This window comes from Miniopterus schreibersii (genome assembly GCF_964146895.1).
Source record: "Miniopterus schreibersii genome assembly, chromosome: 1".
NCBI classification, from domain to species: Eukaryota; Metazoa; Chordata; class Mammalia; order Chiroptera; family Miniopteridae; genus Miniopterus; species Miniopterus schreibersii.
This window is the reverse complement of record NC_138101.1, coordinates 134,151,650-134,291,372: the sequence shown is the minus strand read 5'-3', so window position 1 is coordinate 134,291,372 and position 139,723 is coordinate 134,151,650. Positions and strand designations below refer to the sequence as shown.

Below are 139,723 nucleotides of genomic sequence, written 5' to 3'. Positions count from 1 at the left end.
AGGATTGACAGCCAAAAGATTTAGAGCAGTGAGCTAGCTGCCTTTTCATCCGCTCTGTCTCAACACACTGCCACCAGCAAGTCCTAGACAAAAGTTTCTGAGTAAACCATCTTGTAAGAGTCCCCAGGGCAGATGGAGCAGAGGTGGGATGGAGGTGAGTTACCTTGAGTGAACGAGGTCGCTCAGGCTCCTTCCAGCGCAGATAAAGCTGACCCACAATTGAGAGCCCCACAAAGAACCAGTAGCTGAAGCTGTAGTAGTTAATGAGCTGGAAGATGTCCTCCACACACAAGTAGATCAATGCCATGATACCCTGTAAGCACAATCAGCTCCTCAAGGCCTTTGTTACTTAAGGTATTTTTCACTCCCCTTTACCAAATCCGTCCCCTTTTCCAAGTCCTCCGAGCCTCCCCATCTGTCCTTTTCTGTTCCCATTCTCTTTAGCACCTGAGTTTTAATATCTCATTCCTTTTCTATTAAGTCAATAGCCTCATTTGGTTTTTCAGCCCATTCTTCAACCCCTATAAAGCACAGCTCAAAACAATTCCTCAAAAATATTTTGCTTAAAAGCCTCCCTGTAATGATTCCAACCTACATTTCCAGCTTATCATCTACTACTCATCTCCATATTGCTCTACCTTTGAACTTTCTGATGCTGTTTCTCTTAACCTAAAGCCCATCTCTACTACCATTTGCAACCCTAACCTTAAAAATCTACTTCAAGCCTTAGCCGGTTTGACTCAGTGGTTAAAGTGTCAGCCCACGAACTGAAGGGTCCCGGGTTCGATTTCAGCCAAGGGCACATACCTCAGTTGCAGGCTTGTTCCCCGGCCCGTCAGGGTGCATGCAGGAGGCAACCAATCGATGTGTCTCTCTCACATCCATGTTTCTCCCTCTCTCCCTTCCACTCTCTGAAAAAGCAATGGAAAAAATATCCTCCAGCGAGGATGAAAAAAAATCTACTTCGAATGCCCTTGGTCAAAGAAGTCTTTCCTCATTCATCCTCTACCCCCATGGAAGTGATTCACTTCTTCCCTTAAAAACTATATCTTCACTATCAGGGCAGTCATTACAATGTATCCCATGTGCTTTATGCCTTATCCTGATCCAAAGGTTACCACTCCTCAGAGAAGATAGATTCTCCTTAGGAACCACTGCAGCAGTTAGCAGAATGCCTTGTCCACAGTATGTCCTATCAGTATTTTTTCTATTAGAATCTCCTTTAGAGCTTTTAGGAAACTAGGACAGTTGCATCTACTTTTAATAAAGTTTCCCCCACAATCTGGCTTTCAGCCTCATCCTTGGAATCACTTACATTGAAGAGCAGAGCAGGCACTGGGGTGAACCGATGGACGTGAATCATGCAAATAGCATCGGGGAGATGGCCTTCTCTTGAGCCCACAAAGAAAAGCCTATTTTGGGTAAGATAGGAGAGGCTGAGAAACACCAAGTGCAGTCTGGTTCATGAGCTACAGAGCCCTCCATCTCTGCCATCCCCTCCAAGAAAGTTTAGATAATATGGAATGGAGCTCAATATAGAGATTAGTAAGAACTAGAGGCTGCGAATGTCATTTGGGGAGCACAGTGACTAAAGTCAATCCTATAAACCCTACCTCCCCCTAGCCATAGGTTTCAGAAGACCCTCCAGTAAAAGATACCACTCATACCTAGAAGCAGCCACAATGGAGGCATTGAGGCCACCAAAACAGGATAATGCAACTGCCAGTGGAATTGTCCAGTTGAATATTCCAAAAATCTGGTCTGCAAAAGTCTAAGGAAAAGAGTCATTAGGGATGAAAGGCAAGGACAGACATGCCCCTAGATTCCCACTACTTGAACTCCAACCCTTCCACAACAGGGGTAACAGTACCTCCTTGCAAAGCCCAGTATCCCAGTGTCCTTTTAAGAACTATCTACTGAGACTTTCAAGAGCTGCACTATACCTAGAAGCTCAAAAACCCTCAGCCTTCTGCTAGTGAAAATCATTTACCACAGCAACAGCATCACTGGCCAGGATGTCCCTCATGTCTAGCACGGTGTAATAGGCCACATTGGTCAAGATGTAGATGATGGTGACAATGGGCATGGAAATGGCAATGGAGAGGGGTAAATTCCTACAGCCAAATAGAATAGTAGATACGTTAGTCCATAGTTGCATCCCCATCTCTCCTTTAATCCTTAGATTCTGTCACACTTGTGGCATTTCCCCAATGCCTTTGCCTTTGTTGCCTAGGATAGTAGCTTAAGCTTTGAACTTTTAAGAACTAAAGAGCATTAAGGGAAAGGAATATCACATTTGGAGAAAGTGCTACTATGCCCAAAAAAAGGGTTAACAACTGTCACATCATCACAATAGCACAGGAAGATGGGGGGGGGGGTTGTTTTACATCCAAGAATTCTTTCTCTCAAATTGTGAACGCTGAAAAAAAATTAAAATGTAAGTATTGGGAAATTTGTCTTAAGGTTAAGAAATATATAAGAAGAAATTATGGAGGCCAATTGTGAAATCTAATGTCTCCAGAAAACGATAGTCCTTCAGTAGGAAGAATAATGTGTGTATATGAACAAGCAACCTGGGAGATAATGTCCACCCCACCCCCTTACTCAGTTTGAGAACCTTGGGTACCATTCTAACCAGTGGCCAAAAGAAAGATGCAAAGACTTCTCAAGTCTTCACAGTGAGACTGGAGGGGGGAGGAGCCGGAAGGGGGGCAGTATAAATACTCTCAAGTCATTCTCGGCTTCTGTCCAGTAGGTGGAAGCACCACCCAGGCCTTAATCCTGCTTCTGTTGTCTGCTCCCAGGGTTGCAACACTGGAAGTATACCAAGAGTATTCTTTGTTTCTCAAAGCCAGAAGGAATTTATTATTATTATTTTGGCTAAAAACTTAAACATACTCCCTGGCAAATCTTAGTTCCCAGAGCCATTGAATTTTACAGCCAGGAAAGGCTCTGGAGATCATATTATTCAACCCACTCAGACATAAGGTAGCCGACAGATGTCAGGGACTCTCTCAAGGTCATCCAACAAATCAGTGGATAGGCCCTTTGAATCCCTGTCTAGTGCTCTTCACTCTGCATGACTAGGGGGTAATTTAGAGTAACAATGGTGAGGTGATACCATTGAATGACTGAAACAATACCATTAAGCCAGTAAGTATTTAAGAAACAAGGGATCAGAAGGAAAACAGGAAGGTTTCTGGAAGTCTATGACCTTAAGTTCTCTATGTGGGGATAAGAGTGGGTGAAAGACTTATCAAGGAAAATGTAAAAGCATACATGAGCACATGGTACAACCTGCCTTAATACAGGGATAAAAGAACAATTGTGAAAAGGCCTTGAAAAAACTTTTTAAACACACAAGAAAGTTCACGTAGCTGTTACTGTGATCACAGACAAGCTACTTTCTGGGCCTCAGGCCTCACATCTATTAAAATGGGGCTGATAAAAATCTAAGTGGTATGCTGTGTGGCATACAGCAGAAGCTCAGTAAATGATGGCTATCATTGCCATGGAAAGCTGATGGTGAGGTACCTACCTCTCAGGGTTCTTGATCTCCTCAGTGACATAGTTGAGGGTATCCCAGCCCGAGTAGGAGAACAGAGCTGAGTACAGTGCTAGGGCAATGTCACCCATTGCAAATGATGAACCCTCAAAGGAATTCTCAAAGTGACTCGAGGCCCCTGGAACCCATAAAACATGGAAAAGAAGAAGGGTTAGTAACCTCCCCAACCTCAAGGTGATCCAGTAAAGGAGTGGAAGAGTATAACTAAGCAGCAAGGCTATCAGTGCAGGAACAAAGAATAGAAAAGGCACATTTACAGTGATGGGTCAAATGCAGGGTACAGCATGGGGATCTTGACAGGAAGTCCCAGGGTGGATTCCTAGGAGAAGGGCTGGAGAACAGGAGTGATGCCGTTCTGTCCTGCCCTGCAAGCTGCCCAATTCTGCCTCCTTTCTAACACCTGACTGAGCTGATACGGGGATAAAGGAAGGGCAGGACTCTATGCCCAGGTCAACAGAGTAGTTGTAGGGTAGGTGTTCAGACCTGGAAATAAGAGGAGTGGGTATAAGGAGTTCATTTCTACCTTTGCTTATTCCCAAGGGGAGAACAATCATAGCCACAGCATTAGACTTGACAGTCTGCAAAAGCCATTGAACTCTTGGCTGTCAGCCCTATTGCCGAGATCATCCTCTGCTGGGCAGCAGCGTGCATAGAAGTTGAAGGACAGGCTTTGGGGTCCGTGCCTGGGTACATATTTCAGCTCTACTGCTTAATAGCTAGGGTCTTGGGCAAAATACTTAATTCTGAAGCCTCAGCTTTCTTATCTATAAAATGGGAATAATAGGACCTGCCAAATGAGATAACACACAAAGGGCCCTTCGAAGAGTGTGACTCAGGAAATGCTTAACAAATGTTAGTAGTTGTTGTTATTTCTTACCCTGGCCAAGTTTAACAATGCCTGCGATGATGACACCGATCAGAGCCAATACTTTAGCATAGGTGGAAAAATCCTGTACCCTTGTTCCCCACTTGACATAGGCACAGTTAACGAAGGTTAAGAGACCTGAAAGAAAAAGAATACTGATTGGTGACCGACTTCACCATCCAGAGGGCCTTAGACTGTCATGCAATTTTTCCAGTACCAGTTACCAAAATAGACCTTTGGCCAAAAACAAATTTTGGGCTCAGACCTGCACTACATTAGAAACCTGCCCAGAATGGCCTCACCATTATCATGCAAATGAACTTGCTGAGCACCTGTGTACATAGCACCACATGTACACACATCCTCAACAGGATGACACAAACAGGAGACACAAAACAAAGTACGGATTTGCTTACATACAAAAGTGCTCACAGCAGTGGGAGGCAACTGGTAGCTGTAGAGAATTAGGATGTGTTCTGGCTGTTGTCTCTGAAAACGGTTTCTGCCCCCTCTTCACCCTCCTACCCCCTGATATGGGCTCCAGGACCCAGCACTCTGTTGCTGTGGTATTACTATTAACCTTGAAGAGTCCTTTATGACCTATCCAATGTCTGGGCCGGCAGTTCAGGACTCTTGGCCAACGATTAAGATGCCTGCCAGCTCAGCTGCTTGTTTTTGTGCTTGGAAAGATTCTTGGAACCAAGACTCCTACAGAATGGGGACAGGGCGTTTCTCCTGACTGGACAATGAAAAAATAAGAGACACAAACATTCCTCAAGTCCTTCCCCTGAGGTAGAGGCACTCCCTTTACCTGAAAGAGCAGTAAAGTCCACTCATAGATTGCCCTCAGAGCCAGAGTTCTTAACCTAGGGCTACCACAAGGCCTGAAATGCTTTGTAAAGTGTTATGTAGATATGTCCAAAGTATATGCATTTTTCTAAGAAAAGGGTTCATAGATTTTGTCAGAACCTAAGAGAAATCCATTACCCTCCACAAAAAGTTACAATCCACTTCAGAAGAAGAAATTCAAGAAGGGAAGCCCACATATGCTGTGAGGTTGACCAGTAGCCCCAGGATGTGGCAAAGAAGAGTGTCAAAAGAAACAATTCTGAAATTCAGCTGCATGTTCCTCAGTCCCCCACCAACCTCTTACACAGGCAGGCAGGCACCTACACCATACCTTCCCCACTGCGACAGAGTGAATCGTTTCACTGCTCCCTCCTTCCCAGCTCAGCAACTGGAGCACAAAAAGGATGACTTACAGTCCTCCCAAGGCCTCAAAGGGCAAGGTCAGAGTCAGACTGCCTTATCGGTGGAGAAAGTGAGGCCCAGTGCTGGGCTTGCCTGCTTCAGGTCACCAGTACGATCAGGAAGTACTCCGTCTCAGTTCTGGCAGCGGTGTGTCCTTCAGTGTCCCTACTTCTCCCATTTTGTTGTGTCCTGGCCCCATCACACTCTGACCAGAGGCCACTTCACCCTGAGAAGCAGGAAAGACCAGCCTCTCAGAATAGCAGTCCTTTCTTCTGTCTCTCTCTCTCCCTTCCCTTATAACCTTCCTATTCTACTCACTGCCCAAATTCCTTTCTGCTCTTCCCAGAGAAGGGACATTCCTGTCCCATGCAAGTACTTGCTTTTCTGCCTGATAAAACAATCACATCTCATCACAGGGCTGGGTAAAAATATACCCATAATTTCAGGCCTCCTCAGTGCTGTTAATAATTAAAGGCATAGTCTCCACAAGAACCCTACAAAATGGCTGAGGTGCCCGTACCTCACCCTCCACAATCTTCCAGATCTGTTGATCCTCCTCAGCCAGCCTCCCATCCCTGCTCCCCACTGGACTTCTGCCTCCAGCCGGTCAACAGCCCTCAAGCCCCTTCTCTTCCTCCTGCAACCCCTGCCCCTAACCCCTGGGGCTCTGCTTCTGTCTTACAAAGAGAACCCCAAACACCAGGGACTACGGATGCTGCCATAAAATTCATGGTTAGCCCTCAGGGTAACCGTAAATCCACGGGTCACAGTAGCAAACTGGGACAGGCTACGGCGAGTTCTGCTTCAGTCAGTCTGCAGCCCTGTGCCACAGGTCCTGTTTTCAGCTGTCCCTTATTACAACAAATTCTGAAATGAAATACATGGATTGTTTACATTTTGGGCCCACGGCTTCTCTACTCCCATATCCACCCATTTGTATCCCTCCTTTTATCGGCCAGTCCCCAGCCCCCCACACTCAACCTTCTTTCTCAGCCACTGTCCCACCATCTTGCCAAGATCTGCTCTCTGCATTGAGCACAGGGGGCTTAGTTTTAATGGAGAAGAGAATCCCATGGAAAGAAACCAGGAGGCAGAGGCCCTGCCTGAAGAGAGCTGGCCCTCACCCTCTCCCAAACCCAGCTTCCTCCAGGGCCTCTTGGCCATGAAGCAGGAAGTGGGTATGGCAAGCAGCAGTGCTGACTGGGCTCTCTGTCCCCACCCCCAACAGACACAGCTGACCAGAGGCCCCAGAACCCAGCCAAGTGCACTGTTCTTGAAGTGCAGCCCAACCTCCTGCTTCAGAGGCAGGGAAAGGGGAAGACCATGGAGTTAGAATATGGAGGCAGCTGCAAGTTAACCTCAAGGACAGCGATGCCCTGCCCTCCTATCTCTAGGTGCAATTCAGTCTCCACCCAACACTGGCCCAAGTCCACAGGAAGATGGCCTGAATTCACTTTGGACCCTTGACTCAGGTGCAGCTCCGTTCCTGCTTTGACACCTGCTTTGGAAAAAGGAAAAGCTGTGAAGAAGTCACTCCAATAAGAATCTAAAAAAATGCTCCTAAATGAATCATCAAAACCAGCCTCCATGGGCTCCTGGAGTAGGAGGCTAGTTCTGGCACTAAGGCTCAGCATCCACTCTGGAACTAAAAGCCAGGAAAGCACCACCTAGGTAGATCCAGAACAGAATGAAGCTTGCACGCCCACTCAGGATCAGGTGCCCAGATTTAGTGTAGATGCCCAAACTAAGAAGTCCCTGAAAAAGAATGGTAAACCTACAATTCTCCCAGCACCATTAGTTTTAAATTCATACAATGTAACACACAAAACTTAGGCCGCTATTGAATCCATTTTCTGTTTCAAATGCCCAGAGACTATAAAACGGCAATACTTTACTAGACAAATCATTCCATTTTTTAAAAGAGATCAATAGCTCTTCTTTCCACTAAGCCAAAAATGTCTTCCTCACAACTTCTACCCAGTAGTTTTAGGCCTCTCCTCTGGAGCTACACAGAATCAAGCTAAAGCCTCTTCCACATAAGGATCTTTCTTATCATTAAATATTTACATCCTGTTCCCCTTGGGTCTTCCCTCTTTCAGGCTAAAAATCCAGTTTCTTCAACTTGCAGGGGGCAGGGGGCAGAGGTTCGAGGGCTGCTTTCTTTTTTTTTCTTTTTTTCGTATTTTTATTGATTTCAGATAGAGGAAGGAGAGGGAGAAAGAGATAGAAATATCAGTGATGCGAGAGTCATTGATGGGCTGCCTCCCGCACAGTCCCCCGCCAGGGATCAAGCCTGCAACCCGGGCACATGCCCTGACCGGGAATCAAACAGTGATCTCCTGAATCATAGGTCAACGCCCAAACACTGAGCCACCCCAGCAGGGCGAGGGCTGCTTTCTTGATGCTGGTTACACATGTGTTCAATTTGTGAGAATTCATCAAGCTGTACACTTATAACGTGCGCTGTTTCTTGGTGTATATTGCACTTCAATAAATTAAAATTGAACAAAAAAATACGGTTAGCTTAGCATGGCTTGTTTTTAGTGAATCTATACAGATTACTAGAGAGTCTCCTTTCTTCTCATACTTTGCTAACCAGGTGATCCTAGAATTTGGGCAGGAATCAACTTCAAATTGTCAGTGTGGAATGCTCAGAGTCTGCCTCTTTCTTGTGGTAGGCAGAACAATGGCCCTGGGAGGCAGAAGAATCAGCATCGGAGTGATGGGATATTAAGAAAGACTTGACTAGCTACTGCTGGCTTTGAAGATGAAAGGGGTCCATGAGCTAAGGAATGAGGGCAGCCTCTAAAAGCTACAAAAGGCGAGAAAATGCATTCTCCCCTAGGCACTGCTGATACCTTGGTTTTGGCCCAGTGAGACCCAGTGAAGACTTCTGACCTATAGGACAGTTAAAATAATAAATTTGTGTTGTTTTAAGTCAATAATTGGTATTTGTTAAAGCAGCAATAGGAAACTAATACATCACTTGACAGCTTCATTTCACACCCTTCCTGTTCTCCCAGATCCTGGAGATGCCTGGTGGTAATTGTGTCATTTCAACTAATTATAAATTCTTTCCATTTGTCTGCAAGTGGATAGTTAAAGACATTTAAAGCAATGACATGCTTTATTACTATCTCCTTAACTTTCTTGGTCTTGCATTTTTGTTGGCCTAGATCTGTTGGCCTGTTGGTTTTTTTATTGAACCCTTTGTAGGTTAGCAACCGTCTGCTAGAAGTTAGAAGAAAAACAGGCTTGCTTCTTTCTAGCCACCATCTACTTTCATAGAACTAACTGCCATGCCCTTGCTATTCTCACTCTCAGCATGCCTCTAGAGCCTTTTATTGTCCTCAGTCTCTTCTTCAGACCTTAGTTTATGCTGGGCATTAACCTTCAGGACACCCTTCTTGCAGTTCTGGGCCACCCCTATACTTAGTCTTAGGTATGTCACCTCTCACTATTTCTTGTGTATCTTGTTTCTAAAAATCTAAGCTCACCAAAAAGAAATGTGTTCAATCACATTGGTTTCTTCAGGTGACTTTCCTTTTCTTCCTAAATAAGATAATTTTCAACTATTTTATCAGAATTTCACTTTAAAGAAGCTCCTGGGCTTTTTTTTTTTTTTTAATCCCTAGCTATGAAATTATAATTCTTTGCCCTGAACTTTTCTGCAATCTCTGCCTAAAATTTAGAGTATATTTTAGAGGAAGCCTAGCATTTCTTTTTCTGGGAGGTACCAACGCTGAGTAAGCATAGTCACTTCCTCACAAGGATTCCACATTTCCCCTGGTTATTTTAATAATAATAATAAATACGCCCTTATCCTTTTGAGATTCATATTGAAGCCTTTACAGGTTAAATGGTCTGATGTCTTGGATTTGCTTTTAACAATATAGTGGGGTGGTGCCTTGCTCATATGTCAGACCCAGTGGCCACTCGCACCCTTCTCAGTTCCTGCTTCCAGTGGCCCTGAAGACCCACGAGCTAGGGGATCCCCAACAGTAGGAGGCGGAGGCGAGGGGTAGCAGGTCTGCGGGTCCAAGTGTTGCTGCAGGGCACTCACAGCAAGGATCGGAGGAGGAGAATAGGCCCAAGAGCAAAGGGGTCTAAAGAGGAACAAGTGGTAAAAAAATCTCAGCGTGGAAAATGCCAACCAGGAAAATGAAAAAATGGATGGTAAGTAGCAAGGTGCTAATAACAGAGAGCCCGTGGCCTGCCCTTTGGAAGCTGGTGAATAGTATGTGCCTAGAGGAACAGGTGGCTCCCTCTTAGGCAGCCCATCCTACAGTATAGATGGGACAGGGGTCAGAGTCTTAGAGAGCCACAGGCAAGGATGAGACGAGAGAATATGGAAAGGATTGGGGAGGACATGAGACAGCTGATGGAAAAGATGAGGGGAAAGCAGTTAAGCCATAGTCTGCGGGTAGTTAGCGCTGACCCCTCGCCATGGCCATGGCAATGAGTTTTGCCTTATGCTTTGAATCCTGATGGTTTCCCTCAAGTTAGGAGGGAGATACACCTGCTTCCTAAACCTACATGTTCATGATGTACCTTCATGGTAAACCTTTTGGTGTTACTTGTTTCCGGTGGATCTCCTTTTACCAGTTTCTAATTGAAGGTTGTGAATTTGTAGGTTTCTGTCAGCAGGGGAGTTTCACCTATTGCATGGAAAGATGCTCATTACATACTGTGAAGTTAATAAAGCTTTTTTTAAAAAGCAAAAAAGTAATAAGAATAATCTAGTGGGGTGAGAGTGGGGTAGTTGGAGTATAGATAAAACCATGTTGTCATTCACGAGCCCTGGGAGTTCATCATATTATTCACTCTACTTTTGGATGTGCTTGAAATTTTCCATAATAAATGTTTTTTAAAAAATCCTTACCCCAGGATATGTTTACTGATTTTAGAGAGCAAGGAAGGGAGAAAGAGAGGGAAACATCGATGCGAGAGAGAAGCAGTGATCAGTTGCCACCCATACATGCCCAACTGGGGACCAAACCCAAAACCTAGGCATGTGCCCTGACCAGGAATCGCACCTGAACCTTTTTGGTGTATGGGACGGTGCTCCAACCACCTGAGCCACCTGGTCAGGGCCATAATAAACCATTTTTTTTAATTTATAGAGGTGCTGCTTTTAACAGAATGCAACTAACTTGAGCAAAGCTGCTCAGGGACTTGAGACTTCTTTCACTACCTTATTTTCCCTTTTGTACAAACTTTATAATCTCTATTAAGAAAGGAAAATAGTCCCCCTCTGACCTACAGTGTGCAGTCTACACCCACAATTACATCATTCCTACTCTTTCTGCTTTTATCCTCTTGTTCTCGTCACCACACTTCTTCCCTTAGGATGAGGATTCATTTCCATGCACTCTTACTATGAGAGACCTTCAGGAAAATTCCCTAGATGGATCCTGAGAGCCTCTGACAACGGCATGTAATGATTCTCCCCAATGTAAGCAGATAGGAGTAACAGAGGCTGGTGTCCTAGTGTCCTTTCTAAGAGATGGGCCACTTTTCTGTAACTTCTATTTAGCTGTAAGAAGAAACCCACCTTCAGGCAGAGCTGGAAGCAGTATTGGGTGATACTGTTCATTACATTCATTGGGGAAGTAAAATTCTTTGACAGGTCTCTGTATCTTGGTGTATTGAAATTTCCCTCTCACTGTAATCAAAAGAATCAAAATGTGGCCTTGCCCAGGGGGAGCAGGCATCCCTTATTATGGCAGGTCCTCATGCAAGCACATCTGTCTTTGATATACTACATTAGTCTCAGCTCTTCTGGAAAATCCATCGTTTTTGAACAAAATTCTTTCTTTCTTTCTTTCTTTCTTTCTTTCTTTCTTTCTTTCTTTCTTTCTTTCTTTCTTCTTTTCTTCTTTCTCAATATATCTTTATTGATTTCAGAGAGAGGAAGGGAGAGGGAGAGAGAGGTAGAAACATCAATGATGAGCCTGGCCGGGTGTGGTTCAGCCATTGAGCATTGACCTAGGATCTGGGAGACCATGGTTCGATTCTTGGTCAGGGCACATGCCCGGGTTGCGGGCTTGATCCCCAGTCGGGGGCGTGCAGGAGGCAGCCGATCAATGACTCTCATCATTGATGTTTCTCTCTCTCTCTCCCTCTCCCTTCCTCTCTCTGAAATCAATAAAGATATTTTAAAAAAGAGACATCAATGATGAGAGAGTCATTGATCAGCTGCATCCTGCATGCCCCTGACTAGGGATCGAGCCCATAACCTGGGCATGTGCCCTGACCAGGAATCGAACCGCAATCTCCTAGATCATAAGTTGATGCTCAACCGCTGAGCCACACCAGCTGGGAAAAATATACTCTTTCATATCACGTTTTAATCAAGTATGAAATTGTTTCCACCTTGTAGTAAAAAAAAACATACATAAATAAGTTTATTAGCCTTAAAGGTTTATAGATATGAGTCCAAAAACATCATTCCCAATCTTCTATCTTATTTTCTCTAAATGCATTACAGAGCAACTTTTCCATCTTTATTCTCCTTTCTATATAATACCTCAAATACCTTTCTATATAATACCTCCAAAATACCCAGATTTATACTATTATCTGTGCATTTTCTCCTTTCCTTTAAAATTTCAATTTAAAGCTTTATTAAACACATCTCTTCCAATCCTTATGAAATCTGCTCTGTCCTTTGCCAGAGCCCATTTTTCTGGTATCTTAGCATTTACAATCAGGCACCCTATTCTGTGTTCTTTTCCTTCACATACACAGCCTTCAATTGACAGTGAGATGAAAATTCCACCCGCCTCTCACTTCACTATCTTGAATTTCGAAGTCACCAGTGACACACCTCAGGTATCTTCTGACTAGTAATGCCATTCATCCCAAAGGAATTGGCAGAAGAATAGTTAGTGGTCTTTGGCATAGTTGGTGTGAACAAGCTTTTCATCACATGTTGCTCAAGAAAAACCACACGTCTCTGCATTAGGCTGGTCTATGTGTACTCAGAGTCACATTGCTCGGGGACAGCCAAGCCCCTTAACTGGTATGCTCAGGCCTGCTAGTACCCATGTCCCCAGAATACTCTACCACTGCTGTTTCCGCAGAGGGATCAGATTTACACTCTCAAAAAAAGCCTCAGATCTGTTGCCTAAAGCCAGACATTTCAAGTTTTTCCTCCTTTTCTCTACTGCCTGTTTTGTTTGTTTGTGTTGCCTAAAGCTGGTTTAGGGTACTCTCTACACCTTACAGTTCACTTTCTCTTCCTGGCTTCCTTGACATATTATTTCTTCCATCCTTCCTAGGTGTTGTTATAACTCTCAGAGAACAGATGGTCCTCGAACTCTTAACTTTTCAGGCTAGAGAACCTTTCGCTTACTCAGGCATCATGGGTGAGAGCATCTGGCAGGAAGACACACCAAGAAAGTCCCTATGCGTCACTGAATCAGAGTCCTCCTACTCTGCCTCCTGAAACGCAGTCAGCACTTTAGCCACCGTGGCTCTGCACCACTTTGAGGGAGCAAGCAGGCAGTGTGCACCAAGAGGAGCTCCTATGAAACCATCCATCCCCTCCCTTCTCAAAGCTGGGTAGTCCTTACTAATTGGAGCTTTCCTGGTTTGCTCAGCTAGGTCCAACTCAGGTCCTCAGAAACAGGACCCAAGCCTGAGTGAGCATCAGAATCCCCTGAGGAACATTCACCTACAGCCCTGGGGTTCTGCCTCGGGAGTTCTGCTGCAGGGGTTCTGCGCAGGGTTCCCAGGGAAGTCTAATGATCTGCCTGCTTTGGCTGTGCTACCTTACATAAGGTAATCACATATAAGCAACCTAAACCCTTCACTTAACTCAGCGCTTCTCTATCCTGGCTGCACATTGGCCCCGCTTGACAAGCTTTAACAAAGTCCAGTGCTCAGGCCCCACCCAAGCAATGAAATCAGAAACTGGGGTGGAACTCAGGCATCAGCATGTTTTCAAAGCTCCCCAGGTGATCCTAAAGCACAGTGACAACTGAGAAGCTTTATTCCCATCAGTTCCCCTCAGCAGCAACTTTCTGCTTCTTCAATTCACATTCTCCAAGCAAGTTCCCATTCTTCTGCCCAGTGGTACAGATTTATTTGGTTGGGGGAACAGGGAGGGAGAGGAAAGGGCCATGAGTATGTTTTTAAACCCCCTAGGTAATTTCAATGTACAGCCAGGGTTGGGACCCACTCTCCCTGACTCCTTCCCAACTTCCTCTAGGCTCTTCTGAGGCAGAGAAAGAGAACGGGTGAACCCATGAAGAGCCTTGAGAATCAAACCATCACAGAACTCTACCCCCTCACTGTTGAAGTTTGCTCCAAAGTTCACACTGACCCCCACACCAGAAAGAAGCCAAGACTTAGACCCCAGCCTTTTTGTTGCTGTGAATGTGGAACATGAAATGAAAGTTTCCCTACCATGAACTTAAAATGACTCTTGGGAAAACCCCTCCGGGAGTGGAGCGATAACCAGCTTCCAAGTATAAAGTTCAAAGGGCAAATATCAGTTGGGGGCCCAGTATCTGGCTGTTCTACCTCATTAGCCACAAGTGCATGAAGTCAGTCATTTTAGTACCAAGAAAAGCTGCAGGGGACATGTGGCCAAAGCTGTCAGACAAATATACAGAGATCTGAAGTCCTTTACAGTCCACAAGCAGTGTTAGCAGACTCAGTATAAACTGCCTGCCCTCCCCTCTGCCCAATTCCTACAGCAGCCCCAGCACCCCCACCACCACCACTCTGAGAGCCAAAAGCACACAGTCCCCTTCTCAGCCAAGCGGAATCTAGAACCATATCTTCTGTTCATTCACCTAGTCAACATTTATTGAAATACCTGCTACATGCAAGTCACTAGTGTCAGGGACACAAAGACTGCAGTAGTCTGTCTGTTCACGAAGGACCCTGAATATGTGTTGCTGGCTGACTGGTATAGCAGGCAGACTGAACACACAGGAGGTAAAATGTCCTGTCAGCAAAAGGCAAGAAACTAGACCAGCCCTGGCCGGTGTGGCTCAGTGGTTGTGGTGTCAGCCCACATGGTAGGGTCACAGGTTCAATCCCCAGCCCAGGTCAGGGCGCATTCAGGAGGCAACCGGTTGATGTGTCTCTCTCACTTCGGTGTTTCTCCCTCTCTCTCTCTCTCTCTCTCTCTCTTTCTCTCCCTCCTTCTTTCCCTTCCACTCTCTCTGAAAAGCAATGGAAAAATATCCTTGGGTGAGGATTAACAACAACAAACTAGACCAAAAAAACTAAGTCATATGGTGGGCAAGTGTAGGCAGGAGCAGAATGACCCCACGCTGCTGACAGTGGGCCAAAGCATGTCAGTGCCAAAGAAAGGGCCGTTGGGTAGAGCTGGACTTTTGGACACCTAGCCCTGCCTCTGCCAAGAGAAAAGTTCCACCTTTCCTGCAAAGAGGAAGAAACCTCAGCCCTCCTAGGTGTGTTATCTTTTTTTTTTTTTTTAATATATCTTTATTGATTTCAGAGAAAGGACAGGAGAGGGAGGGAGAGTTGAAACATCAATGATGATTCATTGATCAGCTGCCTCCTGCACACCCCCGACTAGGGATTGAGCCCGCAACCCGGGCATGTGCCCTGACCAGGAATCGAACAGCGATCTCCTGGATCCTAGGTCAATGCTCAACCCCTGAGCCACGCCCAGCCGGGCAGGTGTTTTATCTTTATCTTACAATTAAGAAAACTGAATTCACTCAGGCCAGCTCCAAAGCTTGTATGCATTCCACCACTCCATGTGCCTTCCTATTTGGATTCAGGGATGTGGGACTGCGAGTGGGACTTTCTCCCCTGGGGTAGTGGCTGCAGAGAGCTGGAGCAATCTCGAAGAACCCTGAAAACCAGAATAATCAGCCTCAGGAAGGGCCATCTCTGGTTGCGAAAAGTAACCATTTATAGTACCCTGGACAAGACAGCAAGGTTCCTTCTGAACTCAGAATTAATAAATCCACCCAACAAGCATGTACTGAGCACTCACTGTGTTCCAGGCCCTGTACAGACTCTGTGATTAATACCCAGGCCCCAGCCTTCACAGAAAAGTGAGCATGTGCAATTATAAGAATTAAAGTATGAAAGTCACTGTGAGGTAACCCATCCAGTCTGGGCAGTGAGGGGCTGCAGATGGGTACCAGGACTACTGTTACCTGGACTGAGTATCTGGAGGCTGGGGTTGGGGGAGGGGAGAAAGAATTCCTGGCAGAAGGGGCAACATGTGATTACCCTGACGATGAAATAAGCAGCAAGTAAAGTCACCCATGCGTACAAAAAAATTTACCTAAGCCAGCGATTTTCTACCGGTATGCCACCGCAAGCACATTGGTATGCCGCAAGAATTTTTAAAACATGCCACACCTGACTATTTAGTCAAGGGCACTGAGCTCTTTTCCCTTCTATTGTCAAATTAAAAAATTACAACAAACACAACAGCAGTCTGGTGTGCATGAATCAAAATTATACCTATTTTTTTTGTCAAATCGGCAAAAAAATATATCTTTTTGGTGTGCCGCAGAATTTTAGTAATTAGTTTGTGTGCCATGGGATGAAAAGCTTGAAAATCGCTGACCTAAATAGTAATTGGTAAGTGATTTCTAGGTCTATTAACAGTGCTAGTCTATCTAGAGCTGTAATTCATCAGCAGTTTTAAAGGAAGATTATACCTATAGGGGGACAGTAAGCCACTCCTACAGAAGCAGAAACCTTTATTTGCTCTCTTGAAATTGTCACCATTTGAGTAGAAATGGATGAAAGTACAGTATGGCAGAAACATAGGTCACGCCTCCATCAGATGGAGACCCCATTCTAGAGATGAGGAATCTGAGGCTAATAATAAATTCAACCTGCTTGATTCCATGCTCTTAACCACCATGACTGCTGCCTCCCAAAGGGATGTGGGAGTCCTCTGCATTGTTCAAGGGAGAGAAATGCTGACTCAGGACACCGAAGCATTCCAGCCATGGAGAAGACCTTTTTGTAAGGTAAAGATATTTCATCCAACTTTTCCAGAAATATACCCCCAAACCAAGCTAAGGCAGGCTTAAATCTTCCCCATAAACTCCTCCCTCAACCCTGGTCTCTCCCTCTAACAACCACCCTTCTTGCCTTCAGAGTCAATCTTCTGGAAAGTATATTTACACTCCCTGCCCTTCCGTTGTCTGACATCCACGCCACCACTCCACTGAAAAGACTGACGGTTTCCCTTTGCCTCCTATTTGCCAATTCCAAATGATGTTCCATTAGTTATCTTATTTAACAGTCTCCAGACAGGCCACCTTTGGCTGTGTAGCCTCTCCTCTGGGCTGCCACATTCCCCTCATTTAACCACACTGCATTACAATGATTCACATAACTGTCTTTCCCATCAACTGTGAGCTACAGAGGGGAGACTGAGTAACAGTCATCCTTGTATCCCTGGAGCCTACCCCAGAACTAGGCACACAGTAGACATTCAAATTTGATTGGATGAATAAACTCTGAACTCTGACTCCACCCACAATGCCCTGAAATTTCCCTCTCCAAAATCACCAGTGACCTCCATGTTGATAAATCCAAACGACTCCACTCCTTATCACACTGGGCCTCTTATCAAATTGGACACTGTTGGCCACTGACTCCTCAAATTGCTCTCCTCCACTCACCATCTCCCATTTTCCACCCATCACTCTAGATACTTTTTCTCCACCTTTTTGCAGAATTATTTGTCCCTCAATGTTGGTATTGCTCAGAATACTGTCCTAAGCCTTTTTCTCCCCCTTTTCTATATCCTGGCCCAAGATCATCTCATCTGCTACTGTGATTTCAACTACTATCTATACACTAAAGATTCCCAAAAGTATATCACCAGCCCAACTGTCACTATTCTACATACATATGAATATCCATCCGCCAACGTACTGGACATTGCCAGGCACAAACTCAATCTACCCATCATTTCTCTCAAACCTACTCCTCCCTCCAGTGTTTCCTCTTTAAATAACTGGCATAACGATCCACCCAATTGCCCACACCAGAAACCTGGGCATCTTATCATCATCAACAACCTCTACCCATATCTAATCAGTGTCCAAGTCTTAACCTGTTTTCTCACCCCCCAAACATGACTCTAGTCCAAGCCACCATCATCACTCACTGCGATCATAGCAACAGCTTTATAACCGATCTCCCGGCTTCCAGTCTTGCAAACTGATGGCAGAATAATCTTTTTAAAAATCCACGAATTCTGCCCAGCCGGCATAGCTCAGCAGTTGAGCATCAACTTATGATCCAGGAGACTGTGGTTCGATTCTCAGTCAGAGCACATGCCCGGGTTGTGGGCTCGATCTCCAGTAGGAGACAGCCCATCAATGACTCTCTCATCGTTGATGTTTCTCTCTCTCTCCCTCTCCCTTCCTCTCTCTGAAATCAATAAAGATGTTTTGTCTTTTTTTTAAATCCACAAATTCTAAAATTTAAATCACAAATGTCACTCTCCTGCTTCAAAAGCCTTGAGAGGTTTTTCATTGCCTTAGGAGAGTGATTTTCAACCTTTTTCATCTCATGGCACACATAATTAAAATTCTGCGGCATACCAAAAAATACATTTTTTGCCGACCTGACAAAAAATAGATAAAATTTTGATTCATTCACACTGGACGGCTACTGTTGTGTTGGCTGTTGTCATTTTTTTATTTGACAATCTAAGGGAAAAGAGGTCAGTGCCCTGACTAAATAGTTAGGTATTGCATGTTTTAAAAATTCTTGTGCCACACCAGTTGAAAGTCGCTGCCTTAGGAGAAAGCCCACCAAACTCCTTAATATGGTTCCTGCGACAGATGATATTTTCCAAAGATGTCTTGACAATATTTCCCATCCCATATGTTTTTCATATAATGTGACTTTGATACTCCATCTAGATAGAGATAAGTTCTGTGCCTCATCTGTGACTGTTTCAACCTCTAGCATATAGCAGGAGTGACACCATGTGACTTTAGAGGCTAGGTCATGAAAGGCTGGGATACTCGTTCTTGAAGCCTTCAGCTCTGAGGCTGCCATTATGTGAGGAAGCTCAATGTAGTCCATGTGGACAGACCACTGGAAAGGCCCTGACAACTTGAAGAGAAAAAGATATCCGGCTAGTCCCCTTCTTCAGAGCCCCCGCTCCAGCTCCTGCCAGCACACCATCTAACTACCACCACATGAGACCCTGAGCCAGAACTGCCCCACTTAGGCCTTTCTGAGCCACAGAAACCATAAAAGATAAGAATAAAATGACTGTTGTTCAATGCCACTAAGTTTTATTGTGATTCATATCACAGCAATAATAGCTAGAAGAGTCTAAAAAGCCCTGAAAAACCTCTTCTATGACCTCCATCTACCTCTGCAATCCAACTGTCAACATTCCCTACCTTACTACTATAGCCCACCCTGAACTCCTTTCAGTGTCTTGACAATGTTCTACTTTCTTGTCTACAAGTCTTCATACATTCTGTCTTTGCTGCCTGAAAGGCTGCCCTTCCCTCTCTACTCTTGGTTAATTTTTCTTCATCATTCAGGTGTCATGTTAAACTTCCTTATGGAGAGTTTTTAAACCCCTAGGCTAGTTCAGGTCTTCTCCTGTGGCTCCTTGCACCTCACAAATCAGAACACTCATCATAACCCATTGAAACCTTGTATTGTATTGCCTATCTTAGCCCCCCACCAGTATACCCACAGGCACGCGCGCGCGCACACACACACACACACACACACACACACACTGACAGCTTCAAAAAGACAATGATCGGTGCTGGAGAAATGGCAAGTGCTTCCTGAATATTTGGTGAATGCTCAGTCTCCAGCCCCATCTCTTTCCTGAGCTCCAAATGGGCACATCTGCCTACTATCCTACAAGTAAATTTCAAATTCAACATGATTGCATCCTCCCCCTCCTTGTAAATTATGCCAGCACCTACCAGTTGCCTAAACCAGAAACCCCATCTCTTCATTCAAGGAATATTTGTTGAGCCCCTCTCTTTGTTTTTTGTTGGGAATACAGTGAATCATAAGACAGGCTCAGCCTCTATGGCACAGAACTTAAAGGCTGGTCGACGTCACCTACCTCTTTCTCTTTCTCCCTCTCCCTCTCCCTCTCCCTCTCCCTCTCCCTCTCCCTCTCCCTCTCCCTCTCTCGTTTATTTAAATATGTTTTTATTGATTTGAGAAAGAGAAACATCCGCGGCCTCCTCCACACCCCCTACTTGGGATCGAGCCCGCAACCCAGGCATGTACCCTGACTGGGAACTGAACCAGTGACCTTTTGGTGCCTGGGATGATGCTCAACCACTGAGCCACACCAGCCAGGGCAACACCTACCTCTTTCTTACACTAGATATCCCAATAACTGTTATTGGTTGGACTGATTATACCTTCTAAATCACTCTCCCATCTGTCCTTTCCTGGAAACATGATCTCCTGAATAAGCTGCGCCTCCACTGCCACTGCCCTAGTTTCAGCTTTTGTCATTTCCTGCCTGGATTGTGACAAGATCTTCCTAATCAGGGTCTCTGCCTCCAGCCTTGCTCTTATGTCCCACCCAGCGACACTGCTCCCCTGCATAGAGCCCTTCAATGGCTCCTCACATGCTTTAAAATAAAATCTAAACTCCCTGGGAAGGTTTGTCTCATGCTCTAGTCTAGCCCCTTGCCTTCCTTTGTTCCCTCACATCCCGCAGTCCCACCCCCCCACACACACCCCATACTTTTTCTCACCTTTGTGCCCTTACATTGCCTTTCCCTGTATCTAGAATGCCCTTGCCCCCCTTTTTATTTTATCTTTCTTGTTGAAAGTATTACAGATGTCCCTTTCCCCTCCCATTGATCCCCTCCACCCCTCATCCACACACACACACATACCCCGCCCCTTCTCCATTCAACAGATATTTATTGTGTACCTAGCAGACAACAGGCAGTGTTCTAGGGGCTGGAGATTCAGCAGTGAGCAAAACAAAGTCTCTACTCTCATGATGTTTACATTTAAGAAGGAAAGATAGACAATAAACATGTAAATAATAATGTCAGGTGGTGATAAGTACTATTTAAAAAAAACAGAAGGGCCCGGCCGGGCGTGGCTCAGCGGTTGAGCATCGACCTAGGATCCAGGCGATCGGGGTTCGATTCTGGGTCAGGGCACATGCCCGGGTTGCGGGCTCGATCAATGACTCTCTCCTCATTGATGTTTCTGTCTCTCTCTCTCCCTCTCCTTTCCTCTCTGAAATCAATAAAGATATATTTAAAACAAAAACAAAAACAGGAGGGAGGGCCCTGGCCTGTTAGCTCAGTTGGTTAGAGTGTTGTCCCGCTATACCAAAGTTGTGGGCTCAGCCCTCAGTCAGGGCACATATAAGAATCAACCAAAGAATGCATAAATAAGTGGAACAACAAATTGATGTTTCTCTCTCTCTCTCTCTAAAAAAAATCAATAAAAATTTTTTAAATACAAAACAGGAGGGAGACTGAGAGCCACCACTTTAAACAAGACAGGTCTCTGGTTAGGTAATAGTTGTACAAAGATATGAATAAAGTGAGGTAATAAGCTCCGAGGTCATCTAGGGAAAGACCCTTCCCAGTAGAAGAAACAATAATCATTGCCCAATTACAAAACCCCTAAAGCAGGAACAAGCCAAGTAAATTGAAAGAAAAGCAAGACAAACAGCACAGCTGGAACAGAGAGGGTGAGGGCAAGAGGTCTGGGATGAGCCAAAGAAGTCAGATGAAGTGGGCCTTGAAGGTCATGCTGAGTGGGTGCTTCACCCACCCCTGACTGCTTTTCATCCTTCAGTGTCAAGTGTAGAAATCATCTCCTGAATAAGCTACACACCACCCCACTCCCAGCACTTACCATATACAATATGTTTAATTGACTATTTTTGCCCATCTCCACCACATTATGAGTTCCCTACAGCAGGGTCTCTACCAAACCCGACCACAATCAGTAAATTGTTTTTGAATAGTCAAAACATTCTTCCTTCGCTCTCGTTCCATGCCCTGCAAGCAATTCCCTGATTTCCAGATTGATTTCCCAGTGGCTCTGGTACTAGAAAGGGGGTGCCCTGATAGTGAACACACGCCCTTTGGTATTTAGGAATTACACACGTATGCTCACTGTTGTACCTTAACAAACATTATCATTTATACACATCAGCCTCTTTTTTGGGTGAGACTCAGTTGGTGAGAAAATGATCATCTCTGGGTCATGGTGGCCCAAGGAAGGCACTGCTCATGGAAGGACCTCACGAGCAGCCCCGTAGAGGCCCGATGCCCCCTCTACCTCATCACCGCCTTCCCTATTTCAGATGGTGGCTCATCACTTCCCATCTGTTCACCTCAGAGAGCTCCTCCACACCCCCACATCCAGAAGTCCTAGAAATTCCACCTTAAAATTATTTCTGTATCTACCCCCTCGTCTCAGTTTCAAAGGCCCTGCCCAGAGGGCAGGCCTCCACCACACTTCATATGGACTCAGGTTTCAGGTCCCTCAACCGGTCTCCCTACCTCCTGTCTCTTTCCAAAAACACTTGCCACATGCCCAGCAGAGTTCTAAGCAAATCTGATTGTACCTCCCCACTTAAAATTGATAGCTCCCCCCTATTTTCAAAATAAAGTCTAACCTGTTGAGGCACCATATAAAACCCCCTTGAGCTGACCCTGGGCTGTATTTCTCGTTTCTACCTCCTCCCCTGCCTCTCACTCCACATTCTAGCTCTACCCTACCTGCAATTCTCTGAACAGTCTGTATCTTTTGGCATCTCCACACCTATTTGCATACAGTTATCCCTACGAGAAATGTCCTAGAAGACAGCCATGTATCTTTTCCAAATTCACTTCAGACATTATGTTCTCTATGACATCTTCCTGAGCTCTCCTTCTCACAAGAAGAAAGTTATCCCAGCCCCACCGGCATGGCTCAGCAGTTGAGCATCGACCTATGATCCAGGAGATCGCCGTTCGATTCCGGGGCCGGACACATGCCCGGGTTGCGGGCTCAGTCCCCGGTAAGGGGCGTGCAGGAGGCAGACAATCAATGACTCTTTCATCATTGATGTTTCTATCTCTCTCTCCCTCTCCTTTCCTCTCTCTGAAATCAATAAAGACATATTTTAAAGAAAAAAAGAAGGAAAGAAAGTTATCCCAGTTGTTTCTATGGTGCCTTTATCACTACACCTATTATCTTGCATGACAATTATTTGTTGACCATGTCTGTCTCCCTCCTGGACTACTTCTTGGTTTTTTTCCTGAGTGGTTATGGTTAAATAGAGATATTACTGTATCTGGACAGAATGTCTTTAGAGGTCTCAGCATCTGATTTGTCCTGGGTGCTCATTAAACATTAGCTGAAGGAAGGAACTCAGAATCACATGTCCCCTAAATTCTTACAATCTTCGTTGTCCTTCTGAACCTTCTCCCAGATCATTATGTGCCTCTGAAGTTATTAGAGATAGGACAAAGTTCTATTAGAAGCTAAGAGGCATAGTAACTTTAAATATAATAATGTATATTACATTTGAGTCACAATCTATGGTTTTCAATGGATCTGACTTCATTCTTGCAGTAGGCTGGAAGTAAACACTCACTGTACCTTGCCTAAGGTCACGCAGTTGTTGAGCTCAGCCTCAAACAAAAATCTGGTGCACTTTTTACTCTACCAGAGTTGTCTCAAATATACGTGATAAATCCATGCACGGACCTCTGTGTTCTCTCCACTGGGGAGCTCTGCAAACTAATCATAACTGTGGCTGCTTTGCATGTATCTGTACAAGGGTATACATGTGCATGTATGTGTCCGTGGGTGTACAAGAGTTTGAATGCAGCTCTATTCCCAAAATAGAAGCAGCAAATTAAAAAAGGGTGACTGACGGCGGTAGTTACGATGCCAGAATCAAGGGATGACAGCTGTCAGAGATGACACAGATCAAAACCAGGAAAGGATAAAAACCTGAGGAACTGAAGTCAGGTCAGCAGTCTGAGGCCACTGAGGAAACAAAATCAGCCCCACCTCTGCTGGCCTGGAAAGGCTTCATAATCACACAAGAATTGAGATGTGCAATAGTAACCCCAAGTTACCAAAGAAATGTCAAGTGATTAAGGCAAGCAGACATATCATTGGTTTTAAAGAGATTCCAACAAAGATGGTTGAAATAAGAGAATTCTGGTGTTTAAAGGGATGCAGCTATCTTAGAAATTTTACTTAGATGGAATAATTCTTGCTCTACACAAGATATGTGACTATATACTTACATTTGAGGGGACCCCAAGACCAACAGACCCTAAAATTCTTTTCACCAGTAAGTCAGCCTACCATATCATCTGTAATAGTTTCAAGAATCTAGCCAACAGCAAACCTCACATATGTTTGAAAAGATATTCACTAGAGCATTGTCTGTAAGTCTGAAAAAACTGGAACCAACTTAAATGGCTATTAACAGAGGACTGATTAGTTAAATAAGCAACATTCTTAAAATTAACATGGAATAACATGAAGCATTTTTTTAAGAGTAGATCTGTAAATAGAAAAGAATGTCACTGATAAATTCCTGGGAAAAAACACACTGTAGAATTATATGTGGACTATGATCCCATTTTTTGTAAACCACAGAACAAAACTACATCTCTTGAAGGAGCAAGAAAAATATCAGGAAGGGCACACACACTGCTAATGATGCTTACCATGGGAAGTTGGGCAATGGTGGATTTTTTTACACTTTGGTACTTTCGAATTTTCACACATACATTAATTTTTTTAAAAAATAAAAGCATTTGCAGAGGCATGCATTTCTTTCCATCTCCTTCTTACTGGCTGACTGGACTCACAGCCAGGCCTCTGCCCTGGCGCTCCACCCACACTAGCCCCAGCCCCACTTACAGATGCAGGCAGCAGCCAGCAGGCGGCCAGCAGCGTAGGGTGCGAAGCAGCTCGGGAAGATGGGCTGCACCATGTAGTTGGCAAAGGTGATGGCAATGATGGCCTGGCTGGTAGGCTCGATGATGAGCAGGGAGGTCCAGAGGCGGATGAAGGCAAGGAGTCCCCCGAAAGCCTCGAGGATGTAGGCATAGCTGGCCCCAGACTTCTTAATGGTGGTGCCCAGTTCCGCGTAACAAAGGGCCCCAAAGACGGAGAATATGCCCCCAACAGCCCAGATGACCAGGGAGAGGCCAAAGGAGGCACTGTACATAAGCACGCCCTTGGGGGACACAAAGATGCCCGAGCCAATCATGTTCCCCACAATCAGGCACACGCCGTTCAGCAGCGAGATCTCCTTCTTCAGCTTCACCTGCTCCGGCCCTGCCTGGGCCTCTTCCTCCAAAGGGGAGGCGTCCCCCAAGTGCTGGGAGGCCACTTCATACTTTACACCGTCAACCATGGCGGAGGCGGAGAAGAAAGACTTCACCAGCTTCTTGGCATCGCCCTCTAAGGGAGAGCGAGGACCATATACATCAGGTGGTTGGCAAGTCCCCAGAACACTCCCCCCTAGGGGCCGGTAGGGGCGACCGCCCCACCCACATGGCACAGCCCTCTCTCTTGCTTCCCACCTCCCATTCACTTCTCATGCTGGCTCCGGCTCATCAAAACCACCCCAACTTGAATTTTTAAGAAAAGGCACTCACTCCCCAGAGAGAAAGCATCTGTCTCTCATCGTGAGGCTGGTGCTGCCTACCTGATTTACAAAATAGAAAACTAAATCCTGGTTCTATCTGAGCCTGCTGTGATAAGAGACAGGAATTAGGGCAATTGTCTGGCAGTTACCAGGTGTAACCACAGTGATTTGTGCCGGCGTTTTTCAGTCAGACCTCAAAAAAGTCTGTCTTGCCTCCAATTTCAGACTCACCTGTCACCTGTGCTGAGATGCAACATGAAAAACCAACCTTTCAAACAAATAATCTGTAGGTTCTCCTGACAACAGTGCTCTTTTCCCTCAAGGACTCTGGCAAACGTAAAGGCTTCAGAGATTTCTTGCTGGAAACCCACAACCATCCCCCTGCTTAGGTGAAGTCTTCAGCACTAGCAAAGCCCCAGCAGCCTCACCCCACCCTGAAAGACAGGCTATTCTCTTCTTTTCCTTGCTTTTCCTTTCCCAGATACCCTTCCCGACCCTTAGTATTCCAGGTCCCCTGCCGTCAAAACATCAGAATAATTGCAACACCCAAATAGTGTGAATGAGAGAAGGGTGATCCAAATGTACAGCCCAACTTAGAAATGACTGGAGTCAACTGATGACCACTCCTCACTGAGGAGCGGTTGCTGGAGATACAGCACCGACCCTGGGCACAGCAGAGCGGGAGACAGCTGAGAGAAAGACAGGCGAGGCTGGCCAAGCAAGTGGAGAGACACTGGGGCTAGAGGCACTGGGGAGAGGAAGTGATTGGACACTGCACAGCAGCAAAGAGGGGTGGGGGCAAGTGAGTGGGGCTGAAGGAGAAAGTGGGAAGCACTCACTACCTGGCCAGAGGTGTAAGCAGGTTCCTGTGGAGACAGCAGCCAGTGGAGGTCAGGAGCTGCGCTCTGACCACTCCTCCTTTCTCAGCCAGCAGTGAAAGGAATGGCCAGTCAAGGGCTTATGGATTTAAGTTGAATCAAGAAGTCAAGAAGGGCGGAGGGGGTGAGGGCGGGGAGAGGAGTATTAAGCAACTCTCTGCGTCCAAGGTCCACTGGCCCCTCAGCCCTGCAAAAAGGGCAGCTAGGAAGAGCTCTGGGCTCAGCACTTTTCTGAGATAAGAAGGCGCTCCCTCAGGAATCTCCTTTGACAAGGGACAGAACAAAGGACTGCCAGCTGGGCATGGCTCTGAAGGCCTGAGGAAATTGTCCCCTAGCAAATAAGCCCTGATGAGGACTGGGCAGTGGTTGAGAAAGAATGCACAGCCCTTTCTCCTAGTTGTCCAGGCCTCACCCTAGCCCACTTCTCTCTCATCCCAAACCGGAAAGGCAGGAGGATTGCACAATGTGACAATCCTTGTCAGCTTGTTCACAGGCTGAGATTAGAGGAAGTGTGAATACAATTCCTGCACCTCGTGATTGGCTTGATTGGCTGGCCTAAGAGAACTCGACACACTTCCCCACAGAGAGTGAGAAGTGGCTGCCCCTAAACTTGGGCCATTACCCTAAGGCTGAGCCTTAAGCTACTTCCAAGGAAACAAGGTCAAGAAATTATACTCAAACCTCTAGTTGCATCCCCTTCCCCTTACGTGCCCTTTCCTCCTCAAGAAAACATACCAGGATCTTTGGGTAAGCATAAATCCTATAAACACCTTCCCCAAATACAACTCCAATTTCGTAAACATATGGGTAAATAAGATTTCACTGAGCTACCCTGAACATAACACCCAGAACAGAAAGAAAAAGTTGAGTATTTTTTGAAAATCATAGATTATTCTACTTTATAGTCTACTTAAATCTGGTATTTTGGGGCTCTTTTACCAAAAGAAATACACTCTATCCATTCTGAAATGCAACTATCTGTCCTTTTTCACAACTTTTCTAAACAGCCCTCTTTGGTTATTCTACAACCAGAGAATGAAGATCTAAAAATCCAAGGGGGCCTTATCTTTACCCTACACCCTTCCATCCTAGCCCCTTAAACTTTTTTTTAAACCAAGAGAGGTATCCAGATGTTAGCCTCCCCAGAGATCATGCTTCTCCCAAGCCACACTCACAAATATCTGAAATCTGTGGATGAAAAAAAAATGGATTCTATGCAAAGTAACCTCACTGGATAATCTGATCATAAATTCCCAACTGGGCAGGTCATGATAGGCAGTCACATCCCAGACACATAACTTCTTTACTAAAAAGCTTATCTTTGGCTTAAGCAAGCCCTGTCCATTGTTTCTGTGCATCTAAGTTAACAAACCTTTGAAATGCCCCTCCTTCTAGTATGTGACCTCCCTTTCAGGGCCCTCCTTCTAAGACATGACCACCCTCAAGAGAGCACTTAACCTTAACCTGTAATCTGACCCCACCTTGCTTTTTCCCACCTTCATGTAATCTTCCTTACATTCCCTCCTTAATTTCAAGTGCATAAAAGAAACTATACAACTGTTAGTCTTGGGAGCGCTTGAGAACTTGCTCCCCTGGCATATGTTATCAGTTTGGCTCAAGTAAACTCATAAAAATTCTCTACAGGTTTGGACATTTCTTAAAGTCCACAAATCTGTCCAGAGGAGACTGTCCTTTTCTCCCAGGTGCCCCTTAATTACTCTTATAATAATAGCTGTCATTTATTGAGCACTCACCAGGGCCAAACACACCAAGCACCAGAATGCCTTATCTCATTTAGTCTTCCCTGCAGCGCCTTAAGGCAGGCACTAAATCCCATGCCAGGGTGCCAAACTCGTGAGGGTAGGCTACCCAATAGAGCTCAAGCTCTTAATTGGCACTGCGATACCTCCCCAACCTCCCCACCTCCTCCTACCTGGCCAGACTCTAGACCTTCCTCAGACAAGAAAGCCCATCAAATGTCTCCCTAAATGAATTATCTGGGGGAGGTAGTGATTAAATTAAAAAGAAAGCTCTGCCCTTCTTCAGCCCAAGCCCTAGACCTTCCAACAAAGCCCATCCATCTCCTTCCTGGCTGGTCCTCCCCTTTCTCATCTCTTCACAGGCGATTACAAGTCCTCTTGGCAGCACTGCCCTTGCTAGGGTGCCCACTTCTAAAGCAAACAAGGCACATGGAAATACATAATCATGCCTGCCCTTTTAAGACCAAATTCACTGGCACCAGGGGGTGGGCTTGTGTCCTAATGGGATGTTAAAAAAAAAAAAAAAAAAGGAATGAAGGAGGGACAAAGGAAGGAGAGAATGTGAGGGAAAGTGGGCAGAGAAGCTTTTCGGGTTTAGTTCCTGGCTAGTGGGATCCGAAAAGTGAAGTCCTCCTCTTAGAAGCCCAGCAAACAGCATACCCTAGTGGCCTCACCTGGAATGCTACCCGTCACTGGCCCACACAGACTGGGTAGGGGTGGCTAGCCTTCACAGAAAATATGCCCCCTCTTTTCTCAACCACTGCCTAGCACCAGAGCAGTGGGTAGAAAGGCGCCATCTTTGGCAGCTCATATTCTTCCCTGAGACCCTGGTTCACAGGGTATGGCTTCCACCAGTTAGGCAGCCAGGGACTGGCAGGACCTCTCCTAAAGGGCTCTTCCACACCAGGCTTTACAGAACTTTGCAGATTCTGGAACCCCATGAGATAATGGTGATCCTGATACGCAGCACCCCTTGTCTTCTTCTCCTGTCTGAAGTGCATTTAGGACCAAGTGGAGATTACAGGACAACACACTCATCCTACAAGCCCGTGGGAGAAGTTGCAGATTCAGGGACTCAGGAAACGCAGGCAGCAGGGCCCCCAGCATGCAGTGCCTGGCACAGCAGCCAGTGGAGCCCCTTGCCCTGGCCCAACCCATGAATGGCAACACCAAAACACCCTTCCTCCAGGAACCAGAGCACAGCTCAGGGTCTTGGCTTCTCAGTCAAACTCAGGGAGCTAAATGTGAGCAGAGACTTTCTCCCGCAAAGACCCCATGCCCTGCCTTCCTAGCTCCAACTGGTCTGTGTTGCCTCCTCTAACAAGAGAAACAGAAAATAGATACACTGTGGTACAGCTGGATTGCCCCATCACCCAAGCTGAAAGCTCAGCTCCTCCCTCCCCAGTTTTCCATTTGTTTTTCTATATTCCACTGAGGCTACGACAGTCCCATAAAAAAAAAAAAAAAAAAAAAAGTGAAACAAGAAATTGTTTACGTCTGTGGCCAGGGCTTCCATTAATGTAGGGCTGACGTCTCTGGGCAGAGGGCTCTGCCTAGGGAGGGTCAGAGCTGGGACCAGGAAACAAGAGGCTCTTGAGTGTCCCCCACTCAGTCCATCTTCAGGGCTCTCACTCCATCCTCCTGCACTTCCCCTCTCACCCGTCGCCCCCAGTCTCCCACCTCTTACCTGTCCCGTGACCTTCGGGCAGGTGCGAGGAGGAGGGGCCCCCAGCACAGGGGCTCAGGGGAGGGCAAGGTGCTAGGAAGGGGCGCCAGGGTATGGCTGGAGCTGCAGCAGCTGTTGACTCTGAGGAGCAGAAAAGGCAGACGGTGCCGGGACAGAAATGAAAACCAGGAAAACATGTGTGTGACTCCGGCCAGCGGCGGCCGCGGGGAGGGGCCAGGGGAATGGGCTGGAGCTGGGACCCACAGGACCCTGCCTCTAGGCTCCTCCTCTTCCCTCAGCCCCCTAACTTCCTTGTCGCCCTACAGTTACTGAGCGCTGACGCTCTCCCAGGGACTTACAGTGCCCTTCTCATGCCCTTTACAACTCCTCCCCCTAATTCCATTTCCTATGCATCTCCCACTCATACTATCATTGGTCCTGCGGAGGGCATAGGACCCATGGTTAGGGCAATAATGGCCCTCTGTGGCCCCACCTCTAGAGTCTCAGTGCCATTTCAGCCCCTACGTAAGGCAATGCATGCCAAGGAATGTCACTTGTGGGGGTACAATGGAGTACACGCCTAAAACTAAACGCTAAGCAAGCCCGCTCATAACTCAGGTCCCCAGGTGGTACAGGTGGTGTGTGTGTTGCCAAGTAAGGCCAGCCAAGGGGGACTGGTAAAGCCCTGGCACAGGGCTACTGAGTTGGCACCATTCCAAAACAAGATTATTCAAATATTTGTTGAATGTTTACTTAGCAAAAGTACGGGAATATAATTTTCCCCTACTATTAGCCTCATTCTTTCTATTCAAAATTAGAACTTATTACATGAATTCATTACATACACTTTCTGAAGCAGACAACTTCTTGGTAGACCTATTAAACTATATAAAATGTAGATACAGCCTGGCCGGGCATGACTCAGCCATTGAGAATCGACCTAGGATCCAGGAAATCATGGTTCATTTTGGGTCAGGGTACATTCCCGGGTTGCGGGCTCCATCCCCAGTTGGGGCCCTGCAGGAGGCAGATGATCAGTGATGATACTCTCATCATTGATGTTTCTATCTCTCTCTCTACCTCTCCCTTCCTCTCTCTGAAATCAATAATGATATATTTTTTAAAATAAATAAAAATAAAATAAAACATAGATACATAAAGAGAAACAATACAAATGTAAAGAATGTGGAAAACCCTTCTTTCAGCATTCACAGCTTATTCGACATGTGAGAATTCATAGTAGAGCAAAACCTTAAGAAGGAAGATTGTAGGAAACCATGTAGCTGGACCTACACCCTCATTTCCATATCAGGAAATGCACAGTGGGGAGGAACTCTAAGTTCATAGTAAAGAATGAGAAACTTTTGTCCAAAATATACATTTCACAAAAGCCCAAATAATTCATGCCTGAAAGTAACTTAAAAGATGTAAAAAATTTAGGAGAGTATGTAATTGAAAATTAATTTTAGAATATTAGAGAATTCACAGTTGAATGTTAATTAATAGTTTTCAGGTATTACTCTAAATCAGAATACTTACTATAAAGAATTTTCCAAAGTTTAAAAAACTAGATAATTATTTCCTAGTGTGCTTCAAAATATCAAGGGGATAGATGTTTGGAGATGTATAATTACTTAGAATGTATCCTATTTTATATTGACAGTATTTGAGATACTTTAAGAAGGAAATATTAATGTGATTCCACTCTCATATTACTTTATACTGCTCTGTTTTTCTTCCTGGTGTGTGAAATTATGGGATTGATTCTTGCTGCCTTAAAGATCTGTGAGCGCTGGTCTATAAGGTGGGTTTCACTCATATCTACTTTTCCATTGAAGATTGTGGACATTGCAATTCACAATGTATGAAGACAATCTCAATGGAGATGTAGTTTGTGGTTGACTTAGAGCTTTGTTGTATGTCACCATGCAGGGCACATTTTACTGCATTAATGTAAGACATAGGGACATTATGTATTTTAACTACTTTTTCCAAATACTCTAAGAAAACTATGATGTCAGTTTATTAAAATCCTGATGTATCTTCATAGTAGTCACAGATAGAAGCAATGAGCATTATTTGATGTGATTGTAAAAAAAAAAAAAATCAGGAATATATGAGAAAGTATAGACAACTCATCCCTAAGTGAATAAAATAATTGCACATCCATATTTGCTAAATTATTAGTATCTATTTTTGAAAAACAAAGCAAGCCCAGCTATGAGATCATTAAATCACAAGTAGAGGAACACTTCTTAAGTAATTGTAATGTGTAATTTTACAAATGGTCACACAAGTGCTTTTTCGTGGCTTTTTAGTCTATATGTGAACTTATTTTCGTTAATAAAGGATAATAATTTTTTTTAATGTAGATTCATCCCTGGACGGTTTTGCTCAGTGGTTAGAGCATCGGCCTATGGACTGAAGAGTTCCAGTTCTATTCTGGACAAGGCACATACTTCAGTTGCAGGCTCAATCCCTGGCCCAGGTTGGGGCATGTGCAGGAGGCAACAAGTGGATGTGTCTTTCTCACATCAAAGTTTCTCTCTCCACCATCCCCCTTCCACTCTCTGGAAAGCAATGGAAAAAATATCCCAGGGTGAGGATAAACAATAAACAAATAAAATGTAGATACAGCCGTGGCCAGTGTGGCTCAGTTGGTTGGGCGTCATCCTGTGCACCCAAAGGTTGCCAGTTCAGTTCCTGGTCAGGGCACATGCCTGAGTTGTGGGTTTGATACCCAGTGGGGGGCATGTAGGAGGCAGCCCATCCAAGTTGTGCTCTCACATAGGTGTTTCTCTCTCTCTCCCGCTCCCTTCCTCTTTCTCTAAAAATCAATTTTAAAATATTTTTTTAAATGTAGATACAGCATAAATCTCAGGGAGTGGCACTTCACAGTGTATTGTGCATTTTCAGAATTCCAGCTGTGACTGCTGCCTTTAGGCAACTAAAATCTGGTCACAGGGCTACACCGTGCAACTTATACCTGTTCCTGCACGTTGCAAAATTACTCCGGAGACAGGTTGTCCAGGTAAGCAGTTGTTAAGGATCTCTCAGTGGATGGGAGCCAACTTGTAGTTTACCAAGAGACATAGACAGAAATCAGAGTTCACTGGCACCAAATGTCTGAATTACTCCAAGAATAATTTAGTGTCCTTTTAGACCCAGGCTGCTGCCTGGCTGGCCTGCCCCTTAATCCTACTCTGGGGTCCGACCCAAGTTGTAAATGAGGGAAGTCCTAGGAAGTCTAAAGCTGCCCCTGGCTCTGGCCCCTGCTCTCTCACTCTACTCCAGCCACACTGGCTTCCTTGCTGCTACCACACAAGCATGCTCCCAACTAAGAGCTTCTGCAATTGCTGTTTCCTCTTCCTGGAACATTCTTCCTTCATTCACTCCATTCAGGTCTGTACTTAAACACCATCTATTAGAGTCCTTCCCTGAGGAGTCTCTGAAGAAGCAACTTCTCTCTGTCGATCTCTCCATCCCTTCACCACGCTAGACTTTTCTTCAAGGGCACTCACGACCACTCCTGAGTTTGGAGTTCAGAGTTCATTGGTTGTCAACTCCCTCACTACAATGCAAGCAGCACCAGAGCTTTATTCACCCCTCTGCCCCCAGTACAGGACCATCAAGAAATGTTGCCCGGCCGGCCATGGCTCAGCGGTTGAGCGTTGACCTAGGATCCAGGCGATCAGGGTTTGATTCCTGGTGAGGGCACATGCTGGGGTTGTGGGCTCGATCAATGACTCTCTCATCATTGATGTTTCTGTCTCTCTCTCTCCCTCTCCTTTCCTCTCTCTCAAATCAATAAAGATATATTTTAAAATAATAAAGAAATGTTTGCTGGAAGAATAAATGAATGAATGAACAATGCTGTTCGCCTAGACTGATTTCCTAGCTGGCCAGAGCACTGGGAACGCCCTTTGGACTTGCCCTTCAGGCCCACCCGCTGCTGCTCTGGCTTCTAAGCAATGAGTATTTAGAGGTATTGATTCTTTTTTATAGGAATGGGTTGAAAGGAAGGGGAAGGTGTCATTTTCAAGTGTACTGGGAGGCCTAGAATGGTTTGAAAAAGACTTTTTGTTTCATTAATAGGAAAACAAAAACAAAAAGCCCCTCATCTAATGCGCGCTCCGGGATCCGGAAAAACTCTCAGAGCTTGGTCCCACACCCAGGCTCAGGTGACCCCTCTGGATGCAACGAGAGCAAAGTGCGACGGCCACAAAGCGGTGAAAGGGCAGAGGAGGCGAAGGGAGGGGAGCGCTCGGGTCCACGCAAATGCAGCAGGTGGGTCCGAGACGAGAGGAACCGCAGACCCTTAAGCGTGAACTGCCCCCAGACCCCGCGCCCGGCCCGCCCTCAGTCTCTCAGCCCGTCCCCGCAGCCCCCGCCCCTCCTGCACGCCCCCGCCCCTCCTGCACGCCCCCGCCCCTCCTGCACGCCCCCGCCCCGCCCCGCCGGCCCGCCGCCGCTCCCCTCCGCCCCCTGCTCCCCTCTCCCGCGCCCAGCCCCACCTCCCCCGCGCGGCCCCCGCACGTCCACCCCGTCGACTCGCTTTAGTTCCCTCTTTCTCTCGGCCTCCGGTTCCGCGTCTGCGGCCCTAAGATCCCGCCTGCCCTCCATGCCCATCTCAAGGGCTCGGGCTTCCCTGATGTCCCGGTCTAGCTGCGGGGGCCGAGCCGGGCTCTGCCTTGGGGGGCCAGGACCCCACTCCTCCCGGCGTCCCTTCAGTTCCCTCCACCTGGCCAAGCAGCTCTCGCCCCTCCCGGGCGCTAAAACAGGTGGGTGCAGGCGAAGGGCGCAGAGGCCGAGAACCGAGAGACCCCTCCACCCGCCCGCACGCCTTCCCCCGGCGCAGGCACAGCTGCGCCGCCCCTGGGCAGTGACAGTGACGGCGGATACCCCGCGGCGCGTCCTCCGCCCGGGGACGCGCGGCTCCTCTTCCCTCCCTCCCAATCCAGCTCGAGTGGGCGGCCCGACGGGGGTCTGGGCGAGAGCCCCAACCCCTGGCAACCCCGCCTCCAGCCCCGAGGCACTTGGCTGAAATTCGCGAGGGACTCTGGACTGCGAAGTCCCGCGGGGGAGCTGTTGCGTCAGCTCCGAGATCCCTGATTTAGAACCGTGGTCTCCGCCCGGCCCGAAAGGCCGCGGGCAGCGGAGCCGCCGCCAGGAGGCAGCACTTAACAAAAAATGTCCCGGCTGAGGGTGCCCGCGGGACCCGAGTCACCAAAGCCCCTTTCATCCGAAGAGCCTTGGAAGCAGCGCGAACCCAACAATAGAGAAATTTGCTGGGCTCGTTCAAGAAAAGGGACCTGGAAATGCTTCAACATGTTTTAAAGCTAAAAGATAACTGGTAAATAACAGTTTCCTTTTGCATACCTTTTGGACAGTCTCACTTTGGCATTTTTAAGGCCAACATTGCCACTCTGCAGAGACTCACGGAGAGCCACCCACCCTCAAGACCAATCTGGTGGTGGAAAGGCACACAGCTGAAGAGACTTCAACGCTGTCAGACAAGAAAAAGTAATGTAGCCCGAGGTCGTACTGATTTAGCAGAGATTTGACAGCCATGGGAAAAGAAAAGGAGTATGTTAAAATGAATTAGGTAAGTAATAAGAAAATAATATGCAAAGCAATGTATTGTGTGAGTGGGTGGCTTATAGCTGTCAGTTTCCACACTTTTTTGTTTGTTTGTTATTCCTCACCCGAGGGCATTTTTTCCATTGCTTTTTAGAGAGAGTGGGAGGGAGGGAGAGAGAGAGAAACATAGGTGTGGCGTGAGAGAGACAGACAGACGCATCCGTTGTCCCAGCTGGGGCGGGGATCGAAGCTGCAACCCTGTACATCCCCTTCACTGGGAATCAAACCCATGACCCTTCCGTGCCAGCTCTCTAACCACTGAGTCACACCGACCAGGGCAGTCCCCACACTTCTTGCTGAGGGTGACAATGATTGGATCTTGAGCTGTCCTAAGAAGGAAGATAATGAAGGAATCTTGAAATAAGACACTTCCCAAACCTTAGAATTTGGTCCCAAGCATGCAAAAAGGGGAAGAGTATGCAAAATGAGGCGGAATTGGTAACCCAGAGTCAGCTTCACTTCCGCTCTTTCCCCAAATCATCATTATTCATCACAATTGTTAAAAAAGCATTGCACTTGTACAAGTTACTGTATGCAGACCCAACAGAAGGATATTTGAATAAACATATTGAACAAAAACATGAGTGGTTAACATAATGTTAAAGCCAAATACAGGCTATAATGCCCTTGAGAGGCAAGAGAGTTAAAGAGAGGGAAGATATGAAGCTCAGATTCCTGATGCTGCCCTTTGCTCTTAATTCTGGCCTTTGCCAGATGAACTCCAGAGGTTGAGACACATCTAGTTTAGGATGCTGAGCCCCTTTTCTGTGGCTTATGAGTCTGATGAAGTCATTGAGGAGAGCTATCCAAGTGCCAAACCCTCCCTTGCAAGTGTTCCATGAGGTCCCTGAGAATGGTGATGATGTTAGCTGTCAACACTAGTGTTTTCTCTCTCTCTGACTCTCTCACTCTCTCGTTCTCCCTCTCGGTCCCAACATCCTAACTCATATTTCCTGTGGATTGTCCCCCTGCCACATCAAATATCCATGTTGGCCCAGCTGAGTATGGCTCAGTGGTTGAGCATCAACCTAGGATCCCAAAGATCGCAGTTCCATTCCCGGTCAGGGCACATGCCTGGGTTCTGGGCTCCATTCCTGTTGGGAGCGTGCAGGAGGCAGCCAAGCAATGACTCTCTCATCATTGATGTTTCTCTCTCTCTCTCTCTCTCTCTCTCCTCCTCCTCCTCCTCCTCCCCTCCTCTCCCTTCCTTTCTCAAATCAATAAAGATATATATATATATATATATATATATATATATATATATATATATATATATATATCCGTGTCAAAGGCTGAACTTGTCTTCCTTCTAAAGACCTTTCCTCTTCCAGATTTCCCAGTTTTCCTGGTCAAAATTTCCAACCTGCCCCAAAAGTTCTCCAGCTCTAGCTCCTTGATTCCTTCAGCTATTAAATTATTACGCGTTCACTTCTGCATGTGGAGTTCATATGGTACATGCTATTTGTGCACCTTAATGCATGTGCCCTCCCCTTTTTTTTTTATTGTAAATCAATGGTGTGAGCTACTGGAATAGAGGAATGTTGTTGGTTCAGTTCTATAAACATTATAAAGATATAGCATTGGTTGTAGTGCCAGCCTGTCATCTTTCTTGCTAATCTTGAATGTTGACACTGAGGTTATTTTTCCAACCCTTGGCTTCTACTACTTTATTCCCCAACTGTAAACTATGTAATGTTATTCCAGTGCTGTCTGCCTCAGCTGTCTATCTCAGAACCAGCCAAACACACATAGAAGGTGTCACTCAGTCGTTATTACAACTGTAAAACAATAAACCCACAGCCATATTTTGTTCAATTTCCTGATCTCTGAGAACTACAAGCAATCTGTACAATGATTGCTTCCTGGACTGTCTTATCTCCTTTACAGGTTTATTATGAAAATTGTACGAAATCATTTATATAGAAGTGTTTTTGATAAGTGAAAATTAAGTGTATGAATGTAAGATGATAATGGTACTCTATTGTCTTATTTCCCTTGCTTAGTTTTTTGGATCCATCTGGTGGCTTATGGCCAATTTCCTTTTGTTCCCATCCCTTCTTCTGGTTCAGCCCTAGCCTATACTATTCTTATTGTTATCGAAATAGCCTCTTTTACTTCTTAAACTAGGATCCACCCTTCCCCTCTTTCAAAGCACAGCTAGAGGCACCTCCTGTGGAAAAAGTTCCCAGTCTTGCAGAAGGAAATGATAAACGTCCGATAGGCCATGAAAGCACCCCTCAGGTTCCCCCAGTCAGCACGTGTTTGAAAGTGTCTAGCCCAGTACATAGTAATGGCCACTTTTGTAGGAGCTTCACCATTTGTAAGCAGTTTCATTACATTATCATCCTTAAAATGTCTGCACAGCCCTGGCTCGGTAGCTCAGTTGGTTAGAAGGCCTATTGCCATACACCAAGGTTGTGGGATCCATCCCTGGTCACAGCACATACAAGAATCAACCAATGAATGCGTAAGGGGAACAACAAATCACTGTTTCTCTCTCCTTCCCTCTCTCTCGTTAAACAAATCAATTAAATATTTTCTAAATGTTTGCACAAATGTGATATATTAAGCTTTTTTTAAATGAAGAAAGTAAGGATAAGTGACTTACCCAAGGCAAGAAAGTGATTAAAAAAGAAGAAGGAGTCACAGATCTGGATTTGCTACTTACTAGTACCTAGCTCACAAGGTTGTTGCAAAGATTAGTGTGTGGTGCTTGCTAGCTCTTACAAAAATGGAATCAGATCTTAGCTCGGGTACTTCTTCCTTAAGAAAACCTTGACAACCTACTGTAGATCAAAGTTTCCATTATATGCTCACCAACATCACACAGTCCCTTCCCAGCACTTACCTCTGCTTTAATATTACAGTAATGTGTAACTATTTGATTACTGTCTTCTCTCTATAGACTGGAAGCTCTAGCAGAATAATGTCTGTCTTGTTCTCCATAGAATCTCCTGTGCTTAATACGGTGCTTGTCACACAGCTCTTCAGTTTTGTTGGATAACCCTGGCCCGTGTGGCTCAGTAGGTTGGGCATCTTGGGGTGTACCAGGAGGTCGCCGTTCAGTCCCCGTCAGGGCACATGCGATTCGGGTGCGTACAGGAGGCGGCCAGTCCATGTTTCTCGCTCCCTCTCCCTTACTCTCTTAAAAAAAAAAAAATCAATGAAAAAATATTTTAAAAATTATCTTTGTTGGAAAAATGAGTGACAACTGGAACCCAAACTTTCTGATTCACTACAGGTTTGACTCTTAGGCTGGGAAAAATGTTCTGTGATGAGGGAGAAGATAGAATAAGGTAACGTGTATGTGACTAAACTGAGATAAAAGATAAATTTAAAAGAACTGGAGACCCCTGCAGGGAAGTCGTGTAAACAGTTCAAAGGACACGACTTCCACTGAGGACGTAACCACGACTGAGGACGCATAGGATGAACGACCGTTCTGGTTCAAATCTCGGGACCGCACTTTTGTTCTTCCCTTCCGTACAATGACCCAAGATGGCGGGGCCCGTGATTGGAAACGGGGTTCAAGATGGCGGCTTCCTACCTCCCCCGGAGCGTCGCGCGTGACCACGCCCACTTCCGGTTCCTCGGCTCAGCATGGCTGCGTTAGGGTTAGGTAGTCTGCTCCTGGGTAAGTGGGTTGCAGGGTCCGTAGGCTCGGGAGCCCGCGAAGGCGGGCCTGGGACCCCTGAGTGGCAGCACGACCTCTGTCCCAACTCTGCCGTGTTTTCCCAGCAGGTGTCCGGAGGCTGCACGGCAGCGCGGCGGCTCGGGCGGGTAGCCAGTGGAGACTCCAGTGAGTGTCGGCTTGGGGGAGGCCGGGGGGCCAGAAGCTGTGCTGAGTCCTAACCGGACTTTTTTCTCCACCCAGGCAGGGCATGGCTGCCAATCCCTCCGGCTACGGGCCCCTGACGGAGCTCCCAGACTGGTCTTACGCGGGTGAGCGCTGATCTGACCGTTAACTCTCCTTCGGAGAATTTCACCCAGAGAGAACGCCCCTGGGGAGAGCGCAGGGGCTGGGGTGGCGGTGTCAGGGTTGGGGGGTGTCTGAGTGAACAATGTGTTGAACTTTATAGGGGGAAGAATCCCTATTGTTTACTTTGTAAATTAAACTACGCCTATGGAAAATAAAGCTATTCAAGATCTTTTTGGCTTGTGCAGATAAGGAGAAGACAATTCTGACTTGGGGAGCGCCCCCCGGGAGGGGTAGTAAAGATTTCTGTTTCCCAAAGGGGGGCGTGGTTTTTAGAAAGTTAGGAAGAACCGCCCGTCTGTGTGGTGAGCATATTATTGAGAATTTGGTACCAAATGCAGGGAGAGCTCTTGGAAAGGCTGCCTAAATGAGCATCTCAGAGAGAGGAGTAGAAAAGTGGGGATTGAGGATGGTGGCCGCCCTTCAGGAAAGTCTCTTCCCTTTACTTTAAAAACAAACAAACAAAAGAAATATTAGCCCTAGGAGGGAGGACCTTAGAAAAATTGAAGCCACTCGTCCCCTATGGGACTCCACTTTACAGGTGGGAAAATTGAGGCCTACAAAAGTGAATTAATTGCCTGTGGTCGCCTACTAGGTAATAGCAAAGCCAGGACTAGAACTGGGGGCAGAGGCCAGGCCCCCTTCAACATCACAGAGACCTAGGTATTAATACCCTATTGGGTTTTAAAAGAGTATGATCCAGCTTAATCAGAGACTTGGTGCATGAGGAGGATGGTGAACATTTTTCCTACTTGTTATTTACCATAGGAAGGCTAGGATCTCCTGGAAGTAGTATGGAATATTGGAAAGACTCTGGAATTGATTCTTAATCCACACTTCTCTACTTACTAACTTTGTGGGTCTAGGACAAGTTACTTAATTGTATCTCTCAGTTTCCACACCTGTAAAAAAATACCTATCTCATATGGTCCTCATAACGATAAAATGAATCGACCAATGTAAACACCAGGCATACACAATTTTGGTTCCCTTTATTGATAAGTTATATCTCTTACCTATCTTGCTTTCAAATATTTGGGCAGAATTTTCACTATGTTTCTTTGTTGAAAGTGCCCTTTCTCTTCAGCTTCATTATAAACTATTTAAGATACTGCATCTTTTTAGTAAGTCTGCAGATATTTATGAAATTTTTATCATGTGCATATGTGCCTACACAACAGTGAAAGCTTAGTGATACAGTCCCTGATTCCAAGGAACTTAAAGTCTATCTGGGAAAACAAAGCATGGACATTTTAAAAATTAAATGGTAATACTTCAGTGTTCTGCTCCTTTCCAAAAGGATTTGAGATGGCTATATAAGGTTAAAAACAATAGTACAATTGCCCGGCTGGGCGTGTCTCAACAGTTGAGCATCGACCCAGGATCCAGGGGATCAGGATTCGATTCCTGGTCAGGGCATATGCCCAGGCTGTGGGCTTGATGCCCAGTCAGGGGCATGCAGGAGGCAGCCGATCAATGACTCTCTCATCATTGATGTTTCTATCCCTCTCCTTTCCTCTCTATGAAATCAATAAAGATATATTTAAAACAAAAACCAATAGTACAATAAATGTCCCAAGGCAAATAGATGAATGTTATATAATTGATATGTACTTCTTTCAGAAGAGAGGATTGAAGGTGTTAGAGAAGAGGTTCTTGGACAGGTAGGCCTTGAGGTGGGCCTAAGGATGATAATTTGGCTAGAAGGAAAGGCAACAGGTGTTTGTCTCGGTATGGAGTTGGGTGGAATTTAGCAAAGACTGGTAGTGCATTTGCTTGAGTGGAGGGTTTCTGAAGATAAAACAGGCGATTCAGCATTGCAAAGAACCTTGAATTCCAAGCTAATGAGGGGTAAGTGAAATAAGAACATGCCTGGGAGCTTATTCTTTGTGGTTCTGGCATACTTCACCCTTGAGGATGAGGGACATGTTTTAGGGTGTGAAATAGAAAAGAGGAGCTAGAAATTGGTTTTTCCCTCATTTCTGTCAATGCTTTCACAAGGTGCTACAGGTCATTTGCCTTTTCTCTCACTTCTATCTACAGATGGGCGCCCTGCTCCTCCAATGAAAGGCCAGCTTCGAAGACAAGCCCAAAGGGAGAAGTTTGCAGTGAGTGGCTAGAGACCCAGCCAGGGCAACCTGCATGTAATCTGAAGGAGAAAGTTTAAATCGTAATTTGTCTTGAGCTGTGTTGACACCTAAGCTAACATGTATCCTTCACACTAAGGTTTTAAGAGCCAAAGGTTTTTTGTTGTTGTCTTTAATATGTCTTTAGAGAGAGGAAGGGAAGAGAGGGAGAGAGACAGATAGAAACATCAATGATGAGAGAGTCATTGATCCACTGCCTCCTGCACGCCCCACACTTGGGATGGAGCCTGCATAGGTCATTGCTCAACCCCTGAGCCACGCCCGCCAGGCAAGAGCCAAAGGTTTTAACAGTACTGTGAGCAGGAAGGGATAGAGTGGGGTACTCCTGGGCAGGAACCAGTAGTCACATTCTGCCACACATTTTGCTGTCTTCCTCCTGCTTCCCAGCCCAGGACCTGGTCCCACCCCTTCCCGTCAGCAGTGTCATTTTCCAGCTGAAACCTCTGACTTTGATCTGTGAGGGAAAGGATGTATGGTGCAGAGCTCAAGCCCCAGATGTTATTCACACTGTTTTCCTGTCTGTTTCAGAGACGAGTTGTATTACTGTCACAGGAAATGGATGCTGGATTACAGACATGGCAACTCAGGCAGCAGGAGAAGTTGCAAGAAGAAGAAAGGAAGAAGAAAAATGCTCTTAAACCTAAAGGGGCTGCTCTTCAGAACTCAATACCAAGTCAATAAAAAGCAGTTCCTGTTTCCCTTTCCCAGCCTCTCTCTGGCTTTCTTTTCTATCACCTAGATGCCTCATCCCAGCCATTTTTTTGTTCCCTATCTATCTTCAGAGCAAAAGAGCTTGGACACCAGGCTATAAGAGCATTGCCCGGAAGGGTTGGCTCCATGTCCTCACCCCTGGCTCCCTTCCAGTTCAGGGAAATCTTGCTCTGGGATATTTACTCCGTCCTTTGCAGGTCATAGGACTGACCCAACTATGAGCAGTTACTGCTCTGCAAACATGAAAAAGGGGCAGCAGTTTTCTTGGTCTTAGCCACCATTCAAGCCTTGAAAAGCCTATACACAGCTTAATCTGCATACAGGTACACATTTAAAAATGTTTTGATGAAAAAGACTTTCCAGCTGAGGTCCATTTCTTGGCAAGCAACTGGTATCAGTTTTTCTAAACCAGATACATGGCCCAAGACGATACCCCCATTGGGAAGGCTGACATGGGAAGAACCACACTTGGGTGTTGCATGTTCAAAAGATTTGGATCTTGAGGTTTCCATGGTTCTGATTGAATTCCAGAGATTGGTTGGAGAGAGGGCTGCCCTCCTGACCCCAACTTGTGTGGGGAGCCCTGGAGGTACTCAGCTCCCAAACAGTCACTGTGGGGTAGGTATTTCCCATATGTCTCTCACAAATCTCTTAGCTGTCCCCCAAGACCCAGGGAAACCTTTCCTTTTGTTTAATGTTTTTATTAATTTTTAGAGAGAGAAACATCAATGACAGAGAAACATGGATCAGCTGCCTCCTGCACGCCCCCTACCAGGGATTGAGAACGTAACCCCAGTATGTCCTGACTAGGAGGAGAACCAGCCACCTCTTGGTGCATGGGACAACTCTCAACCAGCTGAGCCACACCGGCTGGGCAAACCTTTCATTTTATTGATCAAGGCTCCTCTCATGGTTTCTGTGTGGAAAGGACCTTTGCTCCCATTATAATATACAACTCTGGACTTTTTTTCCATTTTCATGTCACAAACTTGTGTTAGTTCCTGGATCTCTAGGATTTCTGGAGCTTCCTACCTGACCTAATTTCTGTCCAGCCTTGGAGTTATTCCTTACTTTGCTTTCTTTCCCTCCTTCCCCCCAATACCACCTCCTTCTCTCACTGACCAATATAATTCTTGGATCTTAAATTTTGCTGATGGTCAAGTTTTCTGTCTCCCACACTTTTCCTGCTTGTTGGTGTGCTTCTCCAGATCTAGTTCTCAACCTCTTATCTGTCTCCCTTTCTCAGTCAGCTTTAGCCTGCCCTCCCCCTTCCTTGCATACCTCCACCTTTTGTTCTCAGAGACTAGCCAAGTCCTTGAAGGAGATTTTACCCTTGAAGTAACTGCCTCCTTTTCCAGTGTAGGGAACTACACCCTAAAGTCCCAACTTCCAATCTCTCTTTTAACACATCAAATTCGATTTGCTTTTTCCCAGATTCCATGGCCTTGCACCCCTTTCCTCCCCAGCCACTTCTAATTTAAGGAGCAGCAAGATTGCAAGTTCCATAATAAAGGGAGCGCGTTTGTTCTTCTGTAAGGATGCCCTCCCAGATCCAGTGTGGTGGTGGGGTTTGATGGGTAGTTGGATTTTGTTGTTCGTTTGTTTGTTTATTCTGCAACGGGACAGAGATGATTGTCAAGAATAAGAGACAGATTTAATTTGGTTTAGTCACAGGTCCCAACAGACAACTCCGGTCTCAGGACATGGAAGACCCCCCGCCACCACCCCAGACTCTGAACTTGTTTGCCCCAGCCACTGAGCCTCCCAGTACTTCCCACTCTGAGGTGAGACAAACGCTGAATACCAGAGGAATCAAGCCATCCAAAATGTGCTTAGGGGGAGAAAATCTCCCACATCCCGTCCCCTGGGTCCCCCCACAGTCCCCTGCTCTCGGCTGTGGCTTCAACCCCTGGAGATGGCAGCCTTCACCACAGAAAGGCAACTTAGGTTTGGTTTTTGTGTGTGTGCTTTTTTTTACCGGGCTCTTGGCTGTAATTGGATTCAGGCAGAAACAACCACGTCCGCACCGGGAAAGGAGGGCATTGGGGCGGGGGCGGAGGCGAGGCCATGGGAGAAGGGAGGGACCAGAGGGAGAGAGCGAGAGGGACTGCGCTCCAGTTCGCCGACTAAGCAGAAGAAAGATCAAAAACCGGAGTAGAGGGGAAGAGCAAACAGGCGCTTTCAAGAACAGTTGCCTCATCTCCAGTCGGTCAGCGCTCTAGGAATCCAAACTCAGTGCCTCCCGAAGACAAAGGAGCCCGAGGGCGCGGCGGCGCGACCGCAGGGCTTGGGCGCCGCCGCGGAGCCGCACGGCCGGTCAGCCCGCACGGTCGCGGACCATGTCTCCTGCCCCACTGCCCGCCCGCAGTCTGCTGCTCCCCCTGCTCGCGCTCGTCGCCCTCAGCTCGGCCCAAAGCAGCTTCAGCCCCGAAGTAAGTGAGCTCCTGCAGCCCTGCCCGGGTCGTGCTACCGAGGAGGCTAGCGCGGGGGTCTCCAAGGGGCCAGCCCCAGTGGGAGCGGAGGGCTCTCGAGGTCTCGGCTGCTCCGGCCTGCAAGATCCCCTCCTTTTCCTTTCCCTCCTCATCCAGACTTCCAAGTCGATCCAACTTTTGCCTCCTCCACCCCACCCGCGCGCCGCCTCCTTTCCCACTCCTTTCCTTGGAAGAACTTTACAGCCAGACCCACTCCCCACCCTCACCAATTCCCCTGGGCTCAGAGCTCAGCTCTTGAACCAGTTGGCAGCCTTAAAATATTTGGACTCCGCTCAGACCCCGCGCAGTCTTGGTTCTTGTCATGTGCGAGGGTTTGTTGTTTCTTCAACTTTCCAGCTCTCCCGCGCTCTCCCGCCCGCGCTCGCCAGCGCCCGGCGCCCGGGGAGGGCTCTGGAGGACCGCGGCCCCGGCCCCCCGCGCTGCAGCCGCTGCCCTCCGCCCGCGCATCTGCGCCCAGGTGGGGTCGCAAGTGGACTGCGGAGAGGCCCTTGCCCCCCTCCGCCCCCGGCTCCCCGGGAGGAGCCGTCTGGGTGCAGGCCCCTGAGCCCTGGCGTCGAGGGTCGCAGCGCTGGCGCCCTGGCCGCCTCTGCGGACACACAAAGCTCTCCTTGTGAGCGGGGGCTCGGCCGGGCCGCCGCCTCCTCCCCGGCCCCCTCCCCCGTCGGCGCCTTTAGGCCCTTTTTGTCGTTCTTGTTAATTGTTTTTCTGCGTTAATTGCTTGGAGACTGGGGATGTCGCACGAGGGAGTGGGGAGAGGGCCTGGGCTCGCGCGCCTGCACAGGTCTCCACTGACTCCGGCGCCCCCCACCCATTTGCCCACCCGTCCGAGAGGAAGTCGCGTGGGAGTTGTCTGAGGAGGTTTTTCTTCTCTCTCTCTTTTATTTTGGGGTGAAGGTGGGAGACAGATTTGATCAGCTTCTTATTTTGGGACATCCCAACCCACTCAGCTCTGCCTGGGTGCCTGGGTGCGGTCTGGAGGGGCGAGGACGAGCCCGAGAGGGGGGAGGGGATCTGGACTTGGCTTCCTTCGACCCCGTGGGCGCCCTGGTTCCACCCCTAGAGGAAACATCTCCAGAAAGAGCACACTGGCTGCCCTGAAGGGATCTGAGGCTGAAAGGAAAAGGGTGGCCCTAGGAATGGGGGTGACCAGGAAGTGTGAAAATCTGCCCTGTGGCTAATCTTGGCATTGGCCAGGAGGAGGAGGCATCCTCTTTCCAGGCGTGGAGTCTTCATTTGAGGCCCAAAAGGAGAGCTCCCAACAAAAGGAGCCAGGGCATCTTAGGGGTAGCCCACTGCCAACATCGCCTGCCCTGCCTTCCTCCTTCCCCTGTCCCATTAGGCCTCCTAAAGGAGGGGCAGCAGCCTTCCCTCTGCTTTAAGTGGGTCATGGGCAGTCCCAGTGCCAGAACTACCATTTGTTTTTGGGCCATGGAGGGGTGGGAGGCAGAAGGAGGAAGGAGCAGGCCCAGATCCCATCAAGGGCCTGCTGGAGAGCCAGAGATCCCGCTCCCCCCCCCCAACACAGGCAACCTGGACTCCTAGGCCAAAGGTGGGACCAGATCCTTTGACTTTCCCCTAAGGCAGATTTTCACTTGGCCTGCTTGCTGAGGCACACTGCTGTACTGCAAGAATTTTAAAACGTGCAATACCTGACTATTTAGTCAGGGGCATTGACCTCTTTTGCCTTCAGTTGTCTAAAAAATGACATCAGCCAACACAGTAATGCCGTCTGGTGTGAATGAATCAAAATCATACCTATTTTTTTTGTCAGATCGGCAAAAAATATAACTTTTTTTTTGGTGTGCCACAGAACTTGAGTAATTAGTTTATGTGCCATGAGATGAAAAGGTTGAAAATCACTGCCTGAGGGGAATACCTTGCACATTCAGTTTTCAAGACAAAGCCAACCGAGTTCTTTGACCCAACATAGTTGCTCCCTCTCCAGGCCAATGTAAGGGAAAAGCTGGGGTGGCCTAGGCCTCAGGCAGCCCGGTTCCTCCCACCAGGCCTCCATAGTTCTGCACCAGTTTGAGAACAGCCCTCTCTTCCCCTTGGCCTGTCTGGCACTCAGCCCTCCCCCCCCCCCCAAGCCGCAGACACAAGAGTCCTCTCTTCTGTGGTTCCAACCTCATAGTCTCTGTGGCTCTTGCTTTGCTCAGAGTCTGCCCCTGTGAGGGAAGAAAGCCTAGGCCTGGAGGAGAGGGATTGGGGCACCTCCTTCCCAGGCCTTTCAGTTCTGACTTCAGGGAAGTCCCTTTTTTTTTATTCTTTATTTTTAACTATTGGGTGTGGGGTGGAGGTTTTAAAATTCTTTACACCTGCCTACCTTCCTGAGACTCATCAGGAAGAGGGATTTATCCCAGAGCTCTTGGCTGTGGATTCTCCCCACCTCTGCCACCCACCCACCTGTCATCCTGCCCTAGAATTCCCCTTAGTTTCGCTCCCTGAGGTGTGAGGAAGCCTGACCTCAGTCCTGGCGATCTCCTGCTCTGTGTAAGTCACTCTAATCCTTCCCCAAAGCTGAACTCCTACCAGGGGTCAAAGCCTGGGGTATGTCTACCTCACAGGTGAGGCTAGGGGCAAAGGGAGTTTTCTGCATACTCAGGCATAGGCCACAGCAGGCTTTCTGCAGGCACTAGCTGAGGCATCACCCAGCACAGGTCGGGGCAAGCATACATCTGTTGAAGTGCAGCCAGGCCTGCAGCACCCTGCTTTGCTACTCTCTGGTATACCAGAGGTTAAACTTCTCTCCCTCTTCTACCCTTGAGGTGGGGCTCTCAGAGCAGGGTGGTGCTAGGGTTACTCTGGCCAGGCATGTTGGCTGGGGAAAGGCTGGGTTGTTTACATCTCGGACCTCCATTATCCTTGGGGGATCACTTCCCAAAACCATGCTGTAATTCTTGCCCCTACAGGCTCAGGTCCCCAGTCAGTCAGCTGCTCCTGAATCACCTCTAGCCCCTATGCATGAGCACTGTTTCACCACCAGGGCGTGGGCCTAGAGGTGAAGGGCCACATGGAGATTTATCCTAATAACCTGGGGTGGAGGTTGCAGCACCTAACAACAGCAGCCTCAGCCTCTCTGCACCTTAAGCTCCCATCCCAGGCAACATGCCAACATGCAGCCCCTCTCTGGACTGCTTAAGAAGGCAATGCTGGAGCAGGGACGAGCTGTCTAGGTAGTCTCTCCCTGTAGGAAAATCCAAGTATTTTCATATCCCATATATAACTTGGCTCATTTTACTTTTCAGGCTTTAGGAACACACTCCATTGTTCTTAAAATAAAGGCTGACTTTTTCCTCAATGAAGTTTTCCAGTGCATGTATCTTTCAATCATACACCAAAAACCTAACTTTACTTTAAGGCAATATGCCAGCCTTTATATTATGAACAATTCACAACATACCTGAAATAAAATGCAGTCACCAAGTCTTCACCTCACCACCATCTCCCACTCCCTCTACTGAGATCCTTAAATGGACCATTTGGGTTCCAAGCTCTAGGTCAGATGCTGCTTGGATGGAAACAGTGGCAGGATCCTGGCTCTGGCTGCATCACACCTCTCTCCACCTGCGGAGGCCCCAGCTCCCCCTATCAACAGCCAGCCTCAGCCCTAGCTCCTTTTCTGCCCTCCTTTCTTTAAAAAACTCTCAGCTGTGAGGGTCCTGGAAGCTTGGCATCCCCTCCCATGAGGGCCTCATGCCAGGCCCAAAAGTGGAGCCCCTCAGCCTCTCCCCTCTCCACCCTGAGAAGACATCTGAGAACTCAGTTAAACAACCATGGTTCCCATCAAAACACTATAGCCAAAGTCCAGAGCTGGGGCCCACGCTCCAAGAGGATAAGCCATACTGGGGCCTGAGCCAGAATTCAGGTCCAGCCTTGGAGTTCCTCCAGACCCACTGCCAGAGCCAGGCTGAAGGCTCATTGCCTTTTCTTCATCAAGTGGAGGGTGCATGCCAGGTACCATGAGGAGGTAGAGGCTTCCCTTGGGCCAGGTGGGGATGCCCTAAACCACATCCCTTCCCTACAGGCCTGGCTGCAGCAGTATGGCTACCTGCCCCCTGGGGACCTGCGTACCCACACACAGCGCTTACCTCAGTCACTCTCAGCTGCCATCGCTGCCATGCAGAGGTTCTACGGCCTGCGAGTGACAGGCAAGGCTGATGCAGACACCATGAAGTAAGTGCTAGACCCTGGCAGGGATTCTGCCCAGCACAGACTGACACAAGACTGAGCACCATAGAAGTTGCTACCTGAATGCCTGACCCCTGTCCCTATACCTCATTGCCACATGCTGATCCTGACCCTCTTGTTATTCTTCCTGACCCTCCCCACACTGACCCTGGGGCCTGACAGTCCCCCTGTCTTCTGAAGACCTTTCTCTTTCATACACTATACTGACCCCAGTCTTCACACTTCAACCTACCTCAGGGCCATGAAGCGCCCCCGCTGTGGTGTTCCAGACAAGTTCGGTGCTGAGATCAAGGCCAACGTTCGAAGGAAGCGCTATGCTATCCAGGGCCCCAAATGGCATCATAATGAGATTACTTTCTGGTGAGTCTAACAGGCAAGTGGCCTTTCTCACATTGGGTTACCCTTCCCTATCAGTGTGCTTACAGAGACTCAGAGACATCTTGCCATACTCACCTCTTCCTTGGATGCATCTTTGGGAGTGGGGAGGAAAATGGCTATAACCCTGGAGAGGAGTGTAGCCTGTAAGGGGGAAAGGACACACCCAGGGCCAGCAAGCCAAAGCCTGGGGGTCCCCTGAGTTCTCAGTACTTGAGGCAGAGGCATCTTGAGGTGGCAAAGGTGGCTGAGCAGTTCAGTTAGACCTGGGAGAGTACAGGGAAGGAGAATTTTGTCCCCTGTAATCCTAACATACTCTAATCCTCTCCCCACGTGGCTGAACCTCAGCATCCAGAATTACACCCCCAAGGTAGGCGAGTATGCCACATATGAGGCCATCCGCAAGGCATTCCGCGTGTGGGAGAGTCACACACCGCTGCATTTCCGAGAGGTACCCTATTCCTACATCCTCGAGGGCCATGAGAAGCAGGCTGACATCATGATCTTCTTCGCTGAAGGCTTTCATGGCGACAGCACGCCCTTCGATGGCGAAGGTGGCTTCCTCGCACACGCCTACTTCCCAGGCCCCAACATTGGAGGGGACACCCACTTTGACTCTGCTGAGCCCTGGACTGTCCAAAATGAGGATCTGAATGGTGAGCCCTGGGACTCTTATTCTGGGGAGAGTCATCAATCATTTGTACAGGGTTCTCCTACCTTCTCCCAAAACCGCATACCCCAAAATCTCAGGGCTGCAAGGGACCACAAAGATCTCCAAGTCTGACTTCCAACAAAAGCAGGAATCCGGTTTTGAACTACTTATACGTGGCTCCTTCCCTCACCCAATAATTGACTTCTCAGTCAAAGACTTCAAAGCCTCCACATCACCCACTTTTCCAAACAAATGTCATCCCAGAATAAGCAGGCCCAGATAGGGCCTCAGCTTCCCTTAACACAAGTTTCCTAGGATTGGGATCCAGCCCCAGAGCACTCTCACCTCCTCCAGAAGAGCAGGGTGGCTCTGTGGCTTTTTGAGTGGAAAACGTGGCAGGCAGGCTTAGGTGTGAAACTGATGCCTCTGATGGGGAAGCTGGGAGCCTGAGGGAAGGGACCTAGGCTGCCATCATAACCCTCTCCCTCCCTCCAGGGAATGACATCTTTCTGGTGGCTGTGCATGAGCTGGGCCATGCCCTGGGCCTCGAGCATTCCAATGATCCCTCGGCCATCATGGCACCCTTTTACCAGTGGATGGACACCGAGAACTTCGTGCTGCCTGACGATGACCGCCGGGGCATCCAGCAACTTTATGGCAAGTAATCTCTACCCACACCCACTCCTTTCTCTCTAGAGGTTCCTTGTCTCTGTCTTCCTGGTCTGCATATTTCTTCCCCTCTCCCGTGCCCTACAGTCTCCCCACACCCCTCCGCCTGACTCTGCCTCTGTCTGCTCCCACTTTTGAGTCCACCTTTTCTGCCCTCTCTTAGTTGACTGCTTCACTCTCCCTCCACCCTTTCCGAGAGTGTTGTCTGCCCATATGTATATCCTTTCCTCTCCCTCTGCCACCCAGTCTGAAGTGCTCCTGTGTTCTCTGCCCCAGGGAGTAAGTCAGGCCCCACCAAGATGCCCCCTCAACCCAGGACCACCTCCAGGCCCTCTTTCCCTGATAAGCCCAAAAACCCCACCTATGGGCCCAACATCTGTGATGGGAACTTTGACACTGTGGCTGTGCTTCGAGGGGAGATGTTTGTCTTCAAGGTGAGAGGAAGAAATGGGCTGGTTTGGGGGACAAAAGGGCTCTATGACCAGAAGGCAGGGTGGAAACAGCAGCAGGAGGACTGAAAACTAAAAACGGAGGCAGTGGGGAGCTTTGGGGACTGAGCAGGACTAAGTGACAAGACCTAATGAACTCTCGCCTCGACTGCCTCCAGGAGCGCTGGTTCTGGCGGGTGAGGAATAACCAAGTGATGGATGGCTACCCAATGCCCATCGGCCAGTTCTGGCGGGGCCTGCCTGCGTCCATCAACACTGCCTACGAGAGGAAGGACGGCAAATTTGTCTTCTTCAAAGGTAGCCAGGCCTTAGTTGCTGGGGGCAGGGAATCTCCTTGGATGAGCAGGTTCCACTTGACTCCTGCATAGACCCTAGAACCCAAGTGGGACCTAGATCCTGCCCTTCTGTCTCCTCCCCAGGAGATAAGCACTGGGTGTTTGACGAAGCTTCCCTGGAACCTGGCTACCCCAAGCACATTAAGGAGCTGGGTCGAGGACTGCCTACTGACAGGATTGATGCCGCTCTCTTTTGGATGCCCAATGGAAAGACCTACTTTTTCCGGGGAAACAAGTAAGACCTTAACCCCTTAAACCCAGGCCTCCCTTCTCAGCTACCATTATCAGATTCCCTCATTTCTGGAGGAAGGCCCATTTACCCCTGGGATGTTTCCCTGGAGAAGGAGTTGGCTGAGCCTCTGTTGTTGCCTAGCAATGGGCAGCCTCCATTGGGTGCTGAGTGAGTGGGATGTGACCCGGTCACCATTTCAGACCTGGTCATTTGACGCCTCCTGCCCCCAGCACCATGCCTCCGCTCCAGCAGCCTGGCACTGTCATTAAGGGCTGCTGCTGGCTCCTTACAGCCTAGGCCCTGCCTCCCACCCCCACCTTCCGCAGCTTTCAACTGTAGGCCCTCATTACTCAAAACCCCTGTCCAGAGCCACCCTTACCTTGCTGGTGAATTCAGTCCTGGGTCCTGCTACCCTCTGAGGAAGTGCCCAGTGTCCAACCACTTCCCTTTCTCCTCTCCTCTCCTCTCCACCAGGTACTACCGTTTCAACGAGGAGCTCAGGGCAGTGGACAGCGAGTACCCCCAAAACATCAAGGTCTGGGAAGGAATCCCTGAGTCTCCCAGAGGGTCATTCATGGGCAGCAATGAAGGTGAGAGGGGCATGGGAGGTGTCTGTGAGGGGAGGGATCGGAACAAGTAGTTAGAATGGAGAAGGAAAGATGGAGAATATGGTGGGAAAATAATGACGATGATGATAACACTGGAGCCCTTGCCGTGGGTCAGGCACCAGGCTCAGTGCTTTCCACGTGTCAGACCCCTTGGTCCCCACCACTCCTCCAACCTGGTACTAGAATTACCACTTTTATAACGGAGGGAACTACTGCTTGGAAAGGTTAAGAGATGAACTCAGTGGCCCACACACTGACAGATTTTCCTCCTGCTCTTTTCTCTGGGTCTCCTGGACGCTGCCCCCCCCCCCCCCCCCCCCCCGTGTCTTCTTCGCCACGTGCTTGCTGACCCCTGCAGTTTTCACGTACTTCTACAAGGGGAACAAATACTGGAAATTCAACAACCAGAAGCTGAAAGTAGAGCCAGGCTACCCCAAGTCAGCCCTGAGGGACTGGATGGGCTGCCCCTCGGGGGGCCGGCCGGATGCGGGGACTGAGGAGGAAACGGAAGTGATCATCATCGAAGTGGATGAGGAGGGCAGCGGGGCGGTGAGCGCGGCCGCTGTGGTGCTGCCTGTGCTGCTGCTGCTCCTGGTGCTGGCAGTGGGCCTCGCAGTCTTCTTCTTCAGGCGCCACGGGACCCCCAAGCGACTGCTCTATTGCCAGCGGTCCCTGCTGGACAAGGTCTGACCCCCACCGCTGCCGCCCACTCCTACCATGTGGACTTTGCCTCTGAAGGCCAGTGGCAGCAGATGGTGGTGGGTGGGCTGCTCCCGCCCGTTCCAGACTCCCTCCCCAACACCGCCTCCCTTCTCTGTCCCATGACTGGCCCCTCCCACCCTCAACCCTGGCATCGCTTCTTCCCTAGATGCGTCCCCTGGGGGCTAACAGGGGCCACCCCTTCCAGTCCCTGCCCCTCAGGGGCCCCTGTAGCTTGGTGTATGTCCATCCCCATCTGAATGTCTTGGCTCTGCACTTGAAGGCAGGACCCTCAGACCTCACTGGTAAAGGTCAAATGGGGTCATCTGCTCCTTTTCTATTCCCTGACATACCTTTAACCTCTGAACTCTGACCTCAGGAGGCTCTGGGCACTCCAGCCCCAGCAAGCCCCCAGGTGTACCCAATTGGCAGCCTCCTACCACTCTTTCTGGCTAAAGGGAATCTAACCTTTTGTGGGGGGAGACCCTGAGAGAGTGGGGGTCTCTCACCTTAAGACCTTGGGAGGAAAGCTCAGAGAGGGTCAGTCCTCTCCACAGAGATCTGCCTCTCCCCCACCTACTGCCCCTGAGAACTTCATGGAAGGAGCCTGAGCCATTAAGGAGTAAACTGAGGCTGCAGAAACCCTTGACAGCCCTACCCTCCCAAATGCTAGCCTTGGATGGGGATGTCAAGGTTGGAAGAGCTGAGACTAGGGGGTGCAGCTATCAGGGTGGAGCCATAGGAAGAGACACAATGCAGAGTCCTGGGAGTGAGCCTCAAGGCCACAGAGAAAGAACCATACTCAAATGCAGGCAGCTGGGGCAAGTGCCAGGGGCAGAGCAGTCAGAGGGGACAGGATGGGACCAAAAGAAGGTGCAGCAGGAGTCGATGGCTGGAGGTTGAATAGGCCAGGCCATCAGGGATGCCACAGGGTGGGCTGTGGTACCTGGGGGAAGGCACATTTTACTGGAGCTCTCAGGAAGGGCCTGAGAAAGGCACACCTGCTCCTCCCGGTGCCTTCCCTCTGACCAGACAGCACAGAGGAGAAGGGTGAGGAGCCTGGAGAAAGGAACAGAGATAGCACATCCAGGGACTGGTGACTGGCCTTTAATGAAAGTAGCCACCTAGTTAGGGAGCCGGAAGCTCCCAGCAACAGGCAGTGCCCAGTCAGCTTGCCTCAGCCGGCCTCAGAGAGGGCAAGTGCCTGTGCGTTTCTTGTTTCTCGGTCAGGTTACCACTTCCTGATGCCCCCACCCCTCAGCCCATCCTATCCACGTCCTGCCCCCCCTCACCCCCACCCAGCCTACCCATTGGAAGTCTCCTTCAGCCGCCAAAGGTGGTCATGGTACCGGGGACTTGGGAGAGTGAGAGACCCTTCTGAGAGTGAAAGGAGAGGGACGTCAGGGTGGGGGCATGGGGGGGTGGGGGAAAATGGGGTGAACGGTGCTGGCAGTTCGGCTAAATTTGTCTTGTTTGGGTTTTTTGTTTTGTTTAATGTATATTTTTATTATAATTATTATATATGAATTCCCTTCAAATCGTTCCTTTTTGTTAACAAGGGGCATGGGGAGGGGTGGGGGTGGGGGGCAGAGGCATCCGACCCCAGGAACCTGCAGGGCGGGGCTGGGTCAGTGCCCTCTAAGGACATTTTTTACCTTGTTCAACCTTTCCACAAAGAATAAATGGTGTTTCACATTCCTTGTGTGGCTGCAGTTCTCTCACAGGGTGAATGGGATGTGGCTATGACTGGAATAGAAAAGGGGGGGAGAGCGTGCTCATGAGCAATGCTTTACAGGAGGTGGGGTTTCGCTATTTTTCATCCAGGAGTATGGTTATTCCTGGTAGACAAAGGGATTTAGGGGCCAGAGTTGGGGAGGAGGGCATACTCCATAGGGGCAGGGAATCATTCCACAGAGCCCAGCTCCTCCCTCCCAACCTGGCCTAAGGGGCTACCTTTGAGGCTCAGGGCTACAGAGGCAAGAGGAAGTGGTCAAGCTGAGGCCACTCGGAAAATCTGCCTAAATTGCTTTACCCCCGTCCTGTGATCTGGCCGCAGATCCTGTTTCCTCAAGCCTGTCTGCTGTTGGGAGATTCCCAGGATCACATTCAGCCCCAGGCTCTGTGGCAGGCCTTCCATCCCAGCCCTCAGGATCTAAGCCTCTTCTGGGCCTGGTGCTCAGCTTCTAGGGCAGAGATAACGGGAAAAAGAGGTTGCCCCATGGCCAACTAGGAGCATCCTATCTGATGAAACAGGGATCTCACCCCAATTGCCCAGGAGAGGCAGGATGGTCAGGTTGTAAGGGCAGAACAGAATAGCAAGGCTTTGTTTCCTCTTTCCTTAGAAACTGCTGCCCAGACAGGGTTCCCAGGCTGCCCCCACCCTTCCTCTGAAACCAGCCTGAAGGGAGGAATGGCTCAGTTGCTGAGTCAGCTCAGCTGGAGGGGAGCAGTCCTCTCCTCCTCCCCCCCTTTCCCTTCCTGCCTCAGCCCAGCCCACCCTGGGCTTCAGCCCAGGTCCCCTCCACAGCCTGCCTCCAAGAGCCCTGGCCCCACCTAGGCCAGTCCTTCTATCCAGCTGCTATTCAGGGCTGCTTGGTGTGATTGCTTTGGCAGAAGGGGTACCCCACCTTCCTGCCAGCCAGGAACCCTGACCCTACAGCTGGCCTCCTGTGCCTTTCCTGCCAACAGCTGTTTGACACAGCTTGTGTGTCTCAGTGGAGTTGGACACCACCTTCCTGCCACCCTCACCAGAGGGGATAGGGACCCCTGAGGAGCCGGCAGGAGGAAGTCTGGGGTGTCTGGGGGTGGTGGGGCCCATGTGTGTGGCAAGGAGCTCAAGGATGAGCTCATGGCCCCTTTGTGTTTTTGTGGCCCACATCTGGAGGCAATTACAGATGTTATCCAGTGGGAGTTCTGCAAAACACAGCTGGAACCAGTGGAGGAGCCTGAGGAGGGGAGACTGCCAGAGGGAAGAGGAGGGGGAGCCTAGGGCTCCCGAGGCTAAGTGCGGTTTCCCCATCACGAGGAAATTGTTTGGCCCTGATTCTGGAATCACAAGATGCTCTCTGAAGCCAAGGGGGAGAAATGGGACTGGAGGACCAGAGACAAAGGGGGAAGGGGTGGAAAAGGCTTCGAAAGCAGGGGAAATTGCGGGGTGGAGGCTGCTGATCCCGTGCTGCCCTGGGTCTGAGGAATACAGCCCAGTGAGGTAGTCTGGCTATCCTAGGAAGTGACTTGGTGATGCAGGCCCCAGCTGAGTGAACCACATAATCAGGCTGGGGTGAGAGAAGAACAGAGAGCCCTGTGGCTCCTGAGAGACCTGCAAATGCGCTTTCACTAGCCCTACCCCCTTTGTCCACTGGGCCTGACCCAGTGTCTATGGTTCCAAGTTCCTTTATTCGAAAGCAGCACATGTGAGTTAGAGCAGCCAGGAGGGAGCCAAGGGGAATCTGTGAGGAGGTTTGGGCAGAACCCAGGGAAGCCGGCTCTGAGGAGACTGGACTGGGGGCAAGCGCTGAGGGGAAGCAGTGCTCTGCCCACCACTGCACCCCACGCATTTGGAGGGGGAGCCATGCACTCCCTTGTCATCACCTCTCTTCTCCAGGGCTCTGGCCACCAGCTGGGCCCATGCCTCCAAGGCAGCCAGCCAGGCTGTGGGTCAGCAGGATGGGAAGGGAAGATCTAAGTGGAGCTGAGCGCTCTAGAGGAGAGAGAACTGAGCACAGTCACACACACACACACACACACACACACACACACACACATATCTGGTCAGCTCTACTGGCCTTTCATGGTACCTCCCCAAGGGCCAGTTCTCCCCACAATCTGATGGACTTCCCAGTCCTCTCCCCCTGTATCTCTATTTCCCTTTCCAGCTAAGGAGACGCAGTAAGAAACCAACATTTGCTGAGATCCTCACAATACCCACAAGCACTAACACTGCCTCCATTCTACAGATGATGTTACTGAGGCCCAGATAAGACTTGCTCGAGGTCACAGCTTGTTAGTCCCAAATTAAAACTCAGATCCATCTGATTTTTTTTTCTGTACAGGCAGATTCTGACCATGTCTCTCTCTCTCTTTTTTTTTTAATATATCTTTATTGATTTCATAGAGGGGAAAGGAGAGGGACAGAGAGATAGAAACATCAATGATGAGAGAGTTGTCATTGATCGGCTGCCTCCTGCACGCTCCCACTCCCGCTCCCAACTGCAGATTGAGCCCGCAACCCAGGCATGTGCCCTGAGAGGGAATCAAACCCCGATTGATCACCTGGATCCTGGGTCGACACTCAACCGCTGAGCCACACCCAGCCGGACTTTCTTTTTTTTATTTTTAAATGCTGACCATGTCTCTTGAGTGTCCCTACCTGTGTGGACCCCATTTAGCTGGGTGTCTGTGTGGTAAAGGATCTGTCAACACACACGTGTGTTTGCCCACTGTGCCCTGCAGTGAATCCAGCATCAGCACGGGGTCTGGGAGAGCAGGGGAAAAGGCTCTTCCTCAGGAACCCACTTTGCCAGCAGTCACCTCCCTTCTTTGGGCAGGAACAGGCATTGTGGAGGAAGAAAGGAGGCAGCAAGACTCAGAAGCCAAAGGCACTGAGTAGAACAATGGCAGCCGATAGGGGAGGGATGGGGGTGCTGAATGGCTGTAGCAAGGATTTAGTGGGGAGTGGGGAGAGGGAGGCCTTCAGGGGCAGTTCCCATTCCCCAAAGCCACAAGGAAACCCCAGTCAAGGATGCTCCATTGTCCTACAGTCCCTGTTCCCCCTTCTTACCAACCCCCAAAATCTGAATTCATCTCCTTTAGAAGACCAATTCCTGCACACCTAGCCTGGGGGGGTTCTGCATTCCTCCCTCAGCCAGTCTTGGGAGATGAGACAGGGGAGACCCAGAGACAGCAGGGAGACCTAGAGGCAGCCTGCAAGAAGGTTGGGCAGCAGGGGCCTGAAAGGGAGGCAGGCCTGACTGGCCAAAAGCCACCTTCCAAATGAGCTCACACACATACTTTCCACCCTGGCCCAGGGCCGATGGCTGAGCGCCTTCCAGGCCAGCCTTCCACAGTCAGGCCCAACCCCCTCTGTCCTGCCTTGTCCCTCACCAGTCCTAAACTCAGGGGTTCTACAACAGGCTCGGGCACCCCAGACCAGAGCTGTCACCACATTCCAGGGGAGAAGCTGCTTCTGCTTCCATGCTAAGGCCAGGTCCTCCCAGGGTCCCTTATTCTTCCAAGGGGCCTTTTGTGGTTTAGAGGAGAAGGAAATTAGCTTCCTGCCCCCAAAGACTCACACCTGGGTAGGGAGGGGCAGTAGAGGGGACAGAAGAGGTGTCCACACTGTAGTGAATTGGCGGAAGGACTTCTTTTAAGTGTCTGAAGTAGCTCATTGACTCAGCGACCAGGCCAGGTCTGGGAGCTGCCTCACCATGGGTCACATCCTGCTCACTCACTTGATTTCCTGCTAGGGGCACTCCCCTGATTTGGGGCAAAATGTGGTCATGGGGTCTGGGTGAGGCAAGGCCAGGCTGACCACAAAGAGGAGATGGGGGGAGGGGGACACCGGTGCCTCAGAAGGCCTAAGGGATTCACACACACACACACACACACACACACACACACACACATGCGCAACAGTCTGCAGCTCATTTTGATCCTGCGCCTGTGGTCAAAGACGTCACCCTTTGCACAGCTTCCAGAGACATGTAGCACCAGGCCAGAGAGCAGGATCAATTCCCAAAAATGTTCTCCTTAGCCACTCAGTGCCTGGCTCTGTGCTAGGAGCGTGGTTGCTCTGACCATATGTCCTGGATCCAATAATATCTTCCTGAGGTTCTTCTGTGAGTTAGTATAATCAGACATGACAATTTGTCTCACTTAGAATTCCAAAAATACGGCCACTGCAAGTGATGACACAGCTGGCCATTGCCCTCTAAGGCACTAACAGTATCATTCTGTCAAGGAATGACTACAATTTATAATAATACTGACCTCATCACAGCCACAGGATAAGCATGTACTGTCCTTACTTTTCTTACAGAAGAGTAGGATGGTGCTAGACACACAGAAGTTCCTTAATTTAATGAAAGTTTGTTGACTTGAATTGCCAATAGGAGCTGTGATATATATAAACAAACAGTGGTACTTGTGAATATGTAAGTATTGTATACATATGCACATAGTATTATGCACAATAAGTAGTGAATACATAAGTTAAAAAACCATTGAGCTGTACACTTAAGCTTATTTTATTTCTGTAAACCCTATTTCTGTAACTTTGATGTATATTTCACCTCAACTTTTAAAGGGTTAAAAAAATAAAGGAAAATGCCCTGGCCAGTGTGGCTCAATTGGTTGGGCATTGTCCTGTGCACTGAAAGGTTGCTGGTTCACATGCCCAGGTTGTGGGCCCTTGTGGGGGGAGTGCAGGTGGCACCCGATCCATGTTCCACTCTCACATCAGTGTTTCTCTCTCTCTCTCTCCCTCTCCCTTCTTTTCTCTTTAAAAATCAATTTTTAAAAAAATCTTTAAAAAAATAAATTTTTTAAAAACAAAAATAATCTGAGGTAAAGAGGTTCATAATTCCAGAACCACTACTTTGTCCCTATAGGTCTCCTCCTTATGTGCTGACCCTCTCCACCGGCCTGCCCTTGAACTGGGAGTGGTCAGTACTGGGTTGTGTTGGCCCAGCTCTTCTGAAAATATCAACCCTTTCGATTGCACCCGGAAACCAGCCTGTGCCTGGACCTGGAGAGCCCAGCAGCAGGATCTCTCTTCCCTATACACCTCTAAGCGCCATTCCAGTTGTCCCCAGTCTCTCCTCCACTCTACTGGCCTGTGGTGCAGAGGTTCCCCATCCCATGCCTGCACAAAACTGCATATAAGTTCTGGGTGGAGGAAAGCTGGAAAAGGGGCCCAGAAACCCACCCCTCTCTGGCTGGGAATGCACCCCCTCCGCAGCAGAGACCGGCTGGGCAAGTTTGCAAGGTGGTAGCTCCCCCTTGTGATGGGTACTGGCACTGCAAACCAAGCCGAAAGAAAGAAGCAGAGGCAAAGCCAACGGCCCCACCTCCCACCCGAGGACCACAGACACCGCCAGCCTGTCCCTTCCCCCTTTCCACTTTCCATGTTTCCTCCCAGGACACCTGTACTTAAAGGGGCGGGGCTATGGGTGCGACATGTTGACAAGCCTTAGTTTCCAGCTGCAGAGAGGGAAAAGTCAGAGTTTCCATCTTCAGTCCCCTTGCGGGGGTTGTTGGGCAGCCCTCGAATAACTCCGAGAAGGAAGAGGGGGTTGAGGAGGTATGGGACGGAGGGCCTGGGGGAGGGAGGGACGGAGGGAGGGAGGGAGGGAGGGAGGGAGGGAGGGAGGGAGGGAGGGAGGGAGGGAGGGAGGGAGACACTTTCGAGCCGCCTCTTCAGAGCTCCTCTGAGTTGTCACACTGCCCCCCTGTGGATGCCTCAGACACTGATCACTCCAGGATGCCTGTCCCCTAAGGCCCCTGGGTGGGGGTCCAGGTGGGTCTGTACTCCTGAACCTCGGAATGCTGTGATAGAAATCCCTCTAGCCAAGGCAAGCAGGCCTCTGGAACTCTTTTACCTAAGGATGGGACCTTTCAGTGACACTTCCCTGAGGCCTCTGGAGAACGTGCCCAGGCCTCTTGGGGCGGGGCTGGGGGGGTGGTTCTAACCTTCATGCATCCTCCTAAACTCCTCTCAGGGCCACTTGAATCCCACCCTCATACTTAAAAGGTTCTTAAATTTTGTAGTTTAAAAAAATGCCTATAGGTATTTTGTGAATAGCACGATATTACTGCTTTGAGCTAAAAGTTTCATTTGTTAAATGTAAACATTTAAAATATACCAAGTATTTTCAAAACCATCTTAGTATTTAATTTTGTAATATACCAGAGGCTCAAACAATGGACACGACTGAGGTAGCTCTCACACCTCCAAGGAGTGTCCCCAACCTCACATCTCATTCTCTTCCAAAGCACAAGGAAACCATGTGGTAGGGTCTTCAACTCCCCCACTCTCTTCAAACATAGAGGTTTCCCATCTTGAAAAGCTCTCTCCTGGATACTGCTGTAGTCTTGAATGATTTCCCCAGCTTCTCCCGATTCTATCAAGCCAAGGTTTTTCAAAGGCTGTCTGCATTCCTTTTTCAGTCATTTCTTTTTAACTAAAGAAAGGCTACAGATTGATAAGAAAAACATGACCCAAAAGAATGACTAAAGGGTATTAGTGATTAGGCAAGTCCCATGGCCAACAAATATAAGATGATCAACCCCACTGTAGTCTGGGATATGTGAACTAAAGAAATCAATTCTAATTTGTTTAGTCAGAGTATCAAAGAATATGAGGGCATCTGATGCTGGTGAGAATAATAGGAAAGTAGTACTTTCCAACTTATAAGAATGTGATCTGCTCTCATATCTTTTGCAAGTTACCTGCACCATCTGGGATAATGAAAACTACATACTCCCTCCCTGGCCGGGTGGCTCAGTTGTTTGGAGCGTTGTCTCATGCACCAAAAGGTTGCGGGTGTAATTCCCAGTCAGGGCACATACCTAGGTTGCAGGTTCCATCCCGGTCAGGGTGTGTACAGGAGTCAGCTTGATGTTTCTCTCTCACATCGATGTTTCTCTATATTTGTCCTTTCCTCTCTCTAAAAATCAACAAAAACACATCCCTGGTGAGGATTAAAAACAAACAAACTACATACTCCCTTTGACTATAGCTTCTGACCCAGTAATCCCATTTTAGGAGCTCTACTCTTCAGAAATAGAAGCATAATTATGTACTTCCTTTCACTTTCTTTGGCCTCATGTTACCGTCTAACACAACTTGCTTCCAGAATTTCCCTTTGCCCTTCTCTTCTGGGAAGTTATGCCATCTTGAAATCCATGAGTCCATAGTTGTCAAGGAGCCCTGAAGGCCCAGGACAGGCGGCCCTCTGCACTAACCCTACCTGCGTCCTTAGTTTCTGTACCTCAAGTAGAGAGTAGGCTGACTTTTTTTTTTTTTTAATACTCACCTGAGGATATTTTTTCCATTGCCTTTTCAGAGATAGTGTGGGGGTTGGGGAGAGAGAGAAACATTGATGTGAGAGACACACATCGATTGGTTGCCCCGACCGGGCCAAGCCTGCAACCAAGGTATATGCCCTTGGCCAGAATCGAACCTGGGACCCTTCGGTCCACCAGCCGATGCTCTAACCACTGACCCAAATCAGCTAGGGCCTGACTTTCTTTATTTGCTCCATTAATTCCAGTTTCTGCCCTTCAGACTATACAGAATAAACAAACTCTTGTTTTATACTACAGTTCTTCAAATGTTTGGATCTACTTTCCATGTATTCAATCCCTCATGAAAGTTAAGCTTTTCTTTATGTGAAAAAAGTCTTTCTGGTTCCATAAACAGCTTATCACATGACATGGTTTAGAGACCCCACACCATTCCTATCACCCTCCTCTGGATTAATTCATTTTATCAGTCTTTTAAAACATAGCTTCCAGTTCACAAGAGGCAGTAACACTCAGTTAGAAACAAGGACTCTGGAATGACACCATCTGGGTTTGAATCCAATTTTATGATTACTAGTGGGGTGCCCTTCAGCAAGTTATACATCCTTCCTGAGCTTCAATTTCTTCATCTTTATAATGGGGCTAATAATATAAAGCAGGGGTGAGGAGCCTTTTTTCTGACAAGGGTCATTTGGATATTTATAAATCATTCGAGGGCCATACAAAATTATCAACTTAAAAATTAGCCTGCTAGCCGGCCAGTGTGGCTCAGCAGTTGAGCATCCACCTATGATCCAGGAGATGGAGGTTCATGCCCTTGGCAGGACCTCAGGTACATGCCCAGGTTTCAGGCTCAATCCCCAGCAAGGGACTTGCAGGAGGTAGCCAGATCAATGACTCTCTCTCATCATTGATGTTTCTCTCTCTCTCCCCCCTCACTTCCTCTCTCTGAAATCAATAAAAACATATATTTTAAAAAATTAGCCAACTATATTTGGTCAAACATTTAATTAACTCACCCCTAATGTCATGGTTAGAACTGCTTCTCTTTGGTGAGGGCTTGGCAGGGCCATACCAAATGATTTCGCTGGCTGTATATGGCTCAAGGGCTGGAGGTTCTGCACCCGGGAAGGACAGTTGAGTGGATTAAAAGAGGTAATCCATGTAATGACTATGACTGACAGCCATTGACTAATTGATTCATTCAACAAACATTTATTGAGTACCTAGATGTACCAGACATTGTTTTGGGCACTGAGGAAATACAAGTAAACAAATAGGTCCCCACCCTCATTAAACTTATATTCTTTTTTTCTTTCTTTTTTTTTTTTTAACTTATATTCTTGTGAGAGGAATAGACAGGAAACATGGTAAATGAGTAAAATATATACTATGTTAGATAGTGATAAGAATTTTCCATATCTTTAAATTCTGCATCCTTTTTTATTAAAAATTCCACCTGCAAATTATCATTCTCTTCTCACATTTTTAAAAAATATGTGCTTATCGATTTTTTTTAGAGAGAGAGGAAAAGAAAGGGAGAGAGAGAAACATCAACATCAACATGAATTGACTGCCCGGCTGCCTGTTGCACGCCCCCTGCTGGGGATCAAACCTGAAACCTGGGCATGTGTCCTGACCAGAATGGAACCAGACCTCCTGGTACATAGGCTGACGCTCAACCCTTGAGCCACCGGCCAGGCTTTTCTCACATTTTACTGTAAGCATTCAAGAGAAACCAGGCTGCTTCTTTGACATTTTGCTTAGAAGTTTCTTCAACCAAATATCTCATTTCATTGCTCACAAGTTCTACCTTCCACAAAACACCAGGACTCAAACACAGTTCAGCCAAGTTCTTTGCCACTTGATAATAAGGATTGCCTTTCCTCCAGTTTCCAATACTCCTCAACTCCATCTGAGACCTCCTAGAATAACTTTTACTCTCCCTATTTCTACCAACATTCTATTCTGCTCACTACCATATATTCTCTAAGAAAACTGAAGCTCTCTCTACAGCTCTCTTCTTCTTCTTCTGGACTGTTAAGAATTGCCCTTAACAGTCCATTCATGGCAATGTAGGCTTTCTCTAGCATGCACCTCCAAACTCTTCCAGCCTCTGCCCATTACCCAGTTCCAAAGTCACTTCTACATTTTTAGGTATTTGTTAACAGCAGCACCCTCACTTTGCAGAACCAAGTTTCTGTCTTAATCCGTTCAGACATCTATAAAACAATACTATCGACTGTGTAGCTTATAAACAACAGAAATTTATTGTTTACAGTTCTGAAGGCTGGGAAGTCCAAGTTTATGAGATCAACATGGTCACTTTCTGGTGAGATTTCTCTTCCTGGTTCATAGCCAGTGCCTTCTCGCTGTGACTTCACGTGCAGAAAAAGCTAAGGATCTCTCTGGAGCCTCTTTTATAAGAACTAGTCCCATTCTGAGGGCTCTACCCTCATGACCAAAGCATCTCCCAAAGGCCTACCGCCTAATACTATCATCTTTGGAGATTAGGAAATCAACATTATAATTTGGAGGGACAGTGTTCAAAGGACAGTGCAATATAAATTCAGTATCTGGCATCATTGGTTTTCTTAGCTTTGTGCATGTTAAACCTGATAAACTTTTCACTGATTTTGAGGAGGGGGGACATCAATTTGTTGTTCTACTTATTTATGCATTTATTGGTTGATTCTTGTATGTGCCCTGACTGGGGATCAAACCCTCAACCCTGGCGTATTGGGATGCTGCTCTAACCAACTGAGCTGCCTAATCAGGGCCTAAACCCTTTTTTTAAAAAAATATATTTTATTGATTTCAGAGAGAGGAAGGGAGAGGGAGAGAGAGAGAAACATCAATGATGAGTCATTGATCAGCTGCCTCCTGCACGCCCCCTGCTGGGGATTGAGCCCGCACCCCGGGCATGTGCCCTGACCAGGAATCGAACCTCAGTCTCCGGAACATAGGTCGATGCTCAACCACTGAGCCATGCTGGTCAGGCAAACCTGGTATTTTTTATTGATACAGTATCAAAAACAAATTGAGGGGGACACAAACATTCAGACCATAGAACCTTGGCTCCTGTACATGCTAGTAGTTTGATCTTGTACAAATTATCTAACCTACGACTCAGTTTTCTCAGTTGTAAAACAAGGACAAAAATAATACCTACTTCCTAGAAGTGTGGTGAGGATTAAATGAAATACTATATGTGAAGTACTTAGAGCAGTGCCGAGCATATGATGAGCACTCTATAAAAGTTATCATTTTTAAAACCAAGCACCTGCCCATTTTCCACTGTTTCCACTATTTTTCATAATTCCTCAAAGTGTTCCAAGAACATCTCCATAGGCCCATTCCTAAACGTACTTTATGGTCTAGGATGTGATTTATGTGAGCTTGATCTCTTAAATTCACTAAACAAATTAAAGCTTAAACTCATAAGCACCTTGGTCCTCGCTAATTTCTTCCTCATCTTTTTTTTTGGCTTGAATTCACTTTCAAATATGTCTACCATAGTGCTTAGCACTCAGAAGGCATTCTAATAAACATCTATAGGATGAATGTTTGTTCTACCCTGGTGCAGATTCTTGGTGATGATGATGATTGCTCCCAACAGCATAAATCTTGATTTTATTTTCTGCACATTTCTGTTTATTCAGCATCTCAGACCATGGGCTCTCTTCCTCCTTCCCCTGCCCCCCACAAGTCTTCCTGTCTCACCACCATCTGTCCTGCTTCCTTTCCACATTTCTCAACCACCAACATGCTAGCTCCCATGTGTACTCTCCATGGCTTTCTGGCTTTTTAATTTATATATCTGACCTCTCTTTCCAACTAGACTGAAGCTAACGTGAAGTCTTAAGAGTTCCAGGCATCAGCCAAGTACCCAGTATAGAGAACCCAGCCAAACACTCTACTAAAAGCTCCATGATCGCTTTCAGGACTTAATTTTTTTTTTTTAAAGGTTTCATTGATTTCAGAGAGAGGAAGGGAGAAGGAGAGAAAGAAACATCAATGATGTGCCCAGCCGGTGTGGTTCAGCAGTTGAGCATTGACCTATGATCCAGGAGATCTTGGTTGGATTCCTGGTCAGGGCACAAACTAGGCTGCTGGCTTGAACCCCAGTAGGGGGCGTGCAAGAGACAGCCAATCACTGACTCATCATTCATGTTTCTCCTTCTCTCCTTCTCTCTTCCTCTCTCTGAAATCAATAAAAACATATTTAATAAAAAATAAAATTAAAATAAAATTATTTTTTTAAAAAGAAAAAGAAACATCAATGATGAGAGAGGGTCATTGATCAGCTGTTCCTTGCATGCCCCTTGCTGGGGATCCAGCCCTCAACCCTGTCATGTGCCCTGACAGAATCAAGCCGTGATCTCCTGGATCATAGGTTGATGCTCAACCACTGAGCCATATAGGCTGGGCAGGACTTAAATATTTTTAATTTCCCCAACCTCTTTGCCCTCCTTCCCTTTGCTCAACAGCCTCCTCATACATTCAGCGTTCTATTTCACCTCTCATTAATCCCAAGGGCTGCAGTAGAGACTAGAGAGAGGTAGGGCACAGGACCAAGGATTTGGTCCAAGCAGAAGGCCTTTTTATGCCAACTCTATGGCTTCGGGTCTTGCTGAGGTCCCAGTTTTAAACACATCAAAACCAATATCATTAACATAAAACTGTTTTATATCATTTGTAAAGGGGTGAGAGTAGTAAGGATCCAAGTGTATGTTTTATCTCGAAAGTAAGATCACCTAGGTTCAAACCTCTGTTTCAGCATTTACTAGATCCATGATCTTGGGAAAATACTTAACCTCTTTGTACCCAGAGTTTTCTTATCTGTAAAATGGTAGTAACAATAGTATCTCAACTCACAAGATTGATAAGAGGAATAAAAGAGCACACACTTGGAAAGTGCTCAGATTTGTGCCTGAAACGTGAAAAAAAGCTCAAAAAGTATTTGCTATTGGTATTATTATTACCTATCAGTGCCACAGGAAATTGGTAACCTTAAGCCAACATAAATGAGAAATATCTTCTGTGACTAATTATAACAGTAATAATAATAATTATTATTATTACCAGGTATGGAGCACTTCCTATATGCTCAACTTGTATTATCTCCCTAAAGGATTGACAACAACCTCACGAGGGAGGTAAACTATTATTATCCCCATTTTACAACTGAGAAGCACAGAGAGGTTAAGTAATTTTCTCAAGATCACAAAGCCAGCAAGTGGGGAAGGCACATTTATTCCTTTATTTACCATTTATTGAGTTCTTACTGTGTCCTGTGGGTACAAAGGTAAACAGGAAGTTTCAGTTTCCAGAGAAGAGGCGGGGCAGGGGCGGGAGTGACAAGTAAACAAATATTATAACACCCCGTGGTAATTTCTATAATAGAGGCTCAGTACAAAAAGCGCTACCGGATCTCAGACACCGGGACAAGAAAAGTTCTGCGAGCTTAAGCGTCTAAAAGAAAGACATGACAGTTACGGAATAAGCAGCTGTTCTTTGACAAACGTGTCCTGTAACAAACGACTTACACCGAAAGGAATAAACGAAGCCGAGTTAAAAGTGGAGACGGAGCGCTTAGTCTAGAAGCCGGTCTGACCAGTCCCGGCTGCGCCCGAGAAGGGTTAAGGCGGGGCGCGCGCGGCTGAGCAGAGGTGGGGCTACGCGCGGCCCCGCCCCCGCCTGCCCCGGCTGCTCCAACCCCTAGGCTGGCTGGGGTGCCGCCCGGGCGACGGCCGGGGAGCTGGCGGTGCTGCCCGTCCTTGGTCCCCACTCTCCTGCCGCGTTCCGCAGACTGGAAGCCCTGGAGAAGTGGAGCCGCCCCCGGGCCGGCCGTGCAGGTGACGGTCGGCAAAGTTTGGCTCGAAGAGGAAGTGGCCTCAAACCCCGGCAGGTGGCGGCCAGGCCCGGACCCGGGCGCTCGCGGCCTGCAGGCGGGCTCTAGGCGAGGGTGCGCCCCGCAGCGGGGCCTCGAGCCGCTTGCCGGGGCTTGGGGAGCCGGCTTCGGGAGAGCGCGCGGCGGCTGCCCGGAAGACAACTCCGAAGTTGGCTAGAGGCACCGCCCCTGCTGTCCGGCCGCCGCCTCCCCGCCCCCAGCCCTGGCATCCGGAGCACCCGCCGCGTCGCCCCGGCCATGGAGCCCCCTCGGGGAGGCGGCACTGGGGGGCCTGGACGCTCGCGGCGGCGCCTCCTCCCCACTGGGTAGACGACAGAAGCTCCGGGACTCGTTCTGCTGCTCCGGACGGCTCGGGATGCCGCCACTCATCCTCTTCCTCCTCTTGGGTAAGGAACCGAAACGAAACTCCTCACCCGCCCCCACCCACGCCCCCAGGCCTGTCACCTGCCCCGATGCTCTAGCTCCCTCCCTCCTCTGCGGCCCCCCTCACCCTCCCCTGCCAGCCTGTGCCCCCAGCCCTGGCCGCGGCACCCAGCGCTGCCCGCCCCAGCCCCCGGGAAGTCTTTAGACGCTCCCCTCAGCCCTCAGCCTCCCTCTGGCTGCCCTAGATCTTCATACCTACCCCTCAGGCCACGCTGCCGGACCTTCCGTTGAGATCGCTCGCTGCAGGCACTCCCGCTCCTCCACCCCTTCCCGGAGCCCCTTCTGGGACTACCCGGAAGTCCCAGGTGGCTCCCTGTTCTCCTGGAGTTGTACAGGTGAAGAAAACTTCTAAAGGACTCCCTCTCTTGCCCTTTCTCGCTCTTCCTCTAGGAGGCGCGCTGGCCCATTCAGACCGGATCATTTTCCCAAATCCTGGTAAGTAGATGCTGCCTCTGGGGCCTTGGGGGTTGGTAAAATGAGGGAAAAATGAGGGAAGAACCTAGTGGAGTCTCTCTTCCCTGAAGTCTAATGGTACCTACCATAGGTTTTGAGTGGAGATTATCCACCCTTTATTTTACAGATGGGGAAACTGAGACCCAGTGTGAGCCGTCACCTGGTACTTATGTACTATTTTGTTTTCCCTCCAGTATCCATGCTTGATCTCTCTAGCCAAAATGTAGTCTTCCTAAGGGTAGAGACAGTATTTCTTGCTCCTCCTGGCCCAGGGGCTGGCACAAGGCAGACCTCAGATTGTTTATGCTCTTGATACTTAAGGTGAAGCTATGATGCATGTGGGAAGGAAAGGCACCCACTGAAGACCCTGACTGTATAGAGTATGGGTGAGGAGGGGAAGTTTGTTTGCTCCTTCTTGAAGAGCCCAGGCCCTTGGAGGCCTCAAGCCTGGGGAGGGGTGGGATGGTAACAGACTCTCAACCAGTGTCTCTGACTGCCTCTCTCACCAGCCTGTGAGGACCCTCCAGCAGTGCTCTTGGAAGTACAGGGCACCTTACAGAGGCCCCTGGGCCGGGACAGCCGCAGCTCCCCTGCCAACTGTACCTGGCTCATCCCTGGCAGCAAGGATCAGACTGTAATGGTCAGGTGAGAAGCACTGCAAGACCTTATTCCTCTCTCCTGCCCCTCCCAGCTTCATCATGGGAAAGCCTTCAGGGAGCACTTCTTCATGGAATTTCTTTTTTTTTATATATATATATCTCTTTATTGATTTCAGAGAGAGGAAAGGAGAGGGAGAGAGAGATAGAAACATCAATGATGAGAAAGTCACTGATTGAGCCCGCAACCCGGGCATGTGCCCTGACCGGGAATCGAACCCTGATCGCCTGGATCCTAGGTCGATGCTCAACCGCTGAGCCATGCCTGGCCGGGCTTCATGGAATTTCTATCCCTGTCAACAGGGGGAGTAGTAGAATTTGATTTGGCCTAGTCTGTCCTAAAAGCCTGGCTTATTCTGATCCAGACACAGTGAATTGGAGCTGGGTAGGGATGGACATCTAGCTTGGGTCATGGTTATCTCTGAAGGTCAACAGTCACTCTAGAAACAGTTCTTGGACTCCTATATGGCTGCTCTGAGGAGGTCGTCAATCCTTGCACATCCTTACCTAGGATTCAGAGCTATTCCCTTAATCAGCTAGAACCTTCCTCAGCCTCCCCCAGATCTCTTGAATAATCCAGGTCTCCCAGGCTCCTCCAACCTTGGGCCATGGGTTTGGGCCCATGTTAATTAAGTACCTGGCTATTTGCTTCACACAGTTCGCTTCTCATGAGTTTACCGAGAAAGGGGTAGGTGAAGGGAGAGGGCAATCTGTGGAGAGGCTTTTGGAGCAGAAGGAGCTATGGTCATCCTAGGTCCCACTACCAGGCATTTGGAGGGGATGGCAAATTATGGTTAATTTAACTGTATGGTAATTGCCAGTTACTGCTAACACTGTACTTGAGTGACTGCTGCAACAACTGGAAAGCAATACACCTGTTTTTGTCGCAGGCCCAGAAGACAAGTCAGTTTTCCTATGAGGCTCTAGGATGTATCTCATAGTCTCAAAGGTGCCACTGGCCTCTGTTAGGACTATTGCCATTGACTACTAAGAATTCAGTTAGCTGAATTTTCACTTGGCTGTTTGAATTGTGGATAAGTAGATGTTTGTGCTTTTGGGGGTAGAAAAGGCCTGGGGGAGGAAGAAGCCAGCGGTGGTCAAGAATATCTCACACTGCCTGGCCGGCGTAGCTCAGGGGTTTAGCATCGATCTATGATTCAGGAGACTGTAGTTCGATTCCCAGTCAGGGCACATGCCCGGTTACAGGTTTGATCCCCAGTGGGGGGGCATGCAGGAGGCAGCTGATCAAATCACTCTCTCATCATTGATGTTTCTGTCTCTCTCCCTCTCCCTTTCTCTCTCTGAAATCAATAAAGATATATTTTTTAAAAACAAATTTAAAGAGTATCTTACAGCCCTGGCCAGTGTCGCTCAGTTGGTTGGAGCATTGTTCTATACACCAAAAAGGCTGTGGGTTCAATTTCTGGTCAGGACACATACCCAGGTTTTGGGTTCAGCCCCCAGTCGGGGCTCATACGGGAGGCAAACAGATCTATGTTTCTCTCTCTCATTGGTGTTTCTGTCTCTCTCCCTTCCTCTCTCTAAAATCAATAAAAAAACATATCCTCGGGTGAGGATTAACAAAAAAGAACATCTCACATCCTGCTCTCCCCCCTGTAGGTTCCAAAAACTGCACCTGGCCTGTGGTTCAGAGCGCTTAATCCTGCGCTCCCCTCTCCAGCCACAGATCTCCCTGTGTGAGGCACCTGCCAGCCCTCTGCAGCTACCTGGGGGCAATGTAACCATCACCTACAGCTATGCTGGGGCCAGAGCACCCATGGGCCAGGGCTTTCTACTCTCCTACAGCCAAGGTAGGCCAGACATGGATGTCCACGGGGCTATTAACACAGGCAGTAGAAGCCCCAGGGAGTGGGGAGGATCCCACCATTTCCGGTGCTTCACAGCCCTTCTCCATGGTGCCTCTGCAGATTGGCTGATATGCCTGCAGGAAGAGTTCCAGTGCCTGAACCATCGCTGTGTGCCCTCAGCCCAGCACTGCGACGGGGTCGATACGTGTGGAGATGGCTCAGATGAGGCAGGTTGCAGTTCAGATCCCTTCCCTGACCTGACCCCAGCCTCTGTCCCCACCCCACCCTGCAATCACACCTTGGAAGACTTCTATGGGGTCTTCTCCTCCCCTGGATACTCACACCTGGTCTCAGTCTCCCACCCCCAGTCCTGCCTCTGGCTGCTGGACCCCCACGATGGCCGGCGCCTGGCAGTGCGCTTCACAGCTCTGGATCTGAGCTATGAAGATGTAGTGCATGTGTATGATGGTTCTGGGCCCCCTGAGACCTCCCGGCGGCTGCGCAGGCTCACCCACTTCAACAATGGCAAGGCTGTCACCGTGGAGACGCTGTCTGGCCAGGCCATTGTCGCCTACCACACGGTTCCTTGGAGCAGTGGTCGGGGCTTCAATGCCACCTACCATGTGCAGGGCTACTGCTTGCCTTGGGACCAACCTTGCGGCTTAGGCTCTGGCCTGGGGGCCAGCGAGGGCCTAGGTGAGCGCTGCTACAGTGAGGCACAGCGCTGTGATGGCTCATGGGACTGTGCCGATGGCACAGATGAGGAAAACTGCCCCAGCTGCCCACCTGGACACTATCCTTGTGGGGCTTCTGGCACCCCTGGTGCCACGGCCTGCTACCTGCCTGCCGACCGCTGTAACTACCAGACCTTCTGTGCTGATGGAGCAGATGAGAGACGTTGCCGGCACTGCCAGCCTGGCAACTTCCGATGCCGGGACGAGAAGTGCGTGTATGAGACGTGGGTGTGCGACGGGCAGCCAGACTGTGCCGACGGCAGCGATGAGTGGGACTGCTCCTATGCCTTGCCCCGCAAGGTCATTACAGCTGCAGTCATTGGCAGCCTTGTGTGCGGCTTGCTACTGGTCATTGCTCTGGGCTGCACCTGCAAGCTCTATGCCATTCGCACCCAGGAGTACAGGTCAGCTGGCTGTAGAGGAGTGGGGAGTGAGGGTGAGACAGGGCCCCTGCTGCCACAAACTATGAGGGTGCCATGTTGGGGATAGGTTCCAGTGACCAACTTGTTGGTTGGCTCATGGGGTTATACAGCTTGGGGAAAGGGGTGCTCCTCTGAAGAAAGGACAGGTCTAGGTTCTGAAAGCAATCTCAAGGAAGGAGGGGACCTTAGATGACTTTTGAGAAAGCCATGGCATAGCTTCAGTTGTCTTGTCCTGGGTTTGGAGGAAAGAAGCCTGTCCAGGCTAAGTCAGGCTGCTCTAGCCAGAACCACCTGTGACTGAGCAGCCCTCATTCCTTCCAGCATCTTTGCCCCCCTCTCCCGAATGGAAGCTGAGATTGTGCAGCAGCAGGCACCTCCCTCCTATGGGCAGCTCATTGCCCAGGGCGCCATCCCACCTGTGGAGGACTTCCCTACAGAGAATCCTAATGATGTAAGTCGCTACACCCAACCTGCTCCCAACTTCACTGTGGCCCTGCCACTGTCCCCTCCTCCTTTCAGGCTTCTAGCCCTCCTCACCCCTCTGACTGATGTGTGCCTCCTCTCCTTGCAGAACTCAGTGTTGGGCAACCTGCGTTCTCTGCTACAGATCTTGCGCCAGGATATGACTCCAGGGGGTGTCTCAGGTGCCCGCCGCCGCCAGCGGGGCCGTTCTATGCGCCGCCTAGTGCGCCGTCTCCGCCGCTGGGGCCTTCTTCCTCGAACCAACCCCCCAGCCCGGACCCCTGAGACCAGATCCCAGGTCACACCTTCTGAAGCTCCCCTTGAAGCCCTAGATGGCAGCACAGGTCCAGCCCATGAGGTTGGGGCAGTAGGTGGGCAGGATGGAGATCAGGCACCCCCACTGCCTGCCAAGGCTCCCCTCCCATCTCCCAGCATATCTCCAGCCCTCCCTACTGTCTCAGAGGCCCCAGGGCCACTGCCCTCAGTGCCCCTAGAACCATCACTGCTGTCTGGAGTGGTGCAGGCCCTGCGAGGCCGCCTCCTGCCCAGCCTTCGGACCCCAGGACCAACCCAGCCCCCAGGACCAACCCGAACCCCACCTGAACCCCACACAATAGTCCTGTCCCCAGAGGATGAGGACGACGTACTGCTGGTGCCACTGGCTGAGCCGGGGGTCTGGGTGGTTGAAGCAGAGGATGAGCCGCTGCTTGCCTGAGGTAACCCGGCTCTCCTGGCCGCTCTAAGTCACAGTGACAACAACCCTTTAGAAAGTAGCTCAGCTTCCCTTCCACTACTGCCCTCCCTGACCCTAGGTCTGAGGGGACTTGGCGAGCCTCCCTTTGGCCCTGTGTAGCTGCTGTCAAGTTAGGTGTCCCTCAGGCAGAGAGAGAGCTCACACAGAGCTCCCTCTGCACCTGGCCAGAGATCAGTCTCTTCACCACCATCCTCTCCTCACACCACCACCATTTGGGTGGTTCTTTTTAAAAAGTAAAGTTCTTAAGAGGTCATTGGCCTGAACACTCCATCCTTGCTAGTCCCCCACCCAAAAGTGGCCTTAAGCACCAGAATGCCAATTGGCTAGAGACCTCTAGCCCCCAAGGGGAGGATTTGGGCAGGGCTCTGGTTTTGCCAACTGTGATGCTTCCTGTAGGGCCTGGCTCAAAAAAAGAGCACAAATGCTTTTGTTCCATAGCTAGGTCATTACCCAGAAGGTTGAAAATAAAGGAATCAGAAATTTAAGATTTTTTTGCCCTAGCTGGTTTTGCTCAGTGATTAGAGCGTCGGCCTGTGGCCTGAAGGGTCCCAGGTTTGATTTCAGCCAAGGGCACGTGCCTTGGTTGCAGGCTCCATCCCCGGCAAGGACATGTGCATGAGGCAACTAATCAGTGTGTCTCTTTCACATTGATTCTTCTCTCTCCCACTCTCTCTGAAAAGCAATGGAAAAAATGTCCTCTGCTGAGGATTTAAAAAAATAATAAGATTTTTGTAAATGAGCTGTGAGCCTGAGCCCTGCCTCTCTACCAGTCTCAGTTTATGCTCACCTCACTTTGCCCCTTCCTGTGTAGGCCTTTCCTCTGCCCTCTTCCTTCTAACCACACCCTCTTGGTTTTTACATCACTCAGTGGGTAAGAAAATCCTAGAGACCCTAACAACCAACCCTTTCCACCTCCACTCACCACCTGGTGCCCAGCTCTACAGTGATTGACACCAGGGTGAGCACCAAGCCTCTCTATTCACAGCCCAGCAGAAGTCTGGTGAACTTGCTGGGCCCTGTAGCTGGAAAGGTTTCTATTTATGGAGTACTCCCAGAGTACAGATCATAGGAGCAGATGTTCCTGTGGAACATGGGAGTTTTGACCCCTGCCCGCCACCCTCTACCCCCACCAGACACTTACAGTCTGTCCTAGGCAAGACAGGTGAACCTTGAGCCAGGCTGCTTCAAGGCAAGCAAAGATGAATTGTGAGAAAAATCAGAAACATTCGGGGTGTGAAAATGCTGGCATCTACTTGGCCAAATCTAAGAGGTCTTTCTGGAGAAAGGCCCAAACTAGGTTCTAAAGAACACTGTCTAGTTGGAATAGAATTGTGATTTCTAGGCAGGGTGAATGTCCACAGGATAAGCAAACTAAGCAGACTTGAGGGTGAGGGCTGTAGGCTAGACCCTGAACCTCCTCAGAAAAGGGGTTAGAGCACAAGCAGTGGCCAGAGCCGAAGAGCTGGAGAGGGTGATGGAGGAGGGAATGATCTGTGAAAAATGTTGGAACTCAGCCTCTGGTAAGCAAGGTGACAGAGCTGTCCCAGAGTTTGACTTGAAAATTGGGACAAAAGATATAGAAGTTTATGGGGGTGGCTATTATACCCCAGGAGCAGAGCTGAGACATCCCTGACAGAATGGTCCCCAGGGAAATGCTCAGTCTCGTACTTACCCTTCCTGGCTGGCCTGGCCTATCCTCACCCCTCTGGAAGAGGGCCCTGTTGATTACACCCTGTCAACATCCTTACATGCAGCACTAATTGCATAATGTTTCCTCTTTCCCAGTTAGCAAGAGCCTAAGGAATGGCAAAAAGGGTATATGGTGTAGTCCTGGGATCCTGGCATCTTGGCTCAGGAAATACCCAAGTTTCTTTCACTCCAGACCCTCTTTAGAGACTGGGGAAGGGGCTCCAGAGATCTTCATTCTTGCTTACTGTTCTCTCTTTGGGCCTTCCTTCCCAAGTGCAAACAATCCCTGGGTCCCACCAGTGTTAGACCCATGGACAGGGAATGTTGATTTCCCTCCATGCCTCCGTCACCTGGTCTCTGCCTTCTTCCTGCTCCTGTCTTCCCTACAGCAATCTCAAAAACCTTCAACCTGGTATCTTCATCCCTTGTCCAACTCCAGACCTTTTTTTGTAACTTGAAAGCAGACAAAGATTCAAGGTAAAAGAATGCTCCTTATGATGGATGGAATGCCTCAGAATGCTGGAGGGAAGACTTAAGGGTAGAGTTCACTAGGAAGACCTGTGTATATTAGATTCACAAGCCTGAAAGAAGCTTCTCTAGGTGCTGGGTGCGTGCTCTAGGAGATGCAAGCACTAACACTACTTTTATCAGCCACAGTGAAGCTCCAGGTTGGCAGGGAGAAGGAAATGGCCTTGTACAGGCAGTAAGAGAAAACTAAAACAGAGGGTCCTACCCAGGAGAGGGTGGGGCATTAGGGAACATTCACTGAAGTTTATTTTAACCATGGCCCATGGAAAAAGAAAGAAGGAAATTTCAAACACTATCAGGATAGACACCATTATCCATGGTGCCCAGTATCAAGGGTATAAGAGGACGAGGGAGGTGTTCTCAGCTTAAGAGGGGGATCGGCTGAGATTACAGAATTCAGTTCTTACGGAGCAAAATCTGGGCCTGAACCAAGCTCCAGTTCCTGCTGGGAGGGAAGAGGGCCCTTCAGCCACACAGCAGAGGCTGTGGGAGCACCAAGTAGTTGGGCATCCTGCTAAGTGTAAGATCCTTTATCCTATGTGGCCAACCCTCATGACAAGGCTATACTATGGGCATCATAACCCCATGAGCCAATTCCCAGGTTTAGAAGCAGCATCCAGGGAATTAAGAGACTAGCCTAAGGCTCTACAGAGAGGCAGATTTAAACCTGGATATATTCACTTCCAAATCTTGCTCTTGTCCCACTATTCCATAGGATCTCCCATTCCTGAGGGAGCTTGGAGATGGACCGGCAAGTACACAGCCTCTTACTAATGGGAGAGAGATGGTGGTTCAAGGTGAAATCCAACCTGTGCCTGTGGCTTAAAGCTGGTTTCAAGACAGAAGTCATAGCCAAGAATTCATGCCCCTGATTCACTCTCATCTGATATCATAGAAATGAATCCAACCACCTAATTGAGTTTTCCAGCTACATCAAGCTCACCCCTTTATAATTTAAAACTTTTCTAAAAACTCATTTTGGAAGGAAATCATTCTAAAACATTACATTCATCTTCAGTACATCTGCAACATAATATAAATTTTTCTGGGATGCTGAGGATCATTCATAAAAACCAATGACTCCTCTTTAACAATGTTTTCAGAAGTTATAATAGTGTCAGGGGGCTGTTTGCCTTTATGTCAAATGACATTAGGGCACTTTTTAAATGCTTGTGACTGCTTTAAAAGGTTTTTGTGGTGTTGCTTCCCTTACTACCAGGCTACCAGGGGTTACTTGCTGCTCTAAATGTGCTTCTGGTCTATGAGTACATGAACACACAGGAACACATTAAAATTGTGAATAAAGTAAGGATAAATAGTCCATGATTGAAGACTGGAGAGTCTATCCAATGAGTAAAGTGCATGAGTATTATACCTCTTCAGGAGTCGTTTCTGCTCCCACTAGACCCCACAATGTTGCCCTGTAGTTGAACTCCAGACAAATGAACTGTCACTGCATGTTAGTCCGAAGATTACCAGTTGCCTCTTCGATTGGAAAAGTCCACTGAAGATTGCAATATGGCTTGTTCCCAATAATAGGAGACAGTTGGAAAATTTAAGACAAGGAAAGCAGCATAGGGTAGAGATGAAGAGCAATCTTTGGCATTGGAAAGATGTGGGTGGGAGTTCTGGTGTCCTTACTCTTTTTCCAGCTGCATGATTGATTTGAGGACAGGCTGCCTGCCTACCACTCTGAGTCTTACAATCATGAAGATGAAAAGAAATAATGTAGAAAGGTGCTCCGCCCAGCGTGTGGCAAAAATGGTCCAGGAGGGGCGAGGAAATCAGAATGTTTGCTTGCTGGTGTCAGGAAGGAAGGCCAAGACTAACTAGGCAGAAAAGGAACAGTAAAGGAGACACGCCATCCTGACTTTGCACAAAGAAGCAGACATTGTGTGTCTGTCTGGTGTAGCCCAGAAAGCCTGGTGGCTGACCCATAGAGGGATTGGAGGGGAGGGGCTGGCACTCTACAATCCACCTTGGGGTTGGGAACCCCTAGAGGGTTAGTCTCTCCCTTTTTTCCTGCCCTTATTAACACTAGGTTGGTGGGCCTGGCAGGGAGGGAGAGAAGAAAGGAAGTCCCCACAATGGTTTGCACCACCTGAAAGTAGTGACAAAAGGAAGCTGCCCAAACAAAGCCCCCATCTGCCTAGGGACCAGGCTGGGAAATGAGTGCTTTTGTGGGTCTTAGCCCAGGAGTGGTGTGGGGAAGGAGAATATGGCAGGGAAGCTTGATGGCAGGGTGGCTGTACCGTCTCTGCATTTCTTTTGGTTTTACCTCTAAGCCCCTCCATTTAGCCACAGAGCACCTACTCTGGGCTGTACACTGGGCTAGGGGTCTGGAAACACAGAGACAAATGACCCATAGTCCTGGCTCCTAGAGAAACACCTCTCAGTTCTTGTATCCCTACCTCCTGCCATCCTCAGCTCCCTTACCCACCAACCCCTTGCCCCACTTCTCTGAACCCGTCTCTTCTGCTCTCTGACTTTCTTCTGTTTAAGTCTTAACCAGGCTCTGCTGTGTGTGTGCTCCCAAAGGGAAGTGACACAAAGGGGGGTGGGCAGAAAGGAGGGAATCCCGCTGACATCACTGTTCATTAGCATGTGTGACCTCATCGGGGGCGGGACAATTTCCCCAGGTGTCTGGGGGGGAGGACACGTGGGGGGGTATTTAAAGGGAAAAGCTGACAGTGCTGTTGATTGAGGTATCGGGTGCTGTGAGTCGCCGGGCTGCACACACACACACACACACCAACCGATGCATTCGGACCTGGATGCCGACATGGACACGGACACAGAAACCACAGCACTCTGCCCCTCTGGCAGCCACCAGACGTCTCCACCAGGGACACCCACACCAGGTGAGGTAGAGCTGGGGCAGGTTTCGGCTGGAACCATGGGGGTGGGAGCTGAAGCTTCGGTGGGGAGGTCAGAACTAGGGGTTAAAGGAGCTTGAACCCAAACAGCAAGAGGGGAAGAGCAAGTCAGTAAGTGGGGAAGCCTCCCACTCACACTAGGAATGGGGCTGGACTGGGGGTGAGGGGAGAGCTGTTTAAACGCCCCCCCCCCCTCGCTCTCAGGGCTTCACTAGGGAAATTGGTGCTTGGCTCCCTAGGTCCATCTCATTCCCAAGAGGCTGGATGGAGGGGCAGGAGAGAAGGGGAAGGGGAAGGGGCAGCCCACAAGCCTGGGAATCACGGGCAAGGGGCTGCCCTGGGGACCTGTTGTAAGGGTTTCTTCTGGCTGCTGGAGGCCCTGGCTGCTAGCCAGGTATTGATCCTGGGCTATTTTCAGCCTCTCTCCATCCCCCTTTGTTGTGTCTGTCCATCCTCCTCCTGTTACCCTGACCCATGCATTGTCACTCTCTCCTGCTGCTGCTCTCTCGCTCTCCTTCTCTCCCACCCTCCCTCTTCCTCACCATGAACTCAATATTTTCTCCAACTCACTGGTACAGCCAGGGATGCAGGATTCTCACACACCAGCCATGCCCTGGGAGATGCTCACCTGCAGGGCCACAGGAAGAGACACCCCCTCTCGTGCATACACCCACACCAACGGATACCCAAAACACATTTCAAAGAACAAAGGGCCCTTCCCTGGGAACGGGCTCCCCACAAAGTTTTTGACTACCACTACCCACCCCCCAGAACATGAGCAGCAGTTTCAGTTTCTCATCCCTGAGCCAGCAAGCCAGGGGGTTGCCAGTGCAGGAAGCAGTAGGGGCAGGGCCTCTCGGCTAAAGGAGGAGCAGCCCCCAGGCCAGAGGCCTAGTCTGGGGGTGTGCCTGTGTCAGTGTGAAGTGTGAGTGGGTGTGCAAGGCTGCACACAGGTACCTCCCCAGCATGGAGCATGTTCTGAATAGGTTTTGGCTGGAACCACTTTGGACAAACCATCAGGTCAGCTCCTTGGTGCCCCACCAATTCAGACTTCTGGGGGAGTTTCAGTGTAAGAGGTCAGATCAAAGATTCTCAGCTCCTTCTGGGTCATGGTCATCAACTGGGCCTCTGAAGCCAGAGCAACCAGGATTGAGCCCTCTAATTATGACTAGGCACACACCCCCCCCTCATAGCTTCTTTCTCTTTGCCCCCAGAAGCAAATGCCACACTACTGAAGAAGTCAGAGAAACTGTTGGCAGGGTTGGACCGGAGTGGGCCACCCTCTGCCCCAGGGGTCCCCAGACGAAGAGGCAGTATGCCTGTCCCCTACAAGCACCAACTGCGGCGGGCCCAGGCTGTAGATGAACTTGACTGGCCACCTCAAGCCTCATCCTCTGGCTCTTCTGACTCCTTGGGCTCAGGGGAGGCAGCCCCCACCCAAAAGGATGGCATCTTCAAGGTCATGCTTGTGGGGGAGAGTGGCGTGGGCAAGAGTACCCTAGCAGGCACTTTCGGCGGTCTCCAGGGAGACAATGCTCATGAGCCGGAGAACCCAGGTATTTGGGGGAGCCCTGCAGGGGTTGAGGGTGCCCTTAGAGCCCTAGTCATGGATGGAAGAGCTCAAGGCATGAGCAGCCCTTGGGGGCCAGAACCTAAGAGGTTTCCCCAATACTTTCTGTGGCAACCTCCCTGGAGGAGGGTCCCTGGTTCTGCGATCTGAGGCATCCCTGGTTACCAGGTCTCACAAGTGTTGGGAGCCTCCTAATGGGCTCTATTCCCTGTCCTTATTTCCCAACAGAGGACACCTATGAGAGACGCATCATGGTGGATAAGGAGGAAGTAACTTTAGTTGTTTATGACATCTGGGAACAGGTGAGAACTAAGATGTGGCTGCAAGCAGGTGATGAACTTTGGGAGAACTGGGAAGGGCAAAGTCTGGCTCAAGGATGGTGGGACTGCAGGTGCTGGTTTCAACATGTATTATCATCTCAGAGCAAAGGTGCACACCAGTGTGCATATCATGGCATTGAGAGCCACTGTCCTTCCAGGATCTTCTAAATAGAGAGGAAAGTTAGGATTTGAATTTGGCAAACCCTGCAGCTGCAAGCCAGGTTAAACATCCTGAAATTGACCCTATCCATACATTTTTTCAGCCTGGAAGAGTCTGACCAGACAGGACAAGAGCTCAGGGCTCTGCAATATCAGGGAAAGGAAAAAAAAAAAGTGAGGACTTGTGAACATTTGGACATAAATGGTTACAATATAGAAATGGGAGACCAGATTACATACACTTGACTAGCAGTCATTTCTTAAGCTTTCTTGAACTTATTTATCAGAAAGTAGGATGGGCTACCCTAGTCTAGGATCCTATGTCTCCAATTCCCCAGTGTGGGGCTCACATTACTAATTTGTCCCTCCCCCACAAATATACCCTGGGTATGGAGATTCTGCCATTAACTAGCTCTGCTGTTCTAAGTAGGTGGCTTCTCCTTCACATCCTTATTCCTCATCCTTGAGATGTAGGTGCTGGACAAGTTTTCCCATGCCTCTAGCCCTGACGTTTCATGACTCTCTCTGCCCATCTGCAGGGGGATGCAGGGGGGTGGCTGCGGGACCACTGCCTTCAGACCGGGGACGCCTTTCTCATCGTCTTCTCAGTCACTGACCGAAGAAGCTTCTCCAAAGTTCCAGAGACCCTACTTCGACTTCGGGCTGGGAGGCCCCACCACGACCTGCCTGTCATCCTCGTAGGAAACAAGAGTGACCTGGCCCGTTCCCGGGAGGTCTCATTGGAGGGTGGGTATCCTGAACATATCCATACTTGCAATCTTAAGGGATCTTCTCCCTTCCATGTCAAGTCACTTCTTTTCCATAAGGCCTTTTCACCGTCAGGTGCACAAACTTAACTGCATTTAGCCCCAGGCTAAGGGCTGTCCCTCAATGCCCATGCCTAGGGCCCTGAGAATCCCTTCTCTTCACTCTCCCTCTCCAACGCCCCTTTCTCCCTCCCTACGACTCCTACTTTGTCCTCCTACTTTGCCCCAATCCCCTTCCACTGCACACCCTGCCCCAGGCCCAGTGCTGCCCCGCAGGCGCCTGAACCGGTCCCTTCCCGCAGAGGGCCGCCACCTGGCAGGAACACTGAGTTGCAAGCACATCGAGACGTCGGCCGCGCTGCATCACAACACGCAGGAGCTCTTCGAGGGCGCGGTACGCCAGATTCGACTGCGGCGGGGCCGCAGCCACGCGGGGGGCCAGCGGCCAGAGTGGGGCAGCCCCGAGGGCCCCGCGCCACCCGCGCGCCGCGAAAGCCTCACCAAGAAAGCCAAGCGCTTCCTTGCCAACCTGGTGCCTCGCAACGCCAAGTTCTTCAAGCAGCGCTCTAGGTCATGTCACGACCTCTCCGTGCTCTGAGCCGCCGTCGCCATGGTCACCGCGGTCGCCATAGTCACCACTCCTTCGGCTCGCCGCCCCGCCCCGCCCCTGTCCGACTTCCTTTGTGAAGACGGTCTGGGAAACAAAAAACTCCCAGGACGCCCTGGTGTGACCGCTGTGGGCGGGGTGGGCGGGGTGGGGGGGGTAGGGGGGCGGTCTCTGGATACCTCACCCCGCCCCCGGGCGCCTAGGAGGCAATACTCAGACTCCAGGGTGGGCGCGCAGAGGCTGGAGGGAGGGGCGAGTTCCAGCGGGCAGGAAGGAAAATTGTTGTGCAAGGTACAGTATTTTGCTTTTTATTACTTCGCGCTTGACCACCTCTCCTGTAAAGAGATCCTAAAACCGAGAACTGGAAAAGTGCTTTGTAGACTCTCTTACAGGGTTTTCCCACCTTTGTATTCTGCACGAATATGCCTCACCTCTAAGACATTCTTAAAGGTAAAGACACAGAGACTTTTCCTAAAATGTTCTGGCTCTTTATCTGCTGCAATTTTCCACTTTGCATTTAAAAAGTTCTTAAAGGCAAGGGCCTGGAAGTGCTGTTTTTGAGAACCGATTCTGTGGTTTATCTTTACACCATTGCACTTCCCCTTTAAGGCTCTTAAAGGTAAGGTGTGGACAGACTTTTGCCTTTTAGATGCTAGCGTGAGATGAGCAGGTGGTAACACCTCTTTGGCCAGGGTCCAAGAGGTACCTGCAAGGGGCCACCCTTCCTTTTTGAATAAATAAATTTTCTACTGCACTTGTTCACTTTAACTTTGTTCTCAACGCCTCCACAGAAGGGATGGAGTAGGAAACTCTGTTACAGACAAGAAAACCCAGGCCCAGAGGAGCAAGAAACCTAAATCTCTAGGAAGGCTTCAGAACTTAGTTTTGATGTAGTCCGTGACAGGTGACTACAGCCCCTTAGAGATAATTGGGTCTAACTCGTGCCTTTTCCAATGAGGAAACAGGCTTGGACAGGAACTAGAAGTAACTTACCTGCTAAAAGTAATTTACTAACTTAGTGACACAGTAGTAGCAAGTCCCCATCTCCTTGCCCTACCTTATACTGCAATAAGCAGACTAGAGGCTACATTTAGCTCCCAGAGCTACATTCAGCTATGATCTGGACTGGTTCAAGGTGAGGCCCACATCCACCAGAGAGGCCCACCAGCTGGGTCATGATGGGGTGAGCTTACACCTCCCCTGACAGATCCCCACCACCCCAGCTGTCACCTGCAAATCCTGGGTGAGAACTGAAGCTGTCAGTGCCTTCCCTGCTAACGCCCACGCCTGCTGCTGCCTATGCCACGAGTTTGAACAAAAGGAACAGAGGCAGCAGCTCCTCTATTACTTAAACATGCAATACAGTTACCTGAGCACCCAAGGGCCAGGCCTCCACCTCACCCACTCAGGTTCCCAGAACGTGATGGAAAGAGGGATAAGATGTCTTCTGAGTCCTTAAAGCTGCAGAGCAGCCAAGTGAGATCAGCCCAGCATGAGATAATATGAGTGACACTGTCCTTAGGACTTCATTCACTTAATCTGTTAATTCTTAATGACTATGTAAGGCGTTACTGCCTATTTTTACTGTGGAAGAAATAGAGTTTAAGTAACTTGTCTGAGAGGTCAATAAGCAAACAGAACTGGGGTTCCACTCATGTCTGCTTGATAATGATTTTTATCCACCTTTGCATCTGAGGTTCCCCTTACAGTAAGGATGGGAGGAAGAGGAGGAGGGACAGAAGAAACGTAGGCAACACAATAAGCAGGGCCATGGGCAGTGGCTGTGGTGAAAGGGTCGGAAAAATTACATGGCTATAGTAGAGTAAGCCAACTCTAATCTCTGGGGACCATGAACAAAGTTCAAATTTTAAAATGCAGGAAAAGACACTAGGCCCATTATGAGACCAGAAGGTTCTGCAGTTTAGTTGAAACCTCAGGGACATGAAGAGGAGGGTAAGAGAGGAACATGGAAAAGAAGGTTTGAAACCCTACTACAAAGAACCTTAAGTGCTGGCAAAGGAGTTAGCGCCCAGCTCTGAAAGCAATGAGAGTAGCTGAAGGTCTTTATGTGTGGAAATGACAGGATCAGGATGGCTCTTCTTTTTTTTAATATATCTTTATTGATTTCAGAGAGAGGAAGGGAGAGAGAGAGGGAGAGATAGAAACATCAATGATGAGTCGTCATTGATCGGCTGCCTCCTGCACACCCCCAACTGGGGATTGACCCCGCAACCGGGGCATGTGCCCTGACCGGGAATCAAACTGCAAAACTGCAATCGCCTGGATCCTAAGTCGTTGCTCAACCGCTGAGCCACACCTGGCTGGGTAGGATGGTTCTTTGGGAAGCAGAGGCTGGGAGAGGTATGCATGGATTAGAGCAGCAGAGGCAAGGCCTGAAGACCGAGTGTAGGGGCCAATCACAGTATTACATATGGAAGGCAATGAAGGACCATCCTGAGAGAGATGGCAGTGGGAAAGTAGAGGCAGGATGGGTTTGAGAGAATAGATGGGACTTGGCAACTGAGTAGGCTGGGTATAAAGGAGGAGGAGGAGTTGCAGATTGTAAGATGTTGAGGCATTAAGAGAGGGGGCAGCTGGGCTGGTGTGGCTCAGCTGGTTGAGTATTATTCCATGCACCAGGTGGTCATTGGATTCCCAGTCAGGGCATATGCCTGGGTTGTGGGCTTGCTCCCCAGTAGGGGGCGTGCAGGAGGCAGCTGATTGATGTTTCTCTCATCTATGTTTCTCTCTCCAGTGCTCTCTCTCTCCCTTCTCCCTGAAATCAGTAAAAACATATTAAAAAAAAAAAGTTAGGGGACAGAGATCAGAAGGTAAATGGCTCTATTTTGAAGACTGAGTTTGAGATGTTAGAAGAACATCCATATGGAGAGTTTCAGCAGTTCTCTGGACAGCTGGATCTGAAATTCAAAACAAGTTGGGGCAAGAGTCACAGATATGAGGATAATTGCTATAAAGATGGAAGTAGAAGAGCCAGAGGAAAGGATGAGATGCAGTACTGGCTTTATGAATGTGTAGCCTGTGCAGTCACACAGGCTTAATTTAATGCTCTATTGTTGCTGTCTTGAAATTCTTTAAACAAGGAACCCTGCATCTTCATTTTGCATAGGGACCCACAAATTATGCTAAGGAAGATAACTAAGGGAGAGGGTGGGATTCTTAGCCTCAAACCATATAAGGGCTTTTAAGAGCCTGTGATTCTTATGAAATCTGATATGTTTGTGCAGTCATGCATTTGCCTGAGAATAAGGTTCACGAATTTCATCAGATTTCCAAAGGGGTCTGTGACCCAACAAATCACAAACCAAGTTGGTACTGATGGCTGCTGGGAAGGGGTACTGGGTGTTGAGGGACAGGTGTGGAAGATTTATTTACTTCTCATCGTACACCCCTTTTCTACCTTTTTAATTATGGCATATCTTACCTGTTCAAAAACTAAATAAAATAATTTAAAAATAAAACACAACCTTGGTGTTCCAGAAAAAGAAGAGGGACCAAAGAGGGTCTTGGGGAGAGGGAGGTGAAGAAAGTGGAAATGCATCCCTGGCCAGTGTGGCTCAGTTGGTTGGAACGTAACCCATGCACAAGGTAGCAGGTTCAATTCCGGGTCAGGGCACATGCATAGGTTGCGGGTTCGATCCCCAGTTAGGGCACATATGGGAGGCAACAGATCGATGTTTCTCTCTCTCTCCCTTCCTCTCTCTAAAAATCAATTTTTAAAAAAAGAGGTAGAAATACAGCTACCAGAGGCAGTGGAAGAACTAGTACTGAGCATGTAGAGGCTACTGCCAAGGGAGGAGGGCCTCTCTAGATGAAGAGTACAACTAATGGTCAAAGGTGGCAAGAGGGGAGGATGAGGAACAAGGCCTGGTGCCTTTCATGTGGCATTAAGTATGAAGATGATGATGGCAGGACCTCCCCATGAGGGGAGCCACACACACCACAGGCCTCCCTTCCTCCAACTCAGCCAGTTCTATCAGCCGACCCATCTGTGTGTTCCCTCCAGACGCCTACAGGGAAGAGCTCAGAACAGAAGGAAGCTGAAGTCACACTCCTGCCAGACTTGGGAGAGGTGGGGTCTTCTCTGAGAGCAAGGCCATTTTTCTCTCTCCCTCTGATCAAGGCAAAGTACAGCGGGGCTGCTGATATGGACTGGTGTGAGAGATAACTAAGGGCACCAGGACCTGAGCTGGCTGTGCCAGGTTAAGGTCTCCTCTGCTCTTGTGCTCCTATTAACCACTGCAATTTTGTCTTGGGGTCTGTGTCTTACCAGCCTAACCCTTGCCCACCCCTGCTATCCCCATTCCCCCAGCCGACCCATCTCATTGGCCAAGAGCATAGACTGTGTCCTCCCCTGAGGGGCCAGAGGTGAGACCAGTCATGTGTCTTACAAGGTATTCCTCTGCTCTAGGCCTCTGTTTACAGTTGGCTCATTAGGCCCTGCTGCATCTAACAGTCTACAGAGATTGAAGCAAGGGTCTCTCATCTTTTGAAAGGCTGCCAGAGTCCTGCAAGAACAACTTCACAAGTCTTCTGGGTTAAACACTCACTCCCAGAAAGTCGACTCATACGTACATCTTTTATTAATTTAACATAGCTCCAATCCACATGAGTTCAAGTAAATTTTTCCTGGAAATTGTTCATTCATCTACAAATGCTTAATGTTCCCCTCAAGTATTGCAACATGGCAATCACTCTGCTGGGCCCTCTGAGGAAAACAAATACAGGTAAGACTATCCCTGCTGCCAAGTAACTTACAATGGACCCAGAGACATGAAAGAAGGTGGTGACAGCACTATGGCCAAAACAGCAGCAAACTGTACCATATTCCATCTAACTGGGGGTAACATCATGTGCTTTAAAATTTTCTAAGAATGGAAGAAACAAAATTTAGAAGAAATATTTTAGGAACTGGGGCTAGAAGGATGTATGTATGCTGTAGATAGATGGAGGTAAGAAGGAAAACCACCCCTTGCTGTGAAACTACATGAGCAAATGCACAGGAGAAATGGTGGGCAGCCCGCCCCATGGTAAGGTAAAGACCTTCCCTACACAGAAAGGCAGCAACATTTGGGTGGATGGTGCGGCCAAGTTGTCAAGGGGCCAAAAAAAACAGACAAGAGTATCCTGCTTCTTAGTCCTTTATCATCTTAGTGGCTATCTGATGCATATATGCTCAAGGTCCCTTTTTATCTCTTTGAATCTTGATGCCATGCCTCCATAGCTTGGTGGCCTTATAAAATCAAGATGTGAATACAAACTCAATGGGGCCTTGCAGGCATTTTAGTAGTACTCAGACCCACTTCTTCCCGGATGGAGGTCTAGGGAGAAAAGTCACTTTTTGTTGTTGTTAATCTTCACTCAGATATTTTTCCATTGCATGGAAGGGAGGGAGGGAGGAAGAGAAGGGGAGAGAGAAAATTTCAATGTGAGAGACACATCGAATGGCTGCCTCCTGAAAGTGCCCTGACTGTGCCCAGGGATTGAACCCACAATCCAAGTACATGCCCTTGACCAGAAATTGAACCCATGACCCTTAGGTGCATGGGCCAGTGCCCTAACCACTGAACCACACTGGCTAGGGCAAAAAGTCACTCTTAACCTCTGTGTTTCTGAACCTCAGTTCTCCCAACTATACAATGAAGATAATACCTACCCTGTAGGATTGTCATAGGGACTAAATAAAAATACCAATCTTTGTAATGTGTCAAGCATTATACAAATGAGCAGTGGAAGTAATGTTTTTTTGAACCTGTGTCCTGGTCCCTTATTTAGTCACTCAGCAGCTTGCTAACCTCTCAAAGCATAGCACCACTCTGGAAATACAAATTTAAGTTGCAGTCTGCAAGGTCCAACATGACTCCCACAGGACTCACAGGTGACCCATTACTAGATGTTGTTTTAGGAAGGACTAGGGGGAAGACTGGCAACTAAAGCCTAAGTGGTAGTATTATACTGTGCAGTTTTCCATTTTCTTGTTCAAATGACAACTAGTCTTCAGGCAGAGAACCTGTGATTTAAAATACTTTTTCTGAAAGGAAATTGCCAGAGTAGGGCGAGGTTCTGGAGACCACCAGCAGGTGCTACAAGAATGCTTGGGAGGTTAGGAGGGACACTAAACAAAGGGCTCTAACAGTGATGCCAGAAAAAGCAAAGGGCACTAGGTACCCTGAAGATACCGGGGGAGGGTCACCCTGACTTTTTTTTTAAATTCTCATCTTAGGGTATTTCTCCATTGATTTTAGATAGAATCGAAGGGAGGAGGAGAGAGAAACATCAACGTGACAGACGTATCGATTGGTTGCCTCCCGCACTCACCCCACCCAGGACTGGGGCTGGGGATCAAACCTGCAACCCAGATACGTGCCCTTGACTGGAAATCAAACCTGAGACTCTCTAGTGCATAGGCTCACCTTGATTTTTGAAATCCATCTGGCCATAATCTGATTATGCAGTTTCAGGACAAAAAGACTGGACAGTGGCATTTGTTTTCCTGAAAGCTAGGCTGGTTGTATGCGACTCAGGACCTTGTGAGTCTGGGACTTTTAGCACAGGAACAATTAAGGTTTATTTTCATCACAGCCCCACCCTCACCTCTCCCCCTGTAAATCTTGAGCATTCATGAAGTTGGGAAGGAGAATGAGGTCATGTAGAAAGTTAAGTGTGGAAGCACACAGAGGAATAGGAATGATGGCAGTAGTAATGAAAGGTTAACAAGTTCTAAGCCCTCTACAGGGATCATTTCATTTAATCTCCATATCCCTGAGACAGGTAATATTGTTATTTTCAGATGAGGAGTCTGAGTTGAAGAAGTGGAGTAACATCGAAGCTCACTCAGCTGGTTTGAGACAAAAGAGAGATCTGAACCATGCAGTGCTGTTCCAGAGTGTGACCAATCTGCTACAGGGTTGAGGTCTCCTGGCTTGGTTGGGCCCTGGAACTGGGAGGAGGCGGCTAATTCTCAACACCACTCATTCTAAACAAGTAGGCATCATGATGCTTGAAAGCTGATTGAAGCTCCCATCCTTTCTGGAACACTGGCAAGAGTTTGACAAGTCTCTGATTTCCAAGGTCATTGTTTCCCCCTCTGCAATCCAGCACTGACTGGCTCCTTTCCACTCTTCAGGCACCTCATTCATATCTACCCATTGCCCTAAAAAATAACTGCTTGCTTAATGGCTCTCCAGTAACTCCAGCCAACTCCTTAAGGTCTCTTGAGAGCAGATCATCAGGGGCAGCTAACAGGACTCATCCAACTTTTAAAGTGATCTTTGATCAGCTCTTTCCTTGTCTCTACCTTCTCACACGATCTAAACTGGCTGGTCTACTTTACCTTACACAGAGCTCTCTCAACCAAGAGCAGAGCAAATCAGTTCTGGATACAGAGTACAAAAGTTGGGAGGGAGAAGATGTCTGAAGCCAGAAGATTCAGACACACAGCTTTTCAGACTTCAGAATTCCTTTCCTGCATCCAGCTCATGACTTGACTTCACCTGGTTGCCATGGAAACATCAATTTCTGGTGGATGGCAAGCAGCACTTTAGACAGAAAGCATCACAGGCTACCATGGTAACACTAAAAAGAGTAAAGCTGCCTCCTCTCTTGAAGGGGTGAGGAAGGAATAGATGAAGCTGCCAGGGAAGGCAGGCCAGAAGGGAGAGCCTTTAGAAATCCTGGCTCCCACTTGAACAAAGAGGGACTTAATTCAACAGACATGTAATATGTGCAAAGCAAAGCAATAATGAAAAGGACACGTCTAGCCCTGGTCTGTTTGGCTCTGAAGCGTCCCGGGTTTGATTCCGGCCACGGGCACATACCTTGGTTGCAGGCTTGATCCCCGGCCCTGGTCGGGGCACATGTGGGAGACAACCAATCGATGTGTATCTCTCACATCAATGTTTTCTCCCTCTCTCTCTCTCCCCCTTCCACTCTCTGAAAAATCAATGGAAAAAATATCCTCAGATGAGGATTAAATAAATAAATAAATAAATAAAGGACACATCTATGCCTGGCTTCATTAGGCCAAACCATCTATTAATAGAGTATACAAAGACCTGTAAATAAAGGCAGAATAAGACCTATAATAGGACGAAGAAAACTGAAATGGGAATTTAGCTCCAACTAGGAAACTTTCAGTCTTAAAGGGCTAGATTTTGACAAGCAGAAGAGGAGCAGGAAGAGAGAAAATGAGCAGACATGGAAGTAAAAACTCAGGATATACTGAGAACTGTGGGTATAGACAGAAAAAGCAATACTTCCCCATGACTTCAAAGCCTTGACTTCCACAGTAGTGCTGGGGCAGGTTAAGACTAAGATCAAGGGATCTGAAGCTAGACTGCCTAGATTGGAATCCTAAACTTGGTAACTTTGTAACTGTTGGGCAAGTTATTTAACCTCTTTGGGTATCAGTTTCCTCATTTATAAAGATAAAAGAATCTATCTCAGAGAGTCACTGGAAGATGAAATGATTCAATACACATAAAGTGACTAGTATCTAACCTACAACAAATCTTGCATAAATGTTAACAGTTATCATTATACCACCTCCTACCACATCACTTTTCAGAGCCAGGATAGACTCTTCTAACTGTCCAAGTATTAATTCCTGAATCCGAATGTCAAGAACATAGGAGTTTAAAGGGAGGAAATGCCACTGCCTTAGAGAAGACAGAAGTATAGGCTAGATAAGCCAAAAGTCAGGTGAAATCCCATTATGAACCAAGAACTGGTAGGGAAATTCCAATTATGCTGAGAAAGAATCTGGGTCACAGTCTTACACGCCCCCCATGCTCAAGCAGGAGAGGTTGAGGGAGGTTTCTTTTACCTTAGGCTGGGCCCCGAGGCTGTTTATTGCCCCCTTTTCTCCACTCCAACCACTCCCAATAGAGGGATGACTAAGGCACTGAGTCATACAGTGACACCGGCTGTCACCCCCTAGATGCAGTTACCTTACATAGGTAAAGACTAAAGAAGCCGTCATTCTTCACTTCCACCATTGTCTCTCCCCCAACAAGAGGATGTATGAGGCGAGAAGACCAGGAGGCCAGGAAGAACTGAGGTGAAAGGAGCCAAAGTGCAGGAAGCCCAAAGTAGGTAGGAATAGGAACATAAAGAAACCAAGCAGAGATGGGGGCCCATCTGAGGAGGGCAGGGAGGTGAGGTCTATGGGTATTTATAGTTTGGAGGAATTGAAGACTGCCATGAGGAGGCCTCGTCCATAGCTTCAGGATGACTAACAAAAATGGTCCACACTGTGCTTCTCAGGATACATTAGCAGCCAAATCAATAACTATAGGGGGACTGGGCCATAGCCAGCTGCTCCTACCTAAAAATAATGCATCCTCCTTCCCTTCCCTCAGGTCGAGAGAGCAAACTAGGGAAGGGGTGGGGGTGGCAGCAAAAGAAACAGAAGCAGCAAGTAAGAATGCAGCAGCCTAGAAGAATCAAGAGCTGGTCCTGGGTCCCAGTGGTCTTTTATGCCACAAACAGGCTTCATGTACTTTATACTTCAGTGTTAAATGCAACCCCAGAAGTAAACATGAGCGAAAAACCATCACACTGCTTTAGAGGTCTGAGAGCTGACAAATTAAAACTTAACAGCAATTATCCATATTTTTAGCAAGATAATAAAGTCTTAACGCACTGTTGCCATAGAGACCACTAAAGAATGAAGGAGCCCCACCAGCCCTGTCCCTGAACCTCAGACCTCCTCTTCTTGGTTGGTTCCTAGCTGGTGAGCCAGGCTCTGACTTGGTTGCCTGTTATAAGCCTTACAAAGCAGGCAAAGGAAGGTGTGCCTCCCCTTTGGTAGGGCCATTCCTGGAATATTCAGCTCCCTGGAAGTCACTGGCCCCAGGCCTGTGTTGTCCCAGGCAAAGCTATATATATGGAAAGCAAGAGTTGAGGTGACTGGAAGAATAAAAGATTTAAGATCTGAAGAGTCCTGATGTATGATGCCTAAATCCCTTTGGATATTGGACTTGGATTTCTATTACAAGCAGGGCTAAAGGTAGTATGGACACCAATGGTAAGAATGTTGAGCTTAGAAGGCTTCTCTGGCACTTAAGCCAGCAAGATCATTAAAAGCCCCTAAAGGTAGGTGCAGAATGTGCTACTGCCACACTGCCATCTGGTGGAAAGACAAGATCTGTCCTTAGGCACAGAGACAGAGCCTGGAAGTCAGTCCACAGGGCAGGGAGAATTGGAGGTAGCTAAGATGAAGACACAGGAGAGACCCTGGGGCAGAGAATATAATGCAGATACAGATGGTGTATCTGTATATAGGCATGTGCCTTTTGTCCTTTCTTCTTTCTAAAAAAGATTATAAACCATTAAAATAAAGAAAACACAATGATATTACAAATGTTTTATATCCCTAGAACCATTCATGGTTTTAGCTCATTAGAAGTTAACATCAGACACAACTGACTGAGACCACACACATATGGGCAGCAGCCACAACAGCAAGGCTTGCCTTTTGTACAAAGTTTATATGTATGCATGTGTGTATATGTGTGTGTGTATATATATATATGTATGTATATTTATGTACACAGACACAAGGGTATAAAAATCCAGTGAGAAGGGCTCATGTGTGCCCAAGTAGGGGACAAGAGCAGCTTTAACAGCTGGGGAGGAGCCCACAGTAGAGGCACATAGAAAGTGGTGGAGAGTAGCAGCCTCTCCACCATTCTCCTACCCTGGACCTAAGGAAGGACCTGGGAGGAAGGACAACTAACTATACAAAGGAAGATGGAAGATACTGGAAAGGTACCCCATCTTTTGCTAAACTCCTGAATGCCCCTAAGATATCCAAAATGCCTGGCAGCAAAGATCATTTCTACAGCTCCAAGCAAGATGCTGAGCCCACAGTAGTTCTGGCCCCAAGCTGAGGTCTAAGGCAGGCTTTACAATGCACATACATGTCCAAGCTATTTTCCAGGGCCCCTGCAGCAGCAAGCCAGCACCTTCAAGGTTCACCCCCCCAAACTCCAATGTCCTCTTGGACCAGAGAGCTTAAGGGTTTTTCCTTGACAAAACCGTAAGGTAAAGGTATAGGAAAAAAAAAAAAAAAAAAAGAAGTCAGTTCCTTCAGTTAATGCCCTATGGCCTTCCCAACAGAGGAGGAATTGAGGAATCACTGAGAGATGGTTGGAAAGGGCAATGAAGATCATCCCAGGAGATGATACACACAGAGAAACAAGTGTTCAATAATTCTCTTCAACCAGTGGTTGCTCAGCAAAGTCCATTCCCAGTGGGGCCATGGGCAGGAGCTCTTCTCGGTGTTTTAAGGGTGGCACCAATTCCCCCAGGATTAATGTCCATGGCCTCAGGATGGCTTGGTCCACAAAATGGAGAGAAGGGGCCATAGAAGGGTAGATATGAAAAAGGGAGTGGCAGGACCCAAAGGCACAGGGAGACAATGTACTGTGCCACTGATTTACCTGGGGCAAGGAGAAGAAGCCAAACAAAAAAAATAACCAGAGACTAAAATAAGCAAGGTCCTGAGACTCACATGGTCTGGGGGGTAAAAAGGCTGGAAAGCTGGAAGCACTGGGAGGCGACTGCCTGAGAGGCAAGGTTCAGGGCTGGACTCAGAGCTGGAACAGAGAGAGAGGCAAAGTGAGTCAGTGAGCACAGAGCATTCCTTCTTTCCAGGCCCAACCCATCTCTCCCTTTCCCAAGTCCAAGTCTACCAGTCAGAGCTGCTGGGTTTAGGGCCCCCAAGGGAACTGCTCCATTCAGCTGCAAAGCAGCCGCTTGGGCAGCGGCAGCAGCAGCAGCAGCAGCTGTGGTTGGCAGCTGGATTCCAGAGCCTAAAACGCAAAGAAAAGGTGGGGTTAAGTCCTAACCCTCAATCTACAATTCAACCCCATGCTCTTAACTCTACAGAGAAACTCTACCTTCTGCCAATTTGGCCATGAGCTGCAAATGTGCACCTGCTGATGCCAGATCCAGCTTCTGGTCTCCATCAGGAAAAGTGATGTCTGTGCCACCATCCAGTCGCTCAGTCACATGGCCAACCCTCATAGGTCGGCCAGCAAGCTCAAAGCCATTCAACTGTTCAAGAGCCCGTCGGGCACACTCGGAGTCAGAGAACTACAAGAAACCCAGGCCATATCAATCACCTTTCAGCCACAGATATGCCCTCAAAGTCCCACTAACACTCCTAGTCCTACTATTCCAGGAAAATTCATGTTTGCTGTGGCACAAACTTTTCTTTCTCAAGGAATGTGCCCTCAGATCCCCCTAAAATTCTTCTCAGAAAGGGACCTTTTCCAACTGACTTAATGGCAAACACTTTTCATTCTTGGAGCTTCAATAAAAATCTAACAATGTAAAAAGTCAATTATCTGTAGGGAGCCTACTCTGACAGGCTGTCTCACATATGGGAATATAAAACAGGAGACAAATAGACTGAGAGCTAAGGCTTCTGGGCTTTATTTCAGCCCTTAGGTCTATTAAGTTTCAGTTTTCAGTTAAGAACAAGGAACCTGACCTCCAGAGCCCAGCCTTAGAAGGGAATGCATGCTGGTACTGAAAGGAAGACTGCACCCAACCTCCACCTCTACCACAGAGCTGCTGACTCAGTGACCTGCTGACCACAGGGCCTTAACTCTTGTTCCTTTCATTAGCAGCATCAGCAGCAGTCTGCCATAAAGAGGATTTCCAGTCTGCTGTTTAGTGTCAAGAGTGTTGACCAGAAAACAGCAACACAAGGGCAAAAAGGCCCAACAGAAGCCTTTTCAAAACTGAGTCACAAAGGGAGTTAGAAAAGGTACTTGCCACCAGGAACACCATAGCTGTCTTTGTTTACTCTGGTATTACCTGCCCTAGGGCCTGGCATGTGGTATTGACAGTTCTTAGGCAGGTGGTATAGGTGGCCTGCCTTTACTGGATACTTTTGAGGTGAGCAATTGCCACGGTAGAACACAACCTACCTCCCCTCTGCCCTGCAGGTAACTGTGGGGTGTATGTTGCCTGGATTGAGCCCAGAAAATATCAGCTTCTATCAGACTTTGTGGCTGGCCAGTCCTCAGCCTGGAGTCACATGGGGCTAGAAGAACCAGTTATGGGAATTGGAAACAATTTTGTTGGAATGTCAAGAAAAGATAAGACTTGTCCACTATTAGGTGGCCTCACTGTTCTCCCTATAGTGGGATTTAAATATAAAGATACTTCTCAATGGAAAACCTGCTTCAAACAGCATAGCACCAGAGGGAAGTATATAACTTCCTATTCCTACCCCATCATGAAAATATATCAATTCTATAAAGCCTGTCTATAAAAGCTCACACCTAACCTCCCTCATACCCCCAACCTTTTAATTGCAGTCTGGAACCAATACTGTTACCCAAAAAACAAGCTGCAGCACCAGGGAAGGTGGTTGAACTCCTGAACACACCCATACCAGGACCACTGAAAGAGTGTAGGAACAAAGCCAAGATCTCAAGCAACACACTGATCTCAAGGGGCAGAAGGCTAGTCCAAGGTTCAGGCACCAGGGTCAATGGGGTCATTTAAACAGTTCCTAAAGGAGGAGAATGAAGCTAAGCTGCAAAATCAGACAAGTGGACAAACCCAAGTTAAAATAAGTTAAAGACTAGAGACTTACCGTAATGAAACCATAACCTTTAGAGCGTCCTGTATCTGAGTCCTTCATCAGGACAATATTATCAATCTGTAGAATAGAGAGAAATTACTAATAATCTTTTGGCTAACCCACACCTTTGACCCTTCCTACCCAGACTGTTATAAATACCTCCAACTTTCTAGTCACCAATTACATCTCTCCAAATCTTTTTAAAAAGAGACAAAGGTCATTTTCCCCCAAAAACACCTTTTCTGACTAATCTTACTTAATCTGGATCTCTTTATTTGATTTCATGGTGCTGACTCATTTGTCTATTGAACAGTCTGAACAGAGAGATGGAACCTAACTTTCCCAGCATGCACTCATAATCCCATTACTATATTTGCAGTGGGTTAATCACAGTCAGACAGAATGAAGAGGAACACTCACCCTCCCCACTTTTTCCAATTCTCTTCAGAGGTTTCCCTCACTTTCTACTCACTTTGCCAAAGGGCTCAAAGATGCCCCGGAGCATGTCCTCAGTGATATTACAGTGCAGGGAGCCCACATAGAGGCGCATTGGTCCACCGCTGCCCTTCTGCAGGTTGTTGGCCATGGCTGCCAGTCGGTTTTTCTCAGCCTGAGGAAGGAGGGAACGATGGGTCAGGTCCCACATCTCCTACCTTCAAAGCTGTCTTCTCATGTCAGTTTCTCAGCCTGCTCACCTGTGAGGCCTGTACAATGATAGGGACCCCCAGCAGCCGCTGCCCAGTCAGCCCAATGGCCAGTGGCACAGACTGGATTTCACAGAATTCCACATAGGCAATGCCCTTAGAACGACGTGAGTTGCGATCTGAGATGATACGTACATCACGAACCTATCCAGGGGAAAAAGGAAATCCTAAGTTGGACATAAAGGAGGATGGACAAAAGATAGACTACTCAGAAGAAAATTAAAGGGGGCAATGTTACCTTGCCAACAGCAGAGAAAAAGTCCTCCAGGTCTCGAGGCCGAATGCGGGCAGCTAACTGCATACAGAAAACTGTTCGGGCATCACGCTCCTCAGGACTCAGATTATCAATTGGCTCCCTAAAAAGTAAAATTTATTGAGACCCCTCATGCCCCTCACCCAATACTTGGTCACTGTTCTCCAGCTACCCTCAAGTACCACACATTCGTGAAGTTTGGCAACAAAGAGCTTTTTATTCGTATCACGCAACTCCTAAAAAAGTGCTCATTATCAACTCACCTGACGGGGCTCTTCTCTTTGAAATGAGGACTCTTACTGTGTCCATACCTTCGCCTAAGGAATAGAGAACAAAAGTGAAAATTGTGTCACCCAACTTTATTCACATCGGTCCAATGCTGGGTCTACCATTTTCAAGAGAAAACCAGATCTCCACCCACTACTTCTTCTCAAATGTGATCATTATTATTTTTATTAATTTCAGAGAGAGGAAGGGAGAGGAAAAGCTAGAAACATCAATGATGAGAGTCACTGCCCAGCCAGGCATGGCTCAGCAGTTGAGCTTCGACCTGGGATCCAGGCGATCGGGGTTCGATTCTCGGTCAGGGCACATGCCCGGGTTGTGGGCTCGATCAATGACTCTCTCATCATTGATGTTTCTATCTCTCTCTCCCCCTCCTTTCCTTTCTCTGAAATCAATAAAGATATATTGGAAAAAAAAAAAAAAATGATGAGAGTCACTGATCAGCTATCTCCTGCACGTCCCCTGCTGGGGATCAAGCCCTCAACCCGGGCATGTGCCCTGAATAGGGAATTCAACCGAGATCTCCTGGATCACGTTGATGCTCAACCACCAAGCCACACTGGCTGGGTGAATTATTTTCTTTTAATCCTCACCCAAGAATTTTTTTTTTTTAAATCCTCACCCAAGGACCTAGTTTTATTAATTTTAGAGAGGAAAAAAGAGAAAAACATCAATCGGTTGTATCCAACACACATACCTCAACCAGGGATTGAGGTATGTGCCCTCTCTGGGAATTGAACCTGTGACCTTTACCGGATGACACTCCAACCTACTGAACCACATCAGCCAGGGCTACTAATTAAAAAAAAATTTTTTTTAATCCTCTTCTGAGGATATTTTTTTCCATTAATTTTTAGGGAGTGGAGGGGAGGAGGGAGGGGGAAGAGAGTGAGAAAGAGAAACATTAATGTGAGAGAGACACATCAATTGGTTGCTTCTGACCAGGGCTGGAGATTGAACCTGCAACCCTTTGGTCTGTGGGCCAACGCTCTAACCAATGAGTGGCACTGGCCAGGGCTTGATTTTTATTTTATTTTTTTTAGAGACAGAGGAAGGGGGAGAGACTGGTTGCCTCTTGCACATGCCCCAGCAAGGACTGAACCCACAACCTAGGTATGTGCCCTGACCAGGATCAAACCTGCAAACTTTTGGGGTACAGGACGACAATCCAACTGAGTCACCCAGTCAGGGCAACATGTGAATTCTTTTTAAAAAAATATGTCGCCCGGCCGGGCGTGGCTCAATGGCTGAGTGTCGACCTAGGATCCAGGAGATCGAGGTTCAATTCCAGGCAGGGGCACATGCCCAGGTTGAGGGCTCGATCTCCAATGACTCTCTCTCATCATTGATGTTTCTCTCTCTCCCTCTCCTTTCCTCTCTCTGAAATCAATAAAGATATATAAAAAAGTGTTTACTGATTTCAGAGAGGAAGGGAGACAGACAGAAACATCAATGATGAGAGAGTCATCGATCAGCTGCCTTCTGCATGTCCCCTACTTCGGACTGAGCCCGAAACCTGGGCATGTGCCCTGACGGAATCGAACACGATCTCCTGGATCATAGGTCGATGCTCAACTGCTGAGCCATGCTGACTGAAGAACATGTGAATTCTTAATACCACCCCAGCAATAACTGGATCTCCTACCTAACAGAGCAGGACAGAAACATCCTCAGAGAGGGACCACAGCAAATGTGTTTTACCCAGATTACAACACAAAAGTGAGCTTATTAGTAAAAGGTGATACCCAGTGGCAAGTGGTGGGCTCCTGTAGTGCACACGAGTCTCACGACGCGGATCCCGACTTCGGGACTCACTACTGTGTCGACGATCCCGGCTACGGTGACGATGCTGCCGATCTCGACTTCGGCTGCGACTGTTTCTCCATCTGTGCCGATCCCGGTCTTGACTACGACTATAGATGGACACAACTATTTAGTTTGTTAAAGAGCCAACCAACCTCTCCTGTCCTTTAATGTATAGCTTCCCCTGGTATTTTTCCATTTGTAGTAATTCCCAAAACCCAACAGCCCCCAGAATGACTGACCTGTGCTTTCTATCCCTGCTTTTACTATGGCTCCGACTCCTCTTCTTCCTGTGAAAGACAGTGTAAATTCTTATTATTGAGAAGGTTTCATAATCTCTCCCAAGTAAAAGGAATGAGAGTATGGCCAGTGTGAAACAGAAAGCAATAAAGGACCAAAGTCCAGACGATTTGGCAGTAGCTCACAGAAACTACACAACACCAACTTACACACAGCCATGGATGCTGTCAGGCATCTGATTCAGCCAAAGCTGGTGTTTCCAAAGTAGGGGTCTTCTTGCTATTTTATGCAAATGAAATATATCAATGCTAGGACTGATTCACAAATCTACAGTGAAAAGCTTAAACTACATTATATCATTAAACCAAGTCACCATTATGCCCAAGATCCAGTGGAGCCATTACTAAATGCAGTCTTAGAAACACCTTCCTCTCTGTTCTGGCTATTTCTCCAATGGACAAGATTGCCTCCCTTCCTAAGTTGCCAACCCATTTCCTCATGCCACACTCACTTGTTTGCCTCCCCACCGGTGCTGCTCCCACTGCCGCTGTTGCTGCTGCTGGTGTTACTATGGTCGTCCTTTTTAACCTCCTTCCCTTGCTGTTCATCCTGAGGGGTTCACCAGGAAAATGTCACAGGTTCAAGGTGGCAGGCACATAGATTCCATTTGGCACAGAAAGAACAAAAGTAGACAAGGAAAAAAGCATATGAAATCAAAGCTCTTGATTATCTAGCCAACTTTTAAGCACCTGGATCTCATAACACAAGAAATAAGAGAGGCACAGAGAAAACTACCCAAAAGAAAGAAATCAGAGGAACAGATTTTGATGTCAAAACTTTAGCTACTCAACACCTATTTCTCAGGAGAGAAGTCAGTTAGGTCTGAGGTACACTGACTTTCTACTGTATCACTCAGAGCTATGAGCCAAGTACTCATTCCCACCACATTTCTGCCCTCTCCCTTTTGGGGAGGCCCACTGTGAAAGCATGGCCTTTGAGTATAGGTCTCCAGCACAGCTTACTAAAAGACTATGCCTTTTATGAATAGCCACTGTACACAATCAACAAGCAGGGAAAGAGAAATCACAAAATGTTGAGCCCAATGATCCACATAAGCTTTTTTTTACTACCCAATTCCAGGAGTGAGGTGGGAATATTACCTCCTCTTTTTTATAGGGAGCCTCCAGCATGGCCTCAATCACTATATCAAAGTCATCTGAAGCCATCACAGCAGATCTGAGGAGAGGATATCAATACATAAGAATATTATTTATATTTTTCCTCCCCTTCCAGCACCCCACATTCCCTTCCCCCTCCAAGAAACAGATTTTAGAATAGAATTCTGCTTCATAAACTCCACAGGGATCTTAACAACTATTGCTTCCCCTAGATTTATTTTTGCACCTTATAGATCTGAACTATTTCTGCTTGGTGGCTTAGAATAAGTCAAGGGCCTACAAGGAAACTGGGTAGAGACAAAATAATACAGACCGTGTCCTAGCCTGTGAAGAGAAAGTGTTGGTACTCAAAATTACCATTCACTTTACAATGAACACTAGGCCTCCATTCTACTATTCAAAATTCTGAATAATTAACTGGTTTAAACTTAAATCATAGAAATAAGCACATACTTCCAATAAAAAGGTAAAGGTGCAAGACTAAAATTGAAGAGTAAGACAAAGAAACACCAGAATAATTCAGATTTGCCCTAAGCTCTTTCCCACATCCCTCTTCCAAACATCAATTAGGGGATTCAGCATTAAACATTTTCCATGCAATATCAATAGTTTAGATAACTCAGAAAGATTATGATTAAGACAGGTTTAACCAATCCCACTTTGAAGGCTTTCTGTCTAGGCAGGCAGGGTGAGACTTCTCACTTTCCCCAAGCTTTCACATCTAGCAATTTCTTTCCCAAGTCTGTACACCACAGTTCTGTTAAATAAGAAAAACAGGACACCAAATAAAATCAATAGGACAAATTATTCAAAAATTGCTAGTCTGAAATTATCAATATACACATTGATGAATATCAAAATAATTATGCTGAAAAAAATCAGACATAAAAGAGTATCTATTTTATGATTAGATTTATACAAAATTCTAGAAAATGCAAACTAACCTGTAGTGACAGAAAGCAGATCAGTGGTTGCCTAGGGATAAGAGTAGGTGGGAAGGGGCTAGGAGGAAAGGATTACAAAAGGGCATAGAAAATTTTGGGGGTGATGTTTCATGGATGAAATGTATCAAAACGCATCAAACTGTACACTTTAATGTGTACAATTTTATATCAACTATAGCTCAATAAAGCTAAACCCCCTCCAACTAATCTTAAGAATTTCTATGCTAGGAGGTTAACCATAATCAAACCTTCCGTATCCATAAGAGCTTTGTCTTCTTTAAAGAAGCTAATGCATCATCCAATGATGCTGTCCTGTTGCCCTCAGAACCCATAGCCTATCTGATGGTTTAATAAAGTAATATGATTAATATAAAAATCATATTAAAAAGTAACATAAAAACAAGTAATATAAAAAAATATGAAAATAAGAGTAATGATGATATAATATAAATGACACATCATTTATAGTACTGAATATTGCTAGGCCGTGTGACAGAGATAAAATTCTTGGAAAAAGTAAAACAATAAATACTACTTAGCCCTAGTCAGTTTGGTTAGAGCGTTGGCTCCTGGACTGAAAGGTCTTGGGGTTCAATTCCAGTCAAGGGCACGTACCTCAATTGCAGGCTCTATCCCTGCCCCGGTCAGGGATGGGAGGGAGGCAACCAATCGATGTGTCTTCTCTCTCACATGGAGGTTTCCCTCTCTCTCCCTCCCTCTCCCTCCCTGGGTTGGGGGTTCAATCCCCAGTAAGGGGTGTACAAGAGGCAGCCAACTGATGTCTCTCTTTCATTGATGTTTCTCTCCCCCCTCCCTTCCTCTCTCTAAAAATCAATAAAAAATAAAATAAAATAAAAACCTAACCACATCAATTAAAAAAAAATTACTCTTAAACAAATTTAAGGCTTAAAATGGAAACCAAACCAAAATAAAATAGGTATGTCTAAAATCCAGCGAACTCAATCTCTTGTAGTAACACCTTATATTTATTTAATAGTCAAAGGTAATATATGCTATAGCCAGATATCAGATCCAATGCAAAGATGAAAAACTGAGATTTTGTGAACTGTCCAAAGTTACAAAATTCAAATGCAGGAGCTGACTTGTGAGTGAAGTCTTCTGACCCTAGTCTAATGTTCTATCCACTGTATTGGTTAGCTCTCTCTCATGGTTTATAGTTTAAATGAGAAAAATACACAGCATATCAAGATGTCTGTTTTTTTAAACTGATTTCAGAGAGAGGAAGGGAGACGGAGAGATAGAAACATCAATAATGAGATAGTCATTGGTTGACTTCCTCCTGCACGTCCCCCACTAGGGATTGAGCCCCTAGTAACCCAGACATGAACCCTGACCAGGAATGGAACTGTGACCTCCTGGTTCCTAGGTCCTCGCTCAACCACTGAGCCACTACAGCCGGGCAAGATGTCTACTTTTAAATATACTTATCTAGAGAATTAATGTTCCAACAGGTTTATCAAAAGAATCAGTCCCATTAATCATACCTTATTGTGTATGTTTCAAAATATCAACAACCAGGCTAACTGTAATATATACTATTCAATCTATTATGGAAAAATGGTTTTAAAAAGAAAAGTTTTTTATCCTCATACTGTTCCTTTCAGTCATTTTGGCTGCCAAGTCTATACAAATTTTCTAAGTGTCATAGAGTTCCTCTTTATCTTTTACAATCTGCTTTTTCCTCCCTAAATAAAATGCTTCTGATTTCAAGAATTGTTGCGTGCTAGATGCTGTAATGTTTCACGTCTGGGAATCTTGGGCAGCAGCAGGCAGTGAGGGTACCGGCAACCATGAGATCTGTGCAGCTGCTCAGAACCCCTTCCTGTGCGGCCTGCTCTGGGCCTTTTGTGCCTCAAGTACCAGGGCCGAGCAGCCTGAGGCCGGCTCTTCCCATCCCGGTGACGTGGGCCTGGATAAGCACACAGAGCACAACCAAGAGCATATCATGGAACATCTAGAAGGCATCATCAACAAACCAGAAGTAGAGATGTCCCCACAAGAACTGCAGCTCCATTATTTCAAAATGCATGATTATGACGGCAACAATCTGCCTGATGGCCTAGAACTCTCCACAGCCATCACTCATGTCCATAAGGAGGGAGGGAATGATCAGGCACCACCAATGAGGGAAGAGGAACTGACTAACTTAATAGATGGTGTTTTAAAAGACAATGACAAGAACAACGATGGATACATCGACTATGCTGAATTTGCAAAATCACTGCAGTAGACATTATTTGACCATCTTCTAGTTGTTATGCAAATATGGCCCATTATAATGTGATTGAAAACTTTCGGTAATATAGAATAATTCATTTCCAACTACTGCAGAAGTATTTTGGTAAAAATCTTTAGCAAGTGTTACACTGGTATGAGAAAGAGAAATGGAAGAGAAGGGAAATGGGACATGTTGTAGTTCCCAAGTACTGTTAAGTCTCCTGTTGGACAAGGGCTTGATTAAAGCATCTTTTTAAGAATATTGGATAACTGGAGCTGAATACTCAGAAACATGGCTGTAGAATACTGCTATAGTCTCTTGGTTTTAATTCATGCTACTTGAAAAGTTAAGATGAGCTTTGCCAAGCAGACACACTTTTCAGTAACAGTGAAGGAATGGAATCCATGCCAAATGTTCTCTTTGGGTCCTGTGTCTTCAGGTAAATGTGATCAGTATTCTGTGACGTTCCCTGGCTTAAATGATTACTTGCTATGGGCAAGTGAGTATTGATGAGGCTATTTCAAAGCCACAGCATAACACGAATGTCAGATATTGAGCTCAGCAAGCCAGAGTCTGGATCTTCCGGCACTTGGATATGATGCACCACTGACCTAAGTGGTTAACCTTTTTTCAGTTTTTCAATATTTTTTAAAACTACTGTCTTATCCTTATATTTTATTTCTTTTGTCTTCTTCAGCCTGGGAGAGACCTTGAATTTAAAAGTGTTCTCTAATCAATAGCACATGTTTTCGCTTTCTTAATATTTGTATTTAACTCTTGTTTCTAGGGTTTCATTTTTGCAGTTTAGAAACATAGGAATGCAAGGATTTATCTCTTGTGCTTGATACAGTGGGGGTAAAACTACTTGCTGCGGTAGCCTAAATGCAAAGTGAAAAGTTCATTCACCAAGTACAGTGATTAACCTGATACAAGTTGTATTTAGTAGGAGTGTTGTTTAAATGACCTCTTCTAGCCTACATTTGTGAATTCTTTCAGATCAGGAAAGAGTAGAAAAAGAAGCCTAAAAACTCTAGTGTGCCTCAGTAATAGCTGAAAGTGAGAAGCAGTGGCAAATTCTAATTTGGTTTATTGGGTGTGATGGACATACTGTGATAAAAAAATCATAAAATGATGATCAAATGGGGGAAAAACTGCATAAAATTTGCTGTAAAATGTATAGAGACTTATTTTCTTTATTAAAGTACTCTTATAAGAAAACATATGTATTTGTAAAAATGGTTTCCTATGTCAAGTATTTGTGCAGTCAGAACTGAATTATAAACTATTCTTGTAAAATCTAGTTATTTTGAAAAATTTATATAATGAATTCTGAATATATGATCAATAAAACTGCTGAAACAACAACAAAAGAATTGTTGAGTGCTAGAACAGGGCTGGGGTAACCTAACACACACAAAAAATCTTTCACTTAAGTTGACAAGCAAACCCCTCCCCAATGATGGAGTAGTTTTCACTCAGACTCAGAATGAATGAACTGATAGGCACAGACATACAAAACATGAGCACATTTTGAAACTTGCAATCTCACTGGATTTAGTATAGCTTTCTGATGTCCTAAAAGTATTAAAGTCCCAAATACTATACATTTTAAGGCAGATAATTTTCAAACTCTCCTTGCCTGTCCTAACTTATTGGTTAAAGTCCATTCAATCCCATCCATTAAAACACTGCAGAGCTTTCTTCCATCCCTGCTCCAAAAACTGCATTAGTGGCCCACAATCATGGCAATGCTTAGTTTCTGTCAGTGCTTAGGCTCTACTGCTGCAGGGGCAAAGGAGAGTGAAGGGGCACAGTGAGCCCAGTTCAGGCAGAATTCACCAAAGGCTGGAGGCCCAGGGGTGATGGTAGCGCCATCTCCTGGGTCTGGTCACTGAGCTGGCACAAACATCTACAACTGAAGGCAGCTTAATTAAGAACAGGAACAATGAGAAAGAAAAAACCTTTCCTATGATGTGTACAAGCCAAAGCTATGCTTTAAAAAATGGTCCTATAAGTACCATCTCTGCGAGGGCCAGAGTCCCAATGCTAAAACCTCCTATGTGGCTCACTATGCTCCTCTTTCGCCAGGGAAAGTGTGGTCCCAAAAGGAAGGAGGTGGGAAAAGCCCACAGAGGCCAACATACTGAAATGAGTCTTTCAGAAACTGAAGATCGAGGAAGAAATCTCAATTCCCTCATCTCTCTGAGTGGTGGCACTATGGGCTAGAAAACCGATCCTACGTGTTCTCTCAGACCTCGTGGGTCGACGCTCCCTCCCCACTATGGGCGACCCTAAACGTCAGGGTTGCAGGGTCCTGGAAAGAGACCCTTGAGTCACTGGGACTCTTGACGCCATTTTCTGCCTGTGACGTCAGGGGCAGGCGCCCTGCCGCAACGTCACGCATAGGTGACGTCGCGGGGGGAACCGGGTTTCAGGATTTCTCACCAGTTCCGGGGCCCCGTGGAGGGGGGTCCCGGTCTTCTCTGTTCCTTTGGGTTTGTTGCGGGGCGTGAAGCACTGCTGTCTTCAGAGTCTCAGTAGTAAAAGCAGCACTGTCGCCCCAGCAGTTCCTCTTCCTGCAAAATGGCGGTAGCTTCGCTGTCTTCCAGAACTTTCCCCAATCTGCGCAGGCGCTAAAACATTCAGGCGGTGGAACTAACCTCACTGGTTTCGCGGCAACAGGCCAAAGTACAGATTTTTATTGGTTAAAATTTTAAGCATGGGTGGGGCCAAACTCAAATGTTTCTTGGCAACCAGCAAGTCCCCATTGATTGGCTAAACTCCCCGAGACTTCCGGAATGTGGAAGCAGCCTCCCACCGCTCTCATTGGTTAAATGAAGGAGAACAAGAGGTAAGGACTCTCCTACCCGGTTCCTGGCCATTGCCAGGGGTGGAGCCAGCTACTTGTAATAGACGTTCTGGATTGCCCCAACCGATTTGTCAAAGGGGTCACGTCGGTCATGGGACAGCTCTGTGGAGAGCAACTGCGTTTGCTTCACGTCGGGAAACAGGCTCGACTCCACATCCCCATTCTGGACAGGCTGTCTACAAAACCCTCTCAAACGCCTCCTCCCGCCCTCAGTGCTTGGGACCTGGGAAGCAGAAGTCTTGTCACAGACTTGTCTGGTCCTACAGCTCACATACTTGCAGTTCAAATTAGTACCCCATTACCTCACTCTACAAGGGTAAAATAAACTTGAGACACTTTCTCAGGTGACTCCTTCCGTGGAGCAGTAGTCAGTTTAACCAGAAAGGGATGGAACTTATTGATGTCTGCCCCCCAATCCCAAGACTTCCAAAAAGGAAGCTGGGTCTAACATGGAGAGAGGCAGAGTCAGAGGACTTACATTCCAGTCTGGATTTTAATAGTAGCTTTATATTATTGTAGCAACTTCAAACACTTCCTCTACAAAATGAAGACTTGGACTAGATGATCTCTTAGGACTATGATTTTGTTCCAACCAAATAGGTTGCCCTGGCCAGTGTGGCTCAGTGGTTAGAGCATTGGCCCACACACCCTAGGGTCAAGGGTTCAATTACTGGTCCATACCTGGGTTGCAGGTTCCATCCCCAGCCCAGGTTGGAACACGTGTGCAAGAGACAACCAATCAATGTGTGTCTCACATCGATGTTTCTCCCTCCCAGTCCCCTCCACTCTAAAAATCAATGTGAAAAATATCTTCGGGTGAGGATTAACAACAACAAAAATATAGGTGCGTTCTTGCTGGAGATGCCTGGATGGCTTTGTTTCTTTCCCAAGAGGTAACAAAGGTACTAGCAGTTCAGCAGCTCAAGAAGGTAGAAGGAAAGCTGGTGCTATATACAACCCCATCTTTTGCCATGGTGGCAAATTATGCCTCCTCCCTAGACAAAAGCCTAATCATAGGTCCTAATGGACTAGACCTCTCTGTAGCTAGTTAGAAAGACCTATACCCAGGAGTCCAAGAGTCACCACTAAGCTCTTCGATAATGGCACTGATCTAAATATGTTTAGGTTTAAGTAAGGTGTAGGAAAGCAGAGGCGGGGAGGGGGGTTGGAGCACGAAAGGCCATAACTTCACTTTATTTGTATTTTCTCCCACACAAAACCATCAAAACAGTAAAAGAGATGGGCAGGGAAAAGGCTGAAAATATGTTCAATCTGCACCTTCTCAGGGCTATTCCAGAAAACACTTGAGGCTGAGGGCCTGTCAGAATAGCTTCAGATCCAGCACTAATTCCTCATGCCTTGGCCTGGAGTCTTCACAGGTTGGTGGCTTCAACGTTGTAATTAATTCTCCTTTGCCCACCTTGATGTAAGGCAGGAAAGCAGAGTGAAATGCTCCTCTCTGATGGGCAAGGGGAATCAAAGCCCACAGATATACTGCACCTTCTATGCTATAGAAGCAGAACCTGAAATTGCTTCTGGACATTTGCAGGCTTGGCTAGAGGCCGATGGTGTATGAGCGGCCTGTGGGATTGTGAATAGCAGAACAGACCGGTGCTGTCACAGCCCACTCATACCACACCTTCTTGGAATTGCTGCATCGCCAGAAACGCACACAGATGGTCTGGCCTTCACGCACCGTAATGGGCTGCTGTAAGAAGACAGACAGAATTTCAGGGTGGAGCTAATGAGTTATATGTGGCAATGTACTGAGCTAGGTGTGGAGATAAAGTGATAAAACATGACATCCCAACCCTCATGAAGTTTATTTGAAAACTATCAGAACAAATAATCAGAACTGAAAAATTAGACATTAAACAAATAATCTAAAATGTGATCAGTGCTGTGAACATATACAGGGGGAACGCTAACTTAGTCTAGGAAGTCAGAATGTTATCTGACAATAAGAAAGTTTAAGGAAACCTGAAAAATATGTTAGCTGGATGAAGAGGTAAGCAAAGAATTTTATAGGCAAAGGAGAAAGGTATGAAAGCCTGAGGCAGGAAATAAGATGGGGTATTAGAGGAACCAAAAGCCACTCCATTGAACTGAAGGAGTATAATCAAGGGGACAGTAGCTGGAAAGGTAGGCTAAAACCAAATCACACCAAGTCTTACAAGCAGTGCTCAGGATTTTGACTGTTACTCTAAGGACAGTGGGAAGGGTTTTGAGCAGGATAGAGATATAATCAGATTTGAGTTTTTAAAAGATGACTCTTACTCAAGGTAGAAATTAGAAAAGCAGTTAGAGGAGATGTGGGGAAGTCACGTAGAAGGCCACTGCAGGTATCCCAACATTTACAACTGGGATCTGAGCATGTGAGAGCAGTAGGACATGGGTCATAGCTAAGCATTATCCATAACCCAACAGCCTAAGTTTTAAAGGCGATTCCTACCTTAATGGGGAAGAAGATAGGAAACCATGAGAACATCCCAGGAGAGTGAGTCTCTGGACGGATACCTATGTGGACAAAATAATGAAAAAATTGAGGTCTCCATAATTGTGTTTTTCGACTAGGTTGAGAAATCTTTTGGATTACTTTGAAACAAGTAATCAAACATCCTGGGCTCCCTGTAATTCTAAATGAAACATGTTCTTGAGCTTCCCAGGTAGTACATGCTCATATCCCACCATCCACTGCCCCAAACTCACTCAGAGTGATGTCCCCATAAAGCACAGTCTCAAAGTAGCCTGCAAAGCCATGCAGCACTGTGTTCACCTCCACGGGAAACTCCAAGGTACAGTAGCGGTTGTTGTCAATCATAGGATCTGTCAGGGAAGAATTGTATGGGTGTCAAAGGGCCAGAAGTCCAAGACAACTTGGTAAAGCATTAGCAAGAACAAGGAAAGCTTAGACAGGGTAGACGCAGGACAGCAAGGGAAAAAAATAGGTAGGGGAGCTCTTACCCACCCAGGAAGAGGACAGACACATGCAGGAACCCACCTCTGTTGGGATGGCTGAAGGTAAAACAAGGCTGGGGCACAGAGAGCTGGTGGAAGTTGTGCAGTCGTACCACATAAGGCATCTCAAACTGGGCCTGACCCGAGAGACAGAGAGCAAGAGCTGGAGAAGACAGGTAAGAGATACCTACTTCCTCAGGGAAAGAAGCTCAAGTCTGAGGGACACAGAAAAGAATGAAAACAAACTTTCACTTCGGCCACTTTCCCACATCCCAACTTCTCCTCCACCTTGCCATCTTCTGCAGAGGAATAAAATAATTGGTGATAATACATAAAAAGAAAGGATTAAAGAAAGGAAACCTCCAGAAGAGGGTGGCTCTTTACCTCAGGGTCACGGTCCTTTTCCCGACAGGCTCGGACCTCATTGTACAGCTTGGAGGAGGAGATAGGAGCCAGAAAGGAGGTGTACTCCCCAGGGATGCTCACACCATCATCTGCAGTGCAGGAGGGCTACATTAGTTCCCAAGGGATGGAAATGGTATATTTGTACTAACTGAAAGCTCAAAACTCACATATCCAAACAAATCCAGGCAGCTCAATGTTGTTACATCCCCAGGCCAACCTGCTTCTAACTCCTGTCACAATGATTCCACTTCCAGGTTAATTTACAGAGTCACACAAGATTAAAACTTCCCTGGCCAGTTTGCTCAGCAGTGGTTAGTATGTCAGCCATGGACTAAAGGGTCACAGGTTCAATTCCAGGTCAAGGGCATGTACCTGGGTTGCAGGTTCGATCCTCTCTCACATCAATGTTTCTCTCTCTCCCGCTCTCCCCCTCCCACTCTCTAAAAAAGAAAAAAATAAATGGAATAATATCCTTGGGTGAAGATTAATAAAAAAAAAAAACCCAAAAAACTGGAAGGGACATAAGATATTCCAATTGAGTGCTTTTAACTTTTGTGAGGTCACAAAGATCTTTGAGATCAAGCCCAACATACATATCACAGCAGCTCAGGGAGTCCATAGACCTCAGATTAAGAGCCTCTGCTCTAGTCCACTCCCCTCATTTTATTTTCTTTTTAAATATGTTTTTATTGATTTTAGAGAAAGGAAGGGAGAGGGAAACAGAGAGTAACGTCAATCGGTTGCCTCTGGTACGGACAACAGGGATTGAAGCCACCAACCTTGGTATGTGCCCTGACTGAGAATCAAACTGGCAACCTTTCAATGTACAGGATGACACTCAACCAACTGAGCCACACCGGCCAGGGCTACACCTCATTTTATAGATGTGAACACTGAGGTTCAGAAAGATTACTTCATTTCCTAAAGGCACTGACCCAAGTCCAACCCTCTCCCCCTAAACCCTGTAACCTCCTCCTAGGCTGCTGTCTCACCCACCCCCCATCCCCCCCACCCCCCAGTCTTCCCAGCTGATAATCCAATCCCCTTACTCAGTACACCCCAGCCTGGAGGCACCTTTTAGGAAGTGCTGGGCTCCATCTAGGCACTCAGGTGACAGTTCATTATCAGCAAAGGAGCCCAGAAGCTCACTGACAATGATGTCTGCTTTCTCTGGAGCCACCCATTCCCGCATGTCCGATGATACTACTGTCACCTGGCTTCCCCATTCTTCAAACTGCCAGTTCTCTAGCCTAAAATAGAGATGATACGAGTAAGGACACCATAAAAAAAACTGGCACTGAGGACAAACTTCCCAGCAAGAGGGTTGCTACTCACGTCACCACAGCATTAGGGTTCTTCTCGACTGCATACAGCTTTATCCGCCGGTCAGCCTGCTTGGCTGCCCTCAGGGAAGCATTCACCAGGGGACCCCGGCCTGCTCCCAGCACCATCAGCACCCTAAGAAAGAAACAGGTAGTTACACTGATTCAGCATATAGAGAAGTAGTCGCATAAATCTCCAGGATTGTGGGGAGGGTACTCACTGAACATTGGTGTCCTTCTCTTCATTTGGCACTCGGTCTAACAGACATTTGTAGATGGCCTGGTGTGACACAAGAGAAGACCTCATGGCTATAATCTCATCCTCACCTAGGTCATTCTGTGCTTTACCCAATCTGGGACCCACACTGTACCTGCTGGTATTGAGAGTATTTGATGGGGTCCTTCTCAAACACTTCATATGTCTGAGATTCCAGATTGTCCATCAGTGGCTGATGAATGAGAGGAAACAGGCAAAATAAGTTAGCCAGTTTCTGGAAAGGACAATGCATCAGAATATGAAAGCCTTTCCACCACTGCCTCTACTGCCTCCTGAACTTTGGCAGGATTTTATTTATTATTATTATTTTCTCTTTAACGCTCACCCTAGGGTATTTTTTCCACTGCCTTTCAGAGAGAGTGGAAGGGAAAGAGTAAGAGAGAGAAACGTCGACGGGATCAATTGGTTGCCTCCTGCACGTGCCCTGACCAGGGCCAGGGATTGAACCTGCAACCGAGGTACGTGCCCTTGGCCAGACTCAAACCTGGAACCCTTCAGTCCACAGGCCGACGCTCTAACCAGCTAGAGCTTGGCAGGATTTTAAAATACCTGCTCTAAAGAGAGATTCCCCACCCCACCCTTCAATCTCACTCTCAGTACACTCCAGACCTACCTGGAGTGGGGACTGCAGATAGTCTTCATAGCCCTTGGCAAAGAGTTCATAGGCATTAGGTGGAGGGCGGTTCTGGCTCAAGTATTCCAAGTACTGGAGGTAGGAGCAGAATTCCTTCTCTGAGTGGTGGTTGGTGCCTGTGATGATAAACTGCACCTCCAACTGTGAGAGAAATCAGAGCATCAGATACAGTCCTTACATCAAGATTCTGAAATGAGCCAGACCGGCGTGGCTCAGCGGTTGAGCATCGACCTGAAAACCAGGAGATCATGGTTCAATTCCTGTTCAGGGCATATGCCCAGGTTGCGGGCTTGATTCCAGTCAGGGTGTGGAGGAGGCAGCTGATCAATGAATTTCTCTCACTGATGTTTCTCTCTCTCTCCCTCTCCCTTCCTCTCTCTGAAATCAATAAAAAATATATTAAAAAAAAATAATTCTGAGATATTATGGCTTATGGCCAGAGTTGTAGCATAAAATAAGTTCCAGCAGTTCTCCAAATACCAACAAAAGCAGCATAATGCTTCAATGAACTTAACTTTAAAAGCCCTCTTATGCCATATAAGCATCAGCCTGGCTCAAAGGGCCCCATGGATCCTTGCTGTAACTTCTTAAGTGAAACCCTCTGCAAAGTCCTCATGAGACTTTGAGGTAACTTTTTAAATGTTTCTGGGGCTCCTACGCCATTTGCCTTTTTCCTCTCCAGACCCCCAACTTTGCTGAAATCGTTCTCCAGAAACCAGGGAGGAAAGGAGTCAGCCCCACAGGAAAAAGCATCACACATATGGGAATAAGGCAAAAGGATTAGCTGGAGCACCTTTAGAACCCTTCTACCACCCACCTTGAGCAGCCTGAAGACCAGCCTCTGGTGCATCTTAGAAAGAACAGGAAATCCCTTCTTATTGGTCAGGAAAATGCTGGTGGGAAGAATGGCTGCTTTGATGGGCTCCCCAAGCCAACGATCAATGACATGATTAGATGGGAGGTCAGCTCCAATTTCAAGAGCTACACAAGGGAAAAGAAAAACCTGTCAATTACTGCTAGGCAAAAAGCCTTTTCTTGCTCTCTTGTGCAAGATCTGTTTATTCCTTATAAGCAAGACATTCTGAGGCACAGAAAAATAGCAAAACTGCCCAGCAGTCAAGTCTACATGAAACTTGATTCTTACTCACAGGTCAGAGAAGAGATACCTATCCTAGGACCTTCATAGACTTACCCACCGCAATCCTCTTGCTATAGTCACACAAGGTCCGGAAATTGTGCCACCTGTCCAGAGTCGAACACAGAAAAATACCATCAAATACATATGGCCCATCAATCACCATAGCTCAAAGAGACCGTCTTAGAGGTTCCATCCTGTACTTCCCTTCACCCTACCCTTTGCCCTGGTATAGTAGCAAAAGGAGACATACCACATCCATGTCTTCTCTTCTCCACTGTACTCCTCTGTGTGTGTAGTTGGTACATTCTCAATTATATCATCTCTCAGGTCCTCTGGTGCCACCAAGGGTACTCGCATCCAGAACTGTACATGAACAAGTACCCTACTTAGAATTCATTTGGTCCAGAAAGCTTCCCTCAATTAAAAGATCTTAATCCAGAGCTCAAGTTAATCCATTTACATGTTTTCCCCAAATTTGTGATTATATACATGTGTGTATATATATACATATATATATATGTATATATATACACACATACATCTTGTATATATCATTATGTAAATATCATCCTTGTCCTTTACTTCAAATATACGTTGGTGGGGATAATTGTATCAATGTCTGCTCACCACTTTTAGACAAGGGCAGTTAGTACTGACATTTCAGTTCTGCCAAACATACCCTTTAACAAATGGCTAGGAACAAGAAGGTACATAGCACACCCGGACTACCATAATATGCAGCAGGAAAGGAAGCCCTCAGTCATACCATGGAGGAGTGGTGGCCAGTGTGAATGTGGTTGGTCAAAACTCTGGCCAGGTTTGTGTTATCTTCCTGATTTAGTGGCAGCAAGAAAGCTGGAAGACCCAAATATGCTCCAAAATTCAGCTCCTGTAACATGGCCTGGAATGTAGATCAAGAGGAAAAGGTTAAGAGCTAGCAACCCAAATGGTTTTAACTGCATTATATCAGAGTTCCTGAGTTATGGGGGAAAAACTTCCTTCCCCACCCAGGTTGGTTACAAACCTAATCTTTAGAAAGATCCAGTGGAGAAGTCAAATAGCCTTACCGCCTCAGAGTTTCTGCGGATCTTTTCCACTTTTGAGTCTGGACGAATCCATGGAGAAAGCTTTCCCACAATTAGGGTATTCCAGTCTGCACTCCCCCACCCAAGAAAAACAAAGATTGAATGAGGTTAGGCACTTTACTCATTCAATTCCTAGTTCTTAACAGGGAATAGAGTGTAGAGAGACAAAGACTTTTTCTATCACAGATATGGGATAGCCTGATGAAGATTAGGAAACTAAGGCTTTTAGCAGGTAAGCAAGGAGAAAACAAGTTATCTATATCCCAGGGACTAACCAATATATCTAAGCCAGAAAAGGAGAATAAGGGCTCTGATAACGCAGAAGTTGTTACTGCCTCTAATAATTAAGGGTTATGTGGGATGGTCCCTACCCCTTCCTGACAGCAGTAGGTCTGATCGTGTCTGGGGGCCCGGTCGATTCTTAGCAGGTTCCTGAGTGAATTCCCTCTTGAAACGCGGGTGGAAGACAGGCATGCAGAGGAAATCAAACCTACAACCGCGACAGACCCAGAGTCATCATGTAAAGAGCAGCAGTGCCAAGAGATCCAAGCAATTGGATTAGGCTATCTGGATTCTGCACAACCCTTTCAGCTGCCACCATCAGTCAACGGACAGGAACTGCTGAGTCCAGTCCACCCTGGGGGCATATCACTTCCGCTGCACTGTGCCTCAATATCTCCACAAAACACAGCCATGGAAAAGATGAGTACGGAGAAAAGATGAAAATCCTCACCAAGCGGATTTTCTACTGGGCTGTCACTGGTTTTCCAGGACTGTCACATCCAGATCTGCCCCAGTACTGCCCATGGCTCCCCCTTAAAGGTTTATCTCTTCTCTCCCTAGCCCCCTAACACTTCCTCTCACTTTCAGACAATTTAGCTCTCCAGGGCCCTGGAGATCTGTACCCCCCTTTTTGGATTTACCTGACAATTCCCCCGACTTTTGGGCTCAGTAACCACACACCCCAATAAGTTTGTTTCCAATGCTCCAGGGCCGAGGTTTCTCCCCACAAGGTGTACTGGTATCCCACCCCCAGCCCATCTTATTCACTCCGACCCCCTCACCCCTGCCTCTCTGGGGTGACTAGCCTGCCTCTCTCCGTCCCTGAGTTCGGACCCCGCAATCCGCCCGCGGGAATCCGAGCCCTCACCCCTGCTTGGCCACAGCCCCCAGTGTATCAGCTATTTCGGGGACGCAATTCAGGTCCCTGCCGCTGGACACGCGGCTCCCACCGGCAGCTCCAACCGCCATCGCCGCCATCTTTTCCCTCGCCCAGTCCACGCCGGGGTTCCTTAATACTAACAGCCAATCACGAAGCGAGGAGGAGGGGCAAGCCCCGGAAGGCGGGACGAGTCGCCCTAACAACCAGAGCATCTTCTCGGGCTCTTCCAGAAGTGGCCCTTCCCGCCAATCCGCGGGCTGTACAATGGCATACGGCGTGGCTCCGAAAGATCGACCAATCTTAGGGTCTGGTTTTTGACGAGCTTCAACATCCCATAATGCCGTATGTATTCACAGAATCTCGTTGAGAAACTACACGTCCCATGAAGCCCTGCAATATAAACTTGAAGTGCCATCGCCAAATCAAGCTCAATTGTCTTAGGGCCAGTGGCGCAATGGATAACGCGTCTGACTACGGATCAGAAGATTCCAGGTTCGACTCCTGGCTGGCTCGGTGAGACGTGTAATTCCTTATTGCACTAAAGTGTTCCCTTTTCTATACTAAGGTTTCCTCACTTTCTTCTTTCTCCCTCATTTTCAGGTCTTAAATTGAGTTCTTCAGCTATCTTATGTCAGCTTTTTCCGTTACCTAATTAAAATGTGGTTCCTGTGTAACTACTTAGGTCCATCTGAACCCGAGGAAACTGACTTAATGGCTATTGCTCTTAAAATAGGCTTCATATGGGCCTTAGTGTGTTATGTTTGTAAACTGATTGTGGCAACTCAGCCACTAGTTACTCATGATTCTATATCTCAAACACAAAATGTAAATAAACACCTAAACACAAATACACACAGGAAGATAGAAAAAAGAAATTCATGGTGAGCAGTTACAATAGAGAGGAGTCATGAACAGCCTGGAGGAGGCCTGAGAGAATCTCTACGTTTTCCTTTGTCCATACCTGATAGAGGGATGGAAAAGAAGGAGAGGAATGAAGAAAGGAAAGACATAGGGAGGAGAAAGGGAATACCAGAAGGCAGACCCTAGCAGCGGCAATGGAAAGAACATAAGGCCCTAAGCAGGAGGCATTGACAGAATTTAGGGACCGACTGGCAGAGAAATGTGAGAGAGAGAATTCTAGTCAGCGTTCTGACCTCTCTGAGACAAGAAATGAGAAACTGTTCTGGGATAATCAGGTTATGGGTTTGGAACTGCTGAATTGGACGTCTAGGGGGCGCTGTGTAATAGAGAGTTGGATGAACAGTGACCTGAACCAGACGAGATCTGGAAATAGACAGAGAGGTGGTAGTTAATGAAGCCGAGATGAAATGAAATCACCATCGCCCATGGGGGACAAAGCCCAGGGAAACAAGGGAAAGGTGTGGGTAGGATAAACAATAAGGATCCCTTGTGCAATTTAAGTGCACCAAAAAAATAAAAATCCAAAAGTCCAAGAACTAAGAAAATGCCTGTGAAGTCAAAAGGGGTTGGAGGTGCTTTTGTCCCACCTTAAGCTTCATTCGATTCCTGCAGGTATTATTATTATTATTATTATTAGACTTTATTCCTTAGAACAGTTTTAAACACAGAAAAATTGAACAGAAGGTACAGCAAGTTCCCATATGCCTCCCACAGCTTTCCCTATTACTTTTTTTGTTGTTATTGATTTTAGGGAGAGAAACACTGATTCATTGATTCCATTTATTTATGCATTCTTTAGTTCATTCTGACCGGGGATGGAACCCACAATCTTGGCATATTGGGATAATGCTCTAACCAAATGAGCTACCCAGCCAGTGAAGCTTTCTCTATTATAACCATATTATTATTATTTTAATATATCTGTATTGATTTCAGAGAGAGGAAGGGAGAGGGAGAGAGAGAGAGAAACATCAATGATGAGAGAGTCATTGATTGGCTGCCTCCTGCACGCCCCCAATTGGGGACTGAGCCCATAACCCAGGCAATATGTCCTGACTGGGAATTGAACAATGATCTCCTGGATCTTAGATAGATGCTCAACTGCTGAGCAATGCTGGCTGGGCTATTATAAACATCTTAACATCACTATAGTACATTTATTACAACTCATGTACCAATATTGAAAACATTATATAGTTTATTCAGGTTTCCTTAATTTTTACCTAATGTCCTCTTTCTGTTTCAAGATCCCATCCAGGATACCATATTACAAATAGTGGTTATGTCTCCTTAGGCTCCTCTGGGCTGTGACAGTCTCTCAGATGTTACTTGTTTTTGATGACTTTGAGGAGTACTGATCGGATATACTGTAGGATGCTTCTCTATTGAAATTTATCTGATGGTTTTCTCATGATTAGAGGGAGAGGAAGATCATAAAGTGCCATTTTCATCACATCATATCAAGAGTATGTACTATGGACATAATTTGTGACTGTTGATACTGACCTTTATCACTTGGCAGAAGTAGTAGAATTACACTCTCCTCTTCCCTCTTCTGTCTTATACTTTTTGGAAAGAAGTCACCATATACATCCCACACTTAAGCAATGGAGAGTTATGCTCCCCCTCCTTTAGGGTGGAGTGTCTACAATACTTATTTGGATTCTTCCCTGCAGGTCTTATGAGTAGGTGGTTGTCCACAGGCAGTGGATGAGTGCTCCGCTGACATTTTCAGAAGTATAAAAAAGTTGTTGAGGATGCTTGCTTGTTCTCTGCCCCAGCTGTGACCAACCAAACTGCATTCACAGAAGACTTAGTAGATGTTGTTTCTTCTTCAGAAGCTAATTATCTGGGTCTTGGACCATCTGTGCTCCTGGCATCTTCCTCCTCATATCAGACTGGCTCTGTTGGTTGTTAAATTACCCATCCATGAGTGAGGGGGGGGGAGGGGGGGTCTATAAAACAGTAATGTCAGCTTTACCATCAGTTAAAATAATTTTCAAAAGGATTTGTGTAAAAAGAGCCTAGAATTTATGACTGTCCTTAAAGTAAGTTTAGATGGGCTGAATTTCATTTGTCTGTTATGTCTTTGTTTTTTTCACTCAAAATGGCCTCAGCTATAAGGAAAGCATAGTGCTGAACAATTCCCAGTAAATCCATGCTACCTTTCCTACAGCACTTTCTTGTCTTAAAAAAACAGCATGTAGCCCAGCTGGCATGGCTCAGTGGTTGAGCATCGTCCTATGATCCAGGAGATCTCTGTTCCATTCTGGGTCAGGGCACAGGCCTGGTTGTGGGCTCCATCCCCAGTTGGGGGGCATGCAGGAGGCAGCCAATCAATGACTTTCTCATTGATGTTCCCCCCCCTTCTCTCTCTGAAACCAATAAAGATACATTTTTTTAAAAAACTAACAGCATGTACTGTGGGTCTGCCTATATGAGCTATCGAGAAGCAGAAGGAAAGGACTGAAAAAGAAATAGAGAACCTTGTAAAGGACTCTTCCTAGGTAATAAAATCAAAGCTGGTGAAGTCTCTCTATGTCCTGCTTCATCTGCTCTGCCATCCATGCCGAAGTCGTGTGCTCAGAAGCATAGGAATCACTGTTATATACCTACACTGGATGTAGGCCTTGGCTAGGATGAAGATAGATGGTAGAGCAAAAGGGCAAATACCCTGGGTGAGAAACAATGTTACTTTTCTCCAACAGGAGCCAGTGACCAACAGGTCAGAGCACTGGAAAGTGTTCTCTAAGGGAAGGGGTACTCACTCCCAGATCACATTCCAATGGGCCCACCACATTCCTCACCTTCAGGCCCAGCTCTTCTACCTGAGCTTGTTTTTATGTCCTTGTGTAAACACCTCCAGCCCACTTTAAACCCTCCTTTCAGTTTCTCTTGTGCTGCCGTCCTCCCTCAGCACTTACCTCCCTCACCAGGACCACCTTCACTTACCTCTGTGCCTGCCCACCCAGCTGAACTCTTCAACACCAAAATAATGGCCCATTTGACCCTCCTACTGCTCCAAATTGCTGCTTCACAATCAAGGCTGTCTTCCAGCCACAAAAGTGGCAGAGTTACTGAGGCAAAATAATCTGTGCCGATTTGTATTCTCTCCCTTGTCATTTTCTATTATACAGTATTTATCTGTCAAACAAAGTAGAAACTGTTCTAGAACATAGAAAAAGATGGAAAACTACCCAATTTGTTTATGAAGCCAGAATATACCTAATATAAAAACCTGTCAGAAATAGCACTCTTCTCTCTCTCTCTCACACACACACATTTTGGATCAATCTCACTTATGAATATAAATGCAAAACCCTAAAATATTTAAGATTAACACATAAAATTCAACACTATATTAAAATAATAATTATATACAACAACCAATAAGGGTTTATCCCAGAAATTAACACAAGGTTAGGTATTAGAAAATTTATTTATGCAATAGGTCGAAAATAAACCAAACAAGAAAAACACTTGATCATTTCACCATAGTCACCAAATAGAGCATGGTAAGTTAATTCCATTTTCTATAAACATTCTTAATAGTCTTAATATTCTTCACATATAAATATATGTATATATATGAAGTCAACAATTGATGAAGAGATAAAATAAAGACTGTCTAATCTCATCACTGTACTTAATATTCTGAAAAATTTAATACAATAAGACTAGATATTTAAAAAGAGGGAATTATAACTTTTGGAAAGAGAGGCAAATTTATCATTATTTGTCAGATTATATGTTGTATACATAGAAAATTCGTGAGAATCAATTCTAAAATAATGAGAATTCATAATAGAATTCAGAGATCACTTGATATGTGACAAATATAAAACATTTGTAGCTTTCTTATATACTAAGAATAAAGACATAATTAATAAAAAATATCCCAATAACATGATAGTTAAGATCATAGCTGGTGGAGCCAGATGCCCTGTTCATTCATTTGCTAACCATATGAACCTAACCCCTCTGAACTGTTTCCTCATCCGCAAAATGGGAATGTATATCTCATAGAGCTGTTTGAGGATTAAATTTGTTAAAACAGTAAAGCATTTAGAACCTACCCTGCATATAGTAATGTTAGTATTTTCTCCATTCACAGTGGTTACAATAACACCACCATAAAAAACTTACCTGTAACACTGAAAAAATATGGGGAACCTGTATAGAGGCAATTACAAAATTTTGCTGAGATATACAATGAGAGACTGAAAAAAAGTGGAGAGATAAGACATTCTTAGAAAAAAATGAATCTTATAAAGATATTGACTCATCACTTTTACAACATTCAATCACAATTCTAATGGAATCTTTTGTTATTTGATAAAATGATTCTACAATTAATCTGTAATAAAAAGAAAAGCAAAAAAAAAAAGTTAAAAACCAGAGAAAGGAGAGGAAGTTTGCTCTATATATTAAGCACTTTACCTCAAACCCTTTATGAAAATAAGCAATAAATAAATAAATAAATGCTTAGAATGTGCAGTTGGCACGAGAGACAGAATCAAAGAGCTAAACCAATAGCCCAGAAACAGACTAGTTGTATGTGTATGGGTGTGTGATGAAATATATGAGTTTAATTTGTGATAATAACAACTAACATTTATTGAGCCCTTATTTTGTATCAGTTTCTATGAAAAGCACTTTACATTAAAAACAACCCACATCTTCACATGAACCTTGTGAGGTAGGAAGTGTTACTCATCTATGGGTGAAGGAGCTAAGTCTTAGAGAGGTTAAATGACTTGCCACCCTACACAGGGATTTAGATGGGATCAACACACCTGAGTCAACTGACTCCAGAGCCTTTGATCTTAACCTTAAGACATATCATCTATAATTTCCCATCTAGAAAACTATCCTAGACAATCTTCACAAACTAGGACAAAGATTAATTAAGGAAAATGCTTACTATAGCATTTTTTTATGATTACAAAAATGTAAAACAACAAGTTGGATATTCTATAGGGATATGATTAAATAAATCATCCATGCAATGAAATCTTAAGCAGCCAATGAAATCAATGTTGTCAGAGAAAATTTAATAACGTGGAGAAATGCTCATGATATGCCATTAAGTGATGCAGATTACAAACTGTTCATACAGAATGACCTCAGTATGTGGGAAAAAATCTGTGTTTTCCAAAACTTTTATAATCATGTTTATAATGTATGGGGGAAAAATTTAAATGTGTATAAAATCTGTAATTTCTGCCTGATCTTTCTGTTTATTTACATATATATATATATATATATATATATATATATATATATATTTTTTTTTTTTAAGGATATGGGGTTTCTAGAGAGAAAGGGAGAGAGAGAGAGAGAGAGAGAGAGAAACATCAATGAGCTGCCTCCTGCAAGCACCCGGACAGGTGATCAAGCCCACAACCTGGGCATTTGCGCTGACCAGGAATTGAACGAGCAACCTTTCAGTGTACTGGACAACGCCCAACCAAATGAGCTACACTGGCCAGGCGTCAGTTTTAATTTTTTTTTTTTTAATTCTCACCCAAGGATATTTTTTCCATTGCTTTTCAGAGAGATTGGAAGAGAGAATCGATGTGAGAGACACATTGATTGGTTGCCTCCCACACTAGCCCTTGACCAGGGCTGGGGATCAGGCCTGCAAACAACGTACATGCCCTTGACTGGAATCGAACTTGAGACCCTTTAGTCTTCGGCCGATGCTCTAATCACTGAGTTAAACTGGCTAGGACCAGTTTTAATTTTTAAAATGGGAAATATGATAGATAAAACTTACATAAACAAAAGCGCTTTGGAGTCGTTAATAATCATTGAGAATAAAGGAGTCCTGAGACTTAATAGGTTGAGAGCACCTGTTTTACTGCCAGCTGTCCCCCTGAGCGTCTGCTGTTGTAGATAGGATCAAACTTACCTCCCGATATTGTGATGATAAATCAAGGCCACACATGAGCATGACAAGTACCTTGAATAAGTTGTAACAAAGTTCTGTGGGGATTTAAATGATAGGTGAGGACTTTTCTAGCTGGTATGATAATGGGGAAGCAGAATTTCCCACAGACTGAAGGGTCTTGGGTTTGAGTCTTGTCAAGGGCATGTACCTCGATCCCAGGCCCCAGTCAGGGGCGTGTGGGAGACAACCAATTGATGTGTCTTCCTCACATCGATGTTCTCTCTCTCTCTCCCACTTCCACACTCTCTGAAAAGCAATGGGAAAAATATCCTCGGGTGAGGGTTAAAATAATATTAATAATAGGATTTTATGAGCAGAAGAGTTCTTGCCAAGTGGATAAAACCTTAACAAGAGTGCTCGCTTCGGCAGCACATATACTAAAATTGGGACGATACAGAGAAGATTAGCATGGCCCCTGTGCAAGGATGACACGCAAATTCATGAAGGGTTCCATATTTTTATGCACCCCTATGTTCATAGCAGCACAATTTACAATAGCTAAGATCTGGAAACAGCCCAAGGGCCCATCAGTAGATGAGTGGATAAAAAAGCTGTGGGACATTTACACCATGGAATACTATGCAGCTGTAAAGAAGAAGGATCTCATACTCTTTGGGACAGTATGGAAGGACCTAGAGAATATTATGATAAATGAAGTAAACCAGGCAGAGAAAGACAAACATCACATGAGCTCACTTATGTGTGGAATCTAAAGAACTCAATAAACTGATGAACAGAAATGATTCAGTGACACAGAAGCATGGATCAGGCTGATGAATCTCAGAGGGAGGGAGAAGGGCAGGTGGGTGGAGGGGGAGAGATTAACCAAAGAACTTATATGCATATATGCACAACCTAAGGACAAGGACAATGGTGTGGAGAGGGGCTGGGGAGGGGGGTGGGACGGGGTGGAATGGGTCATTGGGGAGAAAAAGGGACATCTAATATTTTGAACAACAACAAAAAAACCTTAACAAGAACAGTAAAGCATGAAAGGATGAGTTAACCCATAGGGGCAGGGGGAAAATGCCCATTGGCCATTGGCTGGTCTCACGGGTAGCAGGACATTGGTGAGGTCTTCTGGTTCAGGGCTTGGCCCCAGCTTTGTGGGCCCAGAGCCTCTATTTGTTAGCACCTATGTCTCCAATTCCCTGCACTACTCACCAGAGACCAGTATTTATATTGTATTGCCAATGTACGTGAAGGATAGCAGTTTCCAGTGGCAGGGATAGTCATCTGATGTATTGGGTATATCCTTCCCAGAGTCAGGGATAATCAAACCAGTAAACATGATGTTGTTTAGAGGGATGTATTGGACCCAGGGCATCAGAGGGTCTCAGGACAGTAGGTTCTGGAGCCAGTCGACCTGTCATGCCAGGGTTCTTCATCTGACAAGATTTGTGACTTTGCACAAGTTATCTGATCTCTCCACACCTTACTTAGTTTCTGTATTTGTAACATGGAGATGATAACAGTACTTACCTCAGGAGTTTGCTGTGATAATTAAATGACTTATTACTTGCAATGTGCTTAGAAGTCATATCTGGTACCTAATGAAGTTTCAAAGCTCTTGTTTTATGGAGAGAGTTTGCAACCCGCCTTGTTCCTGCCCAGTGTAGCCAGTGACCTAGCTCATATCCCCAATCCAGTCTCTTCCAAATAGGTTGAGGGCTGGATGAAAACCAGAATACCTGTGAAATGATTAGTTTTATGTATGTCAACTTGGCTATTTAATCAAACACTAATGCAGTGAAGATGTTCTATAGATGTGGTTAACATCTACAATCAGTTGACTTTGAGTACACTTGATAATCTGCGTGGGTCTCATCCAATTAGGTGAAGGCTTAAGAGCAAAACTTGTGGTTTCCCAGAGAGGAAATACAGCATCACTTGTGAGTTTCTAGCCTGCAGCCTGCCCTACAAATTTTTGACTTGCCAGCTCCACAACCATGAGCCAATTCCTTAAAATAAATCTCATTCATTATGTGTGTGTGTGTGTGTAATAGATTCTTTTTCTCTGGAGAAGCCTGATCTTGCTCTTTTTTTTTTAAAGTTTCCTTTGATTTCTTTCAAAAAAATTTTTTAAAAAATATATCTTTATTGATTTCAGAGAGAGGAAAGGAGAGGGAGAGAGAGAGAGAGAGAGAAACATCAATGATGAGAGAGTCATTGATCGGCTGTCTCTTGCACACTCCCAACTGGAGACGGAGCCCGCAACCCAGGCATGTGCCCCGATCGGGAATCAAACCCCAATCACCTGAATCCTAGGTCGATGCTTGACCGCTGAGCCACGCCTGGCCTGATCTTGCTCTTTAGGTAACTCTTTTCTAAACTTTGGGCTGATCATTGACTTTTAGTTACATGTTCTTTTTTCAGCCAGGCTTAGTACATGTAAGTCTCTCTAAATTTCAGTTGTATTTTTCTGAGACCTTACTTAGCCACTTTGGCTAGACTTCAGCCACTCGAATATAAAGCATCTTTTAGGGTAAATTATTTCTACAGATTATCTTTTCCATCATGAGTTGACTCCTATATTTTCACTATCTCAAGGTAGAGGAAGTCCTGTTAGATCCTTTAACAAAACCTAGCTCAGGTCCTTCAAGATGGGTAATGTGAAGACTCTTCATGGGGTGAGGGATCCCACAGGGAGGCTGGGCCACAGAGATTTCCATCCTTTAGGAAGCATCAGGCTGGTCTCTGGGGAGTAGTGGGTTTCCTATTTGTGGTGGCTGAGGAAGAATGCAGAGTTACTCCTCAGGAGATCACTGATATTCACCCTTCATTGAGAACCTTGAAGAGAGAGATTTTGTTCTTCCGAGAGCTCGTTTCCTTTGGGAGAGTGATCCTATTCCAAGTTCTGGAGGTGATTTACTTTGCCTCTTATTATGGAAGAAGAATCAACAAGACTTGATTCTTGATAAGATATGGTAAAAGACTAGTGAAGAGAGATATGACTGTGAAAGAATGAAGGAAAGGCAGTAAATGTAAATCTTTTCTGGAAAGTGTGATGGGGATAGGGCAGCTGAGGTCCAAGATGCCAACCCTCAGTAATTACTGTCACACTGCTTGCCCTCCAAGTCTTCCCTTCCATCTATTCTACAAGAGACAACAGCACATGTAAAGGGCACCTCTTGCAAACCTTCTATCTCCAGTCAGTGAAGAATGAGAGGACTCAAACTGCTGCAGTGCTCCCTTCAGGTGGCACTGAACAAACTTTGTGTCCCTTTCCCCTCACCATGGAACTGTTGTGAAAGATTTTTTTTTTACCAAAGTACATTTATAAGCTTAGTAATTCTTTTTTTTTTTTTTTCATGAAATAACTAGAATTAACATACTGATCCTTATGATTTGAAATACCCAAACCTAGTATGATTCAAGATGAACACCTAGCCCGGCTGGGCGTGGCTCAGCGGTTGAGCGTTGACCTAGGATCCTAGGCGATTGGGGTTCGATTCCTGGTCAGGGCACATGCCTGGGTTGTGGGCTCGATTAATGACTCTCTCATCATTGATGTTTCTGTCTCTCTCTCTCTCCCTCTCCTTTCCTCTCTCTGAAATCAATAAAGATATATTAAAAAAAAAAAAAAAAGATGAACACCTAATTAAATGAGGAAATGATGAATGCCAAAATAAATATCAGGAAGAACTATTTTGAGATTTATTTTTTTTTTAGAAAGAGAAACATCGATTTGTTGTTTTACTTATTTATGCATTCATTGGTTGTTTCTTGTATGTGTCCTGACTGGGGATACAACCCACAATCTTGATGTATTGGAACAACGCTATAACAAACTGAGCTACCCAGCCAGGACCAGACTTTGAGATTTTTGATATTCATTTCCAGATGCTACTAACTACAAATGGAAAATGTATTTTCATATATTAGGGAGATATACCGAACCACCAAACTCAGCATAATTAATAGTGAGACATTCTGGCTTGATATGGCTCCAGGGTGATGTAATGTGAAGTACATAATGTCATCTATTAAGTATTCTTTGCAAAAGATGTTTACCCTGAATCTAATATAGCCTATAGATCTAGTTCCATTTTAAAGGAAAAACAGGCTATAGCACTGTCTTAGCAGAACTTTTGGCAATGATATAAATATTACATATCTGCACTGTCTAATACAGTAACCATCAACCTACTGAAAGGTTAAGTTTATTTCATTTTAACTACAGTTTGAATTTATTTATTTATTTAAATATATCTTTATTGATTTCATAGAGAGGAAAGGAGAGGGATAGAGAGATAAAAACATCAATGATGAGAGAGTCATTGATTGGCTGCCTCCTGCACGCCCTCTGCTGGAGATCGAGACCATAACCCAGGTACATGCCCAGACTGGGAATCGAACCCAGATCGCCTGGATCCTAGGTCGACGCTCAACTTCTGAGCCATGCTGGTTGGGCTTTGATACTCTTTTTCTATCTTTCCCCAAAGGAAAATGACTAAAACCCTAAGACTCAATGTTACTTTATTCAGGAGATAATCAAGTATAATATACACTGAAAAATAACTGTACATAAAATTATATAAGTCGGCTACATTTTCCAGAAGAGATTCAGTCATTGTAAACAAGGAAGGGAAACCAGAAAGGTGCCTAAATGACTGCAGTGTTTGGAGCAATTGTTCCTACGCTCCTCTGAGTGAAGATAGCCCCAGGTGGAGGTGATCCTTTTAGCACCAATTAAAAGGAAGAGGAGGAAGCAGCGCCAATGCACAAGCCATGCCTCTTGGCCTGCCAACGTTCAGTGGTAGGCCTTGTTGAACTCCTGGAGTGCCCAGCGCTTGTTCTCAGTTGCCTGCTTGAGTTGGGTGTACTCTTTTACCAGCCTGTCAAACTCCTCCCCAAGGACCTCATAGGTGTTTAGGACCTGTTGGGACTTCTCCATGTCCTGTTCTTGTAGCCGAATGGCCCCCTCCAAACGGTCCCTAGGAGGCCGGGCACAGAAGATACAATATAAGAATCTGGCTCCTCGGAAAGTAAACAAGAATAGGAACATGTTAAGAGGAATGAGTCTAGAGAGTGTGGGAACCAGCTCTGAAAGCTGTACCAAGCTCTTAGGAGTTCTCACCTAATGAGACGATGAACTTCCACTTTCTCAGCAGTGTAAGTGTCGGACAAAATCTTTAGCTCTTCCATCCTGACAAAGAAAGAAATGTGAAGCCAAGGATCCCTGACAGGAGCTGAGTTAGGAATGGGACACAGTACCTGCCCATGGTCAAAGGTGTGGGCTAAGCAGTGACAGGAAAAAACAAGGTTACTCTGAATTCCTGAGCAATTTATCTCATAGTCAAGCACCTATTTCAGAAAGCTTTCAAATAAAAGAATCAAGAACGTTGAAAGTTTTGGGGTAATCTGAAGGCTAATACCGCTGGAAGGAATTTACTGGATCCCACAAGGTGCAAGGCATGTTAGAAAGGAAAGAAATGAGGGCAAGGGTTGCAGGGCTGGTATGTCCCTTAGATCCATAGGGGTCACAGCTCACCTCAGCTTAAGGATCATGGCACTGCACTTGATCTCCAGGTACTGGGCATTGATGCAGTCTAGCTCAGACTGAGTCTGCAGCCGGTGCTCCTGAAGAAGTCTGTGCAGTAAGGCGAGGCAGCGGAGAAGCACCTGGGCCCCCACAAGGCAGGAGGAAGAGGTTGTAAAGAAGAGATAGTAGAAAAGAAGGCAGATCAGAAATCCTGGCTTCCCCAAAAGTGCCCCTAGGGTCTGGGTAAAAGAAAGAAGGCTACCCCACTGCTCTGACAAACCTGGGAGTAGGTGGCACTCTTCTTCTCCAGCAGCACCATCTGTTCCTTCTGCTGGCTCTTGGCATCCTGGCACTGCTGCTTCTCACTCACCAGGATCTCCGCCAGTTTCCATACCTTTGCTGCCTTCAGGGTTTCATGGTCTGAATCTGGGCAAAAAGAGGACTGGACAGTAAAACCCTATAATTGCTATGACCCTCTTAAGGCCATTTTTCAGTGCCCCTATTTTCCATCTAGCCCTAGAGAAATTTCTGTATCCTTCCAGGTTTCCTTCTGATGTCCTGTTAAAAATGGCCCAGTTCTCATAATTATGTTGTCTTCACTCTTACCTTTAATTCTATGTTTGGCCCTTAATTCTTTTTTTTTTTTAAATGCCTTTTTTTTTAATTTATTTTATTTCAGAGAGAGGAAGGGAGAGGGAGAGAGATATAAACATCAGTGATGATAGAGTCACTGATTGGCTGCCTCCTGCACATCCTCTACTGGGGGTCAAGCCCTCAACCTGGGGATGTGCCCTGACCGGGAATCGAACGTGATCTCTTGGATCACAGGTCAATGCTCAACCGCTGAGCCACACCAGCCAGGTTAGCTCTTAATTCTTAAATTATAGAAGTAAAGACAAGGGGAACACCTATAGCCTGAACTTTCCCCCCTATTCTATTCTGATTCTCCTGAGAATGAACTCATCGTTCCCTGCTGCAAGAGGACCTCCAGCTTAACCCCTTGCTGGATAAAAGGAGTTCTCACAAAATTCCTTGCTTTTATTCTACCAGCAAGGAAACAAACATCTGCAATGTCTCCAATGCTTCCCAGTTTCCGTCCCAAATCTAAAATTAAAATAAATTATTCTCAAAAGAGCAACCCAGGAGTCCTGAGGGCCAGCTGTGAACAGAACACAGAGAGCCAGCACTCACCGGAACTGGGATCATGATAGCTAAGTAGAGTGAAACATTTCTTCTTGAGCTGCTCCTCCACTTCGAGTGGGAGCCGAGCTCTCATCCACACAAAATCCTACAGCCAAAGAAACAAAGAGAGATACAAATAGACTGTGAGAACTAGGAAGATCCAGCCAATGAATACACGATGACAACAATCTCAATGATAACCAAAGGAAATGCATTAAGAGACATCAGGGAGCCCTAGCCAGTGTGGTTCAGTTGGTTGGAGCGTCCTCCCATATATAGAAAGGTGACGGGTTCCATTCCCAGTCAATGCCCATACTCAGAAGTTGAGGGGGTTCAATCCCCAGGCGGGCGCAGCCAATTGCTGTTTCTTTCTCTCTCTCTCTCTCTCCCCTTTCCTCTAAATATAAATTTTAAAAAAACTAAAACTTAAAAATTATTTGTTTTTTTTTAAAAAAAGAGAGGCCTGGCTGGTATGGCTCAGTTGGTTGGGCATCATCCCGTGCACCAAGGGGTTGCTAGTTAGATTCAGGGTAGGGGCATATGCCCCAGATTGTAGGCTTAATCCCTGGTAGGAGGCGTGCAGGAGGCAGCTGACTGATGTTTCATTCTTGCATCAGTGTTTCTCTCTCTCCCTCTCCCTTCCTCTCTCTCTAAAAATCAATAAAAATAAAGATGAAATAAAATAGAGAGAGCCCTGGCTGGTGTGGCTCAGTTGGTTGGGTGTCATCCTGTGCACTGGGAGCTTGCCCATTCAACTCCCATTTGGGGCACATGCCCAGGTTTCAGGCTCAACCCCTGGTGGGGGGCATGGTGTACAGGAGGCAGTTGATCAATGTTTCACTCTCTCTTCCTCTCCCTCTCTAAAAACAAAACAAAAAAAAAATCAAAAAAAAAATTTTTTAAAGACATCAGGCACATTCATTAAAAAAAGAATGTTTTTAATGCTTTTAATAGGGATGTGCATAAAAAGAAAACTATCAGGGTAAATCACCAGAGCACTGTTTATAATAGCAAATGCCTGAAAGGGAGTCATTTTTAGCCTATCAAATTAGCCAAGAACAATATGACTGTCCAGATCCCATACTGATGAAAACTTGGGGAGCTAGTAAGAAAACACCTTTTTGGAAAACATTTTGTAAATATGTACCAATATGTTTTATGTGTGACTCCTTTGACCCAATGATCCCACTTTGAGCACTAATACTTGGGAAATAATCATACAAGGGCAAAGACACATATGAACTAGCATGTTCATCAATGTGCTTTCTAACAGCAAAAATGTGGAAAGAACTTTAAATTATTATTCATCAGTAAGGTTAAACAAATTATGCTACATCCATACAATGGAATCCTGTCAGTTATTTAAACCAATGACATAATAAGAATACCAAGTACTAACTATGTGCCTGTATACTGTGCTAAGAGTGCTTTAGAAGGTATCATCTTATTTATATCTATTTATTGACTTAAAAAGAAGTCCAAAATATATTAAGTGAAAACATATTATACTCTAGACAAGCATGGAGGGTATAATACTATTTATGTCAAGTTGTATTTATTTCTAGATGTAGTATTTCAGCTTTTACTTTCTTCTGTGTAATGTTTTTCTTATTTATTTAAGTTTGACCACCATGAACGTGTACATTTTTATAAAAACAATAAAGCTTTTATGTTGTATTAGAAGTTTCAATGGATCTTAATAGATTCCACAGTCTTTAAAGTGCTACTGTCATTTCAGAAAAGTTAGCAATTCAATACTATTTGAACAAAATATGTTATTTCAAATAATTTTAATTTTGTTGTCATAAAGAAAATTTAACGCTTCTTAAATTTTCTCCTACAAGTTAAAAAACAAACAAACAATAAAGCTTAACAAAAAATGTTCAAATATATAGGAGAAATTAAGCCACTATTTGTCCATTCCCAACCTCTGAGGGCGGCATGAGCTCCAGAAGGTCTGCTTTCTCCAGTCCTAGCAGTGGAGGCATCTCCCTCTCCTGGCTAGGATCTAAGAGCTGTGTTAGTTGAGTTACAAGTAGCCGCTGCTCAAGGGTCTCATGAAACTGAGAGAGAGAATAAAAACAAGAGGTTACTATAAAACTTCTTTCACTCCACCTCATCCATCCTCATGAACGAGTTCTTCACACATTTTCAAAGTCCTCAAATATGGCATCCCCTTCAGATAACTTCTCAGCTGTCAGTGCCTTCTCCTGTTAATCTTTCTTTTCAAAATCCTGATAACACACCCACCTCTTCCCCCCATAACTACAGTCCATTTCTCTTTGATAACCATTACATGAAGCTCCTACTACCTCCAGGTCATATAATCAGATGAAACCAGGTGACCAACCTTTACCTCATCTCTCCTGCCTCACCTTTTTGTCCTCAGAAGTTAACTTTGTGTCTTGTATCTTCACATAGTAGTCCACAAGCAACTCCTGGATGACTCGCTGTAAAATCTCAGACCTCAGCCATGTTGTCTTATGCAGCTGAACTTCCTTCCTTGCCTAGAAAATAAAAAAAGTCCCAGGTAGGAACCTCTCTCTCAGAAGATTTTTCCTTCCTCTTATCACCCCTTCACCTAGGGCTCTTACCTGAGCCTGCTCCTTTGCCAGGGAGAGGCTTAAGCCACTCTCATCCACGTGTTGTGAGAGACTCAGCAGCAGTTTGCTGAAGTGTGGGTTCTGTAACAGGTCCTCTTCACTCAGGTTACAAGGAAGAAGCTGTTTGCTGCACACTTAATGGGATGTCCCCATTGGGACAAAAAACAAAGAAGGTATGGACTCTTAATTTATATAACTGAGCATTACTCTTAACTTAATACTAACTCTAATTCTAATAAAATTTAAAAATCTACCAAATAAACTAGAGGCAATACTCAAAATAACAAGCATTTATAACATATACAAAGACATTAATCAAGAATTAGGGAATGAGCCCTGGCCAGTTTGGCTCAGTGATTAGAGCGTTGGCCCGCAGACTGAAGGGTCCCAAGTTCGATTCTGACCAAGGGCACATACCTTGGTTGCAGGCTCGATCTCCAGCCCTGGTTAGGGCGTGTGTGGGAGGGCAACCAATTGATGTATCTCTCTCACATTGATGTTTCTCTCTCTCTCTCTCTCCCTTCCACTCTCTCTGAAAAGCATTGGAAAAAATATCCTCGGGTGAGGATTAAAAAAAAAAAAAGAATTAGGGAATGAGCCTGGCTGGTGTGGCTCAGTGGACTAAGCGTCCTCCCATGCACCAAGTATGATCACCAGTCAGGGCACGTAACCGCATTGCGGGCTCAATTCCCGGTAGGGAGTGTACAGGAGGCAGCCGGTCATGTTTCTCTCTCCCCCCTTCCTTCCTCTCTCTCTAAAATCAATAAAAACATTTAAAAAAAAAAGATTTAGGGAGGGAGGAGACAACAAGATGGCGGCGTAGGTAACAGCGGTACCTGCTGCCTCTGACAACCACATCAAAATTACAACTAAAATACAGAACAACCATCATTCAGAACCGCCAACCTCCTGAAATCTAGCTGACAAGAAGTCCTACAATTAGGGAACTGAAGAAGCACACCGAGACTGAGACATGGGGTGAAATATGGGCTGAATCTCGGAGACGCTCAGCGGTCCCACACCCAGGTGCAGCGGTTTAAAACCAGGAGGGATATCTTGGTGGTGGAGGTTTTCCAGAGGAGCGAGGGGTCCCAGCCCCACATCAGGCCCCCAAGTCCAGGAAGACAAATCCCCACAAGTTCTCACTGTAAAAACCAGAGGGGATTGTGGCAAAGTAACGCAGAGGCTGCTGGAGTCCCAGGCAGCTCCTCATAAAAGGCAGGCACACAGACTTACTTGGATTCATTCCCTCTGAGCTCCAGTGCTGGGCAGCAGCTTGAAAGGAACCTGGGACATTCGGCAAAGAACTAACTTGCCTGGTATCAGGGAAAGAGCTAGAGGGGCAGCTTTCTCCCAGACAGAGGAGCTGGGAGAGGCCATTGCTCCTTTGGCGAGCCCTCCCCTGCCCTGGTGATTCCCCCAGACCCTGCCCCTCCCTACCTGCAAGCTCATCCAAGCCATTTCCAGTGGCTTTTCTATGCAAGTAGCCTCTCTAACCTCATGCTTAGGACTTTCCTAAAATCTCTCAAACAAGCAGCAGCTGGCCTCAGCATACTCCATACCTCTCAGAAAGTAGCCCCAGGCCTGGCACTAGCGGCAGCCTGCATTGGTTCATAGCTTGGCCTCTCCAGGACACCTCCAAGCCCAGCACAAGTAGCAGCCATCTATGGATTGCTGTGTAGCTCATGCTGGGTGGCCCTGGGCAAGACACAGGCAGAGGCTGACTTTGCACCTCCTGGGAGGCCCCAGAGACAATGCACCTGGTGGTCAGCTTCAACCACACTGGATTACAACCCTACCACATCCACAAGTGACACACTCAAGGGCTAGACTTGGTGAACACCAAAGCTCCACTGAAGAAAATCCTGCTCCACAGGGGTGTCTCTAGCACAGAAGCTCTTTGGCTGTATTTGCAGCTGGTCCTCACAGCTGATTGGCCTGGGGGTCAATTCCTCCCAGTGATGCCAACAGCAACCAAGGCTCAACTACAACAGGTCAGAGCACAGAGCCCACACAGGGGAGCACCTAGAAGGCCCAGTTCAGGTGTCTGGGGAGGCTGAGCCACTGGACCCTACAGGACACCTACTACACAAAAGCCACTCTACAAATTCCAGGAGACATAGCAGTTCTACCTAATACACAGAAACAAACACCTGGAAGCAGCCAAAATGTGGAGGCAAAGAAACATGTCAAAAAGGAAAGAACAGAAGAAATCTCTAGAAGAGGAACTAAATGAACTAGAACCAAGCAAGCTACTAGATACAGAGTTCAGAATTATGGTTATAAGGATGCTCAAGCATATTAGTAAGAGTATTATGAAAACAACTGAGACCATCGATGACGTAATAAAGTACCAATTTGAAATGAAGGCTACACGAACTGAAATGAAAAATAATTTACAGGGAATCAACAGTAGAGGACGCTGAGAATCAAATCAGCAATTTGGAATATGAGGAAACAAAAAACACCCAACTGGAAGAGCAAAAAGAATCCAGAAATATGAAGATATTATAAGGAGCCTCTGGGACAACTTCAAAGGGCCCAACATTCATATTATTAGGGTGCCAGAAGGGGAAGAAAGAGAGCAAGAAACTGAAAACCTATTTGAAAAATAATTACAGAAAACTTCCCCTACCTGGGGAAAGAAATAGACTTACAAGTCCAGGAAGCACAGAGGGTCCCAAACAAGAGGACCCCAAGAGGCCCACAACAAGACACATCATGCCAAAGGTTAAAGACAAAGAGAGAATCTTAAAAGCAGCAAGAGAAAAGCAATTAGTTACCTACAAGGGAGCACCCATACAACTGTCAACTGATTTCTCAACAGAAACTTTGTAGGCCAGAAGGGAGTGGCAAGAAATGGAAATGCAGTTGGAATGTATGAGACAATTAGAAATCAATAAGGGACCCTTTAGTAAGGATCACCCCAGTACCCAAAATGTTACATTCACACAGAATAAATAGAGTTCTTGAAGAAGGGAAGAAAAAAAGATGCATGTAAAGTTCCAACTTTGGATGTGATCTCTAGTCGCATAAGCGACTGAAAGTATACTTTTCTTAAGAGTAAGTTAAAAAATTTAACTAACCAAATTCTCCCTATTGTAAATAGAGTTGAGTAACCCATGTGGATGCAGAACAGCACAGGCATGAGAAAAAGTGCAAGAAACCGGGAACCTGTCGTAATGCCATATGTTCAGGGGGCTTTCTTTCCATGTGCTCTCTTCTGATGTGCTTTCTGCTGGGGTCTTCTGTTTTACTCCCCCTTACCAAACACTCAAATTTTCATTCTTTGGACCATCATACTCAAAGTTCTTTTAGAGAATAAGAATCTCTTTTTTCCCCCTCAAAGTAGACGGGTCAACATGCAAATGGTCAAAATATAAAAGATTCATGTCTTTGAAGGATTCAAGATATAGAAAGGACTTGAGATATGGAAAGTATTCAAAATATTAAAAGGATTTTGGAGACAAGATATAAAAAAATCCAAGACATAGGTAGGAAGGAAGCCTTTAAAGGAGTTTACTGGCCACCCTTATCTTCTGAATATGCTTGTTCACACAGCACGAGAGCATCTTGAGTTTTTCGTCTACTGCACAAGCCGATACTGAACAGGAATCAGTGTAATGTTTTCCATTAAGACAGTGTTGAAGAATCTTCATGTATCCTAATTTCCCCAGAAATATAAACTTCTGTGAGAGAAATCATACTGGTGAACATTTTAAGTTCTTTTTATTACAGAAGGTAAGAACCCAGATAAAACCTCTCTGGATAAGTCATCGAACCTCTTGCAAATGGCTATCCTTACCTTGTTGGAGTCGTTCCATCCCTTCTCCAGGTGAGCAGAAATCCCCAGATGCCATCTGATATTCTTATCTTTGGAATAGAGCGAAAGAAAAAGATGAATTGGCTGGCTGCTCCAGAGAAAACTATCTTGGGTTCAAATTTCTGTTGTCCACAAGCTAGGGGGATGCCTCTTCACAGGGAGGGGCTATATCACACATCCAAGGTCCCAAGCTCTTATACAAGTTTTATAGACAAACAGACTTATCAGTAGCAAGACATTTTGCATTCTAACCATATAAATGTTTCCACTTGTTATAAGCTGTCTAAAAGGGAGCCTCCTTAGGAAAGAAAACTTTCCAATTCACTTGTTTAAGCAGGAGGATGGCCCTCTCTCCCCACCATTATTTCTAAGTTAAAACTGAGCTGCTGCTTCCCAGTTATAGGTGAACTGGGGAAAAGAAAAAATAGAATTCAAAGTCTACTCCTCCCCCCAAATCACTCAGCTTATTAAATTCCACAATAGTTTCTTGTACTTCTTCAACTTGTCCTTTCATCTAAGATGTGTTAGTAGTTTTTTATTGTTAACACCAGAAACACCCTTCAGGAATGACAAATCACTCAACACCTAAACAACAACTGGTTTTCACATAACAGCATTAGTAAAGAGCACCTGGAGGAAACAGCAAACGCAGACAGACAGGGAGGTCAGTGCCAAAAGAGTAATGCAAAGGTGTAGTTAATGCAGCTGAGGCCGGAACATAGAGTACAATGAAAAGAACAACACAAAGCAACAGTGAAGATGAGCACAGTTTGGGCTCTGGAGACAAAAATTTTCCCTTGAAATTATTTTCTATTTCACTATTCATCCTCTCCTCTAAGGTATCAAACTCCAAAGGACAGCTGTGCCTCCCAAAGCAGAACAGACATATAAGGTTATTATGATTTAACATTTCATGTTCACAGAGCATTTGGTTTACTCCCTCGTTTGATGAGTAGTAGCATCAAAGTAACTACTCATTTGTTTTGTAACATGGTCTAGGGGGGGAGGCAGCTGAGGAGTCAGAATGCTAGGACTTAATTTGCAGCTCAGCCATTGTTCTGCATAAATTTAAGGGAGATGGTTTTTTGTGCCAAACTTCTTTCCACCTGCAAAACTAAGATAACGATTCCTGCCTTGGAGAGGCATTAAGAATTAATAACACAATCTACTTGTCAACAAAAGCCACTACTTAGGTAAGCTCAGTGTTTTCGCAATTGTTTATCTTTAATCTAAGTCAGCAAATGCAAGTTTTGCAGACAAGTTTCACTCACGAAAATGAGGACCACCCTAAATTTCAAAAAAGTCAGCTGTTATTGCCTCCCCAGGGGAAATGCCTACTTGGGGTTTTTTTAGGGTGCTTTTCTTTACCCTTTTTAAATGTTAGAGGGCGTGAACGGTGGTGGCAATCAGGCTCGATTCTCCACCCTCTGCACTCAGACGTGTTAAAACGCTGCTACAGGGACCCAAGCATTTAAATGTTCTGACTCAGGCGTCTTTTAAATTCTTAGAGCTGTCTTTACACGCTGCAATGAACGTTAAATTGATTTTACAGATATTTTCACAAGATGTGACCCTTACAGGGCCCGAGATGAATCAAAATGCGGAGCGGGTTCTCCAGCGCCTACTTCCCTTCCACATGGACAGCCAAGGATTCCCAAGGCCGAGGGCAGCCTCACACCCGGGACTGGCCGCATTGACCCTCCCGGAGCTGCTCTCCCCCGCAGAGCCGCCCGCCGACCCTCTAAAGCAAACCTGAGCACTACGCGGGGGCTGCGCACCCAAGCCCCCGCCTGCGTCCGGGCTCCGGAACTTCTCTCAAGGCCGGGCGCAGGGGCGGGGCGACATTAGGCCCCGGAGGACCGCCTGGAAAGGTCGGAGCGGAAAGAGCCGAAAGCGCCAGAGAGGCCGCGCGAGGGCGAGGAGGGGGCGGGGCGACGCTAAAGGCGGGAACGGCAGGCCCCGCCCCTCGTCGGGCTCACCTCAGGCACCAACGGCCGCAGAACCCTGCTTTGCAGTCCGTGGTGGGAAAGAGAGCCCTTTTTCCGGGGTACCCACCCCACACTGAGGGCAAACGTTGATAAAATGGTAATAATGATTGCCAAATTTTATTGAGGGCCTTTAATGAGTCAGGCACTGTGAAGAGCGTTTTACTTGCCTTGCTTCTCCTCATTTAGTTCTTACAGCGTCCTATGAGGAAAACACTGTCATACCCATTTTACTGAAGGGAAAACTAAGGCGCAAAGAGGTTAAGTGACTTGTTCAGGGTCACGCTGGCAGTGGAAACCTGACGCAGTGGCCCCTATGAACCCTCCCAGGCCTGTCCTTTCTGCCTCCCCCCGGAGAGTCTTCTCAGGTGCTGCCCACCAGCCCTGGCCCCTGGGTGGCTTGTTTGTTTTTTTAAATTATGTTTTTATTGATTTTTTTTGAAACTATGTCTTTATTGATTTCAGAGAGAGGAAGGGAGAGGGAGAGAGAGAGAAACATCAGCGATGAGAGAGTCACTGATGGCTGCCTCCTGCACGCCCCCTGCTGGGCATCGAGCCTGCAACCCGGGCATGTGCCCTGATGAACCCTGATCTCCTGGATCATAGGTCAGTGCTCAGCCGCTGCGCCGTGCTGGTCGCGATATTGATTTTTTTTTGAGAGAGAGGAAGGGAGAGGGAGGGGGAGAGAGAGAAACACATCCATGTATGAGAGAACCTCCTGCACATGCCCTGACGGGACAGAACCCGAAGCTTGGGTATTTGCCCTAACCCTAACCAGGAATCCAATGGTCAACCTTTCAGTGCACAGGAGGACGCTCAACCAACTGAGTCATGCTGGCCAGGGCTGGCTTGTTTTTTAATAAAAATAAAACTGACTTTAGAGAGAGGACGGGAGAGGGAAAAAGAGAAACATGGATAGGTTGCCTCCCCTATGCGCCCCAACCTGGGGAACTAACCAGCAACCCAGGCATGTGCCCTGACCAGCAACCTCTGGGTGTACAGGATGACTGACACCCAACCAACTGAGCCACATGGGACAGGATTCTCTCGTCTTTCATCCCCCCCCTTCTCTTTCTCTCTCTCTCTCTCTCTCCTCCCCTCCATATGGACGTTTATTGTTTGCCTAACAAGAAATCTGGACCTGGGGGTGCCAAGGCTTCTCAAGCCATCCCAAGCAGGAAAGAAGGGGGAAGCCTTCTTTCTATAACAGCAGGGGAAGAAATTCTTTCCCAGAAGCACCCACCAGACTTTCCCATATGTTTCATTGGCCAGACTAGGTCACTGGCCCAACCCTAGACCAATGAGCTGGATATCTTCCATTTGCCCCCTAGATCCATATTCTGCTCTTCAACATCCTATGTAGCAGGTTAGGACTATCTGTAAGGACCCCATATTTCCTGACTGGTTTCAGCCAATGGGGAATCCCAGCAGGAGGTTGGAGGGAGAGAAGACAACAATGGGAGGAGGGGGACAATTCCCCTGACTTCCTCCATGGACTTGACCTCAGGTTGACTATGTACTTCGACCAAAGAGTATTGTCCCTCTTAAGCACCTCCCCCCCTTTCTGTCTTAAATCCCATCACCAGCTTCTTTTCAAAGGTGACTGAAATATGTCAGGTGAATTATTTCAAAAATAATATTTGATACTAAGTAAATTGCACCAAGGTTATCAAATTTTTTGCATCAGAGGAGAAGCTGATAGTCTGGCTGGTAAGGAAGGAATCTCAGGATAGGTGTGCTGGGTGATAAGAGTTTAAACTTTTCTATTAGTACCAACTAGAGAATTAGTCTAGCAATACATAGAAGAATAGTGTGATCCAGTGTAGAAATTTTATATCCTTGGTCAACTTGTCAGCTGCCACCTTTCATGCTTAATATTAAAGTGCTGTCATTTTCTAAAGCTTTTAAAAATCATTTATGCTTCCTCAGTTCTGCAGCATCATTAAATATCAGGCATAATGCCCCTAACAAATGGCACTTGGAAAAAATAGCAGGCATGTTTTGGTGACTCAGAGCTGATCAGGAATCTAATTGAAATTTCATGTCTCATATTTGTCAAGTTTTCTAATTTGGTACTACAAAGTTTTGGTTAAGGGGCTCTAAAGTATTTGGGAAATGAGATGGTAAAGGGTGCAATGGCCTGTCTTCAGATAGGAGAGGAGAGGGGACAGCCATGGGAAACCTTGAATAGGATCAAACCTTTATATGCAATTATCTGTCCCATCTCTGTCTCTAACAAACGGAATGACCTTGGGCTTCAGTTTCCTTATCTGTCAAATGCAGGAAATAACATATTTTTTAGCTCCTCCAATCTCATAGTATTGATGTAATGATCAAATGAGATAATGGCTGAAAAAGTACTTTGGAAAGACTATCAAAGTGAGATGATTTAAAATGGACACACATTAAGCAGTAAGTGCCTTGGGAGAGACACAAAGATAATATATCACCCAGTCACAGACCTGAAGAAGTTCAGAATGTAGTTGAGCAGATAAGACATGCACATGAAAAGCAAGTAATATAAAGCAGCAAAAAGGTGTCAAAAGAGCTGGTTAGATTATAAGTACTAGAGAAACTCTAAGAAAGTACAGAATTCTTTCTGCAGAAGTGGATGGGAAAGACTATGAAATAAATTTTATTTTAGCTGGACCTGAGAGAAAATTTGTATCATTTAGAATGGAGGAAACATCTTAGCAAGTGGAGGTAGAGACAAGG

At 46.7% G+C, this 139,723-nt stretch overlaps 8 protein-coding genes and 1 pseudogene across 20 annotated transcripts in view; 5 read left to right on the top strand and 4 right to left on the bottom strand.

Moving 5' to 3' along the window:
• Nucleotides 1–29,794, bottom strand: part of SLC7A7 (solute carrier family 7 member 7) — a gene marked incomplete at its 5' end in the record, with an annotated part of 31,061 nt that extends 1,267 nt beyond the window's left edge. Inside the window, 9 exon segments of the mRNA XM_081119813.1 lie at nucleotides 164–313; nucleotides 1,316–1,412; nucleotides 1,668–1,771; nucleotides 1,991–2,114; nucleotides 3,539–3,683; nucleotides 4,443–4,568; nucleotides 24,561–25,106; nucleotides 29,619–29,698; nucleotides 29,700–29,794. Of these exon segments, the coding sequence (XP_080975939.1) occupies nucleotides 164–313; nucleotides 1,316–1,412; nucleotides 1,668–1,771; nucleotides 1,991–2,114; nucleotides 3,539–3,683; nucleotides 4,443–4,568; nucleotides 24,561–25,106; nucleotides 29,619–29,698; nucleotides 29,700–29,794 (1,467 nt within the window).
• Nucleotides 29,795–38,754: 8,960 nt separating this feature from the next.
• MRPL52 (mitochondrial ribosomal protein L52) lies at nucleotides 38,755–42,062 on the top strand. Its single transcript, XM_081159105.1, is given in 6 exon segments — nucleotides 38,755–38,821; nucleotides 38,824–38,871; nucleotides 38,976–39,036; nucleotides 39,112–39,179; nucleotides 41,257–41,321; nucleotides 41,889–42,062. Coding segments are annotated over 6 exon segments (447 nt in total). The 5' UTR covers nucleotides 38,755–38,769; the 3' UTR covers nucleotides 42,042–42,062.
• A 2,079-nt stretch (nucleotides 42,063–44,141) lies between these two features.
• Nucleotides 44,142–54,471, top strand: MMP14 (matrix metallopeptidase 14). 2 transcript variants are annotated; one of them, XM_081119730.1, is made up of 10 exons: nucleotides 44,142–44,503; nucleotides 48,591–48,739; nucleotides 48,992–49,114; nucleotides 49,478–49,785; nucleotides 50,277–50,438; nucleotides 50,727–50,884; nucleotides 51,058–51,196; nucleotides 51,319–51,469; nucleotides 51,941–52,056; nucleotides 52,433–54,471. In XM_081119730.1, the coding sequence occupies exons 1-10, from the start codon at nucleotides 44,411–44,413 to the stop codon at nucleotides 52,762–52,764; spliced, it is 1,731 nt and encodes a 576-aa protein (XP_080975856.1). In that variant the 5' UTR covers nucleotides 44,142–44,410; the 3' UTR covers nucleotides 52,765–54,471. The 2 variants fall into 2 exon arrangements, with proteins under 2 accessions (XP_080975856.1, XP_080975857.1); XM_081119731.1 differs by having other exon boundaries at nucleotides 44,316–44,503; nucleotides 50,277–50,442; nucleotides 50,731–50,884.
• Nucleotides 54,472–67,766: 13,295 nt separating this feature from the next.
• Nucleotides 67,767–73,908, top strand: LRP10 (LDL receptor related protein 10). Its single transcript, XM_081119719.1, is given in 8 exon segments — nucleotides 67,767–67,975; nucleotides 67,977–68,097; nucleotides 68,525–68,569; nucleotides 69,097–69,232; nucleotides 70,864–71,054; nucleotides 71,172–72,189; nucleotides 72,529–72,658; nucleotides 72,779–73,908. Coding segments are annotated over 8 exon segments (2,274 nt in total). The 5' UTR covers nucleotides 67,767–67,948; the 3' UTR covers nucleotides 73,385–73,908.
• A 4,436-nt stretch (nucleotides 73,909–78,344) lies between these two features.
• On the top strand, nucleotides 78,345–82,692 carry REM2 (RRAD and GEM like GTPase 2). Its single transcript, XM_081119992.1, has 5 exons — nucleotides 78,345–78,501; nucleotides 79,731–80,072; nucleotides 80,315–80,388; nucleotides 81,105–81,312; nucleotides 81,635–82,692. Exons 1-5 carry the CDS (start codon nucleotides 78,399–78,401, stop codon nucleotides 81,928–81,930), a joined length of 1,023 nt encoding a protein of 340 aa, XP_080976118.1. The 5' UTR covers nucleotides 78,345–78,398; the 3' UTR covers nucleotides 81,931–82,692.
• Nucleotides 82,693–84,751: 2,059 nt separating this feature from the next.
• Nucleotides 84,752–105,825, bottom strand: RBM23 (RNA binding motif protein 23). 8 transcript variants are annotated; one of them, XM_081119915.1, is made up of 15 exons: nucleotides 105,652–105,784; nucleotides 100,006–100,081; nucleotides 99,357–99,454; nucleotides 99,055–99,124; nucleotides 98,848–98,895; nucleotides 98,548–98,715; nucleotides 96,781–96,834; nucleotides 96,503–96,620; nucleotides 96,256–96,408; nucleotides 96,033–96,170; nucleotides 95,573–95,638; nucleotides 93,861–94,056; nucleotides 93,654–93,773; nucleotides 93,473–93,557; nucleotides 84,752–84,857 (listed from the first exon to the last, which is right to left on the bottom strand). In XM_081119915.1, the coding sequence occupies exons 3-15, from the start codon at nucleotides 99,451–99,453 to the stop codon at nucleotides 84,833–84,835; spliced, it is 1,338 nt and encodes a 445-aa protein (XP_080976041.1). In that variant the 5' UTR covers nucleotide 99,454; nucleotides 100,006–100,081; nucleotides 105,652–105,784; the 3' UTR covers nucleotides 84,752–84,832. The 8 variants fall into 8 exon arrangements, with proteins under 8 accessions (XP_080976041.1, XP_080976042.1, XP_080976043.1 ...); XM_081119916.1 differs by lacking the exon at nucleotides 99,055–99,124 and having other exon boundaries at nucleotides 105,652–105,815; XM_081119917.1 differs by lacking the exons at nucleotides 99,055–99,124; nucleotides 105,652–105,784 and adding an exon at nucleotides 100,683–100,770.
• LOC308548466 (multiple coagulation factor deficiency protein 2 pseudogene) lies at nucleotides 102,739–103,280 on the top strand (annotated as a pseudogene). Its single transcript has one exon. The product of its transcript is annotated as a multiple coagulation factor deficiency protein 2 pseudogene (transcript).
• Nucleotides 105,826–107,240: 1,415 nt separating the features above from the next.
• Nucleotides 107,241–115,185, bottom strand: PRMT5 (protein arginine methyltransferase 5). 3 transcript variants are annotated; one of them, XM_081152173.1, is made up of 17 exons: nucleotides 115,045–115,185; nucleotides 114,266–114,384; nucleotides 113,877–113,962; nucleotides 113,576–113,710; nucleotides 113,060–113,172; nucleotides 112,864–112,913; nucleotides 112,489–112,652; nucleotides 111,651–111,812; nucleotides 111,132–111,209; nucleotides 110,982–111,040; nucleotides 110,774–110,896; nucleotides 110,513–110,688; nucleotides 109,418–109,527; nucleotides 109,077–109,170; nucleotides 108,785–108,901; nucleotides 108,528–108,592; nucleotides 107,241–107,783 (listed from the first exon to the last, which is right to left on the bottom strand). In XM_081152173.1, exons 1-17 carry the CDS (start codon nucleotides 115,152–115,154, stop codon nucleotides 107,631–107,633), a joined length of 1,914 nt encoding a protein of 637 aa, XP_081008299.1. In that variant the 5' UTR covers nucleotides 115,155–115,185; the 3' UTR covers nucleotides 107,241–107,630. The 3 variants fall into 3 exon arrangements, with proteins under 3 accessions (XP_081008299.1, XP_081008298.1, XP_081008297.1); XM_081152172.1 differs by lacking the exon at nucleotides 114,266–114,384 and having other exon boundaries at nucleotides 114,628–115,178; XM_081152171.1 differs by lacking the exon at nucleotides 114,266–114,384 and having other exon boundaries at nucleotides 115,045–115,178.
• An 11,207-nt stretch (nucleotides 115,186–126,392) lies between these two features.
• Nucleotides 126,393–136,937, bottom strand: HAUS4 (HAUS augmin like complex subunit 4). Of its 2 annotated transcripts, none has more exons than XM_081162038.1 (10): nucleotides 136,776–136,937; nucleotides 135,006–135,073; nucleotides 131,192–131,334; nucleotides 130,973–131,104; nucleotides 130,526–130,660; nucleotides 128,607–128,703; nucleotides 127,696–127,841; nucleotides 127,425–127,555; nucleotides 127,011–127,079; nucleotides 126,393–126,867 (listed from the first exon to the last, which is right to left on the bottom strand). In XM_081162038.1, the coding sequence occupies exons 2-10, from the start codon at nucleotides 135,058–135,060 to the stop codon at nucleotides 126,684–126,686; spliced, it is 1,092 nt and encodes a 363-aa protein (XP_081018164.1). In that variant the 5' UTR covers nucleotides 135,061–135,073; nucleotides 136,776–136,937; the 3' UTR covers nucleotides 126,393–126,683. The 2 variants fall into 2 exon arrangements, with proteins under 2 accessions (XP_081018164.1, XP_081018165.1); XM_081162039.1 differs by having other exon boundaries at nucleotides 136,802–136,843.
• Nucleotides 136,938–139,723: the final 2,786 nt, after the last annotated feature.

What these genes read in the sequence shown, in the direction of transcription:
- MMP14 (XM_081119730.1), top strand. Translation starts at nt 44,411, where the DNA reads ATGTCTCCTGCCCCACTGCCCGCCCGCAGTCTGCTGCTCCCCCTGCTC. An exon ending in CAAATTTGTCTTCTTCAAAG is followed by an intron (nt 51,197 to 51,318) that starts GTAGCCAGGCCT and finishes TCTCCTCCCCAG; the next exon opens with GAGATAAGCACTGGGTGTTT. An exon ending in ATTCATGGGCAGCAATGAAG is followed by an intron (nt 52,057 to 52,432) that starts GTGAGAGGGGCA and finishes TGACCCCTGCAG; the next exon opens with TTTTCACGTACTTCTACAAG.
- REM2 (XM_081119992.1), top strand. Translation starts at nt 78,399, where the DNA reads ATGCATTCGGACCTGGATGCCGACATGGACACGGACACAGAAACCACA. An exon ending in ACCAGGGACACCCACACCAG is followed by an intron (nt 78,502 to 79,730) that starts GTGAGGTAGAGC and finishes CTTTGCCCCCAG; the next exon opens with AAGCAAATGCCACACTACTG. An exon ending in CCGGGAGGTCTCATTGGAGG is followed by an intron (nt 81,313 to 81,634) that starts GTGGGTATCCTG and finishes CCCTTCCCGCAG; the next exon opens with AGGGCCGCCACCTGGCAGGA.
- RBM23 (XM_081119915.1), bottom strand. Translation starts at nt 99,453, where the DNA reads ATGAACAGCAAGGGAAGGAGGTTAAAAAGGACGACCATAGTAACACCA. An exon ending in AAAGAGAAGAGCCCCGTCAG is followed by an intron (nt 96,621 to 96,780) that starts GTGAGTTGATAA and finishes TTTACTTTTTAG; the next exon opens with GGAGCCAATTGATAATCTGA. An exon ending in AAACCCAGCAGCTCTGACTG is followed by an intron (nt 93,558 to 93,653) that starts GTAGACTTGGAC and finishes TCTCTGTTCCAG; the next exon opens with CTCTGAGTCCAGCCCTGAAC.
- PRMT5 (XM_081152173.1), bottom strand. Translation starts at nt 115,154, where the DNA reads ATGGCGGCGATGGCGGTTGGAGCTGCCGGTGGGAGCCGCGTGTCCAGC. An exon ending in CTGGCCACCACTCCTCCATG is followed by an intron (nt 113,173 to 113,575) that starts GTATGACTGAGG and finishes GTTCATGTACAG; the next exon opens with TTCTGGATGCGAGTACCCTT. An exon ending in AATACTCTCAATACCAGCAG is followed by an intron (nt 111,041 to 111,131) that starts GTACAGTGTGGG and finishes GTGTCACACCAG; the next exon opens with GCCATCTACAAATGTCTGTT.
- HAUS4 (XM_081162038.1), bottom strand. Translation starts at nt 135,060, where the DNA reads ATGGCATCTGGGGATTTCTGCTCACCTGGAGAAGGGATGGAACGACTC. An exon ending in TGGCAAAGGAGCAGGCTCAG is followed by an intron (nt 131,105 to 131,191) that starts GTAAGAGCCCTA and finishes TTTATTTTCTAG; the next exon opens with GCAAGGAAGGAAGTTCAGCT. An exon ending in GCCATGATCCTTAAGCTGAG is followed by an intron (nt 127,080 to 127,424) that starts GTGAGCTGTGAC and finishes TTTCTTTGTCAG; the next exon opens with GATGGAAGAGCTAAAGATTT.